Here is a 106,595-nt window from a genome sequence, read left to right on the forward strand (position 1 = left end):
TAAACTGCGGCTGCTAGACTATAGAGGAATATGAAAACATGACTGTGTGTTGTTCTATTCGTTTCCAAATAATGTCTCCAAGTGAATTTAAGGAGGTAGGTGAACATGTATGCCTAAAAGAATGGCAAAGAATTTATAAAGGTCTTAAAGGGAAATATGTATTCTCTAAGAATAGAGAGAACATTTGGAAGCTGCTAAATGCAAAATCTTGCCAATCAAGTCATCTTCTCAGTATAAAACCTCGCATTGTGGTGGCTTGACTCATCCTTCCAGGATCTGATTGGACAAACTATAGATGCAAAATATGGATGAAAAGATCTCCCAGGTGGCATGTTGCAAATACTGGGAGGAGTGCTTGGGGGGGGGGTCGGGGGGGGGGGTGGAGTTAAATCCTTCTTTTCAACTTGCACTTCCTGGGACTACCAATGAGGCTGGGGGCTTGACTAATGGTTAATCAAAGGTAGATCTACTGTGAAATTGTCAGTAATGAGTTATGGAGTGGCATTTTCTGGCAGGTTTGCCAGACATGCAGATTCCTGCTTTATGCATGATGGCATCTACTGCTTGCATGCGTGCACATGTAGCTGCATTCAGATGTGGCAGCACCATAGTAAATACACATTTAAGATGTGCATGTCTGAGTGTCTGAGCATGTAACAAGGCTGATCAGATGTACAACGCACATAAAGCTGTAGGCTTACAGGATCAAGTAGAAAATCTGATCCCATGTGTTTTGAGAGCCAATCCATTAAGATTTGCACTTGAGGAAAGATATTAGATGTTGTGTAGTACTTGATCATAACAACCTGGCCTGCCCTTGATTATTATTTTTTGTCTGGCAGATATGTTGGTGAAACAATTTGGTTTCTTCTTCAAGACCTTTTTATTTCAATAATTGGATGCATATATCTTCTGTCAGTCTCCAAATGCACTAAGGGAAAGTTCAAGAGCATAAGCACAGCCTTAATTTTCTTCCTACTTACACCAAATGATGGCACTACACTGAGACGGTTCCAGTAGTGAGGGTGCATCAGGAAATACTTTGGTCCTCTGATTGCGGCAGTGTCAGCCCTGCTTAAGCTAGCATGAGTAATAGGAGCCTTAATTCAAAGAGAGGTTGTTTCCTAAAATCATCTCCTAATGGTGCTGAGATACTGTAGTTATCCCAAATGCAGATGTCTGCTGTGCCTCAGACATCACAGCAAGGTACCTACTGTGTAAATGTGGACTTCTTAAAGAGATCTCTGTGAGTTGATCAAAGCAGCAGATAATGGGATATTATTTAAAGGATTTAAAAGTGAATAGGAAAGAATTGGCATTAGCTGGGGGAAAATGTATGCTGACTTTTGCTGATATCATTCAGACAATGCGATCTAAGATGTGAAGTCTCAACTGCTGAGATGTTTGCAAAGCGCTAGTACATCCCCGAGCCCCTCGGGTGGGAAATCAGCCGGGTGCTGCCCAGGGCCAAGGCAGTGGTGCTCCAGCCTCCCTGTGCTGCAGAGCCTGCGGCTTGAGTGCACCGAGCAGCGTTTGAGGAAGGACTTTGCTCCACAGGTGTGTAGCAGGGCTAGGGAAGATGTGAGGGCAACAGGAACAGCGGTCAGCCCCACGTACCTTGGGAAGAGCTGCTTGGGATGATCCCTGTAGGGTTAGGTCAGCCAGTTCCCTGCGGCAGGAATGACAGTGGGGACTTCAGCAGGGTGGGTGGCTGTGCCCCCTGCGTGGGACAGCTTGGGGACCGAGCCCTACAGCCCTTACATCAGCAAAGTGATAATGCTATTCCTTCACGTGTCATCACTACAGTCTTCTGAAAAAGGAAAACTAAAAACTATTCTGCATGTATCTAGTACGGTACGGCATCTATGTGCCTCTGCTGCATTTTAACCTATCGTGAATATAGGAATCTAGTTTCAGACTGCTGCAGTCCCGAACCATCAAGTGTATTTATGTAGCAGTTATGGAGTTGCAGTAGCTGATAATTCACCCTCACAAACAAAACTTAGCTGAATTTTCTTGGTCATCCCTAGTAGAGTCATTCTGTTGGTTGCAGCCAAAGCGATTGTAGAATACATATGCATGTAAGCACATCAATTTTGCACCTGCATTTGAGCTTACTGAAGTTTGTACTAACAATATTAACTGTATGATCAAGAAGAGGTCTGATGCAGAGCTTGCTGAAGTAAATTAGACCCTTGTCATTTCCTCTCCCTGGCTTTGGATAAGATCTTCATTTTATTTAGTAAATGCTAGGGCCTAAATCTTGTGTAACTATTTCTTCTACTCCAAAAATCTGACAGCAAAATGAAATGCAATAGTTTTGCAAAACTGACAATTTAATAATAATTTTGTAATAAAATAATACCTTATTCTTATATTTCATTTTCATCTGTAGATTTTAGAGTGCTTAAAAATATCATTTCAATTTTACAAATGGTAAGCTGAACTTTTGAGAATTGCGTTTTAAAATCAAGTATACTATATGTAGCGTATCAATCATTTGGAGAACACAGTACATGCTCTTAGTTTTTCACAAGCTATTTTAATAAAAGAAAGCATTCATGACTAACAAAGAGTGTCAGTTCATATGTATCTTCTTTACATTTCCTGAATGAGCACACTACATATCTTGAATATTTCCCTGAGTAGGTGGGAGGGTGAGCAGAGAGAATAGAGGAGCAATGTTTGCCCCGTGGTGCCTCGAACTTCCTTTCTTTGTTACCAGCTGCCAGCACACTGGTGCAGTACATGGCTGTTGTTGGACCCATTGTACAGGGGTGGAAACTCGGGGACAAGAAGGGAAGAGATCATAAAAAGACACCTTTATTGTCAGACCCTCGGAGTTAAGTAAATGTTGAACTTAAATTGAAGTTTAGGAACCCAAATGTCTGGAAGGATTTAAGTTTTGGTGGTTGCATTAGAAGATGGTAATAAATCAACGACTGTGATTTCTAACCCTGTGCTCCAGCAGCCTTGTATTATGTAACTATTCCAGTTCTGTTAGAAAGAGGACTTCTCCTAGAGTCAGTGTTGATGTTAACCTCTAATAGAGCTACCCAGATATAAAAATTTCCTTCAGATCAGCAGGGCTCTCCAGTCTGCTCATATTTCCTGAAGATTTATGAAGTGAGCTTTGAAAGGGAACTTCATCTTTGATGGCTGCGTTCTGGCACCACATCCCACAGTTTGACAGGATGCTTGAGTTTCTTTGCTGACTTTCAGATAATTACTCTGAATTTTGCATTTTGGATTAAGCCTTCTATTAGTAATTTCTAAAAAATGTTAACAAAACATTTCCAGGAAATTTGGCTTTTACTAAAAATGAACTGTTTAATTTCTACTCCACTGCATTTTATGTTTATACTATCTGACAGTTCTGTCTGTACCCAGTATCCCTTCTGATTCCTTGATGGGTATTAATGATGAACAGCTTCTCAGGTATCTAAAATATTTAAATGCCCTGTTGGTCATGTAAGTGTTTTTGGAGCACATCAAAGAATGAGGCATTCACGGAGTATTTTCCTACTTGGTTCTGAATACTTGAAAACACCTGGGCTGGAATGGTGCAAATAAATGACATCTGAACAGAACCTGAAAGCTGGAAACCATTAAGCTCACTTGAGAGGAACAAATTTCCTCCAGTGTTTGATGGAACTCCTCATGACATTCAATAGAAGTCCCCATAACTCCTGGAGTTGTTGGAGATACTCAAACTATTTACCTATAGTTTGGGGCTGAGACTGAGATTAGAGAAAGCTTTTTAAACTGAGAAATGATTTTGTCAGGGTAGGCAAGATGTTGCATTGCAAAACCCTGGGCTTATTAGCAAGAAAGAGTTTCTTTTAAGTTTAGGATGGTCTCCTATGACCTCTCAGAAATGTCTTACCTTTCTTGTGTGCAAAGAGCTGTTTGCAAAACAGCCGTGCACCAAACAGTTTTACTTTCTTGTGGCCTATATTGCAGTATACCTAATCAGCATTTATAAATCAGAACTTTAACTTAAAGTAAAAGTAGGATTTTGTAAACTAAACCAGTATTGTATAGCTTCAGAGTAATAAATCAGTCACTTGTATCCTAAGTGCAAAGTGAAGATTTATAAATCAAAGCATTTTATTTAGGAATTTCTCTGCATGATTTGTAAATCTGCTGTAGAATTTGTAAATCCAGATTGGGGTATGTAAATCCATTTCATGACTTATAAAGCAGTTGAATGTTTTAGCTAAATCTAATGTTAAAAATAATGATTTCTGAATCAAAACTTTCTGCTAAAGATTTACTGGCGAGTTTTATAAATCAGAGGCAAGATATATAACTCAAACTGTGAGAAGTGCAGATTTATAAATCCAACTTGTAAATCAACAGAAAAAACATCATGTTTTACACTAAATAATATTTTACAAATGGCACCTCATACATCACGCAATTGCCACAAATCATCTGCATAGGAGTCAGGGTACATAAAGTGTGACTGAATCAAAAAGAAAAACTGAGGAAGACCTCACAGTGGGTTAAATGCTCAGCAGGAGCCTTCCAAGATTTGGCTTGTGTTACCAGCGAGCCAAGTTCAGTGGTGTTGACCTAGTCAGTAGTGGACATTTGTCCAAATGAATACACGATGGCATGATTCGTAACCCTGGAAACTCCAACGGAGGGGAGGCCCCACACAGGAGTACCAGGGGTGTTGTATATCATGGTTGAAAAGCATTGGCAGAGCTATGTAGGGAACCTTATGCAGCACCTGCCTGCAATGCACCTGTTATAGCAGGCTGTCCCTTTTAAAGGAGCCAAAATCCACCAAAAATAAATTAAAAAATCAAACAGACCTTTCCACTAATGTAATATCTAGATGGAGGGGAAAAAAAAAAAAAAAGAAAAAAAAAAAGTGAGATTCCAATTGTATGCAGACATCATTAAAAGGATTTGAGAGAAATCTGCACTTTTTCACTTTTTGATTTCCAAAGAAATTCATATTCCCACAGCAGAATTTAGGTCCAAAAGCAAATATTAGGGAATAATACTGGCCTATAGATTCTGTAGGGGCTTCATGTCTTGGAGGATGGAAATTCTAATACAGACTTGGGAGGCTATGAGTTTGAATTTCCACAGCTGTGGAAAATTGTTTTTTTCCCTTGCCTTGTCATTTGTGTGGAAGCAGCAGTCTGCCTTTGATGGCCAGCTAGTATCACAGCTCAGTGCATTCCCTCTCCTCCTACCTTCCACCTTCAGTGCTGACATGAAGCAGTGAATCTTGGATGAGGGGTATGGTGATAACACTGCTGCTTCTGGTGCCATTTCAGAAGGAGAAGCAGAGCTGTGGTGGCCCCCAGGAGCTCAGGAACTCCCAGACAAGATGCAGGAGGGGGCTGCTTGGATGCTGGACTTTGCTTTTCTTCTGTAGCAAGCAAATGCACTTGAAAAGCTTGCCTAGTGAGCATAGCATCTGAGAGCTTCAGTCAGTATCTGAGCCAGAATACTTCTACTTGTTGAAGAGAAAAATGTTACAGGAAGGAGGTATAGATGTCATGGTTTCTGACAAAATTTTTCACCTGGGACTACCTTCCTGTGACCTACCTGTAAGTGAGAAAACTCTTGTGGCTCAAAATATAATTTTCGTATTCAACTGTTGGGAAGTTATCAAATGAGTCAGGAATGTCAAGCTGAGATTTGTAGATGAGTGCCACTAATTTTTAGAAAAGGATCCTTAACTGACTATTTTTCAGTTTCAAAGCAAAGAAATTTCAAATGAAATTTGTACTTAATGTGATTTAACAAAATTCAGTTCTGGAATAAAAGAATCTCTGTACATTTCCTAATGAAAACCTTGAGTTAAAACAGAAGAAGTTGAGAAGTTGAGAGTGCATTTCACTAACATGGGGCAAAGAAATAACCAGGGTGTTGTAGTTATCATTAAAACAACTTTTACAAGCCCACAAAATTCAATAGATAGGATTAAACTTAAAAGAAATGAAAGCATATTAAAGTAGGGAAATACCTAATTAAGGCAAGTAAACAACCTTCACTGTGCCCTATAGTGAATCCAAATCATTAGGATTGTTGCATGAAAATTAGGAGCTGAGTAGATTCTTCCCACAGCTTGCTACGTAATTCAGTATATCAACCTGTGCTAACTTCCTCGGTAAAAATACCTTGGTACAGTCTGCAAAAAACTGTAGCAACCAGGAAAATTTTGAGAATTTTTTATGGTAGTATTTAAACTTTTGAGCCAGTGCAAAGCTGATAGTGTACTAAAGAGGATACGGTGCAGTTTTCAAACATTACAAAAAGCTCATATCTCATTACTAAGTACTAAACCTTATCTATAAAGCCTCCATTGCATGGTTGAATTTCCTACCTCCTTTTGGGTTTCTAGTCCAATATAGGTACAACCTTAATTTTCCATCCTTTCAGTACTTGTATAAAATAAATAAATAAATCAGCATTCTCTTGCAATTTTTCTTTTGTAAACTCTAGACACTTGTTTTATTTATTTATTTTTATTGTCTTCTTGTACATTAATTCCAAATAGGTCTTGGGTGATTTGCAGTCAGCACCTGTCAGTACCTCAGAGAGAAATCTCTGCATTATTTCCCAAAGAAGAAATTCAAAACTGTGTGGGCCCACAACTGACCTGGCAGTTGTCTAAATACATTAAGATGCACTGGTTTAAAAGGCAAGGTTTTGTACGATTCCTCCGAAATACCTGCAGTTTCCTTAGCCAGCCTTCCCTATTCTCCAGCACAGCCTGGAATTCAGGGGCAATGCTCAGAGAAATCTGGGCTATATTCCAGGAGGAGCAACAAAGAAGCAGATATTTAAGAGGTTTTGAATGCAGAAAGCCCTATTCAAAGACATCTCAAATATTACTCTATTATTTGACATGACTTCTTGACTTATAAAATTTTGGTTCCTAATAAAAGACAAAGTTGAATGACAGTAAAGTCATATCACTTAAGCTGTATGGCAATACTTGAAAAGCCTGTGTTGAAAGTGGAGCTGTGTCTCATGTCATGATATGGAATTCCTGATAACTCTAACCTCATTAGCTCACACAGAAGGTCAAATCCTGAGCTAGATATGGCATAATGTACATTTTGTAAGCCTCTCTAAGCTCCAAGGTCGCTTAGTCCTAGTCAAATCTTGGAGCCAAACAGCTGCTTCCTACACCACAAATCCTATCCCTCCTTGGACGTGAAAGTTGGCTACTGCCTGTACCGAGGATATGATTATAAAAGGCTGTTGGCCTTGCGGTGCCTTGTCTGTGCATGTGGGCAGGAGGGTTACACTGGTGAAAGCAATCACTAGAGCATCAGAATGTTCCTGTCAAATGCAAACCGGAGAGGACAAAACACCTCAGCAAAACACCTCAGCAGTCTGTGTTTCAGTGGCTGTGATCACTAGAAGAAACTAAGATGATTTCCCTTGTACTTAACCTCACCTCTCAGAAAGCCTAACTGCAGTTGTATAGTCGCCTGATTTACAGTCGCATTACCAAAGCTAATTAAAGTTTTCATACCCTTGTGATTCACTCCCAAATCACAGAAATCAGTTTAAGGATTCCACCACACCTCCTTCTTCTAGAGGTATATTCTGAAAATGCAAAAGGAAAATACTGAAGTAAAAAAGAAATAGATGTGGATTAGATGACGAGGATGTGTAGGAGTTGCTAGTTGTATAGCATTATTATCTAAGGACTACAATCATATTCAAAGATACCTTGTGTACAATTAAGAATAGAATAGTATATTAATACCACAGTGAAGAGACTGGTATTCATCCAATGAGCTGAAAATACTTTATGAAAATGGGTAAATGCTATTCCAGACTTTTCCTAGAGAGAATGCTTTACACAATTTACCAGTAGCATATCCAGTTTTTGCAAACCCATGCTCTACAGAGATTGAGCAGGGAACTCAGCCCAAAGCAAGGGGATTCAGATCTCTTTCTCACCTTGCAGCTCAGAATTGTCATCGGTAACAATATGGTAAGAATAAAGTAAAGAACCACAGTGCTCTTTACCAGCAGCAGCAGGAAGACATGTCTCTTGGGTCCTCATCATAAATACATTCAGTATCACTGACTAGGACATTATTCACTGTAGTATACAACACAACCGTCACGTTATGGAAGTGACACAGAAAAGGAGACCACCCTGCATGGTATAAAGAAGTGATAATCTATAATAATTGGTGTCTGTCTTGCTCTAGAAGAAGTAATGTGAATGTATATATTAATGGAAAAGGAATATATTGTTACATAATCATGCAAGATTACTTTCTTTGTGTTTGTGCTTTTCCTTGCTATGAGAACATATTTATTTATTTATTTACTTTTCCCCAGCAGTGAGTAGATTTGCAAACTTTTCATTATCAAAGTTTTTATCAACAATTATTCATCTTCTTGAAGCTTTGCATGTGAAGGCTTCTCATCAAGTCTTTTCTTTATTTGGGACAAAAAACTCATAAACTTTGTCTGACAAGGAAATGTAGATTATCTTTTGTTAGTAAATCTCATATTCCAGTTTCAGAAAGAGTGAAAAAAAACAAACATCAAAAACACACACACACACACACACACAAAACCAACACAGAGAAAACAGAAAGTTCTAAATGCTGCCATTCATTTTACAGCCACTTCATTACCCAAATTTTAGGAAGGATTTCTCCATATTAGGTGTGGCTTGCAGACTTCCTAGTGACTCAAGTGAAAGGATCAGATCTTCAGAGAGAGCGATGACTGGCAACACTGCGAAGTGCTGTATGGGTTTCTAATGCCATTACCCTCAAAGGTAAAGGGAGAGTCTAGTTATTCTGGGCTGCAGTCTCCTAATGTGGGCCTTCTGTCTTCTCTTGACAACTTAAATGTCCCTAGCTCCCATCACAGGGTGATTTTTAACATAAGTACCTGCTTTGATCCATGTAGCAGTGTGTTTCTTTCTGTTTGAGAGCCAGGAGTCAGTCTGGATATACAGAGACATTCAAGCACAGAGGCTTGAATGACAATCTAGTCATAGATTACAACTGAGAAAAAAAAAAAGTGCAAGACAAGACCTAAGGACATGCTATTCTACCAGGAAGCAAAAACCAAACACTGTTTTGTGAGATTAGCATAAGAATGACCCCCAAAGTCATCTGCCTCAAAAAGAAAAGCTTTTATGCTGAAAGCTTTTGTGTATGGACTGAAGAATATATGATGCCATTTTGGCTCATAAGTCAGCAGATGAAGCTTTTTTAGCTTAAGTAGATATCTTGTATTTGTTAAGATTTTGTGATGATTGATCTAGGGGTTTCTTGATTATTGATGCAAGGTAAATTGCTAAAGTTAACAGAGGGAATCCTGCCTCTTGCATTCCCCTGGAGAAACACATGTGAAACGCCCTCTTTCTTTCCTGCCATTTGCCACAGACATGCTTTTGCATGCAAGAGCCACAGAAGGATTCTGAATTTCTCTCTCAGTAAAGCAGAGGTCTTTCAGTTGAACATAAACTCCGGAGGGATTTTACTTCTTAAAATACATGGGGCATGGACCCTCATCAATTAAGTTTCTCCATATTTCTGTTACTTTTGCAAGCATTTTCTCCTGCATATCGAAATTAAAACTGGCAGATATTTTGTCCAAGAAAAGAAATGCTCCAGGAGACGTTGCCTCTGTGGAGGCTGCCTGAATTCATCACATGCAGGACAGAAGATGCGCAGGTGCTCTCCTGCTTTGTTTTACGCATGCACTGGAAACAGGTGATTTAAGTTGGTGGGCCAAGGATGCCCAAACACTTGTTCCACACAGGCATATACTGAAAACTAGAAAAGGTCACTCTGGTTTGCCTTATCCAGACAAAAACTGAAAATGTTTGTGGATGGAGATTCTGCAGTCTCTCTGGGCAAACTGTCCAATTGTATAAATAGTCACAGTCATTGTTGTGATTTTTTTTTTAATTCCCATTTGGATTTCCCCTGCTGCAGCTTATGACTATTGCCTTTTGTTCTTTTGCTAAGCATCTCTGAGCATAGTCCCTGCTGTAACCCTGCCTTAGGTAGTATAAGACTACAATTAATCTCTGGGGCCCCATTCCCTGGAGCTTTAAGCAACTTGAGCTGCTGAAAGATGTCCCTGCCCATGGCAGGGGGGTGGATTAGATGATCCTTAAAGGTTCCTTCCAACCCAAACCATTCTGTGATTGTTTGATTCTTCAGGATAATCAAATTTAGTACCCTTAGCCTCTCCTCTTGTGACCACTTGACTCTCTCTAGTTTGTTGATACTGTTGCTGAACTATAACTACAGCTGTAGCTATAAAAACTAGTAAGGTTGTTACAAAGATGACTAGCTCTAATTAAATATACAACCATGTTTTTCTCTTTCATAAAACTACCCAAAAGGGTTTGTGTAATGGGGATGCTAAAATAATGCTGATTATACTTGTTTATATCAATTCTCATCAGAGGTGATAAACATTAATGCAAGAATAAGTGCAAGGTAGATCAAAATGATCACAAAACACCACTTTAAAATAGAGTTTGCATCCAGTGGATCACCCTGTCTAGAAAGGATGGCAATAAAAATGTATCAGTTGGCCTTTTAATTATTATGTTTCGCATGTCTGTATTCCTTTTGAAACTTGGAAACTGAATTTAAATGTGGAATCAAAGGTTTGATTTCTTATCTTAGGATTGATTAAACATGGTATAAAAAACACATGATTTTGGTAGTTAATAAATTTCTTTGTTAGCAGACTAACATGGGCTTTTCTGGATAGACTCACACAATGTGTATCGTTTGGTTTTAACAAGACAATCAGGGGAAATTGGGATGGGGGAAAGTGACAACTAAAAGCTATTTAATGCCAAACAAAACAACAACAAAAAACTACCCACAAAGTACCCCAAACGGAGGTGGTATGAAATTACAGCAGCAGGAGTTGACTAAGCAGTACCACCTGATCTGGCAAGGGCTGTCTAAGGGAAGGAGCTGGGGAATTTAAGAGAGGCTCTGAGTGAACACAGGTGGATTTGCCAGCTCCATGAGCTGCCTTTTAGTTGCACAGCTATTGAGACTAAAGTAAGGACTGCATATCTGCTTCTCCTCTGCAGTTAAATTTCTCTCTCCCTCTCTCTCTTTTTTTTTCTATTTTCCTTTTTTGTATGTGCATTGCATGCAGTGAAGTTAAATCCTGGATTTTGGCTCTGTGCTAGTTGAGATGGTTCAGTCAGTAACCTGAGTGTTAAGTCTAAAAGAGGCTATTGCAATGAGTCTGAGAGCTCCTTATCCTCTGGTTTGAAGAGTGGAATGGGTGGGCTGTAGCCCATTGCACGATGGTTTGGACAAGCTGTGTGTCAACTATGTTTTGAATCAGTGGTAGATGAGTTACTTAGAAGTGGTGTATATAGAGCCAGGAATAACAGCTCTTGCTGCCACCTAGGGTAGTATTAAAAAAAAAAATAAAAATGAAGTTGAAAATCTTTAATCCAGGTACATAATAAATTGCTTTTATTGTCCCAGCTGTGTAAAGTACACTTGTTATTCCATCTTCTAGCATCAGCATCTAGCCAATTCCCCTTTAAGTCGGTAGGCGAACTCCTGATTGATGATGAGATGTGCAGCTGGGACTGTGCACAGCCAGGTAAAGAAGTGCTGTTGAGATGTGGGCCTCTGGGGCACATGAAAAGCATGTAGAGCTTTCCTCACTGTTATCTATGTTGGTCTTCTGCCCTTCAGCCACATGAACAACACCAGGAGCCTGACTGCTGGTGGGTCATGTTGCAGGCTGGGAGCAGAACGCTTTTAAAATGAATAACTTTAATAATGTTGAATGTTATCTGTTGTGTTTTTCTGGGTGGTTCTCTACCCCAGCCACTGTCCCGAACTGGTGATGGTGTCTGTGTATAGCAATGTCTAGCATAAACTTATTGGAGAAGTCAATAGCTGCTTGAGTATGCTGGGAGGTGAGTATGCTGTGAAACCCATCTAATTTTGCAAACAAAAAGTGATTGTTGTGGTTGATGAAAAAATATAACAGTGCTTCTGTGAATGAAGGAAAAAGAGGGATCCAGATTTCCCCATGTCAGAAGTGTAATGAGTGTAATGTAGGTAGGCTTATTCCCAAGACAAAACTCTCCCCCTCCACACGCATGCGCTCTCTTGATCCCCCCAAAAAAAAAAAATATCCTCTCTGGAAATATTCAGGTTTGTCAGGCTTCATTCTATGTTGTTTTTTTTGTTTGTTTGTTTGTTTTTTCCATACCATGTTAATGTTTATAAAGTTAGTATCTTTATAAAGTGTTGCCAGAAGTTTTCTACATATATTTATGTACATATGATGGGGAATATCATATTAGGGGAATACTACTCCACCAGTAATTGGAGGACTCTGTTCTGATACTGTACTGACTTTGGTCAAAAACTTTGTGGAAAAAAAATGTTCAAATAAGAATTGAAAATTGTCTTGCTAAGTGATTTCAAGCACTTAGCTTGATGTCTTTTTCTACCTTAGACTGTGAAAACACGAGCAGTGATGCTGTTAGCTGGACTTTGATAGTGGAAATAATTATGCAATTAAGAATGTGCTTTAATTCTATTATACGATCCATAAAATTCAACAATCTTAAAAACAACCTGTTTTAACATATTTTACTAAATATAATTTATATAAGAGAATTTTATACCCTACCCAGTTATGCAATTAAATAGTACATGACTATTTCATACAATTAAAGATTGCAAGGATCTTCCTACATACAATATGATATATTTAACAACTTTTTATGCTAAATAGTTGACATAGTTAATGCTGTAGTCACTTAACTCAATTTTAATTAGCCAAACACCAGTTTGAAAATGTGAGCTTTTCATTAACTGACACTGTTCATATTTTTGCTGCTTGTTTTCCCCATAGTTCTTTCAAATTATGTATGTGTAATATGTTAATGTTCATGAAATTCATTTTTCATTGAAGGCACTGCCAAAATTATTGCAGAGAGTGAGGAGAAATATACGTGTGTTTTCTGACAAGTGCAGTTGGAGCCTGAGAAAACTTTTAAAAATAAAAACACCCCGTCCCCAGATACAAAGTGCTAACTGAGTACCAGTCCTGCTTAAAACTATTGACTTGGCTTTGCCTCGGACCAAGTAGCATTTCTCTTCCTGTTCTTGGTTTGTATGACAATAGAGCCTTAGCAACTACCTTTGAATAACATGTGGGCTGTTTTATCTCAAAATTGCTAAGAGGGAAGGCTGGGGAGATGTTGCAGAGTCAGTGACAGCAAGTGGAAAGCGATGCAGGATTGTCTGATGGTCACAGTCGTCTGGACTGAGATCTTGTCATTGAGGAGCCTTGAAGTGCACAAAAACCAGAGCTCAGTGGAAAGAGATTTACAGCTTGAGCATGGGTCCGGGGGAAGTATTTCATGAGAGATGGCTTCTAAAGGACTTCTATAATTTATTGTTTGATTCTGAATTATAAAACAGGGAAAAGGTGATATTAATTTGACTTTGTTATAATACTTGCTTTGCACTGTTAATCCTACTATCTATATAGCTGGGGAAAAGATACCAGCTGGTTATAGGCTAGAAATTACCATATTAATGTTTTATTTGTGTGGGAATATAGTTGCGTTAATTAATGTTTTGATGTGGTTACCAGCACTTAGTGGTCTCTGAACGTCCTCTGCTGACTTAGGGAAATTAGAAAGCTTCAGGCATAAATGTGGTGGGGCCATTTATACTATCTTTATCCATGTTCTTGGGGTGAATCTCGCTTTGTGAAGGGTGAAGGTGTGCACTCACACCAGCGGGAGAAGGAGCAAAGGGTGGCAGGGGAGAGGGAAATGCCCATGATCTCAAGCCAAAAGTGGGGGGTTTTCAAATGGGGCGTGCAGCTCAAGTCCAGACATCACAGAATCATCTAGGTTGGAAGAGACCTCCAAGATCATCTAGTCCAACCTCTGTCCTAACACTAACAAGTCCTTCACTAAACCATATCACTAAGCTCTACATCTAAATGTCTTTTAAAGACCTCCAGGGATGGCGACTCAACCACTTCCCTGAGCAGCCCATTCCAATGCCTAACAACCCTTTCGGTAAAGACGTTTTTCCTAACATCCAACCTAAACCTCCCATGGCACAACTTTAGCCCATTCCCCCTCATCCTGTCACCAGGCATGTGGGAGAATAGACCAAGCCCCACCTCACCAGAGCCTCCTTTAATGTACCTATAGAGAGCGATAAGGTCGCCCCTGAGCGTCCTCTTCTCCAGGCTGAACAATCCCAGCTCCCTCAGCCGCTCCTCGTAAGACTTGTTCTCCAGACCCCTCAACAGCTTTGTTGCCCTTCTCTGGACTCTCTCGAGCACCTCCATGTTCTTCTTGTAGCAAGGGGCCCAAAACTGAACACAGTACTCAAGGTGCGGCCTCACCAGAGCCGAAATGGCTGGCTGCTTCTCAGTATGGATAACCATTGCCTCTCTAAGTGAGGAGAACTCTAGGTGCCTCTCTTGCTACAGAAGTGGTTTTGCAATTCACTGGTATTTCACAGTCTAAAAGACTGTTACTTTTCTTTACTCACAATTAGTTCACTTTCTTATTTCTTAAACCTTCTTTTTGCTTTGTTTTTCCTGCCAAACAAACGGTAGGGAGGGAAGCCCCCAAAATGTACAGAAGGGATCTGAATAAACAAACAAAGAAGTTAATCTTGAAGCTGTCATTTATACCATTTGCTTTACTTTCTTCCACCTTTCTCAGTCTCCCTCTTTCTCTGTTGCACCCCACCCTCTGCCTCCTGCATTCACTTCTTTATCCTTTCAATTCTGTCATTACTAACAAAAAGTCTTCTAAGACATTTATTTTCTTGTTTCAGTCTAATGCACAGGAACTGTGTTTATGCCATTGATGGGTCTCCTGTGCTCATCTGCAGAATTGAAAGAGTTAAATGTACCAGCACTCTGTAACCTAGATAAAAAGTATGCATTTTAATTTCTAATAAAAAAAAATCAAACAGGTATGAATAGCAATAAAATTGCTCAAAATGTTTAAATTGAAGGAAAACAATTGAAAATGGATTTAGAAATATAATGTTTAGTTAAGCAAGCTATAATGTTCTGTTATTTTAATCAGTATTGTAAAGCAATTTAAACTATGCTGGAAGAGACTTCTTATGTTTTAACATATCATTCTCCCCCTCCCTCAAAGAGTCACTAAAAATTCTTTAATGTTTCAGTCATATTCTATAGTCCTTGGCAATAGCATGCTCTTTGTGCAAAGGTTTTAATTTTTTTGATCCATTTCCTGGCCCTAATACTGCCAGCCCTGGCTGGAGCAGCCAAACAGACCTCCCGGCTGTCCTGTGAAGACCTAGATGCTTTAGATAAGGCCTGGATGTGTTTGTTTGGTCCACTACAAGATTTAGCACCTTCAGAGAAATGCGAAGGATTGATTGTGCAGGAGGAGTCTTGATTCAACAGTGTCTCTGTTATAGGGTAAGCCTCATCCCTGCCTCTCCTGGCAGGGTATGCTGGGTGAATTGCTGTGCAGGTGACAAAGACCAAAATGCCAACTTGACTGGGCCGTGTGCTGCCTTGCAATCACCAGGAAAAAAATCATGCCTTGAGGCAGGAAAAAATAGGACTGGTAATTTCTAGGGCCTCATCCAGTTCTGGGGTCTCTGATGGCCACCAACCAGTTGGCAGTTCAGCACTGGCACTATCTTATGGGTAACTAAAACCTTAGGACATGAAGGTGTGTGTGAGTTGGTTCAGATACATGCTTCTACTTTAGATGTTTGCCTGGAAAATCTGTGCACCCTTCTTGCCATGGCATGAAAAGATGCTTGCTCCTGTGGCTTTAGAGGATTATCTTCTCTGTCCTTTTAGGAGAGCTCCAGCTCCTTGAGGAGGAGGAAGGGATGCCTGTGTTCCCTCAGCCTGGGGTGTTGCTCCCTGATGGGCACAGGGCCCTCCTGGCTCCATGTGGCAGCACTGCCACCTTTGGCAGGGTGTCATCAGCTGCTGCCCTGCATGGTGAGGGGTAAGGGTGCTGAGGCAGCAGAGGAGGGCCTGCTGCATGGCTGCGTGCTCTCCCTTGTGTTACCTCTTCCTTCTCCCTCCATATGGGCAAATAGCTCTCCCATGCTGACCCCTGCTTTACCCCACAATTGTTTGCCTGTTCATTTAAATTCCAAAAGAAACATGGAAAAAAGAGGATCCTGCCATGTGTCAGCAGAGCACCCAGCCTTGCAGCGCCCACATCTGCACATGGATCCGGTGGTCCCGCTCCAGAAGGATTCCTCAGGAGAGAAGTTGGATCAATGATAAATCACCATGGCTGAGGCTGCTGAAGGAGTAAAGAGAGGGGAGAAAGCAAGTGCCTTCCGTTCCTTTTGTTGTCAGGGCGGCTGCATTTAGGGGGAGAGGCTGAAAAGGGAGGCTTCTTCTCTTAATCATCCAGTTCTAACAGAGGACTTCCAACTGTGGGCATCGCATCAGGGTGAATGACACTCATGGGGACACCTTGATGCTCTATGTGCTGTCCCTGCCACTTTTAAACAAGCTTTTTAGTATTTAGGATGTGTTTATTAAAGAAGGTTTGGGTTTTCAGATAGGTACTAAATCTCTGCGATGTGTCGAATTCCCTTTCTGTGAGACTCCAGTGCCAGTGCTGAACTGAGGGGAGGCGGGTGAACTTAAATTAACCCAGGAGAGGAGGGTGAATGCTGCTTTCAAGCAGCAGATGCTGCAGCACCAAATAAGCATATTGCACAATAAATAGCAGTCATGGCTTTAATTAGGAATTCAATTGAAGTTGGAAACCACTTGCCTACAGTAAAATTGTCCTATTTAACATTTCTATCAACATATTTTTTATCATTGGCATTGTTGCTTTTAATTTAACTTTCAATTTTAACTTTCAATGTTATAGATAAAATCTTTTCTTGAGACCACATTAATAGTTCTTTCTTTTGAATCTGTCTTGTACTTGAATCATAGTCACTGAACAAATCTGGGAGGCTCAGGCCAAAAATAAGCAAGTCTTTAAATTAGCTGTCCAGAATCTGGGATACTTGTGATTTTGGATCACTAGATCTATTGGGAGCTTTTAGCATCCACACAAAATGCCTTCTTTAAAACCTCTGGTCTGGTGGATTGGAAAGCAGTTGAAAGGTGACAACTCTCAATATATAGCCCAGGATTAGAGGAATAATAGCTTCACTTGCAAATAGAAAACGTGGGCTATCTTGAGGGGTTGAGCTTAAAGAGTGTAAGTGTTCAGGAAAAGGGAGAAAAAAGTAAGTGCTTGCTACATCCACCAGTGCACCTGTAGCTTACCTATTGTAACTGTGATTTATATTTAACTTGAGGATCAGCTATTTATTGTGTTGGCAGCCTGGAGAAGGCTTTCTACTCCTCTAGTTGAGGATCAGTGCATAACTGCCCCTGCAGACACCAGGAATCACTTATATGATGGCCACAGTAACGAGCCGAGCAAGGAAATGTGTGAGAGGGCTCCCATGATCTGTTTCCAGGGATCCAGCAGTCTCAGTATTGGACATCATGGCAGCTCTGTGCCTAGCTAATTTCATGTAAGGTAGAGATAGGACAGATGATCTGCTTGTGGGAATGCTTGGGATCTACGTGTCCACGAGGCTGTTGAACTGGGAGGCAGAGACCAGACACAGACCACCACTGAAGACAGGGGGCATACTCAGCAACATCTCCTCCATGCAGCTCTTCACCCCCATAGACCACAAAATGCTTCCCAACAAATACATACTTGTCTATAATATGATCACAGCTCTAAAATAATTAGCCTCTAATACCAGAGTAGTGCACAACTCTGAAATGTAGGAAAGAACTTCATGAAGCGCTAGCGGGTAAAAAAATCAAACAATCCTTAGAAAAAAAGTCTTCTCTTGTTGTACAGAAAGGGGTAACTTCTGTTACCCCAAAGTTCCTCATCTCCCCTGGCAAAATCCTTTCCTGGTACAAGATCTAGGATTTGGAGTAATATTGGGAACATAAGCAGTAGATACCAATCAAACTTTCTTTAGAGCTTAATGCCATAGGTAACACCACTGTTTTCTACCCTGTATTTTTCCATCAAATATGGGCAGTTTCCAAAGTTAATAGGGAAATGGAGAACAAAACCAAGCCTGCTAAACTCTGCACTCTGCAAAGGCATTCCCCAAATTTCTCTGTGTTGAAGTAGAAACTATGTACAGGGTTGGGACTGTAGCAGACCCTTGTTATCTAGATTGAGATTGCAGGCTAATACAAGTTTACTAAATTGTAGACATCCATTTATTCCTACTCTGCTTAGGAAATAACTTTCCAAAGCCTAGATCGCACAAGCAATGTTTGTGCTGAGTGTTGTAAGCACTTACAAAGAGCTGAAATTCATCCAACATGAAGCTGGATGTAATCAGTTCAAAAGTACCATGGGAAAAAATGATGTATTAGTAAATATATCAAAGGGAAAGAAAAAAAAAAAAGACGACTAGGAGTGAAGAACCTGATAATGTGAGCTCAAACATATTGTTGAAAGAAAATATAGTAAGATAAAAAGAAGCAAACAAAAATTCTTTACACTTCTATTCTACTAAACTCTGAATTTTTCAAGTAACTTATGGGCAGTTAAGCTTCAGGAGACAGCCTCTGTGTCAAAAGTTTGACATACCATATTCCTTGAGCTCACTAAAACTCAAATATATCTTGAATTCACTTGTCACAAGTGGAGAAAATGGTGGATTTCCAAATTGTTTTGTAATTTCAAGCAATGAGTCATGATCAATAAACTATTCCCAGAACTATAGTTAGGAAGGGAATAAAAACAAAGAGAAAACACACAGGAAGTAAGGAAATAAGTTCCTAAAGAACTGTAGCTGATAAGATATTGGCTACTGATCCAGTACTGTATCCAGTTATTTAGATAGATAGTAGTATTTAGATAGATAGTTTTTTATTTGTCCGTTTGTTTGTTTTTGTAAATGTAAACAATTTTCCAACTGAACCACTTTTTTTCATTTAAGATTTATTTTTTTGGGGGTGATTTATTTTACTGCAACTCATTTTGAAAACATGGAATTCTGATTTCAAGTTTGGCCAAAAAAAAAAAAAAATGCTCTCCCAGGGAAACTGTCCTCCCTCTGTGTGGAAACTACATGGAAAGAATGTCTTCAAAGATATATGGAGAAAGTATTTCTTAGAGTGGTTTATAAGACTTATTTTGTGAATGTTTGCAAGGCGCTTCGAGATCTTAAAATTTCAAAAATGTTTTTTTTGTTTGTTTTGTTTTTACAGCCTGAAGTTTCTGTGTAACTGGAGTAGATTTCTGTGCAACCCATATGCACAGACTATGGCAAGAGAGTGAATGGGAGGAAACCTGACCAAACCATGGGATAAATCCTGCTGTGTTTGAGACATGTATATCTGCTAAAGTGTAAGTGACACATGTAGTCTTAAAAATAAACCTAAATCAAGTTCAATGCCTGAAGGACATCTGTCAGAGAAAAGCTGTAATTGGGGGTTTATTGTCCTTTCCCAGTTCCTTCTGTGAGTAATCTTGGATTTTCTTTGTCATTTTAAAACTCTCCAGGAGAATGCTTTGGAAGTGATTTCTTTATATTCGCTATCTTCCATTTTAAGTATGACCAGGATTAATATAACATATGCAAACTAAATCCAGGCTATTGCATTTACCAACACTGAATTTTTATGAAGATAGGGTAGCTTTTTAATAATCCTCTCTGGCTTTTATTTGCCCTCCTTTTTAATATTTCAATGGAAAAAATATTTGTTACCATTTGTTATTTTGCAATTTATTTTTGTAAAAGTCTATTTGTGTTGCTTTTGGCCAGAGAGGTACTGTGACTTGATCCAAATTGCCCTCCTCCTGGAGCAATCCATGGAAATGTGTTGCTATTGTGTTAGTACCAAACTGTTTCATATCTAGAAGACTGAAATCACAGGGACAAATGCAATATTTTTCTTTGCTCGACTTCTGTCTAATGAGCTCTGCTGTTGGGCAATTGGAGATCTTCATTCTAGCCCTCTTCTTGCTAGCTCCTGTGTGGCTGAGTGCGTGAATTCTTAATACTCCCATTTCCCCATCTGTAAAATGGGAATTTTTATACTTTCTAGTTCTATAAAATTTATAATGCAATTAATTGGATATTGACAGAGCAGTCTGAGACCTCAGGTGGTAGGTAGTATATGTAAACATTTTGACAGTTTTATTATTACTTCTAGGTTAAAAATAGAAATGTTTAGGAATCACATTTGGAAACAGGCAAAGAGAATTTGCATGGCTGTTGTCAGCAGAAGTATTTTGACCATCTCTTACTATTTTATATAAAAAAAAGTTCTTGATCTTGAAATGAATCTATTTAAAATATAGCCCCATTCACAGAAGCTTTTCAGCAAGCTTTTTATATTAATAGGAAGGCCATTGTTTCTTGTAGAAAAGAAAGCTTCCTGCAGAAATGAAATAAGATAAAGAGTGAAAATAAGTTTGTGGGGTTTAGACCTCATACTACTGTAATATCAACCTATTAAAATTCAGTACAATGCATTACATTATTTGGGAATAGCGCTGGCTAACCCATAGAATCAAAACTGAGAATAATGGTTCTCACTATTCTTTTCAGCTGACCTTTTGCTTAGCTGTGAGCTAAGGTCATTTTCACTCTTGGTTGGGCTTCCTTGACAGCTAAGATGGCTTCTTTATGAAGATACTGAGATAAACTAGGGTCGTGCATTCATTTATGTTGCTAAAACCACTTCATCAAATACTGCTTCTATATAAAATACTCCTGATCTAATCAAGAAAACATCAGAATCCTGCAAAGTGCCCTTGTTAATCCTGTCACTTACTACCTAGACCATTTTTCAAGATGATTTAATTAGCAAAGTAAAAGAACTTACTATTCTTTCAGCATTATTCACACAGGTTAAATGTATGCTTTGGCTTAAGATATAAATAACTTGCACACACTACTAGAAAATACATGCAAATGTAGCACTAACATTTAAAAGCAAAGCTATAATCTTCAGTCTTTTACACCATAAGCCAGACATAATCTGATTTTCTGCCAATTTCTCCAGAACCTCAGAGTCATAGTAAGAGGTCTACCTTTGCTAATTTTCAGAGACAGGGTGAAAAAGAAATCTTACTAGAAAGAGCTATACATGGCAAAAGTATAGTTACATCTTATTTTTTTTTCCAAAACCAGAGTGGCATTCCCATACCAAAAATTCTAAATGTTCCTGAGGAAAGGATAAAGGTAAAGGAGAGAAACTTTAGCCAAAAGGAGAGGGGGAAAAAAAAAAGTGGGTAATATATGCTCTCTACATGTATGCTAACCCATAAAGTAAGGAGTTAGTGAAAGAAAAGTAAAAATTGCAACAAGAAACTCTGATGCAACTCTAGTTTATCCCTAGAAACAATTCCCCTTATTAAATAAAGTGTAGGCTTACTATAGCTAATTGTCAGCGTATTCTTTATTACTACTTCATAGTTATAACATCTGAGTGTTCCTAAGGTATAATTAAAGATTTACCTAGATTTATGAGACTTTATCATCACCAACAGGGTTAAAGAATGCCAGGGAGACCCATTGCATGAGGGTTTTGCTCAGCAGTTTCCACAGCAGTAAGGGCATTACAGAATTACTTCAGTGCTTTAGAAAAGCTTGACTGTTCGGCAATAATGTAAGAGGTATTAATAGAAAGGGAACAGTATGCATGTGTTAGGCCAAATGTGGGGCTTACTTTTTTTTTTTTTAAAAAAAAAAAGAGAATTCAAAAGAACAGGATGGATGTACTTTGATGAAGAGTGAGATTACATAGAAACTTATGGATATCATTTATAACAACAATAATAATATACGGGAAGCAGGAGATACTGTGTTAATTCTCAAAGTCCATGCAGCCCTCTGAATTTCTTTAACACAGATATCCTTGGTAATAGATCAGTGCTCTTCACCTGAATTTTATGCAGCCCACACTTTTAAATGTTAACTAAACAGCGTTCTGTGCTGTAGCCTTCCGGATGTTACCATATTTATTATAAAACTGTTCATTTGTTGTATTTAGCAAACATTAAGATGAGCCTGCAAGTCCAGGATGGGATAGAAAAAATGTGTAGTGATATTTTAAGAAATTATGGTACCTTACATTCCAGTTTCCTATGCATATGATCAAGTTGCAAAAGCCAAACTGACTTTGATTGATACCTTATTTTTCAAAAGATTTCCCTGGCTTAAACAGGACAGACTGAGTGGTCAGAAACCACTGTTAAGCATTCACAATTTACCTTTCTTTTAGCTGCATTTAGGCATAGGGGGAAAAAAAGGCATTGGGATGGAAATGATTCCTATATTAGTGACAGATCCTTAGATAGTGAGTTGAATATGAATTTACCTATGCTTTCATACATAAATCTTGTCAGAAGTGACTCATTTCTCCTACATTCACAGGGTCTGTGTCACTGTAGTAGTTTATAGGGGGCAAAGGATGAAATTCTTGCCTGAGTTAAGTATAATAATCAATTCTACACATGGCCTGGAAACACTAATTGGTTATCTTGCCCTCTAATATTAGTCTTTTGCAGTGTGAATCTTTGATCCTTTGGGCAAACATTTCAGTTTCTGTTTGCTAAGGAAAGGTTTCATTCTGTGCATACAGCACATGGGTGCCTGCTTCTTATCACACTTGCTGCGACAGTGTAGAAAAGCTAATATTCGTTGCACATAAATTGCTTCTCATACAGGAACTTTCACATCCTCTTCTTTCCTTCTTTGCAAATTCAGAGTTGAAGCTATAATGGAAATTCGAGTCATGTGAAAGGAATCCAAGGTAGAGAAAGAATATCTGCTTCTGGGGGATGGATTGCCATTTTGAAAAAGGTGAGATAAGGGAAGTCAGAAGAATGTAGTAAACAATAAGATTATGTTATTTTGCACTGCTTTCCTGTAAACAACTGATCTATAAAGCTGCTTTAACTAAAGAACCCTTAGGACTTTGAGCACATATCAGGCTCTTGTAAGAATATTAAAGTTGCACATGCAGACACTCGACTTTTAGAAAATTCTGGAATTTTAAGCTACTCATTCAAGCTGAACTCTGTTGGTGTCAGCTGGTACATATGTGATTTCACATTTTCTTTAGCTACCTGATTATGTAATTCTTTTTTCTATGGGATTTCCCCCCACCTCCCATTCAGCCCTTCTAGAGCACAGGATGAGCTAGTTTCTGGACATAAACTAAAGCACTGTATAAGGCAATTAATTATCTGCAAATTCCTTGCCTTACTAGCTCTAGCAGTTGAAAGTTAACAGGAACATGTTACGGCAAGCAGAAAAACAACATGAGAGTAAATAATATGCAAGAGAATTCAGTGAAAAATCTGTCTGCTCGCATGGGACATGGGGTCAGAATAGCAGACCTCCTGAGCTCTTACAGTGGTGGATAAAGTCAAACGAGCAGTAATTACATATGCAGGTCTGGAAGCTGTAGCATGTGGCCAGGATATGAGAGGCCTTAACTTGTGACCCAGACTTACCTGGGGACACTGGTGTGTTTATCTGCTGCCTGTATAATGGGAAAATTAGTATTGTCCATCTCCCTTTGGAGTGATGTCTTTAGTATTTTTAAGGCAATGTACTCTGGTAATAGGTGTCAAAGCAATTCAGCATTCCTTGCAGCAAATACATCTGAGACCAACAACCCATGTGGGAAGAGCTGCTGCTTTTCCTGAGTCGCTATGTCCCACCTATATACTGCATGATGCAGGGCTTGTGTGGAGAAAAGTCATAATTGAAGTCTGCGTATGCTACACTTAAGTAGAAGGCAGATTTGAAGTCATATGGACTGCCTAATTTTAGCATTTCCTATCTTGTAAGTGCTCAACTTTTGTAACATAAATCATAACCTCTCAAAAGTCTTAATGTAATTTCCTGGGAATTAACATATATATGTATATTTACAGACAAAGGAAAGGAAACAAATTCTGTTTTGTTCAGTCTTAACAGCTCCCTTCAGGCATGTGATTTGACCCTGATTCCTCAGGACAGATTTAAACTATTTGAATGACATGACTTTTTAAGTTACTGGCAGCAGGAAAAGGTTCTTGTCTTGGAAAGGGTGGGCTGCTGCAGCTATGCACTGAGCCAGGGAACCTAGACCAGATTGTGTATGCAAGCTCATGCTCTCTTGGCTGTGTGTGCCTCCTAACACTGGAGGAAACTTTTCTGCTGTGTGGTGACACAGAGGTGGAGGATGTGTGAGAAAGTCCTATTAAATAAAGGCTTTGCTACGCTGCAGGATGTGTCTACTACTGCTGTGTTGGCTGCAGGGCAGCTTGGCCTTTTAAAACATTCATTTTCAATCAGTACATGGGAATTCTGTGAAAACCCTTTAGACAATCTGAGAGCAGAAAGGAAGTTGTTTGCAGGAGGGAAGGAGTTAATGCAAAACTGCATTAAAGAAATAATGGGAGAACTTCCTTAGTTGCAGTAATTTATTCTTGTCATACTTTGAAAGCTGGATAGAAACAACAGATTTATAAAAAATTCTCAAAGGTATGGGTTTTAAAATGAAGAGTGGGAACTGAAGGGGAGCTCCTAGCCACCACTGACAGAAAAATCCACACCTATGTCTTGGCATAAGTCTGCAAAATTATTCTCTTATTCGTATTAACATGGGTTTTTTTGTTTGGTTGTGTTTTTTTTTCAACCTTTTGAAAGTGTGGTAAGATGGTAACTTGATCCCTTAAATGTTCATTCTTGTACAATAACTATTTTGACCCTTCCTTCAGAAGGCAGAACGGATTAGACTTTTAAAGGTATCCCTGTCCATAGCTTGTGCTGGCCTAGGAGATGGTAAGATTTCAATAGGAATTATAAATATGCATATTTTTGGGGATCTGAACTAGTGTGATTCCTGCAGTGTAAAACCCTGCTTTCAATGTGCTGTGAAGTATGGACAGTAATGAGAGTAATCTAAGAGCAAAATCTGTGAGAACAAGGGCTGAGAAAGTTATTTAATCTTTCTTTTTTATTTTTTGTTTTTATATTTTTATATTGTATTGGGTTGGGCAACTTGATGCTTTTGAGCTTGCTGTAGTCTGTGATTTTGGTTCTTGTTGCCCCTATTGTCGTATTCCTCTTTTCGTGGTATTATGGATTAGCATTTGGATACATGTAAATATGTGGCTGGTCAAACGGTTTGGAAAGGTCTGTTTCCTCAGCGAGGAAAAGGTTCCTCGGTACTGATATATTTACTCAAAAGCCATGTGAGAAGTACCTTTTAACACTTACAGATATTCTGTCAGCAATAACATGACTTAAAGAAGAGGTATACATCCAAACTTAAGCCATGTCATTTCCTTGAGCAAACAGAACTCAGCAAGGACAGCTCTTCAGAAGGGTACAATTGGTCTCTTTTTTTTTTTTTTTCTTTTGGTCCTAGTTTCCTATGGAAACAAAGCATATGCAGTGTCAGAGGCTGTTTGGTTCATGCATAAATTGCTTTGTAATTGGGGTTCAAGAATTAAAAGATGGATACTTATTGCAGAATATTAATTTTACTATGATCTCCAGGCAATCAGGAAGGTAAAGGAAGAGTGTGGTAGTCCTCACCTGAGAGAAAAATTTCAGATGGTATTTGTAATTTATGAGATTGCAGAGAATATACACTGAAGGGAGGCCTTCTAGTTATGCCAGAAGAGAAAAAGCTGTGGATGGACGTTGCATCTTCATACATTTCGTAGTCAAGACTCCCAAGACACAAATGTACTAGAGACAATGTTCTGGAACAACTTGGTATCTTTGAAACTATGGCTTTCCATGAACTGCCCAGTGAATGATACTGGAATTGCAGTTAACATAAAATGTTTCTCCGTGTTTCATAATGATGTGATATTCTTCTCTCTTTGATGTCTAAATCAGCATTTTCCCAAGTGGGGGACCACAACCAACAGACTGGTTTTTTTTTTTGTTTTGTTTGCTTTGTTACTTTTTTTTTTTCCAGAAGTTACTTGTTACAACAGATGTTTCCAAGAAGACATCCTAAGACAGGAAAGGTATTTTTGAAGCAGAGGGCTGCACTGCTAGCAAAGTGTTGTTTCAGCTACCAGTTGACTACTGCAAAGCCTGGAAGCACTCCTACCCTTGTGTTGTGGCTCCCAAGCTGGTTGCTAGGGCTCTTGGATTAGGAGAGAAAATGTGTTTCCCCATGGTCCGTTTGCACCACCAAGGGGAATTCAGCCTTTGAAAAGAATTGTCATTTCTGGCAGCTCCTGAGTGGGACTGGCAGACAGGAAAGGACAGTCGGAGACAGTTAAGGTCCTTCTAAAATGGTCTTTGCCATGAGGAAGTGATGTAGGGGTAGGAAGTGGTCCCCAAAAGCTAAAACATGAGGATGAGGAGAGGTCAGCAAGGAGATTTAAAAAAGATATCATGACCTGGGAAAAGGGAAGGACAGACAATTTTGAGCAGATATATATGTAAATGGTTGTAATAATTAACACTAATATTCACAGTAGTAGCAGCAAAACATTAGGCCTTATGGAAGCAGGACTAACCTACTGCTAAAATATTCCCTCCATTCCTTAAATGCTGATAAGTGTTTTTAATTTTGTTCTAGCCAGGTTAGTTATAATCTCAGTGCTATCCAGTTGTAGAGGAACACGTGGCCAGTCCTGTCATCTCTCACCTTAATGAGCACTGAAAGCGAGTAACTGGAAATTCTACTCAGTGCTCAGCATAGCAGTTCATTATATAAGTTCTACATATAGTTAAATTAGTAGCTTAGTTGACAAGAAGGTGACATAGCTCAACTTATTTTTTAAATTGCTTAGCTTTATCACTCTATTGAACAGATTGTTCAAGTATTTATAGAATACTGTGCTATAGCCAATGTGATCTGCAATTAAGGCAAAAATGGTCAAGTAAAATGACATGATCAAGCAGTTTAAAATGAGCTGACCTCTGATTGCCATCAAACAACCAGAGGTTGAGGCTTGAACCACAAAATCCCCTTTTTAAAATTCTTTAAGGAAATTGGGTGCTGGGACTAAAATTTGTTTTGACTGAAACTTTAGAAGAAAAATATCCATATTATAAGGCCAAGTATGTTGTTGCTCTCCATTGTGGTTTATGAGCATGCTGTTGAGTTTCAATGAGCTGACCCTATAGCAGAAGCTGTAAACCTCAGAGAGACTGCAGTTGCTGAAGCCCTAAGACAAGTATCTTGCCATCCTGAAGGTATCATGTTCCTGAAATTATATATATTAATATAAAATAATATTTTATAATTATTTTTTAATTAATATTACATTTTGGCTTAACAGCAGAAAAGGGCTTAAATTCATGCAAACCAGTTCAATTGAAAGGTCCATGACTTTGATTCTAGGACTCTCGGTTTCCAAGACTTTTACTCTAACCCTGAAAGAATGGGGAAGTTGTGTCTTTATCCAGGGCTGACTCAGAGAATATTATTCCAGATATAAAACGTACAAAATCAGATTTTTCATTAACACAAAGTTATCTGAGTAACTTCATTTTATGGGGAGTTTAACAATCTCTTGTTTTTGGAATCTTCACTGAAAAGAGACATAGGAAATAAATGAATTGTACAGAAAGAAGGCTCAGCTTCAGCCATCCCATTCTAAGATACTTACTTTAGAATTATGACTGCGACTTCTGAAGTGACATTTTTCTTACCTTGAAAACAAACAAACAAAAAAACCTTGTTCTAAATCCAGTATGTGTGTGGGTTTTTTTGGTGGTAGTGGTGGTAGTTTTTTCCCCCTCAACTTTCCTTTCCTAAGGATGCATTATTTGGACAAGGAATTTTTCATTAACAGTCAATTAAATGACTGGTGGCCAACTGCATGGAGGATAGTCTTGACCATCAGCACCTTTGGTGAATTCCTGTTGGTACTGGGAAAGTGAATAGGGACAGAGAACAAAAATTTAGAGGTTAAAGAATGCGTGTTCAGAGGAACCTTTGAACAGCAAAAATAGAAATATCTTCTCTGAAGGGACCTCAGCCAAGCAAAGAGTTAGTTTCCACTGATATAAATTTTGGTTTAGAGAGGTCTTGGCTGGTGAGGTTTCCTATCACAGGAATCAGCTCATCTGTGTGGTCAGGATGCTCCCACCCTCTTCTAGCACAGCCTCCAACACTCAGTCTGTGTTCTGCTCTCTTACGCCAGTGGTGAAAATTCTGTTGATTTTGAAAACAGCATTGCGTGTTTTTGTTGCTACTCTGGTCAGGCATTCTCTCAGTTTAAGAAACACCTGGGCATTATTATGAAGGCTTGATTTAAAGAATTAGCAATACATACATCTTGCAGATTCAAAGCAACTATGGCTGTTTCAAAAAAGCTTGTCCTACAAGCTGCATTGCTTCAATTCACTTGGAGGCTCTTCAGGATTTTTGGAGCAGTTGTCAGTGTTGTTTAGGTTAAAGGTTCTTGAAAAAGAAGTCCAGTGCTGTTAGCACTTCCCTCTAACACAGTAGACTATGTCTTGTTTCTCAATAACTACAAACCTTTTTGCTGCCAGGAAATATTTCCAGCTGATTTTGTAATAGAAGGAGTCCACTGGAGATGGGAAACAGATATACAGGAATATCTGACATCAGTCTTGGCCACAGCATCCAATTCTGCTTTTAACTGTGCCAGACCACTGTTGGTTTGAGGAAAATTCATCAGCACAGAATAATATGCTACATAGCAGAATGCAAAACACTCATCGTAACAGTGCTGATGTGTGGTTCTTGCTACCATGATCCAGATGCATCCTTAGCTACCACCCCCACACTTCTTTCAATGTCTTGGTTTGCTCTTTCTAGTGGTATTTTAAGGACTAATGTTGGAAATAGATTTTTCCTTGCTTCTCCCTCAGGAGCCAAGGAAGACAAGGAAGAAGAGCATCATTCACACTCCCCATTACTTCTCACAGAAGAATAACTGATTTTATCATTGGGTGTCTTGGTTTACTGCTGAAACTAATAGCACAGCATGAATCCCCTGCAGCTCTTCTTAGTGATTACTCCTGCCTGGCATTCAAGGGTCTTTGAAAGGCTTTTTGGGCTGCTTTTCGACATGGGAAATTTGTGAGGAGGAGAACTTTCTGCTGCCAAGGGGAGGCACGGCAAATTTAGTTTAGCAGCTCACCTTAATTGACTCTGCTGGTGCTTGCCATGCACTAAAACTTCACATTTCATCTGGTCAGCGTGGCTATGCACTGCATAGGTGGTTTGAAGTTGGATTTATCCTGCCATGGGAACTGTCTCCATCAATGAAAGGATGAGCCTGTGAGCCTAGTGGTCTGTGACAGCCTAGAATTCCAAATTGAAATGGCTGCACTGGCAAGGGGTGAGCAGCTGAATCCTCACAGCAGCTAATTCTTCTCCTGCTGCCTCTTTTTTTTTTTTGTCCAGATAGACATTTTGTTGGTTGTGAACAAGTCTACACAGAGAGTGGAAAGAGATATAGGTGCTCTCCATACTCCCTCCATTTGTTTTCATATGATCAAGTAAGCCTCCTTCCCTTTGTGTGTTGTGTGTGTGTGTGTGGCAAGACAACTTTTGTAAAGACATCCATCTTGACTAGCTGTACAAACAAGATAAAAATTTTAGAAGTTGAAGTTCAATGCTATGATGTGATTTAACTGTACCTGTCTAAACCTCCCAAGCTTGACATGTCAGTATCAGAATGTGACATGTCCTCATCACAATGATGTGTGATGCCTGGGGCACTTCAGGAGTGCTGTTTAACCACACTACAATGTTTATGCTTAAAATGCCATTTACATTTTTTAGTTTTTAGTACCCCTGGTCTAGTTTGAGACCAGCGTGGAGCTCGTTACTAAACAGGTAATGGTGAAGAATCCAGACCAAGAAATGGTGGGATTAGTGTACAGATATTTTAAATCAGTCAGGAAGGAGCTGCAAGGAAGGTAGGTTTCATACATGGTCACCTCTTCTCTAGATGGTCAGGGCTGATGGGCAAAGTGTTAGCAAACTGCGTGCAAATGCATGCTTGTCAGTCCCCTCTGGGAAGGCTTGGCAGTCTGAACCTAACAGCCAGTGTTCTTTACTGGCTTTTTCCTCCTTTTTTTCAATCAGGAAAAAAAAAGTCCATTTTTAATTCATTTTCCTCTGTGTGACAGCAATCCTAAGCAAGCAACCTACTCCAATGGTATAGGGCATCATGTGCTAACATGCTAGGCTCTATAGCCCAGCAACAGTCCTCTCCTTGTATGTGTGGTCTTGCTGGGAACAGTGTCTCTTGGGAATTACAGAAGTGAGTCTGTCATCAGGAGATTTTTGCAGCCAAATTTTATTTCCTAAAGACAAGATATTTCATTTCTGAGCTGATTTGTCTTTCACTGAACCTCAAACATTAAGACTTCTCTGCAAGATTTGAAGACCATTCCCATGCCAAAGAGGGGGTATTTTCATTTGCTTGTGATCCCCCCTAAGGTTACCTCCATTACCTTCAGCTGTGTCAGCAGGAGTTGTGAGAATTGCTTTTGCGTTGGGGCTAGAAAATGATAATTTTTCAAGACTGTTTTAAAACATCAGATGGGAACAGAAGTTCACAAAAAGTATTTCTTCATTTTTTTTTAACAAACTGTTTCATAGCATATGCACAACTTAATATGGCATATGTTAACTTCAGTGTTTTAATTGATTAGCAAAGTAAATAGACATATATAATGGGAATGATCTGTCAGCAGATAAATCAGTAGCATCATGAGGCTTCAGCAAGGTGCATTCTTTCTTAAAAATGTACTTGTTTGGTGGTTATTTTGGTTGGTTTTGTCTGTGATTTAAAAGAAATTTGATACATTACCTACTGTGAGTTTTGCTTTCACCCCTGCAAGCTGTACTGTCTAGCAGCATGCAAATGAGAGATGGCTTCGCATACTGGGGGGAGGAGAAAGGAGAGGGATTAGGTGAACTACTAAATACACAATGTGGAATATTGTCATTGTTCCCTAGTGACCTTGGGAATTGACCTTAACCAAGAAGAAAGTAGACTGTAGGTAGTAGGTCAAAAAGTTTGATTCAATGGGGCTAGATTGCAAAAAGCATAGGATGGGGAGGAACAGGCCCCAAGTTTATTTGTCTGTGAAGCAGAATTTGGATTTATCCATATCTGCGTGTATATTATCCCCTGTTTTTCTAAATAAGTGAGGAAAACTCTTTACGTTCTGTTACAGAAGAATCTGAAGAAAACTATTTCAGGGGCATGTCGCAAAAGCTGGCTCTTCTCTCCAAAAGCATTTCTACAGGCTGTCAGCTGTCTTTGTCCTAGTAAAGGTTTTAGGCCAGAATAGGTCTGGGGGATTGAAGATACCAAAACACTAAGGTTAAAAAAAGGATTGAGAACTGTTACCTGTCCCCGTGCATAAATACAATTTCAGTCTATTACATGTCCATGTGAAATACAGGCCACAGTATGATAAAATGTCCCTCATAGAGCTTGAATTGCCCCTGTTAATATTCCTATTAACTCTAACTTCATACTGAATTTTGTAAGTTCGCTAGTTTTGAATGATTGCTTTATTGTTGGATTTGCTTTACTGTAGCTCTAATTTTCATCAGAAAAATTCTGCTCAGACAGCCATGTCAAACACTCCATTCCAGCTCTAAGCAATCCCGTTTCTGTTGGCAAGTTTGTGGACTTGAGATGCTTTACAATCAGGGCTCTCAAATGCGGGCATAACTCTTAAAACACAACTGTTATTCTTAGTTGCTGCTCTATGGACAGCTTTCCTGAGAGACACAGTCTAAACAGCTCTTCTAAAATCAATCATTCCATCTAAAGTATTGCAAAAACATGTAGGACAGCCTTAGATTATTTCAGATGCAGTAGATAAGCACCGTTATTTTTTAACTTGTACATGGGATGTAGTTTTGTCCACAGTTTTGATAACCTTTTGTGCACATAGCAGTTAACAGCTGAAAAGTATTTTTTCATTAAAGCGTATCAGCAAAATACAAAAGCATACATCCAGTAGAACAAAGGCTTTGGGGACCAGGACTTCTTGTTGCTACTCTCTGCATGAAGCTGACCTTGTCTGTATTCTATAATGGAAGTTACTTCATCATCCAGCCTTGAGCCTCTCCTGAGAAAATACTGCCAATCACGCTGAATTGTGCCAAAAGGCATACCACCTATGTCATGCAGATGACTGTCCACTGTGGACTCAAATGAGACCACCAACTCTTAACCCTAACAGAACTGAGAATTTGTTTTGTTTCAAAGTAGAGACAAGTACATGGGTCTACAGGGTGCTTTTGTTTTTACATTAGCTTTTGGAAGGTTTTGCAAGGTTTGCATACACAACTAAAAACAAAGGGGGAAAAAAAGGAGGCTTTATTGATTCTCTAGGTATTATGCAAAAGCCAGTCGCATTCAAAACTTGATATTTAGCTGACCTGTAATATAAGCTTTAAAGAAATTGACTGTTAATTTTGTTTGCTTATTTTGACTTCATATATGGCTCCATTTTGAGTGTTTCATTTAAAAATATGAGGGAGACATGATACCCCCAAAGACTTTGTTATGAGATATAAAGCTCTTCAAAGTCCAATATACCAGTTTCAGTATATCTAATGTCCCCAGTTTAATGTGGGAAGTTTGCAAAGATCTTATTGCATAAGATCTTAGTATTTTGTTAATTTTTGCAGCAATTGTTCAGACTCAAATTTCCCATTTGAACGTTCTCCCTTAACTACCTTCATCAGCCGCGGATCATAGGGCATTGAGGATCCTGGCTAACAAAGCTAGGAAAAAAGTATTTAGCAGACAATGACCGTAAGCAAATTTGAAAGACCCAGGCCAATTACAAATCATATCCTCCCTCATTCAAAATCAAGGCAGCATTCTACCTCTTCTAGGGCCTTTCTGAGCCACCATTAGCATTCCAAATTTGATGCAGCAAAAAGCTCATTTGTCCCCACAGGAAAAATACAGATTGATTTCTCAAAGTATGGTCCATTATCTTCCTCGTGCCCTCAAAGCCACATTTGGACTACAATCAGTGGTGTTAGCTGAGCATTAGTCCTGATAGTCATTTGACCATTAATTCTTTTGGTTGTTGTATGGTACAAACATTAAGTTAGCTCATCACTAGGAATCATCATTAGCCTGAGCATCACCTGACCTGGCCTGCTGAAGGATTTCATGTCCTTCACTGTTGTATCTTAGCACTGATGTCAGACAGAAGGTCACATTGGGACCTTCAAATTCAGAAACCTTTATAAAACTTTTAAAGGGAGAAGGACCAAGCACACACAGATGCATATAAGGCCAAACTGTACTCCTTAAGTTAAAGAAAAGCCTTAGTTCTTTATCCCAAGGTATATAATATTGTATGATGTTTTTCCTGGTCAAAATCAGGTTAAATTGACTGCAGCGAAATGCAAAATATAAATGACTTTGAATTTAAGAAAGTCATAATAGAAATGATGAAAAAACTTCCTATATTGTACTTGTTAGTATGAGTTAGATGTTTCTAATCTCAGGCCCCTTTCAAAAGCCACATTTCATAAAAATTTTTTTAGTGCACCTGTTCTGAGAATGGAAGGTCAGTGACATGACAGAAAAGGCCAACCACAACACAGAGTACTGATGCCTCCATAGAACTATCAGCATACGTTGGTGAAGATGTCAATTTATTGCAGCATTGTAACAGCTAATAAACCCTATGCATTTCAATAGTTTCTCAACTTGTGAATGTTTTTCCAGTTTTCATATGTCACACCTGAGTCCCTTTTCTAACAGACTTTGTCTGTGCAGAACTACTTGATTTCTCTATTGAAAGATTTTAATGTAATTAAACTGATTGCTGAAAAAGACATCATTCTTGTTTTAATAAGGCAATTTACATATTCAATAACTTTAGACTTGCTTGCTGAAAGACAGTTTGAAAGTTTATTTGTATGTTCTTTCACTCAAATGTTTTGAGATTCTCTCCTCTTGTTTCCATTAACACACTGATAAATGAAATCAAAATATGAGGTAGTTTCTATATTTTTCAGAATTAGAAGCTAAATTGTAACGGGGGCCTTGATTTGAACTTAAAAGTGTTTTGTCATTGATTTCTATGGGTTTTGGCCCTAAGAAAGCATCATGTGATTTTTTTTTTTCCCCCTCACAGCAATCTAAAGTAGAATGAACGTACAGCAAATCATCAAGACAGCATAATTTAGTACTCGGTAGGAGTAAACGATACTCAAAGCCACATTAAATTTTAACAATCACCAGAGATCCGTTCTGTACTTGTACATGAAGTTTGATTTTAAAACACAGACTTTAGCTTGATTTCTTGTAAATATTTTTATTAAATGCCAACAAGTACATTTCCTGTCACCAATAAAGCTTAACTTCTAGTTCTAGGCAAGGATGTGCAGTAGTACCATAATGGGATATCCTTTTATCTTTTTACTCCAGTTATGCAGATCTCCTGATCATTTTTGTGCTTATTATGCACAATGTAGTTCTTCCTGGGTTTGCAAATGAGCCACAAAAAGAGATTGATTTTTACAGATGTTTGCTATTCAATACTGGTTGATAAATGTTTTAGATGTGGTGTAGAGCTCATAATTAAGGGTTTACATTCCATAGGCTAAAACCTCTTAACATAAAACATTTATTAGCTAATACATACCACAGCTGCAGGTAGGTGTATTGCTATTGGGAGTGTGTTATAGATGTGTTGATCTCAGAGATCAGGTTACTGTTTCTGCTTCTTTAGTTCCTTGAGTAAAACGCTTACACGCAGTAGGAAGGTCTGTGTCTGGTATTTGCTTCTTACAGGAGTTTGAACTTTACTACAAATACATTTTCTCATGCATATGGATGGCTTACAGGAGAACTGACATGGCTTTTGATTTTCATTTTGAGCATACCTGCTAGTTTCATCCTTTTGTATAGGAGTAACAGAAAGCTCGTGCTTCAGCTCATGAAATTAAAAGATTTGAATGGAGTAAAGGCTTCATCATAGCCCTTGGCTAAGCGACCATCTAGAAATGCTTCTTGAATGCAAGATGAAATCATATGAAACCAGTCGTGAAATCTTCTTTCAGTGAACACACTTCAGGTTAAAAGTTAGATCCTAATACATTTTCCACAGAAAATGGATAAAAAAGTTTATATCAAGGGAATGGAATGAATGCTACTAAGAAGTCACTCACCATTTTTAAAGTTCTCGCAGTGAAATAAGAGGACAAAACTAAGAACTATAGAATTACATTTTCCTCCCTGTTTTCCTTGTCTGACCCCTAGTTAGCTATGTCTTCATTAAAAGAACAAAACTCAGAATTTCACACCCATTTAACACCAAGTTAAGTATCACTTAACCCCTTGGTACTGACCAAATGTATCCCCATTAAGCAGAGTTTTTGTTAGTACCATCCCAATTAAACAGCAGTCACAGCTATTCACTAACATTATACCAAATTAGTTTCCTGGGAGGTATCTTAATAAAGCAACCATCCCAATTAAACCTGTCCTCATTAGATGGAGGATACAGTATTACTATTTTATTGTAATTGAAAAAAGGCTCGTGGTCCCATTTCATATAGTTTAGCTACAGAATTATTAATAAACAACAGCCCCAACTAATGTATTAGTGCTGACTCAGAATATAATAACATTGACCTATTAAATATGGCATTTGCATGTAATCAGTGGGTTCTTGCTGTAGTTTTCTGAGCCACTGGAAAACAGAAGGATTTTGTCTTCTTGTGATGTCCTTGTTCTTCTTCGTTGACATCATCATATTTAGTCTGTACAAAAGAAGTGTTGAAAAACATAGAAATTGCTGACTTAGGCTCCTTGGAGCTTTTGGAGGTGATGAGTGTGATAAGCTGGAAATCTTTTGAGCTTATGGTGTTTGCAGTTTCCAATATGTAATTCAGATACTTTGCTAGCTCTAATTTTTAGCTTTAGCTCCAGTTGTTTTCTAATACAATCCTGAAAGGGTGAATTTGGACAACCTCATCTTGGCCATTTTGAGCACATATGCTAGAACTAAGTCTTTTTGGCTCAGCTGTAACTTGAATTTAATGAAAATGACAGATAATGCAGAGCGCTGTGTGCCTGCCAAAAAAGAGGATATTTCCCATGAGATAGCACCTGGTGATGCAGAAATAGACACTATAGATTTGTGATTGGCTGGTACTTACCAGTATTCATATCTAGTCAGTATTATCAACCACACAAGATCACATCTTGGATAATAACAGCAACAATGGCAAGCATAAAAAATTACTGCAGCAAAAAAGGGAAAAAAATAGATCAATTATGTCAATTATATGGTAGCACTTTTTCCCCCCTCACAGTTTCAACACTGAGAAAAGGTGGCATCTATCTCTGATCTAATTATTCACATGCTTATCCGTTTTGTTTTTCTTTTCACTTTTCTCCTTTTACACACATAAAGGATCTTCCTTTTTAAAAACAGGGTAGAATCAAACGTGCTTACATTCTGTATGTGCCTTACATTTTAGCAGCTGAATAGTTGGCTACTTGCAAATAAAAAAGCATAAAGAGATTCTTGTGTTGGTTTTCTCTAAAGGGATATATATTGAGATGACCTTACCTGGGAGCAAAAATGCCATCAGCCAGAAAACTGCCATAAATTAAACTGATATTTAAGCCCTGATTCTAGTAAAAGGGTCCGAATTTCCAAGGTGCCCCTAATGGGTCTCTGCTCGATGATAATGGAGCATTTCTCTGAAGGAGTACATTTACCAAAAAATAAAAAATAAAAAAAAATCATAAACACAATGTCAAAGAAAAAATCAGCCTCCTTTTATTAGGAAATGCTGTAGGAAACTCCAGCAGGTTTGGGGAAACCACTGCTTTGCTGAGTTTAGCTTACCTAAGGTGAGATAATGAACAAGGTGATTCTGAAAAAAAAAATACAAAAATCGTTAAGCAGATCTGTAAATTTTATAATGAATCATTTCAATTAGATTCAGGCAGTAGCAGATGTTAACTCATTTTGGCACGCCCAAGCTTTGAGGTTCTTAGGCTGAATTTCTTTTTTCTTTTTTTTTTGGTGGAAACTTGATGAATCTCACATTTAGACCTGTGCATGAAAAAATGTGTTATGTAAAAATGGAGCAAATGGGCCCTTCATTTGCTGATTAATGGGTCAAGCCTCTCTTCTTATACCACAAGGGGGTTTTAATGTGAGAAAGTGGTAACGGGTTCACAGAGATAAGCTGGGGCTTAGCGCTGCTGGTGAACCCAACAGTATTTCTGTGGCTTTTCTTGAGATGTCCTTACAGTTGTCCAGCTGTGCCATGCAGAAGCAGACATTCCCATGTGTGACACAGTCTGCGTGTGTTTGCAACCATGGTAAAACATTTGTTGTTTCCAATAGGTTTGCTGGACAGTTGCATTCACGTGGTAGACTGAGAATTTTATTTTTCTCTTAACAAAAGAGGGATCAGATGAACTAGCCACCTATATTCACACAGAATTCTTTTTAAAGAACATTTTTAAAGGCCTTGTGCTAACCCAAATGGAGGCCGTGCTGTTATATAGGGTCTAAGTATTCTCTCCTATCACTTTGCTCTCTGTCTAGACCACCTGGATGGCTAGTAAGCCTTCTGAATTCCGTCTTGCTCACTCTTAACCTCATCTGCTGTCACGAGAAGGATGTAGTTGGTTTACACTGAGCAGCTAAGTGGGTGTCTCCGTGATGGCCCTGTCTGCCTTTGTACTGGAAGGGAATTTCTGCTGGCTCATAGCGCTTCCTGAAAGAGCTGTCTCTTTAAGGAGTTATCTCACATTTTCAGAAATTGACTGTGAAAATTCTAAGTAATGGTGCGACATGATCACACTCACTTTCCGTAGTTAATCCTTCACTAGGGGTCAGGCGCTTTCCCTGCTCAATGAGTCATTTGATTGTCATCTACCTTGCACAAAAAAACTACGAAGCCCCAAGCACTGTCTGGTAAGGATGACAGGCAGTCACAGTGCTGAGCTCTGTGCAGGAATAACTGAGTTAGAAAAAAGCTGCTGGCACTGTAATAAAGCGTTTAATGGACAGACAGCCTCTTTTACCTTCCTTGGGGTAACACTAAATCCCTTTTTATTGTAGTTTGCACAGATGTTAGTGAGTTATCCATTTCTCTAATCATACTAGAAGTTGGCACATCCATCTTAAGTAAGAAGACCAGCCCACTCTGTTTTTGAGAGTCCTTTTTCTAATAAACTTGTGTCAGTTTCAGGTCAGTTTCACCAATACAAATAAAATTCAAACAAATAAAAAGTATATTGTCTCATGATGAGATGTATGTAATTATGTCCCTTAGGTCAGTTTAAATTTACAGAGGGAGTTACACTGTGTATAACCCTTACTGCAATCTAGATTTTCCTTCTGCTTTAAAAAATAAAACAAAGCCACTCCAATATTTAGACGATATATTGTAGTTATACGGTATTCTCAGTTTTGGAGCTGAATGCTCTATATGATTCATTTTACTTTGCAATTATTTGTATGTATATAAATGCATCATTGTGTTCTGTGAACAATATCTCCCCTCCTCCCTCCTATAAATCTTTGTGAATGGAATCCACTTGTTTTGTTTATTTCCTCTACAAAGTGATGCTAACTGGCTCAGTAAATGCAGAATATTTATATTTGTTTGTATTCTTCTGCATGGTGCTGAAGAGATTGCATCCTCCTGTTGAAGACTTTATTTCCCTTCAAGTGGTTATTCCTAAATGCAACACTTTTTTTTTTTTTTTTTTTTTTAACAAAAAGAAATGAGAGCTGGAGGGCTGAGCAGGGGGAGAGAAAAACCCTCAGCCTGGATCCTGCACAACAAGGTGCTACATGCTTCAACTTCTAGCATGCTTACAAAGGTCAGCTAAAGTTCAGGAAGGGATAAATGATTGCTACTTTGAGGGGGTCCGTGGTAAGCCTTGTTCTTTTTTGCACTGAGTTGATGGGTTCACAGCGGTAGCTGAATTTTGATAGATTGGCAGACACTGAAAGGAAATGCTAAATCTGCCACAGGGACTCTAACTAACTTCATTTTCTAGGGGAAAAGGGTAAGAGACAAGGGGTACTGTTCAAGGGCAGGACATCATATGACCTGGTCAACAAAGCTACCAGTGTCATTTGTTTGGATCCTTGCCTTGTTGTACCTGGCTTCTTAACAAAAGACCTTACCAGCAGGGTGGGCTATCAAAATAAACATTGAAGGTTCAGGGGTTGATGCTAGTCCTTTGTGTATGTAAATTTACTGCTCTCTGGGGTCTCACTGTAAATGAGAAGGCCCGTCTCTGTTGTGTTTCCTGGTAAAATACTTTTAATAAATAAATCAAAGACTATGGAACATTAACTATTTCTCACCAAAATGGAAAAAAGTATGTTTTTTTTTTTTGTTTGTTTTTAACAGTTCCCATACTTGGCTATAAAATAATAATAATTAAAAAAACCCACTCAGCTTCCAAATACCTTGGGCCAAGTTACACTGGCAATCTTGCAAAATTAAACCTAACCTCCCAGGTTGGCTGTTGAGTTTTACATCGAGCTGATGCACTGAATATGTCTGACATTTTATACATGTCTTGAAATAAATAAATTAGTGATTAAGCTGAAGGCCACGTTTCAGTAAGGTCAGTTTTATGATAGGGTAGGTACAATCTATGCACATCTGACATCCGGTTTGTAGAGGTAACTGTAAAGACTTTATTCACAAACTGGGCGATTGTGCACCCAAATGCTTAATTAAGTGCATTTGTCCGGGTCATTAAGCTGGTTGTATACTCAGTTGTGAAAACTGTGTTTCCACTTTGTTGTTCTTTTAAATCTTAACTTTTCTTTGTAATCTCCTAACACGTTCTAGTATGAATGAAAGAATTTATGCTTTAAGAGAAAGTGGAGTTTGAAATGTTTGCAAGGGAATCTGAAACCATGTAAAACCAGCTAACGTTTCAGATTTCATCAGAAACTCAAAACGCATCAGTGATTCTCCAGGTTTACAAACCATATGGTGAACCTGAGTCTAACTTTCAATGACCGCAGTCTGATTTATGGTTTTCCATGGCAATTGGTCAAAAACTGTGATTTTTTTCCCAGGCTACAAAGGAAACTAGACAACCTTAAGTGATTTGACTGAGAGTTGGGTTTAGTCTGAAGTAACAACTCAGAAGTTGACTGGAGGTTTTTATTGCCATAGCTTTTTATCCTGTCCAACCATGTTATCAGTACACTAAAACTAACATTGGCTGCTTTTCTGGCCAAATATTATTAAAGCCATTGGCTCCATCTCTTTGTTTATTTTCTAAGACCACATGGGGAAGAACAGAAAATCTCATTTTGATTTTCCTGGTGGTGATGGTTAACAAGGAGAAAGCTCACCAAACCTCCATGAATCACGCTCTGGACCAGTATGGGTTAATTTAGCTTTGTTTCCGTTTCTGGGAACAGGACAGCACACATTGTGGGAATATTTTTGCCTAACAAAGAGCAGGTCCCAAAGCACTTTACCTCACCCAAAACAGATCTGTGGGCTTTCTTCAAGTACCACCCATTTTGAGTTAAGCAACCCAAGTCAGGACACACAAGAGGCAATATCTGTTTATTGGAATAAAGGAGAACTGGAAAGGATTAGAAGGTGAGTCAGATAGTATCCTACAAAAAGGAAGTAAATGACGCATGAGGCTTGAGAGCAGGTTGCTTTTTTGTATTTCTTTCCAAAAGGAGAGCAAGCTTTTTTTTTTTTAAAAAAAAAAAAAAGAAAACTTTAGTGAGATGTTATATACAATATTGGAGCCAAACCCCACACCTAAATGAAACAGGAAAAATGACTTTACTCAGCTGTCTGTCCTTATATGCTGGAGGTTGAATTTCTGCTCAAGCTAGTGATTTTAATGAATTTTAGATGAAAATTTTAAATAAATTATAATGGGGGAATTTCAAAGGTTATTCTAATCTGACATATTTTGGTTTATTCTAATTTAAAATTCAGAAACTGGGATGGAGTTGAATTGAACAAGCTTTTTTTACAGCCAATTCAGCTGCTGTATTTACTAAGCTTGTTGCTGTGTTTGTCTGCCTCCTGTGCCATTGAAATTGGCCATGATCTCCTATTTTTAAGTTTTACATTTTTGGTCAAGAATCAAGATTGCCATATTTAATTGAAATGTTTTGTGGGTAGGATGTAAGTTCTATCATGTGCAATGTAATCAGATGTTGTAATCTTCCATCGTTACAAAATCAGTTGCCTTTATGAAAAGTACAGTAAAATGATAGGTAGCACTTGGGATTTGTCAAAGGCAAAGGGTAGTTTTGCCCAGCTGAATTCTTCACAGTGTTGTAGCTTAAGGTGTGGTCTTGAAAGACCGCTGGTTTGCAGTATCCTGGAATGTGTTTTCACATCTGTTTCTCCCCCAGATAAGAGCATCTTTCTTTTGATAAATACATCAGCAGTTAATCGCATGTCTTTGGGGAGGTGTGTGTAGGCTTTCTCCAGGCAGATGTGAAGAAGGTCTGTCTGAATTGTGAGCTGACTAAGAATGGAGTGAATGTTAGTAGTGTGGAGTTCAGACTAAGATATCTTGTTTGGGATCAGTGCTGTGCCTACCCCCGTCTTGCAGCCTGTAGGCAAAGAGGAGTGCATGGGACCTGCCCTGGGGCTTGCAAAATGCCATGTGGAGGTATCTCCAAGGAAGTGGTTGAGCCTCTAAATCACCAGCAGTAGAGTTACTGCTGTAAGGGCAAACATCACTATCAGAGCAAGACAGGGATGGCTATGACCTTCAAAGCCTGCTGGAGAAACCATGTTTGTAAGTGGTCAGCTCTTAGGACCTAAGAACAGACACTGCTGTATCTTAAGCTGAACCACTGAGTCATGCAAGCGGCATGCAGGGCACAGAGCCCACAGCCTGTACATAAAACCACTGATCTCCTGGCGCTGTCTTCCCAGGGGTTACTCAGTGGTACTGAATCTCTCTTTCCTGATGTTCTCTGTTCTGACTTTTCCTGATATTTTCCTTAAATTTTCTCTTTTCTGTGGGCCAGAGTGGATAGGAGTTGCTGCTTGATAACATGTCAGTGTTTCAGTTTATTTAGCTCATCTTTTGAACTATAATTCCAGGTTCAGAAGCTCCCAATAAGCATCACTTTCCAAACAGTGAATTTTATCTTATCCCCAGAATTTTAAAGACATTCACAAGGCACCGAGCTTGATATTGCTAAAATCAGCAGTGTTTGTAGTATAAAGAAACAGATGTTTGGCTCCAGAACATGGGCACCACCTTCTAACAAAGGTACTTCCCTAAACGCAGATCCAAAGGTCACTGTGTTTCTCCTTGCTTCCATTGCACAGATGGACAAGCCTATCCTGAGGCAGTCACATTTTCTGGCTCTATTATACCCAGAGTATTTGTTCATTCCAAGGAGATTCAATACCAAATTGTGTGACTCTGATAAGCTTGACAAAAATAAGGGCCTTGTGTTTGCTGGAAGAACAAATATACTGGCTTTCGGAGCGATATGAATCCAGCAGGAGAAAAAGGCATAATTAATTATGTTAGAGCCAGTTCAGGGACAGGAAAGTAATGTCTAGCATTTCCATCATTACTCTGCAAAACCACTCAAAACTTAAGGGGGCTTCCTAAGAGCACCCTCAGGGATGTGGGAATCCAAAACACAGGTGCCAATTGCACATACCCAACTCAAGTAAGTAGCATGGGCCTGCCCTCACTTTCAGCTGGCCCTGCTTAGAAACAAAATTCCTGCAAAACAGGAAAGTTCTTGCAGATGGGAATAGTTTTCATAATCTTAACCTTCCTGGTATACCTCAGTGTGCTGCCGATTTATGGGTATCGGAGTGTGCATCTGCCTTGACTTTTTATTCTTATTTTTTATTTGAAAGGAGGAGTATTTCTTTGAAAATAGAGACCCTGATAGCTCTTCATGCCTGGTGTATACAATTGAGGGACTGGTCCAGACCTTGTGCAGAACATTTAGGGGTATGAAATCTTTAATTGTTTGTGAATCTGTTGTTTAAAATGTGATCTTAACAGAGAAAAAGAACAGCCTGATTGGGCCAATGGATCAGGCTGCCATCATATTATCCCCACAGGTTTTCAGGCACAGCATTGGAGAAAACAGTAAATCAAATAGTCAGCTGAAAATAGATATGGCATACTATTACTGAGTTCTAATTCTCTGTGTGACAGACATTTTTGAGAGTTTTGAGTAATAAGCGAGGAACATCTCCACATTCCCAATCAGGAAATCTAGTCTAAAACTGCTGACTAGTTGTGTGCCAAGGCTTGTCTACTGCAATGAGAGGAAAATGTACAAAATACAGTGCTGAAGCAGAAGGATCTGTGCTTGGCTCGAGTTACTATATCTTTGTTGCTTACTTCATAGGTGGTTCCTTTTACAAAAATGATAAAATTTTTAAAATGATTATTTTATATTTAAATGGGCTGAAATTATAATTTCCTTCGGTACTCAAAATCTGTAAGTCAGACCGATATCCTTTTTGATTGTTTTATTAAAAACACTAGAAACAAATCTTTCTTACAGAAGGCTCTTGACTACATTTAATCTAGGTTTGTTTCAAGGTATCGATGGTCTCATGACATTCAAATGCATTCAGAAGTTGGTGTTCAAGTAGGTTTTCAGCATCATTTTCTGGCTCATCATAGGCTGTATTTTTATTTTCTCCCCAAGGTATTTCCTGTAATTCAACAGAGGCCTTTGTGAAAGTTTTGGAAATAGCTTAGGCAATCTTGAGGTCCATTGTTTGAGGACTCTGACCTCAGTTTTTAATTCAGTGGGCCCACAGCTATCTATTGCTAGTAAATTCTGTTTTCCTCCCAAACAGAAAAAAAAAAAAAAAAAAAGCCTGGAGAATTCCTCCTCTACATTACTGCCAGAGGAGAGTCTTCTGTAGCAAACTGACTTGTACCCACATAAACAGTGTGGCAGGATACTGTATGTGATAATTGTATGCACTGTTCAAAATATTTTAAATGAACTTGTTCTTACAAAGAAATAAGTTATGAAGTTAACTTTTACATGTGTGTGAATAATTAAACTATTGTCACTACTCAAAATTATCTATTGTTAACTTACATCATTAAATCTTGCTTCTTTGCTAAAGAATAATGAAAAATACACTTAATTAACAGTTATTGCAAGCTCGAGGCCATCGATAACACAGTTCTCAGATTGAATTTCACAAGTGTGTTTTGTACTTGACTTGAAATTGCTGCTTTATTCTAAAGCCCTGCACAGTGATGTGGGAATAACAAATTTTGTATCACAAGAACAAACCCCCTTAGTAAATTGTCACTGTTGGTTAAGATTAGGTTGCTACAAGCAAACAAGTCGAATGTTATTTTTTTTTTCCAGTGCGGAGGGCGGAGTTATGGTTTGAGCCTGCTGTTTTAGTTGCTTTTAGCAAATTTATGAAAGGCTTTTGCTGTGTGCCAAATATGACAAAATCCCACCCCTTTTGCCTCTTAGCTTCACTGTGCCAATCCATCAGAAGATTTTTGGGGATTTTGTAGCAGTTCCCTGAGGAAAGTGACTCTGGTTAATTTCCTTGTTGTTTCGATTAAAGAGGTGATAGGGTTTTTTTCCTTGGATATTGTTAAAGAGGCTTGCCAGCACTGTAAAGAATGTGCTGCATTCTTCAGATGAAATAAGGCCAATCAGTGGAATAATGAGGAAAGTAATATCTCCCTAGAGAGTCTGATTGGGTTTTCATCAAATCAGCCAACCTTTTCCAGTCATTTACACCAATGTTCACTCCATGCAGGGTGTTATGCTGTCTCAGATTCTTTCCTCCTTTTAAATCCCTTGTGATTATTACTGATAGCTAAATAATTAGGATGAGGCAAATTTATGTGTATTGTATATGTTCTCCTTTTTTAAAATTAATTATTTTGCTCTTATTTTTTCACATATATTTTAAATGTCTCTCCTACCCTGGAAGCTATTCAAAAGAAGAGAGGCATATGCAGGAGAGCTGGAAGATTTATTCCTTTGTGACACTGAATGTCCTTTTATTTTTAATATGTGGGGCAGTCTCCCCTGAATGGAAGGTTACCTACTGCTATGTCTAAAATCCCATGACAAGGTGCCCAATTCTTATTGTTAATTAGAGCCTGACACATTTATTTTTATTTATTCATTAATTTGCCTTTCCGAGATAAACCTCTAAAATGAGCCGTTTAATTTATTGGGGAGTGAGGAGAACAATAGTTACCACGATCTTCCCTTATTTCTTGTTCTTTTCTCTGTCAAAAGCACAGTGTTAAATGCACGGGGAACATCTCACTACTGAAACACAAATGCACTCTTTCACACTCACGCAGAATTCAACCCAAGAAAATAGTCCTTCCAGCTCAGTGTCTAGCTTGTGCGTGTGGCCTCCCACCGTACCTATGTGCATCAATAATCTGTCCTCACAAATATGAGGATTATGGTGTGGGGCCGGATCCTCCTCCAGTGTAAAGCAGCTCAGTTGTGCTGCCACCAGGAGCTGCGCTGACTTATGCACCCGCAGCGTGTGTCCCTTCAGGTGCACATAAACACACGGCAGGTCAGCGGCTCGTACATCACCGACCGGCTGATTCCTGCGGGTCCGGGACCTCTCGGTCACCGATGAGAAAGAAACAGGAGCGCAGGAGATAGGGGATACTGCAGGGCCGTGCTTTGCGTTCGCGGGCTGAACGTTGCCGGCAGCTCTGGCTGGCAGCTGCACACATGGCTGTGCAGCACCTAACGCAGGGCTGCGGGGCGGGGGGGCCTTTCTGCGCCGCCTGCTGCGGCACGGCCGGGGGAAGGCTGGTGTCCTGCCTGAGGCAGCTTCCTTCTATGGCCGGGAGGTTCACAGACAGCCTAGCATCGGTATACACAAACGCATTTATGGCTGCTCTGACAAGCTCCTGGACCGCATCAGGCATGATCTGATTACATCACTGAAATTAATGTGGTCTTTGGATGTTTTACACAGCGATCTGGTAGGCATTTATTTCCTGCAGTTGAGGGGGTGGGGGGACATGTTTAGCATGTGAAAGTTTTCAAAATTAACTGAGTTCCATTCACACCACTCCTCCCACACTGCTCAGCAAATGATTCAAAGCCTTCAGCGTGATTTCATCTGTGCAGACTCTAATCCACTTACTTAATGAAATACATAATTAACATATTATAATTGCAGTAAAGATGGTTTTGACAGAAATCATTTCCCGTATCTAATACCGTGGTAATTTAATCTGTTCCCCACTCCCTAACACGACCCTCCGTGATTAAGTTTCATAAGAATTTTTTTTGATTGATTGATTCATCTGACGTGCCTGGGCCCTGCTAAAGGAGTGTCTGTCAGTTTACAGAGCCACGTGATGCTGTGGCAGATGGTTGTGGAGAGGCTCTTTGCACTGTCTCCCTGTGTGGTCTTTTTTTTTTTTTCTTTCCTTTTTCCCCTAAATGCCCTGAGAATCCAAATACTGCAACCCTGATCCACTAAATCGCTACATGTTTTTATATGCTTCTTTTAGTTGTGTGTATAGTTATTAAACTAGGGAAGGCAGGATGTGTTAAACTAGGAGGTCTAAATCCTAATGCTGTCATTCACTTCCACAATAAAACAACCCATACAGATACTTTTTATTTGATTTTTCTTTCTCTTTGTTTTCAACACAATCTCTCTAGTCTGTCATTCACTCTCAGGCAGTTCCTTGAGTTAAAAGGGCCAGCAAGCCAAGTTATACAGACCTTCTCAGCTAAATATCACTTGTTACCTACAGGAATATATGGGGAACGTTATCAACCACTGGCTTTTCAAGTCAGACTCAAACGGCTGCTCTCTTGATATGGGTCATGACTCATGAGATAATATCCAGTAAAAGATCTGTGGCAAATGATTACTTCCTTCTCATAGACTGAAACCCTATAATTTTTTTAATGCTGTCAGTCTCCAGGAAGCTGTGTCCTAGTGGCACTAAACAAATAATACAGAATCCCAAAGTGGAGGGATGCTGAATGCCTTCCACTGAGACAAACCAAACCGTTTGGCAACACAAAATATCTTCCTCTCACTTTCACTGTCTCTTGCACCAACCTATGCCCCAATACACCTTTTCCATCTGTTTTGCTTCTGTTGTGGTAGGAGTTCAGTCAGGAGCTGCCCATCCCTCTCTGGCATTTTCCTCTCTGTCAGCAGCTTGCATGTAGCTAACCAGTTCTCCAGCAGCCCTGGTGAAAAGCAAGGACCGTCTGTGTTGGGGATAGATGATGGAAAGACAAAGACTGCTGCTGTGGAGGCAGCCAGTCACGGTCACAGATGAGATGAGAGCCCCTTGCTCTAATTAGATGCTCAACTTGCTAGAACAGCACATCCTGTTGCAGGTTTGGGCGTTGGTGTTGTGCAAATTCTGCTATCCACATCCAGGAGGTTCCCTGACACCCCAAGCAGGGTCAGCAGCAACATCTGCTCTTTGTGGCTTGATTTTGTTTACAAAATAGCCTGCATGATAAGGTAACAGGGCTACAGTACAGGTGCTTGGGCTTTCTCCTGAGGGCAGGCAGGAAGGGGTCAGACAGGCTGATTCATTTTCTGGTCTGTTTCTGTATTTTTACCTAATTTTGTGTGAGCTGGTTTGCCCCTGGGACAAGTTGAGAGAAAAAAAAAAACAAAAAGCATTGCTGATGGCAGTTGTTGTTAGGCAGTACAGCATTAGCAGCAGAATTGCAGGCCACTTCCCAGCATGTAGGGCACCGACAGAAGTGGTTTAGGGCTTGCAAGAGCTGAGGTGTGCTGCAGGCACAGAGGCCACTGTCAGCAGGTGTGCTGTCATGCCCCAGCTGCTGGAAATGCTTTGAGCAGCAGTCGAGCAGCAGTCCCTTGGCTCTGTTGGTCAAAAGGTGGATGAAGGTGATGAAATTGTGAACAGTGAGCAAATCTTACTTTGCTTCCTGTCAGCCTGAGTCTTAATTTTTTGCTTTCCCATAACTGTAAATAGTCTCCCAGGATCTGGTGGGCAATGTTACTTATGTGCGATAGGGTAGAGACCTTGGTCTTAGAAGAATTGCTGGACACAGTTGCAAATTGCAGCATTTGTTCTGTTTTACACCTGTAAAGTCCAAGTGGATGAATCCACTGGCAAGGAGGGTAGAGATGGTAGAAAATAACAGAAGATAATTTACCGCCTGTCTTTGTTTCCTTATTGCACTTGATAATAAGTCAAAGGTGACTCAAGCTCCAGCCTGTGTGATGGTCATAATGCACCACAGGGACCGGAGAGGAGAGCTGACCCACCTGTCCTGCTGCCCCACATCCTTCTGAACATTAGGTCTTGGACAAGTGCTTGTGACAGAAGCCCCTGATCATGAAAGGCTCAGCCTTCTTCCTGGTAGAAGGATGCATGAATCATTTTTGATGATCTGTAGCTGTATTTAATTGCTTCGTCTTTCATAAACTGAGTGAGAACCACTGCTTGATAACATACTGTGTATTTTTCGGTTAGATGATGCAAAGTGAAGCGTATTCATTCATTTTGTCAGTGTTTTGAACACGGATAGGGATTTAGGTGCTTAATTTCTGTTGATGAGCTGATGCATTAGTTATGTTTTATTTGCCTACCAGTTCTCACTGACCTCTATACTACCGGTGTGTTTGCATAAAAACTTATGCCAAGATTATCCTATAGTAAATGAAGGCTTTCCGTGTTGCATCTAAATCTGCCTCCCCTCACAGTGACAGATTGCAAGTGTACTGATCAACAAAAGCTTTGCTTTTGCCACTGAATTGAGAAACACCTGGGAACTGCCCGAGCACACAATGCAAGGCAAATTGAGATGAGGAATTTATGTAAAAGAAGAAGGACAAAGATTTTGGAAAAAAATGATGCAAATGGTCAGTTTGTTAATACACTTGCACAGAACCACGACTGCAGACAATATAACCACCTTCCCCAGCCCCACAGACAAACCTGTACTGAGTTCAAGGAGGCCACACAAAATGATGCATGGCAGCTCCTACATCTGAGTCAGTGAACTCATTGAACTGGTCTGAAATTCCTGTTGGAGCATTTTCTTTTCCCTGTGAGTGTGAGGGGAGGGGGAGGCTCCTTTGTGAGTGGCAAGTGTACATGAACACCACCACATCAACTGCCAATATGTTATGAGGCCTTGGTAACAATCTGGAGTCTCTGGGGAGCTCTGCTGCAGTTCAAGTGAGTATCAGACAGAGAGAAAACAATTTCTGGTGCCAATAATGCAGCACAGATGAAAAATGTTTTAATATTTGAAGCTGCTTTATGGCAGAAGCAATGACAGTGATGGAGTCAATGTCAGCTTTTTTCCTTTAAATGTCATCTTTCGTCTATGAGTTTTTTCTGCTCTGGAGGCATGCAAGCCTGATGCTGACTGTTTGCAACCATTGATCATTGATTTTATTCTAAATGGAAAGCTTGCCAGAAGACTAGAAATTCTGTAATTTATTAGGATTTCTTTAAGAGGCACTTTAGCTCAACAGTTCTCATTACTGTCTTTACAATGTTACTTATTTTTCTTTTTATGTCATATGATTTGTAAAGGGTTAGTACTCAGAGAACAATATACGATTAAACCATTGTGCATGCTGGAGTTACAATCTTAGATAGGAAAAAAAGAACTCAAAAGAGGGCTAAGCACAAATCTGTGTGTTAAACAACAAATAATGTCTCTTCAGAACCAAAAGCTCTATTTTGAAATCTGTGAACGTGATTTTTATTAAACAGCAGTTTTGATTAAATAAGGTCACTCTTAAATTAGTAACTCTTAAATACATAAATAAAAGGGCTAAACCATCTTTATATTCTGACATTTAGTGCATAAACAACGTACTGTGTGTACCAAATGTCAGAATATAATGAAAGTTTGTCCTGTTAAACTAATACTACTGATGGGCAAAAATGTCTTGGACCCTAATAGCTCTTCAATGTATTTATTTACAGTGACATTATTCTGAACATGCCAGCTAGGAGTGGTTTAAGGCTTTATTACATATTAACATTTAACATATTTGTGTGCTTATGTGTAAGTGATTATTCTTCATTTGGTTAAAAAGAATCCATTTACGATTATACAGTAGGCTAAATGTTTTCAGTTTGTGATATGTTTCCATTGGCACAGGACTAGTTCAAACAGGTATGTTAGCTCTTGGCTGACATGCCTCACATTCAAGCTTTATTGCAAAGCAGTGTACCCAGGGAATGTGAATTATAGTGAGTATCAGCCCTGGCCTACTAAAAGCATCATTCAGCCTACTTGATCATGGAATTTACTCTGGAGTTTGGACCTGAAGATCCTTCTACTGAAGTGATGCTGTTAATTTGTGTAGTCACAAATGTGTTGCAGGCCAGACAAAGGGAAAATCGTACTGGGAAACAGGCTGGTTGAAGAGCAAGGACCAGGGAAAATCGAAATCTTGCAGGGTAAAGAGCCAGTAGTAAAGTTTATTGCCACTGTTTAGATAAAACTAATTCTGGCAAACCATTTAATAAACCATCAAGTGCAGCACTTGAAATGTAAGAGAAAACTTTCCGGAAAATAAAATGACCATCTGCAACCCTTGATGCTGTAAATGGAGTTTCTGATGTAGTGGGATCTATTGTACCCCATTGATCAAGTTGCTTTTAATGCTCATAGTAATAAACTGTCACGGTCTGCACTGCCACGCATAACACAATAGTTGTGTTGTAACTGGGATAGAGGAATGGTAGAATATTCTCACCACAGACTATTCTGCACAGGCAATATCCCCACATACTCATTCTCATCCTTGTTAACAGGTGCGTTTCTGTGTCTGCAGCAGTGAAGCTCAGGTAATAAAAATGGCATATTTTCTTTTTATTGTTGGCTAACCTATGCTTACTTCTGCATTAATTGCCACCAACAGGGCTTGTTTAGAGTTGTTCTATACCCAATGATCTGTTATTTCTGGCAAGGTTTTAAGCATTCTCAGACGAGATCATACCCTTTGGCTAAGTGCAATAGTTGGGAAATAGTGAATGCTCTCCAGCAACCATGTTCTTGAGAGTACCATTTGAGAGTTTCTGGTACTAGGAATGTCTATATCCATAAAGTGCAACACCATTTACATGAACCATTTGTGCACTTTTGGAAGGTGAATCTTCAGAGATGTTCCATCAAGCGGCCTTGCAGCTTAAAATTCTAATGAACATTTGCAAAACAACCATGAATTTGCCCTAATAGGAACAGCTGGAAGCTTATCTGACAGTTTTGGAGTTTGTTTGTGAACTGGGAAATCCTAAACAAAAATATTTTTCAATATGAAGTGGTGACAATATCGCACGCTCCTGTGGCATAGAGGTCTTCATTATCAGTGTTAATTTGTGTTGTAGCAGGATCTAGGGGCTGCAGTGGATTTCAGGGTCCCACTGTGTTAGTGCTGCACATATACAGTTACAGATATTTCTTGCACATATGAACTTAGTTTTAGAAGAATGAGATGGAATAGGCAGAGATGGGAAATGAATATGGGATATGCTATTGATTCCTAAAGATGTGTGATTTGGGGGTGGAACTGAGATTTAGTGGATCTCAGTTTAGTGTCTTGCTTAGCAGATTGCTTGATGCCCTTCATTTACCCCACACTTTTCTGCATAGAATTTACCATTACAGGCTTCTGTCTGGACAAATCGATGGCTGACTACAGGTCACTCCTTCCATCAGGAAGTGACTGGCAAAGGAGAGTCCCACAAAAAGTGGCATTAAAAAAAAAAAAAAAGTAATCCACAAAGAAAAAAATAGATTTTGTTCCTTGGTTGGGAAAAGGATTTTAAGGAAAAGCAAACCAAACTTTTCCACTCCTAAGCGGATTGCTGCAGAGACAGTGGCAAGTGTGTTGAGAACAGTGATATTAAAAAAAGAAAAGAATTTTTGAGATGAACCCTGAAATTTTCTTCAGAAAATAATTTCAGCTGAAAATCACTGAGTAGCTCTAGTAAGGATGCTGCTCCTTTCTTTACACTGGTAATCAGTGACTTTAGCATTCCCCTGCTCAGCAGTACATGGCTTTGTGCATTTACCTTTCTTTCTTTACCAATAGCCAGCTGACATAAAGGAATCAGTTCCTTCACCACCAGGAGCTTGGTCTTGCTAGAAACTTCCTCCTGCTAATCCATATTCAGTGAAGCCCTGAGGGAGCTATCCAGACTATTCCAAGAGTAAATTACCCACCCAGGAAAGGATTACGGGATCCTGGCCCTGCTCAGGGTCCCCACTTAGACCACCCCATGCCAGTATTTGACAAAAGTTTATGCTGATGACATGTTCAATATGCTGATGCCCCCAGACCATCCCTTAGAGACCTCTGCATTGAGAGGCTGAAGAGCAGAAGCTTGTTTTTTGGAGCCAGGGTAAGCCCCAGTCACTGGTGACTTCCAGTAGTGTAGCATCAAACCACCAGTTACAATACTCTTTTGCCTGGCTCTGTTAGCAGAAATGGAGGGTAGCAGGTAAGGGTAACCTGCGGTGCTTTACACTGCTGTGACAACTGTAGTTTCTGCTCTGACAAGGGAGGGCTTAAAGCAGTAAGGCAGCCTCCTTGCTCCTTTAGCAAGGAAAGTGTAAGCTGCTGAAACTGACCTGAGCTCAGCTGGGCTGCCCCTGGGTATGGGAACATGGTTGCTCTGTGGGGTCAGTCAGGATGTGGGTACTGTGCCCAACATCGCCCTCCTCATCCTCCAGATGATGTATAGGTGGGAGTCACCCAGCCTTTCACTCCTGGTGACACCAGGCTGGGACACAGCTGTGATCACCCTGTCACAGTCTGCACCTGCGTGACTAAAGAGAAAAGTTCAGCTGCCAAGATATTCAATCTGGAGCTCCTCATTAAAAAAAAAAAAGAAAAAAAAAGAGAGCTATTCAATGTTTTATCTTTAATAAATGGCCTATATATTAAGACATAATTTAATTTAGTGTTCAGAATGTATTATGGCTGCCGTAACAATCTTACATTTATAGATTTCATAGTTTTGCTTCTATAAAACAATTACAATCTGTACCCCTTCCAGCTAATTACAATAAAATGCTTCCATTCACATTAACAATGTAAACTAAGGGTGGAGGCGAGTGAATTCTGACTCAGGTTTATAGCTTCCCAGGCCCTTGAGATTTCCCAGGTGTAGCATCCCCTGACCAAGGTGCCTTCAGGGGTCAGTTCCCAGGGAGAGCTGCCAGCTAGGGACTGTGCCAATTGCTGGGAGATCGTAGGGGTTATTGCTGAGGGATGGCTCAAGGCATACTGAGAAGAGGGAAGAGGTTGGGAGGAAATATGACTAGACATCCATTTAGGCTGGCCCGGGAAAAAAGAGAGTACCAGACTTAAGTATGATAGGGTCTCATCGGAAAGAGGAAAGGAAATCAGCTATATGAGATGCAGATTAAGTGAACAGGATGCAGGGGAATGAAGTTTTGAAACTTAAATGACAGGTTCAAAAAGCATCTGAGAAAAATGCAAAACAAGGTGAGAGACCAAGAGATGTTTTATAATGGGATTCATTTTCCTACTACAGTGTAATGTATTTACTCAAGAGCTGTTTGCATACAGAAGCCCTGCTTAAAGCAATGCTTATTTTTTTTTAATTAAAATATAAAATCAAATATCCCCAATGACTGAGGAAAAAGTTAACAAAATCCTTTCTTATTTCAAAATCCCCAAAGTTAAAATAACCTTGTGTCAAGAAAAGCAATGATTTCCCAGTTAACAAAAACAGAACACAATACTTAATGGACTTTCTCTGTTTATTAATTTACAAATAGATTTCCCATATCTGCACAAATCAGTTAAAAATGAGCTACCATCTACCTTGATATCCTATTTGTTTAAGCTTTCCCCAACCTGTGTACAAGCTTAGCATGTAAAATTCTCTGATAAGGAGTCATTGACAGGGAGGACTTGTGTTCTTATGGAAAGCCTTACTCCTGAACCCATGTTCTTAATGCCTACACTGGAGAAGAGTCATTCCTGATTTTAGGTCATGTCCATGTGCAACAAATAGAAGTTTTTTTTAGCTTTGTAGTCCTTCTTACGCAGTAATAAAGAATACCTTTTAAGCTCAAATTGTTTCAGGGGGGCAGGTTGATAATTTTTTTTTACGTTCCCTTCCTAAGATTGCTGATTTTGTGAGGGTCTCTTTTTTTTTTTTTTTTTTGAAAAAAGAAAATCCTACATTTACATGGATGAGAGATGACTGATGTTCGTGGCAACAAACACCACTGCCACTACGATTCTAGTGAGGCAAATGTACATGTGAGTTTCTGTTTGCACATAGAATAAAAATATGTCTGATTCCCCATCCACATGGCAACCCAAGTACATCTGACGACCCAGTTTTTGACACTTTGTGACATGGCCCCAGGTCTAATAACCTTTTTCTGCAGATGTAGGTTTTGTATGCTTTTAATCATGAATCATTCCTTATCTATGAACCAATCATATTTGCTAACTGGATTGCTTGTGAAGACCTCTTATTGTAATTAGCATGCCTCAGCTGAAGAGTAAACAAATATTCTAACAAACTACTACGACATAAGTTGATTTTCTGTTACTAAATCGCTACCATTGTGGATACAGTAAATTTTGAATTAAACATCTCTCCATGATTTAATGATCTCAGTCAAGAACATTTTAATTAAATTAAGGGATTAGAACTTTTATTTTTGACAGAGAATGAATAAATTAGCAAAAGGGGAATCTGGTTTAATGAAAAAAGTTGATCCAGAGAAATAGTCTGAGAAATAATTAAAATTAGGTTGACCAACTGTGATCAAAAGGAAGGGTAAACATTTTGTGCTAAAAAAAATATAATGTACTACATAGAATTCAAAGTATAGATATAGCAAGATATGTATGTGCCTACCTAGCAATAGCCCTCTGACAAGAAGGTCATGTCTTCCAGCAGCACCAGACCTGTTCTGTCATCCTTGTGTTTGAGTTGACAGATGTGAATGTTGGGCTATTTCATGAAATATATTAGCAACATTTTGGGAGGTCTAGATATACTGGGGAATGGAAAGATCTCCTATTTCAGAAGCTTGGCTTTAAATCTGCCTGATATGACTGTTGAACTGAGTTTGTAGTCTGCAGTTTGCTGCATCTCCTACTGGTTACTCATCCACTGTTACAGAAGCTGCAATATACAACATTTACTACCACCTTTTGTTTTACTGACAAAATAAATAGTACTGGACATCAATCCAGAGCAACAGATTTATGTATATAATAACTGTATGACTAATATACTCGGATCAACCAAATAGCATCTGTCTGGCTCCTTTGTTTTAAATTTATACCATGTTTTGAAACACATACACACACACACGTATCTCTGGATATTTAATCAGTCAAATTACCTGGGAACTAGGTCTTGTATAGTGAACATATTATGAGCTACCAAGAAATATAAGTTTACCAAATATATCTATCTGACATCTTTAGGAAGAATTCAAGGTTAAAATGACTCAAGGTTCCAATCTGTAGAAGCTCACTCATACACCAGACAATATCTCTTTTCATATTCTTTAAACCACTGCACGCAATGCTCCTAATCTTAATAGTGCTCTGGAGAGTGTGGAATGGCCAAAACATGAAACAGAATAAACCGAATATACAGAAAACTGTTGCATTTGCATTGCAAAATATTGGCTTGAGTTTGAAAATCATGGAATGACAGTTTGTCCTCTAAACAGTATCCAACCTCCTTAACCTTTAAGTGTCATCTGCCTAGGCAGCCCTCAGTGCTTGTTTTTACAGATGAAAATAGGGCCCATAGGACTTGGAACAGATCAGATAACTGGGCTCCATTAACAGTTTGGCTCATTCCTAAAATAGTAAGTCAAAATAAAATAAAATAAAATAGGACTGATTTAGAAGTGGATTTATTTGGCTACACTGGAAACTGCAGGAAGGGAGAGAAAAAAAGAGCATAACTTGGGGGAGGGAACAGAATGCTAAAGAAGATGGGCACATCCCTGAAGCACGCTTCAGAAATCTTTCCTCCGGTCTTCTTCCTGGTGGCAGTAAAGAAAATGCAATATGGAAGAATGTTCTTCCAAAGTCCATTCAGGTTCATCTCAACTTCTTGCACACCTGCTTCTCTTTTCCTGGCCTGTCTCCTCTTCCTCCAAGAAAGCAGCTGGTTATGTGGTAATTCCTTGTGGATATCCACCTTTCAGACTAAATGGAGCGTGAGCAGAATTGTTAGTTTTCCTCATTTTAGTAAGAAGAATCTTTGTCGTTGTTGTTTCTCCTCACTATAGCTCCACTTAAAAGCCACGTCGAATTTCTGATGCTTATTCTCTTATAACCTCTCTTACATCTATTTTCTTTCTAGTCCTCCAACTAAATCTCTTTGCCAGGCCATCACAGTTTCATGTCATGAGTACTGGCAAGCTCCTGTGTAGCCTATTTAACCCCTTTCACCCTCAAAGAAATCAAATGGCACCAAAAGGAAGCACTAAACAGAGGTCTTGAGATGTCGTGTCAGAAAAAGAGGCAATTTTAGTCTGTAAAATGACACTACAGAGAAAGGAAGGATTGTTCTTAGGGTATTTGTCCAGGTTTGTTGAAATGTTCAGCATTGCCCATGGAAGTATTTTTGCATTGTCGTGCATCTTCATGTAGGAAGGTGTCTTTGTTCTCTTGATAAGATTGTGAACACTCATGAAAAATTTGTCTCCCAGGACTGGTTTCACTGGTTTTGCTTTCCCTCTTCATGGGAAGAAGAGCAAAATATGTCAGGAAGCAGAGACAATAATATTAAGTGTGCAAAGGAAAAAAATGCTATAAATATTTTGGTTGAAACAGCAAAGACATTAAAGATAAAAGTTAAATGGAAATAAAGGCAGTCAGGTAGTTATTATATGTTGCTGTAAAATTCAAGAACTGTTAGAAAAGGTAGATCAGGATTTGCTTTTAAAAAAAATGACAGGCCTGTAAGAAAGCAATATTTTTGATTGATAGAGATTTTAATTGCTATGATATTTATTGGAATGACAGCTATTAGGAAGTGAAGCAGTGATAAGTGATTCTCTGAAGCTTGAGGGTATTTGGATAAACACCTCAAATTTGAAAGCCTATCAGAAACTTATTAAAATTATTAAAACCTTGAATTTTTCATTTGGGCTAAAAGTCTGAAAACAGGTTTGTTTGGAGAATTTCTTATGAAATGATATGGACTATTAGTGAAGAGTTTTTTCCTTCTCTCTTGCAAAGTATATGCAGGAACTGCTGGTGTGTATATCTGCAGAGGTTATAGTGGTAGGAACAAAATTCATGTGGCTAAAACATATTCCAGAAAAATGTGTAGCCTTAGAATTAACAAATGGTGTTACTTCCCCTAGGCATTCAGGTTTTATTTTTGAGAGATTTACTCTGTACGTATGCTGTTTGCCATCTATGGCAACTCTAGTTTTTAGAAAGTTAATTACTTGCTTTGGATATATAATCAGATAAGTAAGGCCTGAGTTTTTAACAGTTCTGTTCTGGATTCCTGAATTTTCTGTGGTCCAAAATGATTTTCAAAACTTTTGAGCATCTGCAAACTGAAGCAAAGAAAGGAGGTGGCTATCACTGTTTCAGAGACTGGGGGACGTGAAAGCTTCAAGTATGGTCGTCACATCACAGCTTTGCTGATCTGTGTGTCTTTTATTATCTTACAGAGATGAAACGAATGGCAAAGTTAATAAAATGGCCATTCATTAACTTTCATGCATATTTCCTCTTTTTTAATGTTTTATTTATTCATTTCCACATTAAAAAGCAAGTGGTTGTAATTGTAGTACTATTTAACCTCGTGACACTGGTTATATGAATGTAGGGTTTTTCTTCTTTTTTTTTTTTTCCCCTCTGCACAAATGCCATCCCAGTTACATGGTAGTCATGACCATTCATTATCATAAGCTAAACCAGTTCACTGTGAGATGTTCCCCTAAAATGTCCAAATTATACATTGATTAAGTGCATGTGTTATATACTGATGGTTGGATATAAAGTCTAAGTACAGGTATGTTTGGCAAGGAACATTTATATGGGTACTTTAAAATAGTGGGATGGGGTACAATTGTAACAACTTGAACTGCTGTTTCCAAGAGTATTGGAAAAGGATGATGTGAGGAAGCTGTAACTGTTTCTGGAATGATGCAGCCTGGGACAACCTGATCAAATCACAAATAAAATATAACCTATAACAGTAGAAAGTAGCGCCCTGCTGGCTTTATGGAACAGAGTTTACGTGACTAAGGATTTTAGAGTAGACATAGTAATAGACTGGGGACTGGATCTTTCCAATCTGTGCTGTGAATCATCAGTGCCATAAGCTGCTAGAGAAAAATATGTGTAAGAATCAAGGAAGCAGTACAGGCAGCTGTTGCATGAGTTTTGGGAGAAAATGGAAAGCAAGGGTAGACCTGGGGAGAAAGAAAACAATGCCCTATGTTGTAGTGGTCAGTGGAAATGCTGACCAACAGAATTAGCTCGGAGATACTGCGGAGGGCTAGGCTGAAAAAGTTATTGTTGGAAAGAGGAAGACTCAGTTCAGAAAGTTTCAGATATATATATTTACTTTGGAGAAGTTATTTACAACATGTTTCAGTTCTTTCACATGAGGTTTTCTCTTTGTCCATTTTTATCCAGTCAGCTCTCTTTTGTGCTATACCCCTTTATAATTTCTCTGTATTTTTCCTCCTTTCTAGTCTTTTCCTCTTCCTGTCCCCTTCCATTTAGTCCCTCTCTGTGGGGCTAAGTTGATTAATGCTTCTGAAATGCTGCAGCAGAGGAAGTATGTCTACTAAATGCATGTAACACCTTTCTACTGTTTGCAGTGCAGAGCATATTTCACGCAATGTATTGTGTATCTATTAGACTATTTCAGTCTTCTGGATATCTGGGAGATTTTGCTTTTTGAATTTCAATGCCCTATTCAGAACTATAGCTTAGACTTGTTTTTATTCTTCCATGCACCGCTAGGATGTATCAGCCAATAATTAAGAATGTGAAAAGCTGCAGTGGATAGTCAATCATACAAATACTTCCATGTATCATGCGTCCTTCAGATTGTTAGCAAATTTCTCTTTGATAACAACATATTTTCTTTCACACTGGCAAAGTGACATGACATAACCCTTGGCATTTGAGGAAAACATGTATTTTTTTTTTTCAGATGGATTAGTTCAGGTAAACAGATCTGATGCAAATATTTAACAGACTGTCCATAAATCCGACATTCATGGGAAGCTGTTAATTCTGAAGTGATCATAAACACTTAACAAATGCAAAGACTTCAGTCAGCGCATAACTCAAAGAAGACTAGAAACTGAGATGGTTGCTTCTGACAAATCTTTCACTGATGACTGTGTCTAACCATCAAAAGATGAACAAAGAGTCAGCATGTTTCATAAAATACAGTCCTTATTTATTTTAATTCTTCTGTAAAAGAATTTGACATCTTTTTAGATTATTTATTGGATTTACTTTTTATTGCAATCAATCTTGATTCAACAAACTGTTCTTACCAAAACATTTTTAATAATGAAACAATTACAGCAGTAAATTTACATAACCAATGAGTTCTTTCATTGTTTCTTTTTACTACAGTATTCTTCTTTTCTTTATTTCAGAGTAGTGTCTGCTAGTCAGTGTGAACCAAAGAAAATAGTTTAGTTGAAACTGACTGAATTTCTTCATTAAGCCTTAAAGTTAAAACAGTTTACTGGATAATTCTTCATCATTTCAGTGACTGTGTAGTTCTGGGTTAAAGCTAGAGGCAGCAGCACAGCAATAGTTAGACTGTTCTGGCAAAGATTCCCTGCCAGCTCTGGAGCGGTAAGAGCCAGTCTTTCTGCACAGTAATCATCATTCCTGCCACCCACAGATGTGGTGCGCTCCTTAATTTTTTCTCCCCACATTACCATCCTTGAAGGAACAGTGGACACTTAGTGCCACTGTCCCCATGAGGGATTCCAGGGTAATTCTTGCTCTGTCCACAGGATGCTTTGGCTTGCTTGTGGAGTAAATCACAGTACCATGGTGCAGGAAGCGTGCTCTCATGGATGCCCTCCCCCGGGGCTGGTGCAGGCTGCCCGCCCTGCTCCATGGGCACTTCGCACCCCAATCCACAGCAAGTAGCCACCAGGGCTTGGTGGGAGATGTACAAGAGCAAAGGGCTGGGCACAGGAACGTGACGCCCAAAGAAGGCCTAAACAAGGCTGCCACCATGCATGGGCTATCAGCTGTGAGCTCCTTCCAGATGGGTGAATTCAATCATTTTGGTATTGCCTTTCCATGCTATGGTGGGGTCCAGCCTCGTCTGAAATTGTTCTACCTCCTTCCAAAATGAGTGGGGCTTACTTATGATGCCAACTGCATTTTAGGATTAAAAAAGTCTTGTAGCAAAATATGTGCACAGAAGTGCTAGATTGGGTGGTGCACAGCAGCTTTCCCAAGTTCTATTTCAAGTGTGCTAAGTGGTCACAGTAAGTTTTCCCCCAATTTTCCCATCTTTATTCTAACCAAGGGACCTCAAAGAATGCTGGTCATGCACAGGGGGTGGCCACATGTATTTTGCAGCAGGCATGAGGATAAATTCCTGCTGCTGTTTTAAATAAGTTGAACTCAGATTCTTCTGCTGCAGTGTTGTCCAAAATAGTGGCATTTTGGAATAATCCAGATATGTGGGTGCTACTAATGAGGAGAGTAAAACAGAAGAAACAAACTTCAGAGCAAGATTAAAAATATACTATGGAAATAACCTGTCTAGGTTTTGACAGATTAAATTTGAAGACAAATGATTTGTCTTTCAGGCAAAGGCATTTTTTAAAGAAAATTTAAATGTAATGCATGAGGAAGAGTTGTGCTGATCTGAAAGGCGGATTAACTGACATGATCTTGATTGTAGGGTCATTATGCTGCTACCTTGGAAAAATAAAACAAACAAAATAACTTAACAGGAGGTCAGGCAGTGGCTTGTAGCAGCTTAGCCCATGGGGGAAAAATGTAACATACATAACTGCAGAATGTAGAAATCGCCTGATTGTGGGAGATTTATGGGCTTTGTGGGGAGCAGAGGGCCATGTTGCATTTCTACCACAGTCCTGCTGTCCACAGAACTGGGGGAGGGAGAGCAGCCAGAAACAGTTTTCCCCAGAAATGTTTCCTGAAACAAGGGCTGCAGTGAAAACTATCTGAGTCTCTGGTTTGACTTAGCAATCAGGTCATGCTGGAGATGTGACATTCCAGTCACTTCTGCAGCAAAAATCTTTGTGAGGAAAAAAAATAAAGTGCTGCGAGATTGATAAAATGTGCTCATCACATAATCTTGTAGCGCTGCTCCAACAGGAAAATGTATAACAATATGTGCAATTTATTGATAAATGTCAGCCTAAATAGTCTGCGAGAGAAGGGGGGGAGAAGAAAGCTATACATTTCCCACAAGCACCCCCTCAGGCAACAGCTTGAGCAAATACAATACATGCGATGCAATAAACTAAGATTACGAGACTTCACCACAGACAAGCGTGGCCTTCACCGTAGGCTAAGTAGGCAGTCACCTCCGCACTATATTTAAAGGGGCATTGGAATAACAGAGATAACACGGTCATTCACCAGTACTCCAGTTCAGACCAACTCCTCTACAACTGCTTCAATAACACTTGTCTTTCTCTCTAAAAGGATTTTTCTTTCAATTCTGTGTAGAAGCTCAGGGCTCACACAACTTCAGCACTGCTCACATGCGTGATTTTCGTCAATACATGGCCAAGCATTAGGGTGAGTTTGATTTGCAACATCGCTGCTTACTCCAGTTTCCAGCCGCTTCAGGTTGTGGTTGCTTGCTCTGGGCTCTCCATGTGTGCAGCCACAGAGCTGGCTGCAGACTCGTGTGCCTACAACTAAGACGTGTAGATGGGCTCACAGAGAGCCCCACCATGGTCAGGGTGGACCATTTTGGCATGAGGCTGCAGACCAAAGAGGTTCACTGCAGGGACTGGAGCATTAAGAAATGTTTCAGTGTTTCAGCAACCCATACCAGAAGAGGGGCTGAGGGAGATTTCAGACAAAGAGAATAGCTGCAGTCTGAGGGTACAAAGGCTGTTTTCATGGTGGGGATGATGGGGTTTCCACTATTGTCTAGGTCCAGTTCAATTCCTTCTTGTTGCAGTAAGTAGCACAAAGTGACTGCACTCAGACTCTACCTTCCCGCAGAAGTGGGAATTTTAAGGTGAAAAGGGTAAAGTCTGGCCTAAAAAGAGAGGCCAGATATTCTAAGCTTACGCTGTCAGATTCCTACTGTAAAACAGACTTTCTCAGCTGTGGCATGGGTAAGCAGCAAAATACTAACCATCTGCATTTTTCTGTGTACGTGAGAACTGTTGTCATGTAAATGAAAGACCCTTCTAAAAACTGTATGAAACCGAGGCACCCCAAAGAGTTAAAAACACATGCAGTTAGTGGTATTTATAAGGCAGCTCAAATCTGGAAAGGATTTTAACGAGGACATTTAGTCTTCATTACTCTAACATTTTGTTTTCAAATAAATATTCAAACCTGGGCGTGTGAGATTTGGGGTGCTTTATAATGATCCATACAATAAATCCCTGAAGTAGAAATAAAAAAATTAAATATAAATAGATTGTTCTCCTGTGCTACCAGAACCTAGGGAGCCTGTCCATGTAGGCCCGCTAAAATACATATGAGCTGAGGTACTTGTTTTTGTTACGAAGCTGAGTACACAGAGAGGCATAAATCACTTCTTTCCTCTTTGCTGCTGTTTTCCTCAGTCAGCTCTCCCACAATGCCTTTGCAGAAGCTGACAGTTGGATGCTGCACAAGACCCTGCTGGACAACTGTCAGGTTTGTTGAAGGATATTAAGGAGAACTTGATCATGTGTCAGCTCTCTTCAAAATACACTCACATTGGAAAAGTGATATATCTGTCAAAGCAAGGACTTCAGCATTTGGCAGAACAGGCCATTTTCACAAACAAAACTGTCCAATTACATTAGGGGGCATGAACTTCAGGTGTGTATGCCAGGGACAGAAAGATCTGCAGCCACACATCACAGAGACTGTCTCCTTAAGCCATATGGTTGGATGTGGGCTGCATCTCAAGCATAGTTTCTTTATGCTTCATAGATTAGGAATTAATTTAGAATTATCAGAAACATAAATTGCTGCTTTGAACTTCTACGTGAACTTTTTTTTTTTTATTATTATTCCACTGAAGGCTGCCAAGAATTCATTTTCGGAGAGAGAGAGTGGAAAATTTATCAAGTTTGATTAGATGATTAAGAACTAAACTATGGAACAGAAATGCTTCTTTCTTGTTTTGTTTTTTTAAATGCTTTTAGGAAGACTAGTGTGAGTTTTGATTAAATAGCATCATTGGTTAAGAAACAAATTGTGCCTGAGAGAATAACAGCAAAGACTTTTTCTCGGAAATATGTTATAGTTGAGTTTAGGTCTTTCTTGGCTCACACAAAAATGCAGACATTTGGTGGGAGTGAGCTTTCAAGTTAAAACTGCTTGTATCACACACAATATCCTGTGTGTGGGGAACTGTTATATCTAAGTTCAAGAAAACCATCAAGATTCAGTGATGAGGATGGAAACTGTCTTGATCACATTGTTCATGCCAAAATGCTCATTTTTGTGTACAAGAAATTTCAGACTTCATCTGTGCGTGGAGGTAAAATACTGCAGTGTAGTGTGGAGTTGTATACAGTCTGACAGGCACAATTTACAAAGGATGAGCTCAGGTTTGGGAGCAATGTTAGGAGATCCTAAGGTGAATTTAGCTTTCTTAGGTTGTTTACAATTCTATTAAAGAACTGTAAACATTTATACAATCTTTTTATATGAATTATGCTTCGATTTCAGAATGCAAATGTGAAAAACATGACATTAAGACAAAACTTCCTGTTCCAGCTGAACATCTGGGCTAAATTTTATGCTGACTTTTACCTTGTGTGATCCCACCAAAGGCTGTTCATTAAAATGACAGCTCTCAATATTCTCTTTTTTTCCTTTTCTTTCCCAATCCCCAGAAGCAAAATCCCACTTTGATTAGCAAGCTGATTTATTTTGAATAAAAACAGCGCTTCTTCTTTCTCCTTTGAGAGGGAGAATTCCACATGAGTGTTCTCAGTTCCAGGAGAACAAGATACCTCCTCTTTGCCTCCTGCTTAGCCTGTGCTTCCTTAGCCAAGTCCCTCCTCAGGAGCAGGAAAACTACCAGATAATCATAACTATTTATGTTGTCAAATATGGAAATATATGCATACATATAAGCACACACACAGAGGCATATATGTATATACATGTGAGCATATACATGTTCTCCTCTCTTGCTTCAATTTCTCCACAGGTTCAATTTCCTTATTTCTTCATAATTTCTCCATTACGAAAAATGTCCTCTTCCTTGTCTTTGCAAAAACTTGCAAAAAGTTTTTTTTTTTAAATTAGTTTTTATTTTATTTTATTTTATTTTATTTTATTTTATTTTATTTTATTTTATTTTATTTTATTTTATTTTATTTTATTTTTATTTTAACAGCAAGACAATACACAGCTATGAAGCTATCTGTCTATGAAATCTTTGTGGAGACAAATCTCAGGCAGGTTTTGCATGAAACATTCAGGCAAGATTACCAGTAGGCCTGAAACAACCAAGTGTTTGAGTTTACCAGCCACTTTGTGGTAACTCCTAGAGATGGTGGATTAGCCATGTATGCTTACAATGCATTAGCTATAGAAGTTTTCGGTATTTTGGTCCATGCATGCTGATGTAGCTGAGTGGGACTATACCTCTTTTTGAGGCTCCCTGCAAAACTCAGGAACACATTTCTGCAGTTGCAGTACTAATTTTACATTTTAAGAATTGTTTTTATTCACATCTAAATTTGTCTTTTTTTCTTGTGAGATCTCTGGAAAACAATAGAAGGAACCCTCCCTTGTCTCCACCTTGTCTTTTGTGTCATTTCCCTGATGGATGTAACCCACTTTTTGAGAAATAGGCACTATTCTGTGTTATTAAATTTGTTTCAAAATCCTCATCTAAAAGTAGCTTAATTTCTGTAGAGCTGACATTATGATTGATAGGAATTTCTACATCACAGTCAGTAATCCTTAAGAAACTAAATACCTAAATGGAAACAGTTGTAGTGAGGGCTTTTAACTCTATGTCCGTGATAGCTGTATGGTAACGTGGTGACATGTCACCATGACAATGATGTGACATGTCACCTCATACAATGACATGTGACAGCCACATAGTAACTCTGGTACTACGGGATAAATCACAATTTGTGCAGAACTGTGATAACTCTCTGGCTACCAATCCAATTCTTGTGCAGATTAACCGCAGTTCAGACTTATAATTAGCTCCAAAACTTACTGTCTCAAAACATCTGGCCAGCTCAGAGTTGTGTGGATAATGTTAAGAACAGATCTGAGGGAGGTGAAGTTATAGAAATCTTCAACATGGACTTGTAATGGACGTGTTACATGAGTCCATGGACTTGGACATGACATGAGTCCACGGACTCAACATGGACATGTAACGGGCTTCCCTTTGGTGCCTGTAGTCCTGGAAGATAATCTTTGTGTGAGACCTCTTTTAGTCTTATGAATGTGATGACTAATTTAAGATTTGTACTTATTTATAATCTCCCATCCAACAATTGGAATCACATGAGAAGAGCACCATTTACATGAAGAAAGCTCTATCAGGGTTGCTAAGAGCTAGATCTGAAAGAGATGCAGGGGCTGTAATGCCAACCAACGCAAAGCCCGGTGCACGAGGGTCTCTTGCTCTGGACTCGGAGCCTGGTGCATGCAACCTCCAGGTTCATTGCTGTGGGGAGCTAGGAATGATTTCCATGGACAGACGCAAACAGTCGTGTTCAGCAGTAAGCTAGAATTGCAGCAGGATTTATTACAGTGCATTCACTGTACAAGCGAACATACTGTGAGTCTCAGCTGCGAGCGCGGGCTTAGCAATGGGTGAATTTGGCTTTATAAATTTTAGAGAGGCACTGGCTTTTGCCTGCCTGGCTTGTAGGGTGTGCGCAGTTTGAATGTCAGCACTCATCTCTGCAGTAGCCAAAGGTTTTGGAAAACTGGGTTTAAGGTAGTCCCCTGTGGAACAGTGATTTCACTCAACAGTGGATGGAAACACGAATGTGGTACTGTAGCCCCTGTATTATGTATATGTATACACGCACACATATATAAACTTGTGTACTTTTCTCTATAGTTAGACCATCTTCAGTGTACACACACACAAACACACACATAGAGCTTTTAGGCATCCAAGGGACTTGATAGTCAAAAAGCGAAGCCTAGATGAACAGGTGAATTCAGCAGTGTACTTAAATCCTATTTGAATAATAATTTTGTGCAAGTCTTCCTCTGAATTTCCCACTATGCCATTTTAAAATCCTTTTTTTTTCTTCTTTTTTTTTTTGAGATTGTCAATATGAAATATAATGTATGCATGAATAGCCCCATAATGCTCTGGGATGTATGTTTTATCGATACTCATGATACGTATGTTATGCCATACCATTTGCTATTCACAATTAAACTTGTGCTGATCACACATTTAAACTTGTGCTGATCAGCTTCTATGCCTCTCTTTCTTTCCTCATCTTTCTATTTGAATAATGACAGTAGAGGACTCCACTGCCAGTACAATTTCAACTTCACAGTAACCTCATATGACATAATGATTTGAGATATTCATGGTTATGGCTATGTCAGGCTCTTCACAAGCTTCAGTTAGTGGAATAGCTCCTCCACTTGACAGATTACTTGCCTGAAAATGCAAGGGGACCTTAAATTTTACTTCTCCCTCTGCTTTGTTCCATAATTTAATCTCTTAATTGGCATGCAGAGTATGTCCCTTTATTTAATGAGTTGTGTGGTGACCTACAATGGCTTTTAGTGAAGATCTTGATGGGTGTGATGCTCAGCTTCAAGCTGGCACTAAAGGCTCACATGCGAGAGCTCAACAAGTGTTGAGAGAAGGTGGGAGAATGAAAAAGAAAAATAAGGTTAAAAGCAATAAGACTCTTTACCAGACTTGAGGCATCTTTTAACCATGATGAAAACTTCTAAAGACCTGGAGTTTTCTGTTTGTTTGTTTTACCTGGGTTTACCCTATCTGGTGTGATGTGAGGGGACAAGCTGATCCCTCCCCAGGGAAAGATGAAAGTTCAAATCTTTCAGTTCTGCTTCCACCTCATTCTGGGACTGCTTCCCAATATAGTTGGTACCTAATGAGTCTTTGCTTCAGACTGGTATCTCCACCACAGGTGGACTTGTATTTTAAAATAAATAGGTAGGAATGTCAGATCATAGGCGTAATTTTGGTCTTCTGGGTGCAAATTGGCCAGTGGGTTCAAATCTGGAAGGGGGGGAAGTTTGCAAACAGCCAGACTAGGGTGGCCCCATGCTGGGGATAAGGGGCTCCTGGGGCTTTCACACCTATGTCACACACAGGGCTGCTGGGAGAGCTGGAAAGCTTTGACAGGGAGCACCCAGCATGTCACTGAGCTGTTGCAGGGCACTGGAGTGCTGGGTACCACGTCCTGGCCCAAGGCAGTGCAGGCACCCTGGCAGCTGCAGGGGCTCTGGGTGGTTCTCTTTGTTGGGCCACAGATCCCAGCAGGGGAGCCTGGCAGGGATTTTAACAGCTTTTTGCATTGCCCTGCTTTCCGCTAATGCAGAGGGTCCCAAGCAGGGTGTGAAAACTGTTGAGCCCCGTGTTATACATGTAAACTCAGTGCTAGAAAACAAAGGGGTTGCCCAAACTTTGAAGTGTGAGCCTACAAGTCTGGGAAATAGTTACCTCCTAAAATGTAGGTAATGATCATCACTGTGAAAGCTGAGAAAAATCTGCTCGGTAAGCAAGCACTCTAAAAAAGTCAAAGCATTAAGATGGTTTAATTGGCTTAATTTACTTCCTGTTACTTTAAAATATGCCTGTTTGAGCCATGACATTACAGCACTTCAAGATGCTCCCTCTCTGATGCCACATAAAAGGAGTGTTGAAGCAAGAGGGGCTGTAGTCTAAAGTAGCAGCTCTAAAAATTACGGTTCTCCTCTTGCCCTCCTCAACTCCCAGCAGCAAAATCCCAGCCCGATTAGCAGGCTGATTTATTTTACATAAAAATAGTAATCTCCCTTTTTGCTCGTCTCCTCCCAGTTGGTGAATTCCATTCCTGACATCTGCAATTTCATCTGGATACTGTTCTATTTTTTCTCCACACCCCACCTTCAGTGCATATCGAATTGCCGGGTGCTGTTAAGTATCTGCTATATTTCACTGCAGAAGTGGGTGCATTTGGATGATGAATATTTACTATATATGAATAGTCTTCAATACCCTGCTTATATTCTTTGGGGTGAAATGCATTATGGGTCACATTTGAAAACTTTAGGCGCTTTGCTCAAATCAGGCATTTAAATAACTTTGAAAATCTTTCCTTCTGATACTGACTTTTATTTATTTTGAAATCTTTTGAAATATTTGAATATTTTGAAATCTTTTGAAATATTTGAAAGTAATGCTTTATCACAGTTTCTAATTAAATTAATTTTATGTGACAGTAAAGGAGAGAGATTAAGACACAGTATGAAGCGTCCTACCCCTCAGTATACTCACAATCTCAGGAATGCATTGTTGTGACCACAGGTGTGTGGAGCGAGGCTGGATGGCAGCAGTCAGGAGAAGAGCATGCTGTGGGCTATCAGTGACATGGCACCGAGCAAGATTTTCCTCTTCGCATTCCTGTGGTTTCAGGGAGTGAAGGAAATTGCTGTGCCACACTCACCATCTTCTAAAGCTCGCTCACCCTGATTTCAAAGCTTGTGAAAAATCTTAGAGATTTCAAAATGATTTTGAAAAACCTCAAATATTTGGCTTCTTAATGAAGTGAGGGGATTTGCTTGCTCTGGTCTTCATGAGCTCTGACCATCAGCACATCCCGGTATCTGTATCTAGGCCCTATGCATCTCCAGTCCCTGATGCCAGAGGGAACTTTCCAGGGACAGTGACTGTGCTGGTGACTGCTGGAGGTTGGGCCAGGAGCAAAGGGATGCCCTAGTTTGCCAGGGCAATGTCTTCTTGCTCTCCACCCATAAAGTCCAAGTAATTTCCCAACTTTGTTTATACTGAAGCTTAGCTGGCCCTTAGATCAAAGCAGAGGTGAAAACACTTTTCTTGTCCTGTTTGCTAATAAGCTCAGGAGCAAAGAGCTCCCTTGAAGGATGCTATTGACTGGAAGAGCATCACATTTTGTGTTTGCTGAAAAACTCTGTCATCCCCTGCTATCAAAGTGACATTGAAGATTCGAATGGGGTCATCTGACTTGCCAAACATTTTGGAAGGGAGAGTGAAAAAGCCTTTTCAGAGGATACTTAGAGGTGAAAAGGTAGAGAGCAGCAGCTCCTGGAATCACTTGAGCACAGAGGTGGTGTTTCAGGAACAATGGGTGAGGGATCTGGGCTGGTTGAAATGCTTTGTGCATCCCCAGAGAAAGGGGGGTGAGGGAGCAAGAGAAAGAGGGAAAGAGGCATTATATCAAAACCAGGTGATCTTTGTCTAGTATAGAGCTGAAAGTTTTGCTCAGCATCAGTCATACTAGAAACCAATTTTTGTCCTTCTGTATTAGTGATTTCAGGAGAAAGAGCATTTGGAAAGAAGAAAAATGCAAAGAAACTTGACTGAGGTATATAATGTTGTGAGTATGTAGTGAAAACCGACCAGTTCTTCCTTTTCATGTTAAGTCCTAATATAGCAACAACTTGTCGTTGACTAAAATTAATAGCAGGTACATTTAGAACAAATGAAAGGATATCTTTCTTCACCCAGCGCGTCCCCAGTCTCTGAAACTCACTACCGCAGCAGGTCATAAGGACTGTAGCTGGAACAGGTACAGATGTTTACTTGCAAATACCATCACTTATAGTTATACTTGCTAAAATAAGAGTGATCTAACCACAGCTTGTGTTCAGTCTGCAGTGATGTCTGAACTAACCAGGAAAAAATTTGGTCCTGAGGGTGCTCCAATGGCAGACAGTTTTACTGTTAAAATTGTTCCTACAGTTTTGTTATTTTTGTGGCTTGTTGAGTTTCTTTTTAAAATACATCTCTTTCTTTCATAACACATTATTAAAAAAAAAAAAGGATTCACAATACTTGCTGCTAAACTTTCATTTGCCAGAAAGTTGTTCTTTTTTTTCTTTTTCTTTTTTTTTTCTTTATGCTGTAAACTGCTACATGAAAATTGAATACAAGGTGCTAAAGATCGATGGGCACAGCTGATTGCTGTTCCAAATGAGACTACCAAGCACTAAGACACTGAGAAATCAAATTGATGACCTGTAAAAAATAAGTTCTGATTAAGAAATATCAAGTTGATAGAAATTCTTGAAGGCAAGGAGACAAGGGAAGATGAAATATTTTTGAGAGTGAATGATGAAGTTGTTGGTTATGGATAATTTTGAATTTCCTTTACAGTCTGTTACAGCACATCAGATCTGTGGTTGATCAGACAACACCCTGTTTGGTAGCCAGGGATATTTCAGTGCTCAGTTGGTTATTATAAATTTGTGTTTGTGCTGTGGCTGTGCTGCAGAGGCAGGTACTGGACACTTACACATTCTCCTTCCCCAGCTGCACCCCAACAAAGGACTGTCTTTGATTATGCACAAAAATCATCCTGTGTGGTCTCACAGAAAAGATTCCACTGTTAACTTCTTCAGTAATAGTTTCCTTTATCTAGTACATCTGAAAGGGATACCATACAATTAAGAGTATTGTTTTATACAGATTATCTGAAGGAGCTTATGGACCTGTTTTGGGGCCTAGTTTTGCCAGCCTGACCCTGCAAACACTTATTTGCAAGAGTCTTAAATATATGGTCAGTAGGACTTTTTGCACGTCTAAGACTCGTGGAAGGAATGATTTGCAGGGCTGAGCCCTTAGCATGTTAACTCTTTAGTAGACAAGACTCCTATTTACTCTTTCTCCTAGGCATGCTATGGGTCCTCTAAAAGCCACACCAAGGTCCACGTTTCCAAAAACAGGGGTCATGCCATTGCATGCTCAAGACTTGTCTCCTCATGTACTTATGATAATTGCAGGAAATAAACAAAACAAAAACAACAACAACAACAAAAAAACACAATGAAAGGCTGTAGAGCTAAGTGAGCAAACCTGACTTTCCCTTGGTGTCTCCTTGTAATTGTACTTGCCTTTGCTGCTGGTGCACTGCTCGTCCCTCCAGCTGTATCCCTACAGCAGAAAGACACTGGTAAAGCAGGCCTTGGTGGCTTCAGTAGATGTCTGCCTCTGAATTTTGTTCTTAGAAATGGCTTAGGAGGAATACAAATTGAAGATAAGTTCCTTTACTCTGATATGGATTTTCATCTGATTTTTACTGTATGTTTTCAAAACGAACTGTCAGCGTGTTTGTTCAACTGAGTATATATGATGTTATAATTGTTTTGTTTAGTACTGTAAATATTATCTGTGATTAATCTTGTTCATGCTAGAAAGGTATTTGAGTTTCTTACCAGACAGTATATATTTAAGGTTTGCTTTATTTATGTGAAGAAAATGACAAATACTGTAGCTGAGGGAACAGGAAAAAAAATGAGAATTGTGCCCTGAAAAAAATCTAGGTTGGGAACTGGGAAACAGTGCTGCTCTGCTGTGCTCTGAGTTGGGGTGATGCTGTGTAGTGGAGGGTCAGAGCTAAAGATTGCTGGCAACTGTCACACCCAACCTGAGATAACAGAAGCTAGAAGGAGCCAAATGAGCAGGATGTGACCCTAAAGGGTAAGGAGAATAAGCCAAAGAGCCTGGAGGAGGCATCTTCCCCAGAGTTTAAATCTTTTGTAAATAGCTTGTTCCATCAGAAGTACTGATATCATGACCCTGAGCTATTGAAGCTGCTGCTTTCAATAGATCTTAGAGGCTCCATTAATACTGTTAGATCACTCACACAGGATGACACGATAGTCCTTTCCTTTCCTTCCTTTTTTTTCCCACTTCCTGAGCAGTGGGCACTTAGGAAAAAAGGGGGGAAAAAAAACCCACCCTTCTTCAAGAGTGCATCTACTTAAAATGTAATAATAAATTGTGCCCCATTAGGGTTAAAATAAACACAGCTACAGCCCAGCCATACTTTTGGGAAACACCGCTGTTCTATTTTATTTTAATACTGCAGGACTGTTTTGCTCTCACTCCACACCAGCCTCACAAATCACTAGTGCAGTGCTCCCACTAACTTGTCTGTATTATGTTCATTTTCTGGGTGGCAATAAATATTAGAATAAAATAAACTAAAGACTGCTGGCTGGGGCTCTGTTAGCTATCTTTATGGTTTCCACGGCAGCTGAATGACAGCTCAGGCTGGAAGCAAGCGGCCCCTTTTCACCAAGTAAATTTAGCCTTGGGAAGGATGAACATCTTCTAACTCTTGAGCTGTGATGGTTGATGCCAGTCAGTAAATCAGTCAGATTTTAATTATCAGACACATGACAGGGAGCAGTGACAGGCGGCAGTCCACTGGAGAGCATTCCTTCAAAGCAGCTTTAAAAACAGAACAGCACTTGAAGAGGAAAACCAAGTGAACAGAACACAGTCACAGCTGAATTGCAGGACATTAATAGCATGATGGAATTCCCTTCCTAATAATTTTAACCGCTTCTCGGCCACAGCCTTCCCAATGAAGTAGATCTAATGCAGCTTTATTGGGAATTTATTTTAAGCCCCCTTCACACAGGCCTGTGTTTTTTAATAGAGTTTCACACAGTTCTCTGCATAAGCAGCTGTTTGGTGCAAAGAAAGCAGTGACAGATTTATAATGCAGCAAAACCTGCTAATTGGGTAGATGAAATTGCGTTTCTGAGAGTGGCCCCTCTATGAATATTGGTAACATACCTCACAGAGACTTGTGTATGTAAGAACTTGATTATTTATTGTATTTTGCCTTTTATGTTAATCCTATGATTAATTCTTGGGTAATTACCTACAAACACCTCCCTGGAAGCCTCTTTAGATAATAAGGGCTGGGTGGTTAGTGAAAGGTTACGGGAATTTTACAAAACCTATTTAGAGAATTCTCAGGATATTTAGAAACACTCTGTAGTTTCATATGCATATTTGGGAGAAACTGGGGAGCTGCTAAATATTAGTTAGATTTTTTTTTTTTAATAGCTATTAAAGGGATCAAAGTGATCTTTGGAAATGGTCACTGAGTTAACAAAAATCATAAGAGAAAATTTAATGATAATAATATCAATAGCAACAAGGCTCTTAGATATTCAAAATATATTAATGTGCCACCTTTCCAAATGGGCAGCTTGCCATTATTTGTTAATTGCGATATGTGAAAGGGAAACTGAAGTGCAGTCTTAAAACTGTTCCACTTTCTCTTGCACTGGTTCAGATTCATTGTTCAGGCTCCCATACTGAAATCAAGAGGAAGCTTTGATCAAGCTCGGTCGCATGGGAGACTGTAAAATCCTTCCCACTGCAGCCACGCTGCCGTGGTGCGGGGCACAGTGCACGGAGGACAAGGGGTCCCCACCCCAGCGAGCCCACCGCCAGGACACGGCACTGAACAATTCAGAACAGAGCCGAGATTGCTGAGAATACACGAAGTCGTGAAAACAAAAATAATGTTTGACTTAATCTCAGTGAAGATCAATACTTTTTTCAATGAGTAAGCCACAGCCAGGTACAAATAGGCCGTACTTTAGAATTGGACCTCTCTTCTTCTATGAAAATAAATGTCTTTCCTACTGTCACAAAAATCACCCAGCATCTATAAATGAATCCCTTTTCCCAAAGGGAATCATACCGTGCACTTGAACTCTGATGTGGTTTTGATGTTTTTAGGCTGGGCTTCAAAAATAATTTTAATTTAAAGGCTTCTGAGGTAAGAGCTTTATAATAGGAATGCAGGTTTCCAACAAATACATAACTGCTCAGCATTCTTGGAGTTTCTTGGTAATCATCTTCACAAAGCTAAAAAGCTTCATTTTTTATTATTTGTTTTATAAAAAGAAATCTGTAGATTGTCAAATGTTCAGGTTTCCTTGTTTTGTTTTGTTTCTAAAAGAAACAGAGGAAAGGAAATGTAACATATTTTTTTTTGGATGCCTTTATTTTCCAATCAGGTAATTCAAACATCCTCCCCAGCTGACAGGAACAGGGACTTAACCAGTGCCTACCCAAAACAGGCTTGTCGTGTACTTGTCAGCTTCCACTTGTCTGTGGTTCTTAAAGCATGGAACATGCAATTAGTCCTGTTTAAACCATGGGTCAAGAATAAAGACAAGGATCAGAGCCTGTTGTGCTGGACACTGTCCTGTGCCTTCTGTTTGTAAGAGAATAACTTGGCATTCATGCGAGTGCCATTTCCTACACTAAGTCAGTAGGAAAAGACATGAAGTGCAGTAACAGGATAAACCCTTTGCTCTGGCTCTGTACCCGACTTCCAGCTGCTAAACTGCACTGGAAGACAGTTAAAAATACATTAAATACTTCCCAAATGCTCTTTTTCCAGGAAAACAATTGCTGTGATTGCTGCAGTGATTTTTCTGGCTTTAGATGGGAGGGGATGATGGTGTGTTGTGCTTTGGAAAGGCAAGTCATCCCGCTGGCAGTGAACATGGGGAGACGGCCCCTGAGACAAAACCTGGGAAGTGTGGCTCATTGTGAGGGCATTTGTGAACAGCTAGGTTTAGTCAGTTTAGGAGAATGGTTTGTACCTCATTTTATGCTGTTTGTAAATAAGGGTGCATTATTCAAGACTGATGTTAGGGAAACTTGGAGCAGAATCTGGACCTTAAGTTCACTAGAGGATATTTATCTTGTCAGGATGAGTTATTTTATTATGTTGTTTAGATGCATAAAGCAGGTTATTCAGGTGACTTAAACAGTAGGCTGTAATTTCTACAGAAAACAGAGATTTGTAAGTAGATAGCAATATATGTCAGTGTTTTACTGTGATTATTAAATGTTACAGGAAATGCATCGCATAATCCATGCCCTTTGTGTTTTTTTCTTTCTTTCTTTCTTTCTTTCTTATTATTATTTCTTTGTGAACAAGAGGATGTTATGGCTGCAGACAAAGAAAGAAATCATCCAGCACTGAGTTTGATGTAAAACCACCACCCTCTTTATAAGGCAGCACCTTCTGGCTAGGGGACAAATAACCCAGACAAAGGGAATTACTTTCACAAAGATGGGAAGGTCATGAAACAAAACAGATGAACCAGATCTTTTGCTAGTGTAAGTCAACATAGATTCACTGGGATGTAATCAATTAGGTATATTTTTTCTGAGAATTTTTCAGATTTGGGAAAGGGAAACCAATGGAGCTCAGAGGACATTCTATATATTACTGGAAGCTTATGACATCCAGAAAAGATAGCCTTCTTCACCTGGGATTTAATATTAAGGGTAGTCTGTGTGGATTTCTAAGGGAAACACACTAATTTGAATGGCAAAGTGAAGTAATTCACTAACACCAAGCAAAAGTTGAATTATGTCTCACCAAATGTAACAACCAAGTCCTCTGATTACAGGCAGTATTTTCACCGTAATATTTATTTCATCTTGTGGTTTTGGTCGACAGTGAAATATATAATCATCTACTTAAGCATTCAAAGAACCTGTTTATGATTTGCTGTTCCTGATATGTGGAAAGAGAAAGGTTTCTGGCAGTTTTTCTTCTCTTCTTACAGTATTTTGCACTTGATAAGGAGAGAGAAACGTGGGAAATCTGAGATTAAGCCTCTAATTTAAACTAGGATGGGCCAAATTTGAAATAGAGTCTGAGATCTTCTAAGGCTGCAGGCAAGGTTTGGTTTAGAAATAGGGTCCAAAACAGCATCTGCATACAGATTTAGATTTGGCCCTCTTGCAGGTTTCAACATGCTTTAACTCTGAGTTTGTGGCTCCAGATTCTCTCTAGTTTAATAGGTAGGGCACCAAAACTCAGATGCCAAACAATGCTGAAGGGACTGACTCCAGCTGTTTGAATATGAGAGGAATATATTACTAAAAATCTGCAAAGAGAAGTAATAACCATTACTATTATCATTATTTCTATTCCTATGGACCCTTTTTCTGTGAAAAGCTGCAAGGGCTAATCCTTAGTATTTTGCTACTGAGTGGAGAGTGAAGGGGTGTCAGGCAATGAGCGGTGCTCACTTACATTTCCTACATGAGCGAGTAGAATAGGAGAGAGGGAGAAGAAGGGCCATCGTGCCTGGGTGAATTCTGGTGAGGGAGAAGATGGTTGCAGTCCTGCTGGACTGCCTGTTGGAAAGGGCAGTCTGACAGCCACTGCCTGTTACAGAGGGCTGATCCTAGCTAGCCTGACCTTAAGCCATCACGTTGGCCAGTGCAAACTAGGCATGAATGCTACCATTTCTATAACAATTTGTAGCCACTTTGTACGATGTACTCAAGGCACATGGTGAAGGAGAACAAAACCCATGTCTCGTTAACAAAAGGTTTCCAGTGGCTGTCACTCAGACTGTTCACTTCATCCTCTTCCCAGCACCTCTGTCTCTTAAGAGATGTTCTTCGGTTTAAAGTGTTTATAGATTTTAATTAACTAAGTCTAATAACAATCTTTGAGAGGTAGAAGCTCTCTTCACCACCACTAACATGCAGCTGCTCTTTCAGTAGTGAGCAAGAATGCTATTTACAGTTTGCGGCAGGAAATTAAGTTTATCCCAGGCAGTTGAAAGTGTAGGTAGGCAGAGAGGAGCTGGAAAGTGGCCAGAAGGCTGAGGCGCAGAGAAAACATCCACCAACTCTGGTTTACATCTTATCTGAAAGCTTTCTCCGTTAGCATTAAAGTTCTTCCCTTCATACCATGCTTGGTCATATTGGCCCATAAAAGAAACAGATGCCTCGAATCACTGCCCACTTCCTGCACCACCCAAGAGGTTTTGAAGATACTCTGTTCAGATACTGACTGGACATGACCCCACCTCAATATGCATTTTTAATATGTCTTAAAACTTTAAAAATCATCTTTACAGACAAAAACAAAACAAAACAAAACAACAAAAAAATTAGTGACAGAAACTGGAAATTTCATCTCTTATTGCCATCCTCCACTACACCAGTAAAAAAAGTATCTTCTAACACTAGACTCATCATCAAATCAAAGCCTTACTGTTACCAGGATAATCTACTTAACAGCATTGGGAAGGATGAAGTATTGTCAGTTGGTATTTAGCTGGGGGCCCTTCTTAACAAATTTGAATTTAACATGAGTCCTTTCGGAAAGAGGAGCTGAGCTTTTCTGGTTCTTAACAGGACAAATGTCACTCTTGTTAACCCAAACATTAGAAAACTTTTGGGAAGCTTAGATTTAAATTGAGGCTGTGTAATTGTGTAGTGGTAACTCCACTTTGGTTGGTCTCAGGACAACTCCAAATGGCAGAATGCCAGGCGAAATGGCTCTAAGTGCAGAAGTCTTCTGCCCTCTGCAACCTGCACAGAGTCACACTTCATTGGAGGTGGTGGAGGAGGCAGCATACCTACGGTAGAAAAATATCCACTCTATTCCATACAAAATAGAAGCATTTAAACATGTCCATTGCTATTACTAGAGCAAAAACTTTGCAGAAGCAGGAGCAGTTGTATGCTGCAGAGCTGTATGTATACCTGAGCATTTGGAGCACCTCCGAGACAGGAATAGGTGCCAGAAGCTGTCTGATATATTTTTGGGTGGCATTAAATTAGCTTCACTTGCAAAAAAGAAATGATTTGGTAGAGTATACTATATCCATCAATGGAAAAAGGTGGTCAGGTTGGAAAGTATAGTATGACTGGCTTAGGCAAAAGGCCTTTTTTTTTCCAATTACAATTAATTTCAGTGGACTTGGGCCTACAAGCCCCTGGCCTTGGGCACTTTTCACATCATAACAGTCGTGGGGAGGGAAAATGCAGAGATGAAATGCAGCCGTTCAAAACTAGCCCAAAGCTGTTCTAGCAAATAGACAGACTTTTCTCATTTTCATGAAACCATCGAATATATGAATTTCACTGGATTCACTTTCTTGTGCCGAAGAAGTCAACATAGTTCATCCTGGCATGTTCAAAATTGGAGGGATCTGATTGACAGAAGAGGGAGATGGCAGATTCAGAATATTCAAATCTTGCTGTTGCACACTTCACTGCAATACAAAAGATACACACACAAAGAAATACTGCTGACAGTCCATCCATTGCACTGTGCCATGTATACTTTACATCTCCTTTAAAATAATCTGTGTTTTTCTATTTTACCATATCATTATTATGTTTTACTCTTCATATTATATTTTCATATTTTAAGCTAGATTCCTCATGGGTCATCTTTTAAAATTGGAGTCCCACAGTGCTGTTCTTCCTTCCTCTATTTAGGGGGCATATCTAACTATATTTTCTCTTCCCAGAATGGTCTTCCTCACTAACTTTAATTTTTTTTTTTTGATTTAGTGTGTCTAGAAATAAAATTTACCTCAAATCAAAAGTATTTCTTGAGAAAATGTGGGATTTCAACTCAGAACCAATAGGGAGCAAATACATGAAGCCCCATAAAGAATCTGTGACCAAAAAGCAAGCTTACGTGGTGCACTGAAACATGGTATATGGACACCCAAGTTATCCTTAAGCAAACTAGGGTGATTAGTGGAAGTAGTCCCACGTGGTGGTGTGATGCTTCACACAGGTACATCGCTCTGTATCTCCACAGTATAAATGCCCCAAGACTTGCCACAACCTAGAGAATGGGCTGAGCCCTGAAAATCTGGAAGGGTTTCTTTTTGTGTCCCCAGAGAGCAGTGCCATTCAAAGTGAGAGAGATGTTTGATGTTCTGTGACAGCATCGGGCAGTAGTACCCCCCAGCACTTTGTGGAGCTCCAGTATCTGCAGAGACTCATCCTGTGCAGCTGAGCTCCCTTCAGCAGTTCATGAAGGAACAGGTCAAACATCTGGCTCCTGCTTGTTCTCTCGTCCTCTTCCCCAGTGCATCTGCTGAGGGATTGTTTTGCTTTGAAACCTTTCAATAATATATAGGTACATTGGTGTGCATTTATGTCAGAGAGGGCCAAGCCAAAGGCAATGCCTTGCAGTTACTAGAGAGAGAGTGGTGTTGATCCTCAGTTTCTGTGGGATTTCACTGTCAGGGAGCAGTTCCCATGGAAAGGTGATAGGCTGCTGCTTCTCTCCTTTGCGTGGGCTCAATGCAGACCTTCCCTGGGCACTCCTTGTGAAGGAAGCACCTGCAGAGGGAGGCCAGCACAAAAAGGAGGGCAGCTGGGAGATGAGCAAAGCTCCTCCACCCTCCCCTCTGTACCTGGGAAAATGGCTTTCAGGTAGGACTCTGGCAGAGAGATGTGGCCATGCTTCCAGGGAGCAAATGGGTGGGAAATTCCTAGGTTTCTGCACAGTGTTAAACTCAGTGATCGGTTTGGTGTGGGGAACAAACATCATTTTTTATTTATTTTTTTCTCAACAGGAATGAGAAATCAGTCACAAATTTCATCTCACTGGAGGCAGTCAAGGCAAACTAAGCATTTGGAGAGCATGTGCATTCTTTCAAGGTTTCCCTCAACTGACCATGCACATTTTCTTAAAAGGGGAAAACACGATCAGTACAGCTTGCAGGTATGTTCTGAAATTAGGGTCTCCATTTTTGCACTTCTTAGTTCTGAGGCACACCCCGAGTAACTTGAGTTATAGCAATGTAAGACCTCAAAACCCAGTCCAGCAGTCAAACATTGTCAGATGATGAATGAATCCCAGTTGAACACTGGCTTCGTAAGGAAAGCAGGTGAGTCCTGTCTGGTCTCAAGTTCAGTTACAAACACTTCAGACAGCTCTAGCTAATATGTCTTCTCATCTGCTGCTTTATTTGTCATTAAGTGATCCTTCCTTGGGCTTTCTTGTGTTCTGCATAGTCATTCATTTGAACTGCCATTCTCCCTGGCAAGTTGCAGGATTTTCAAATGCAGGTTAAGCCAGCTATTTCCCAAAGCAGCTAGTGCACATACTTCTGGGATCTCTTTGTAGCATGTACTCTACTAAGGTCTAGCAGCTCCTATTTGCCATTTGTCTCATTTCTATCTTGCAATTAAACGTTTTATCTTAACCCATCAAAAAGTGCTCCTTACAACACTAAGTAGAACGCTTCACATGAAAACTTTCCTATGAAAAGAAGGTTTCTGGATATGAGACATACAGCAATTAATGCTGCTTGATAGAATCTATAAATGTACACTGTAGCAATGCTATTTGCTTTAAGTACTACTTTAAGCAGGAAAAGGCAATGAATCCCCCTTCCAGTGTCTGATTTTATGTTTAAGAACTAATGAACTGAATTCTTCGTAAACATTGGCAAAAGATGCAAATGAACAGACAGATTCTCCAAATGCAAAGGGACATATGAGAAAGAGCTAATTTTACACAATTGACTCTCTAACCTTTTTGGATCAGTGGAATTAGAGGCTGATTAATCTGCCATGATTAGCATTTATTGAAGCTTTTGACACTGCTGCATTGTTTTTCTTTTCCTTTTCTTTTGTGTCTCAGAGAGTTAACAGTTTATAATACATTTAACTGCCAGTCCATCACCCTGACAGGGTCATAGCTTTCCTTTATGGACTTTTAAAATTAATAACAGACAGTTCTATTTTGACATGCCCTTGCTTCTGCTGCAGAGCTCGGCTGTTTAATTGTAGAGCTGGCCTCTTGTGGCCAAATGCTCCCAATGTTTAGCAAGGGTTGAAAATATGGATGTTAGGAGAAAAACTGGCAGATGGCTGACAAGGCATTTTTACTCATAACACACCAGTAAAACTTTAACTCAGAAGATTTAGTGCTAGAGCTTTGCAGTCAGCAAGCTGCAGCCATATGCAGATTTTTTTTTCAAACTTCTAAACTGATGGTTTTGCAAAGTGTGCATAAGCGGCCTTTATTGATTATGATGTTAAAAATTGAAAGCGTCAGTATCATTTAGCTTGAGATACTTTTAAAGAAAAAATGAACATTTGTTTTCATTATGAATTCCTGATAGGCCAGACACCAGTAGGGTCTATGGTCTTTATTTTTTAAACTAAAGCGAGGAACATTCTTACCGTGCTTTTTTCTAAAAGAAATGTTGTATATATGAATCAAACAGCACCTAACATATATACAGTAACTGTTGGTTCTTACACATTCATAGACTCCAGATGATGTCCCGACCCATGAAAGTGACTTGTTAGCTGGATATAAAATCACAGACACCATAAGCCTGGGTGATAGCTTCACAGCCTAACTTTCAGACACAAGTTAGTATTTATAACACTCTCAGTACCTATCTATCACCGCAAAAAGCGTGTTAAATAACTTTAAAGGCCTGACAAACCCACAAAACTAGGAAATGAAGATTTATGGGTGCACAGTCCATGAATTCATTCTATTGTGCCTAGGTGTTACAGCACACACAGCAGTGACATACGTTTGCTTTAGTTTAACTGTGAAGTGATGCAAGTACATTATCACAGGTATCCTGCAGTGGCTAGGTAGCGCTGCCCACCATTTTTGCTGTTGAACACAGCCAAACTTTGTGCTTGGTCACAAAATATGGTGTAAAATAGTCAGTTACTTAAATCCTTTCTCTTTGCTTCTACACCATAAGATATTCACTTGTGTATCAGCTAATCATAAACATAATTTATACCAAAAAAATGGAAAACACATTTAAGTCTACATTTATGAAAAGAAACATTTAATCTCAGCTTAGAAAGGACAGATAAATTTTCGGTTAGGCAAGTAAAAAGAAAGAACATAATTTTTTTTTCCATGCCCTGTGAGATAATTCTGTGTCATAAACACAACATTGGTTAAAAAAAAAAAAAGCAACACAAAAACTAGATACGTCAACTAGTGCTGCTGAACTTCAAGTCTGTCTACCTAGAACAACATTAGTAGATAAAAGTTTGGTAACTGGGCGCTTAAATAGCTTTGCTCACACATCAGAAGAGTCTGCAGGTAGATGACTCTGCACCTTAGGTTGGTGTTTCTCTTGCAGACACACCTCTTCCTCCCACCAGAGCAGTGCTGCCTCCCTGGCAAACTTTTACCTGATATCCTTTTTAGAAAGAAATGCTGGAGGTGGAATTCTCTTAAACCCTCAAACACAGTGGTGCAGTTATATCATAAATCAAATTAATTAAACAGTATTTAAATCTATCAGGGCTTCCAAGAGGCCTGACGAATTTCACCCTCCTAGCAAGTCAAAAGGGAAGCTGAATTGTAAGGAAGGAGGCCCCTCACAGCCATTGCTAGCCTCATTTTTGCAAAGGACAGAGCAGCCCTTCATCATGGGCACTGCAGGGGAGAGGAGCAGCAAGCAGAGTCTGTCTCCAATAACCAACCTGGGGCAAGTCATCCTGATTTTCTGGCCTTTCCCAGCTGGCTGTTGTCAGGCAGCTCCTCCTCTCTCCCCGTGACCAGTCCTGCTCTCCTCCTGGGTTCAGCTTCACACAGCTGCTCCCAGTAAGAGAGGCATGTGTCCTGCTGCCTGGCACCAAGCATCCAAACCCATCCCTCACTGTTTAATGCACGTATTTTCCTAATTTAAGTTCTAATGAGCCTGCCTGCTTTGGGCATCTGGTACAGCCACCCCAAATAGCCTCTACATGGGGCTGAACAAGAGTATGTTCTGCTGATGTCTATGCTGTGAAGGAGGCCAGGGTGAGGAGCCTGTTGCAGACCCAATTCAGCTTTGAGAGAGCAGGTGGGGAGCTGCCTTCCCCAAGTCCTGTGATCAGCCTTCCAAACCGGGGACAGGGTATTTCTGAGAAGGGTTTGTAGCTCTCATGCCAGGTTTCTGGGAGCCAGTAGGTCTCTGCTGAAGCCTTCGCCTTCTCCTCACACCTCCAGGCCCCAAGGAGAGGAAAAGACGCCCTGTGCGCTGCGGCCTCCTAGTCATGGGGAGAAGGGAGGGAGAAAGGGGGGTTGTAGGAGAGGAAGAAATTCTTTGTATATAGCAATCAGGAAAGCCAAAGAAAAACCTCCTTCATGAGACACCAGAATGAAACAGGGACAGGATTTTGAAAAGACTTTGGGTTACAGCAGCAGTGCTGACAGCATCAGCAGATTGCCCGACTCTTTAATTTCATGTTACCAATTACTACAATCAAATTGATTACATGAACTGAATTCATGTGTATTACCTGAGTGTGTGGCCCCTTGTGTTTTGAATACTTATGCATAAAAATTGCTATAATTCTTGTTAATAGTTATTATAGTTCATCTATTGCTCATCTATAATCTCTTGAAGATATAATAGAGAGAGAGACAATGGGGTAACGGAGTCTAACACCCCGACTGAGGCTGAATCGCACCAGAGCCAGTGTTAGTCAAGCTTCGACTGAGGAATGCCCAAAACATTTCAAGTGAGTCAAAACTGCTGAAAACCTGGCCGAGTTCCCTCCTTTATGAAAACTTTCCAAAGATTTACCCAGCTTTTTGCCATGGAGTTATTTCCTTTGAGAAAGATAGTGCAAGGGCAGGAGTTCATTTTGCCAAATAGATATTATTCAATGCTTGTGAAGTCCTGGCATTTCCAAACCTAAAGCAACAAAATCCATTTAGCACCAGGAGTCGGGATTTCTTGCTCCGTTGGTACCCTGCCAGCTCCAGGCTGTGCCAAAGCCACTATTGCCAAGGGGATAATGAGGTAATGTGCCTGGGTGATAAAATTCTGGCTTTCTGGCTTGTCGCCTGAGATATAAGATGGCACACACCTATGATCATATGAAAAGGCAGTGTGGGGTCTTTTAGGAGGCTTTCCTGCTTAAAATAATGTATCTGAGAAAAGAAAGAGCCAGGAATTAGACAGAGAAAAGCATCCCTTAACTGCTTATAAACTGAAAGGAAACTTCAGTGGCAGAATACTAGTCAATGCCTAAACCAAAGTCTGCTTTAACTAATGCTTGTTGGATGTTGAATTACAACAGAAAGCCTATGTTAATGCATGTGAGAGCCACATGAATATCAAACAAATTCATTATGATCAGTGCTATTACAGTGAATACCAAATGAGTTCATAATGATGGAACAATGAAACTGTTACTGATAGATTTTATTTCTGCAACAAATCCTCTGTATAAGGGTCCACTCCTGTAGTATTAATTCTAATATGACTGCATCTGAATATTAGTATCATCAGATAAGTTATACCTTTCAATAGTCTGAACTATACAGTTGAACCTTTTTTTCCCCACCAGTACATCATCTTTTTTATCTCAAATTGTCCTTAAAGTTTGATGACTATTGTAAAGGGGTAACACTTTATTTTAAGTATCCAATCATTAGAAATTCATTTAGTATTCATTGCAATAACACTAATACAATAGAATTGAATGAATAAAAAATTCATTTAGTATTCATATGGATGTGAGATGTACCTCTAAAAGAGTTTCACTCTAATTCAGCATTATTTTAGCATTGTTTAATGGACATTTACTGGTAAAGATGACTTAATTTCTATACTTAGATATTTAGATTATTATTATTATGAATTAATTTATTTTTTATTTTTTTTACAAAAAGTATTAGGATATATGGCAAATTCATCAGAATATGATGTGAGTGTTTCATACCTGAGCAAGAGCATCAGCTTTATGAAAATGGTTAAAAGGAATTCTGAACACTTTTTTTTTTTTTTTTTCCCCGTTTGGTATTTACATATTTACAGAACTTGCTAGTTACAGAGGTTGCATAAATTATTTGATAATGCAATGCATCCTTGCTGATTGGAGAACTATTATTTTGTATCAGACCTTAAAGCACAGAAATATCTTGTTTATTATCCTGAAGGACTTCTAATGTATAAATTGCAATTATAAGAACAAAGGCAAATCAAGCTTTCCTGCAGATTATGATCATTAGAGGCAGAAAAGAGCTACATCCGTGTTCGACTGTTGCATGCAGTTTAAGTAAATTGAAGAAATGCCCCTACCCAGCAAAGGCAAAGCCTTATAGATAACCTTTCCTTCCTCTTTAAGCTTACTCTCTACTATCCATTAGTGATGGTTACTAGCAAGCTGCAGCCACATCACTGAATTTGACAAAGTTATTCTGAACCCAGAGGGATTATGATGGTTTGCCTATAATTTCTGGACTTCAGCAAACACACAAATGCATTTATGAAGTACCAACCATCCTTTCAGCTAACTCTTCATTAAAATGTATTTAGATGTCCTTCAAAAAAAAAAAAAAATCGTCTTACAGTGAAACTCAAACTGGCTGATTCCCAGGCTTACAGTTACTTTCCTATCAAGAATTAATGCAATATCATGCACACACCATTACTGAAAAATTCTACGCTGTTTTTTGCCAAGTGTTCCTATATAACAGTTTTATCACAAGTCTGACAGCCGCCATAAAAATTCCAGGCATTCTATATCAACAGCCCTCTTTGTACTAAGTTATTAAACATTAAATTTTTATTCGTCATTTGTATTCTGTTATGCAAAATAAGCTCCTTGATAAGACGTGTCTTCTTAATTGGGCCCTTGATGCTTCTTGGATCGGAGTTGTCAGATTAGCTGGAAGAAGAGGCTCTGCATTGAGCCAGCTCGCTACCAGGAGACCAATAGCTTTGTAACAACGATATTAAGTTAGAGGGGCCAAATGGAGGGCAGCACTAGGCTCAGGTGAGACTCTACATCTGTGCATGTCTTATGCTCAGGCACTTTTCTCATAGCATCAGCAGGGCTGATGGAAATAGATTTGTTTGTTGTTTACAGCATGCAGCTGTGGATGCTGCTGCATGGGAGTTGTATAAGATTGAAGCAAATTTGTACTGAGACTAAAATATTGAGCTTTTCTCCAGTCAGCAGTCTCTGGAATCTTATTGTCGAAACTTTATCTAGTTGTAACCCTCCCCAGGGTGATTTTCATTTGCAGCTGCCCTGCTCTCTCTCACCGCCTGTCCCACACTGCCTCTGCATCAGCCAGTGCAGGGGTAGACTCCTGGTGTGCAAGTCAGTGGCTGGGCCGTGCATGGGCAGCAACAACTGGGTCAAGCAGCTTGTACCCTGGGTTTTCCAGAAAGCTGTTTGATTCCCACAGACCCCTCTGACAGCTGTCATTATGAGACATCATTATTTTCATCTCTTAGCTATAACCTGAAGAAAGGGCTCAGCATTTAATGTGGCGCTTGGTCACAAAGCATAATAAGAAATCTCTCGAGCACAAGGAGGAAAAAAAGTCATGAAAATGTAGGATTTATTATCTTCATAAGGTAGACCAATTTTAACAGAAGTATGGTACCATTCCAGACAGGTGCTAGAAATTTAACTGATTAATACTTTTGGTACTTGTTTTACTGAATTCTTCTGTAATTCTGAAAAAATGACTCTTTCATTTAATGCATTATTTTCTGCATTGCAGCCAGACATGGAGGCATACATGGAGACCTAACCAACTTAAGAGTCTTTGCTGTGTGTGGAAGGAATACAACTGCTGCCTCAGTAGACCAACCACACCAAGAATATGTGAAGGGAATCATGTTTCCATTTTGCAGATGGGAAATGGAGACTAAATGGTATGGCCAAAGTCACACTCAGAAGCTGTGCTGGAACAGCACATTAAACTGAAATTTCTCATATTTGACAAGGTGTCCTAACCACAAGACCTTCATCTTGTCATAATTAAACAAGGCTTATTTAGTATTTAGCAAAACACTATACTTCAGGCTGTTGTATGACCTTTCACAATGCATTGCTTTTACTGGTTTAACTTCAGAAACCCATCTGTAGTTTTCATTTAGGACACTGATTTTTCAGACTTTTCCATGAAACAAACAAACAAACAAACAAAAAACCCTGAGAAATATCAATATGCAATATTATATGGATTTAATAACCTATTGCTCTGAGATTGTTTTCAGTTGTTGTCTATGAAAAGTTTAGATTTTTTAATATGGATTTTTTTAAGAAGTCTTTTAAAGGAGTATAAAGCCTAATCCTATATTCTGGTGTATATTTTCATTTCAGTACACCTGCTGCAATTTAGATTATGGGTGACACCAAGGACTAGCGATCAATCTCACATCTTTACTATCTTCTCTTTAGCCACAGTGATATTTTTTAAGCACCTTGTCTCTACAGGACATTTGACTGAAGTTTTGATATCGAGCTGCAGAAATGATTTCTGCAGAAGGAAGGAGTAGTAATGAATTCCGTATGTACGACCCTATGCATTCTTTTTCTAGTTTAGTATGAAGGCCTTCTGCAAATCTTTCTGTGTTTGTTCATAGGTGTCCTCATGCGGGCTGTGTAACTACAAGGCTGTGGTGGATCAGTGGATATTTCAGCAGCAGAGCTGATAATATGAGTTTATGCCTAACATGCCTTGTGCTTTTAGCTGGGACGAGGGTCAAACAGCAGAAGCATGGTGGGGGGAAAAAGCAGCTGTAATGTCCAAAGCCATTACAAATGCTTTCAGAGACATTCTTTCTCTCTGTTACGCATGCTAAGGCCTGCTTTCTTTCTTTCATGCTAAGGACATCTGTTCCTCTTAAGGACATTCGGTGCTTGCTTCCTATTCTAAGACCACCCAAGCCAGATGTGTGTTCAAAGATGAGAAAAAGTAGTTGGTAAAGGCACGTGTCCCAACATCAGCATCTCACACAGCCCAAGGGGAAGTGGGGGAGATGGTGCTGGCAGTGCCCTCTCCACATCTACAGTCAGCTGTGAAAGGAGGGAAGAAGACATGCATTTCCAGCACTTCTCCATTGATTATTTGGTGTAAACCTCTTCAGTATTCAGAACATTTTCCCTGGAGCAGGGTAGAACAGCTTGCTCACTCAGTGTCCCTGTGCCTGGTGCCCAGCGGGTCTCCCCATCAGGCAGCACACTTCCCTTCCTTGGCTCAGAAAGTTCCTCACAGCACTTAAGACATTTTTTAAGCCTTGTTTGTAGAAAATTATGAAGATTTCAAAAGGAGAAAGGGAGGCGAGTCTTCAGATTCTGGGGGGAGCTTGCTCTTATCTGCAGAATTAAAACCCATGATCCTGAGTGGCTAAATAGATACATTACAACCATAATAATTCTTTTAAGAGATACCAGCTCACCCATGTGATTTCAGCAGCCATGGCTCCAGCATCTGGCTGTGTTTTGACGTTTCGAAGATGTAGAGGTATTGTGTGCAATTGCAATGTTTTTGCTCAAACGTCAGTGATAATATTCCTGGCATGCTCAAGCAGTGGATATTCCTGTGCCGAGATACCTCATTATCTGCAGATGCCATAATGAGAATATGAACGCTGTCAATCACTTTAAGACACTTGTAAAAGCAATAATATAGGAAAGCTTTCCTTGATTTTCTGTTACTGCAGCATGTTGGTTGGCTGGGAAAATTGTTCATGTGTGAGGAACTGGGACTTTGGCCTCTTCTTTACTTGAATCTGTCAAGTCTTGAGCTACTCTCGTTAAATACCTCCCATTCATCTTGTCTTCAGAGGGGGCTAATGACACACAGGAAATTCTCCCTTAATTTCTCAGATAACTGTTACCTGTAAGACTGATTGTAGGGGACCTGCAGTGGCTCATCCCCAGATATGACACCACTGCTGCCAGATCATTCTCAATTATACCATTAAGGTTTATGGACTCTCCCTCACTGTTTACTTCAAGTCCACACAGGCAGTCATACTTTCAACCCAAAAAGCTATTAGAACAAGCTATCCCTGGAAGTCACCTTTTCATCTAGAAGAGCTTTCCCAAGCAAGATGTCTGAAGCTTTTAATAAGTGTTATGAAACCCCTACAGATGTAGATACAAAGCATCTGCAATAGTTGACAGCTTCACAGATTTATTTAAGTTATTTCTGAAAGGCATATTCTGTAAGTAAACATCTTATGGTTCCTAATTATCAAAAGGTTAAATAGTTTGACTACTTTCTCCTTACTTTTTGCTCATTTCAGTTTGACATCCATGGAATACTGGATATATAATATAATCTTCCTTGACTTTGATATCTAAAAGTTAGACAATTAAGTCTGAGCTAGCTACCCTTTAAAGTCAGTGGAGTGAAACAGGGCAGTTTGTGCTAAGACGGAGTCTTAGCATTGGTCAAATGAAATGGATTTATAGTCTTCACTGATTATAAAATAAGATGTAGCTTAGTGAGTAGTGCAGGTTAGATACCTGACTTTACATATTTAATGCTGTGTGAGATTGATTCCACTCGTTACTAGCCGGCATATTGCATTATGTGTTTGTGCTCTCCACACATCTGAACAAAAAAAAAACAATACAGAGAAGCCAGGGGTGGCTCACCAGGAGTGCCAGTACCCGAGGCTATGCCACCAGCTGGGAAGCTTGCCTCACCCATATGTGCTGCAGGCCAGCCCAGCGAAATGGCTTTTTGCCTTAGCAATGCCTGGGTGCCCCTGTTGATGTTCTGTGTGTCGGTGTTATAATGAAAACTGTGTTAAGCTGAATAAAATCAAAAGCAGGGGCAGGAGAGCATCTCTGTTTCCCTGAGGAAGCACCTCTACATTTCCTGCTTCCTTGGCCAAAGTCACAGAGTCGGGCTCCTACCTCTGCACACCCCCTGGGTCTGTTCTGCTCCAGCAGGAGGAGGTGTAATGTTTTATGCAGAATATGCTCCTGCCTGACCATTTCTGGAGGCTGCTGATGTATTCCCCTCTCCTCTTAATTGATAAATTAATGAATTCAGCACTGATTTCACTTTGCCCTTTTGAGCGTTGGAAGGCATGATAAACAGTAATCATTATTGCACTGGTGGGAGGCTGAACATGGCTTTGGATAACAGCTCTTCACAAATGTTGAGAAAGTTGCCTTGGGTGGCCACAGACGAGCAGGCGACATGGCTGTGTAGCACTGCAGAGGTTTTGGGCTCCGTCACTGGATGCACCTGATGCTGGGCAGCTTTGATGTACTGGAGTTGCTGGCACACAGCCTTTGCACCACTCATAGACCAACGACACCTGAACAAATCTCTTGAGCTCCTTTCTGCAAATCGGTTGAACTTTCATTCTGGACTTGCACCTTTTGTATTTTACACCAGTCTTGCTACATATTTTTTGAACACAGCTCCTCCCATCTTACCATTGCATTTAACATAAACATAACGTAGCATAAATGTGAACTTGATTTTATCATTTCACCAGGACTCCACACAGAAATTCAAACACAGTGTGTGTTTTCATGGAATTCATTTTACCTGTATAATTTCACATTATAACGGTATTGCTTTCCAGAGGGTCATTGCAGACTTGCACTGAGATCATTTTGTCACTGCAAGCTTGTGTGATAATAGGATTATCATAGGCGTGTTTTCAAATTGTTGTAAGATTGCTGTGAGGACTTTAAGTCTCAAGTGTTTGCGTCACTAAGTGTAGTACAGACCAAGCTAGAAAACCTGAGAAATGCAAATGTATTACAAAAAGAAAGATACTTGATGTATCTTGCTCATGAAGTAAAACCATTTGTATTTGTAGAAGTTGTGCAACAAGCATGAAAGTAAACCAGGAGAGCTGGAGAGAAATAAAATATTTATTGCAGGTCAGATTTACATATATACATGAAAGTACACACGGAAAAATAAAAACGAAGTTACTATCGGTGCCTATAGAGGCAAATGTGCACGTCAATACCTAATTAAACAGCTGTATATGGCACTGTTTTATCAGAGCAGTAATGGTGTCTGTGTGCTAGGGCTGCCCAATTGTGTCAGCTCTTTTACTCTTAAATAAAAATGTCTGGTTATTAACACTACCACTGCAATAGTGAGTATCCTGGTACATACACAAACATATATGGTTTCTCATTTGAAATGCTGATAGCTATTATATGCCATAGTTCTGATCGAATAGGAAGTGAACGAGACCATAAAATTAACATCATTGAAATAAAGAATTATTATACTCTACTTAAATTTTACACAGGTAGTGGGAAGTATTTCATTTGTGCTTATCCTTTTTGATGCTCTTTGTGTTCTTAAGACTTATTTAATGAAAGAAGAGCTTGTGGATGCTTTGGGGAAAACAACTCCACACAGAAAGGTGTATCGTATTCTATTCTAATTCTGTCAGATTTATTTATTTAATATGGATATTAAGACTACCTACCATTCTGAAAACTAGGCAAACCTCAGATCACCCTGAATTCTTGCCCATCCAAATCTTAGTCAGTGACAGATTAGTTTAGCAAAGGGCCTTACTTGGCCGTCCCAGCTGGCTTCTATACTCACTTCAAAAATATGTTTTCATCAAATGCTCTTCAGCTGACAGCTGATTTGGGGGGCAAATAAGAACAGAAAAACTCTTGGCAATTTAATTTTTCAATGAAAGCTTTGACAAAAGAATATACTTTTTTCATTGTTAAATTCTAATAATTTTCAACATTATTTTCTGAATAACTCTTAAACAACCTGTAGGTTTTGTCATTGGTTCCAGCTCAGAAGCCACCAACCTTTAGGAGAGTTAAGAGAATTTTCAGCTGGTCCTGAGGAGACTCCCGTCCACACATGGCTTGTTTAAATGCGTCAGCATGGTATGAGACACATCTGGGGTCGCTAGGTACGGATGATATGTTAAGGGCTGGAGCTGTGGGAAAAGGGCTTGGAGTGGCAGCTGTTTTAAACCCAGTGCTGCCAGACGCTGAAATCATTGAGTCGTAGAATAATTTATGTTGAACAGGACCTCTGGAGGTCTTCTGCTCCGACCCCTTACTTAGAGGCGGGTTAAACTTCTGGAATATCTTCATAACCTTTTAATCTTATCTAATTTCAGAGTTATCTTACCTTTCATTCAAGGGTATGAATGCACCTTTGAAAATGGAGTTTTATATTCATTTTGAAGTTTGGCAAGCTTATTCCTCAAGTAACCTAAAGCTGCTGGCTGAATCAGAACCACAGGTTTCACATCCTGGCTCCCAGTTTTGTACTCTGCCTGGTAGACATGCTGCTTGTCTACAGTACAAGTGGTTATTATTTACATGGAGGCACGGGATCCTTGTGATGAAATGCCCATCAAAGAAACAAAGTGGTCATCACTGCAGGCAGGCTCTTTTTTTTTAAATCTTGATACCATTCAGAGTTGTATACATGTGTTTCCCACAGGCAGATTTTGACCCTTACTGCACAAATTAGAAAAATAACTTGGTTATTAAAGAAATGTGGTCTGAAACTGCTTGGCTAGTTGCTAAGCATGTCTGTGATTACCTCAATTCAGATTTACCTAAAAATATAAAGCTTCCAGTGAAATGTAAGGAAAGCAAGGAAAAATAATGCTTTCACATGTAAATGACATATGTTGGACAACCCAAATAAAAACCTGCATGTGATTATATTCAGGGCTCCCTTTTATTTTGCAGCTCTGTGTATACTGCATCAAGGTCTACAGTTGCTGACCACTGCTTTGATTATCTCACTGTAGCACATAATGTTTCATACCCAGAGACTGTGTTCCAGCAAGCCCCTAAATTGTATTTGGACAAAGAATAATTGAACACTGGACAGAATAACAAATGCTATGGTCAAGTTTGCTTCATGGGTTTATCGTGTTGTATTAACATGATAGAAATATGAATACTTAAATCTTATCTCAGGTATAGTTTATAACTGCATTAATCATTTATTGCATTATATATTTTTCATGTCACTAAGATTGTGAGGAAAAGATTCAATTTTCCCAGTGCAGTCAGTTGAATGTGGTTTAGATAAGTTAAAGGCGTTGCATTAAACAGTTTCAACATGGCTTTCTCTTATAGATCCTATAAAAGGATGGGAAACATACGTCAAACAGTAATAACTGGTATATTTTACTTTTTTAAAATAGTCGTATAGCAGTACATTTTCCATTTTCATTAAAATCAGATAAATGAAGTTACTAAGTTTGCCACTTACAGGTAAACATATTCAAATTTACATGGTCATTTTTACCTACTATATTTGCTTAAAATTGTTAGGGGGAAATGCTCTCCTATCAATTAAAGCAGCAGCTTGATAGACACTGAAATTATTCAGAGATATTGCAAAGAGTGACGACAAATACCCTCAATACTCCCAACAGTGTTTCACTTGCTTATATTTACTGGTGATGTGGAACATAAGCCTTCCAAAAAAAGAGAGTGACTCCCCAGCATGAATCTCTGAGGTTTCAGCACACCACAAAGCACTCCCATTTCACTCCACATAAAAAAAGGAATAGGTACCAGCATATGCATCATGCACTGCTAACTGCCTTTTTAGATCATTATATGAACATTGCACATTCATTGCCCATGAATTATATGTAGATTCTCATTTGCAAGAGAGAACTGATTCATTTCCTCGAAATCAAGAGGTGACTGAAGGAAAACAGCAGATGAAAAGATGAAGTCTGCTGGGAAGGCTGCCCTTTTCTGCAGGCTGAGCTGGGGATGAAAAACCATAACTGGATGAGGCAGCACTAATCTGTGAAGGTGTCTTGTCCAGCTGAAGTGGGTTGGGACGTACAGGTGAGTGTCTGGTGATTAGGTCCTTTTGGAGTGCCTTTTATTGATGGTTTCATATGTAGCCACGGGGGCTCATACCATAGGGTGCTGAGCAGCTCCTCCTGCTCCTTGGGGAGCAGTGTGGGGGATCAGGTCTGGCTGGGATCAAGTGTGGCCAGGATCTGGTCTGGTGATACCAACTGTGCCTAAACACTGTGGCTGGAGATGAATGCAAACTTTCACAATTGCTCCTAGCCACGTTTGGGAAAGTCCCGTTTAATACTAACAAAAACAAACCAAAGCAAAACAAAAATGGTAATTGCATTGCTATTGCTGTCATGCTTTGCCATCAGTCATTATTACAGCTTTTAAAAGTTTTGCTTCCAGGAAGCCAATTGAAATTCCAGAATCCTTACATTGTGACCATTCTTTTGATGCAGAATTCTCCTCAATTGTTTGTATCTACCTGTGGGACTTCAGAATCATGCTCTGCTTGATTGATTATTGTAGAAATAAGTAGGATGTTATAAATATACTGTACAATAGTAACTTATTTTTTTTGGTTAGATTTCTTCTAATAGAGATCAACTGAAAAAATCGTAATGAAGTTGTACAATATGGAAGATTCCCTGCCATGGAAGATTTATGTGCCTAGGCTGTAAGTGATGAGTGAAGTGTTTGCCACCACTCAATTAGTAGTTCGTATGTCATTACTGAATTTTTAGAGGGTTTTTCTTAAACTACTTTGAAGTGCAGTGTCAAAAAATGCTAAATCAATTACATACATGTCCTTGTATCTACCCCATAAGGATATCTGCCATGATTTTTTAATGGTCATTTTAGACTTCATGTTTACTTCCATGAAGTGAAGTAAAGGTCACAATGCAGTGCAAATTATTTCTTAAAGTTTAGAAAAAAAAAAAAAAAACACAAACAGCAGGCCATAGAATAGAAAGGTGAGATTCAAAGACACAAATCACTTTACAGTCACAAAAATTGCCAAAAAATAGCAGCTTGCAGCTGTGCACAGCAGGGACAGAAAACATTAAACACATGTTAAGTAACAAATAGGAGACTTAAATATAGCTAAAAGTGGACCTTATTCTGAATAAATCATGTAAACTGCATCATAATGGTTCTAAGGAATGTAATGGATCATGTGAAATATGCTAAATTTATGTTGTTAAAAAAATCAATAGTTAACCCCCTCCCTCTTAAAAAAAGGACTGTTGAGTCCATGAGTAAATATTTTGTCTCTCATTTTCATTCTATATGTACAGCTGGATTTGTGAAATTTCATTTCAGTTAAGGGCAAAGCAGGACTTGCATTCAAAGCAGTTCAGGTTTTGGGTATGAAACTATTTAACATTCTCTTTGCAGAGGCTGGACTTTTAATGAAATTGTCCTTTTTCCCTTTCTTCCATTACAAATGCAAAGGATGTGGATTATCCCATTTTTGATATACTCCTTGCAGAGTGTCTGAATTAGTCTCTCTAGCATCCTGCATTCATTTGTAGTGCCTGTGAAAGGGCAGCCATTGCTCAATGGGCAATTCTCATCCCATCCTTTCTACTGTCTGGGAAAGAGCGAGTGAGCGCGAGAGTGAGGGAGAGAGGAGGGGAAGAAAGAATCTCTCCTTTTTATGAGAAGCATGAAAAATAAATCACTGGTTTGAGTATTCAAATCAATCCTGCTGGCAACTATCTTTCCCTTGAAATGTTTGTTGCCTGTATATTTCTGTCTTCTGAATATTTTCAAGCCTTTTTGCTTGCCTTCCACAGTGAGGGGCATGTTTTACTTTTCCTGTATGTATCTTGTTTGAGATTAATGCACCTTAATGACATAATTGTGTACAGTGATGGGAAGGTCCCCAAGTTTGCTTTTCTTCTCATCTCAGTTGCACTTAAATCAGCTCTCAGGCTTTGATGTTTTTTCCTTTAGGGCTATCTTTCTTATAGGCAATATAGCTTACCTACACATTTAGCGAGTCTGCATTCTCTCATTAGATGCATTTTTGTCATCAACAATAAGTTCCCAAGGAGCCTAATGTGAGGGGTAGCGGATACAGTGTGGAATGGAGCCATTGTCTGATAATGCAATATCTCTCATAACAATGTAAATAAGAGGCTGAATACATTTCAGGGCTCCTTTGTGTTGCACGTTATTAGATGGTGCTCTATTTCCAATCTGAATATTCATAATATGCTCCTAGAGTGTAGCATCGAAGTAAGTGGCTTTGAGGAATTTTTTTTTTCTAAGTGGAAGAAAAAAAAAAAAAAGAAATGAGGAGTGTTCTAATGAGGAACAGTTGAGTACTGTGATTTAACATACTTCTGAGGTTTCTATCAGCCTGAAGCCGCTCTTTCTTGGCTTGTACACAGTGCGTTTACATGGAGCTCTGTTTGGATGAGTGCCTTCCAAAGTACTAAATGCTTTAATGTTCTGAAGAATGTTAAAAGTGGAAAATGCACACATGCATACACACACACACGTGCAGATATGTATGCAAACATGTCACACACATCTGCACGCGCAAACACCCTATCCCATACAGCTGTTTTCCATTTCTCAATGGGTGAAATTTCAAAGGCAAAAATAAAATTGTACCTAGTTTATTTATTTATTACATGACATTGCATAATACTGAAGTGCTGTTTAAAGGCACATGCTTCCACTCCTTCAGTATGGGACTGAAGAACAGGAACAGAGAGAGGGGAAGAAAAACATGAAACAAACAAACAAACAATAAAATGCATGTGAGTGTTAGCACTTCCTCCCTGACCTGCTGACCCTGCTAACCTGCAAATGAGGCAAAGAAGGGTTTGGTTTTAACCTGAACAAGAAGCTGTGCTGCTGGAAATAAGATACTGTAAGTGCAGGCACTGAGCTCTGGAAAGCATCTCTGTTTACCAACAGGCTCTTTGCAATGACCTTCTGAGCTAACAACAGTGATGGGAGTAGAAATGGTAATTGTGATTTTTATAGCACAGGCTTTGCTAATTTCTTTCAGTTCATTCCTAAAAAATCCTAGACCACAGAAGAGAGAAATAAAATCACGAAAACAAAGCTGAATAGGTTAATGAAATGACAATAGAAAAGTGTCCTTAATGGGGATACAATTGCTGCCTGAAATATTTATTACTTACATTTATTTAGATCCTTCACGAAAAAATGTGTCTGTTTTCCTATACTTTGATTTTTGCTCTGAATTTTCGAGGAGTTTTTGTGCTTTTTCGTCTAATATTCCTCCTCTAACTCTCCCAACATGATTCATTTCTTTAAGATCTTGTTTTATTTTTAAGTCATCAATTACTCAAACTTTGTTGGCCTATCTATTCTCTGCCATCTGGACCCCATACCTTATTTTAAAGCATGTTCAAATAATGACAACCTTCTTTTCTCAATTAATTTATGGGCTGTGGGGGCCATTTTTCATTTGTTATCATGCACTTCCATTTGATCTCTCATATCTTTCTTCTGCATCTGCAACCATAGTGTATAAATCTTCCTCTCAAGCATTGTCATGGTGCCCAAGATATATAGGTGTAACTCCCTATTAGTTCCACAAAACTGACCTTAATTTCTAAAAATGGTATCAGATGCGAATAAAGTTTGGTAAGATGATTTGTTTTGATTTACTTTGTACGACTTATCTTGGAGTTTTCTTCCTACTTTTCTTTTATCTAATTTAGACAGTATAGTCTTGCAAGCCCAGTTGCATGTTTATCCATTACCTTGCTGCCAATGCTGCTCCTTAGAGAGACGGTGCTGTAAGATTTTGGATGCTAAGAATAATAAAATGGCATTTTTCAGTAACCTGTAGTAAGTACGCAATTTCTTTTTGCATTTAAAAATGGTAATTTTGCTTCCAGTAAAATACAGGGATTTTGCAGGTCTGATTGAGGTGACATTAGTCTGGTAAAATGAACAGAAACAGACAAATCCAAATAGCTTTCATTTTATTCTGCTGTGTTGACAAATTATAAGACTTAAAAATTCAATTCTCCCATGGAGCACTTACAAGGAGCTGGTTTGGACTCCTGAAGGGCTGTGACTCACAAAACAAAACCCCCTCTTTTTTAGTATTGTTACGAAGAGGGAGAGTGTGCACGCGTGTGTGTGTGTGTGTTTTGTTTTACACAAACAGCCTTCAGTCCAAACTAAGGATTGCTAATTAAGCAAAAACCAGGACCAGATGTTTATTAACACCTCTCAGGTTCATGGGATTTGGATTGTGTGCAGTTTTCATGGACTAATTTGAGAAGGGAAAAACCTTTATTGGAATAGTGGCCAATTATAATTGCCTACTTTGCCTATTTTTCTTTTATCTGGTGTACAGGGGAAAAAATAGAAGCCCAACCGATCATCCTAGCACTGTTGATATTAATTCTGCACGTTATTAGGTACATATTATTAATAATAAATACGTAATAATGTACAGATGAAAAATTCCTAAGCCATTTACTTTACGACAAGTTTTTGTGTGTGGTGTTATTAGTTTATCACATGCCACCATTGTTAACCTATTTATATGTAGCCTGCCACGAGGTTTGCATCTGCCAAAGCAGCGATGTGTCACTAGGATGCCAAAAAGCACTGAAACAGGAAGAGTTGCTGTTGGGTCCCAGCATGGTGACTTTATCACAGGCCTCCGCTTCAAACTGTGGAGTAATAAAACTGAATAGCACAATATAAAACTCCATGTTTCATAAGACAAATATTGCTTTACGCATTCATGTCCCTTGTACTATGTTAACTGTAGGAAGAAATGGAATACAGTTTTAGTGACCCCCTGGGACCTATAAAGGCTATTTCTGAGTCTGAATCTTGCTGTTTAATTTAATCATTTATTATATTAATATTCAAATGGGCTGCATCTTATTAGCTACTGCAAAGATGTTAGTATGTCTGAAATAAATACCTAATTATGCTTTTGAAGAGAGAGGTTCTAAAGACTTTTGTACATTTGTGCTAATAGAACAGTTCATTTGCAGATTTTTTCTGCAGAAATCAGCAGTCTGAGCATTTTGTTTTTTTCGCCTCCTTACTTTGAATAAAATACGAACACAGATCAAATATACCATTGTGATGCCCAAATAGCACATACGAGTTCTCCCCTTTGTACTGTTAGACTTCATTCTCTGAGTGAGTGAGTTATACAGTAGCAAACTGACCAGTGCCCTCAGCTTCTAGCTCAATAACACATTAATAAAAATAACTGCTTTAACCAAATTACCATGAAATTAAGTATGTTCTTATTCAAATTAAACAAATGGATATGCTTTTGAAAAACATTTTTGAGCCTGACATGGTCATGTTTAAAACACATTGACATTTTATTGTTTTAAAAGCCCATAATTATTTTTTCCCTTGAGTGCAAACCAGAAAAGATGAGGACTTTGAAATTCACGTTTTCAAACAATGGACAGCAGTTTTTTGCAAAACACATATTGCGATAGTGCAGTAAATGGGCAGCAGGATACAGGGACATGGAAGACAAACTGTCGGTGGATGCCTTGTGCCAGCTCCTCTGCAGGATCTCTAGGAAAAAAATGTTTTACTAGGTCTGCAAGAGGATGAATTGAACTGCAAATACTATGTATGTAAATGGCACTAACAAATTTTAAAGTAGATGCACACAGTGTGTTTAGAGCAGTGCAGAAAATTAGCAATAAATGCAAAAGTTACAGTCTAAAAAACTAGGCATTACAAGTTACTATCTTTCAAAAGATCACCACAACCAAACTTGTAATACTCTTTTTTTTAAGTCTCTAAATCCGCAGTTCCTCCTAATACAAAATTACTTCTTTCATAACTGTTTGCTGAATAAATGATGGTGTTAATAAAAGGTTAAAAGACAGAGACTGCTGGAAGCTGAAGTCCTCATCTTATCCGCCAGCAGCCATGTCTGCGAGCTGCAGGATGAGGTCCTCTGGCCAACCTGCAAAGGGGCTTGCCCTCTCTCAGTGGCAGTGGTGTGGAAACCTCTCCAGAACCTCTTCTGCTGGAGAGGAAGACAGGGATCACAGCTATTACAGCTGTGCAGATTATCGTCCCTCATGCACCCAAAGAACAAGGTGGGTCCGTTCCTCCCACTGCTGCCAAAGGGAGCATCGCCTGTGGGTGCTGAGACAGGTGAACCCAACAGAACTGTCAGGTTGTACCTCGTCTCATCCAGCTCCACAGCTCTTCCCCTGTCTTAAAGGCACCCTTAGGATTGGAAGAACAACAGTCAGTCACACCCCACCATTTGCAGGAGACCCTAGTGACAATTATGTGGTTACCCAAAACAGCTGCAGGACTGTAAGGAGGATCGCCGTACGTTACGCTATGCAATGCATGATGTTTTAGAACCACTGCTATTCTTAATGAGCAACTGACATAATTAACAAAGGTCACCTGAACTATCCTGTATAGAAAACAATAGCCTGGACAGTTTTCTCATTAATGGAAGCAACATATAAGTAGGTGATGCATTTCCCTGTTGGAAGATACTTAAAAATATACATTGTCGCTCAGTTTTGCCATCATTATTCCTGCAGAGTAGGTAAAGATTAGATTTTCACCATTGGTTTAATGAGTGGAAGCAAAGCGAGGGCATCAATAGTTAACCTTATATTACCCTCTGCTGCACAGACACAGTATCAATGTAGGGGTTTAACTACCATACCACTAAAAACACATATTCCTGCAGTTTTAGACCAGCCGTAAGAATGCTGTGTATATGTTTTCCTCATTATTTGGATGTGCTGTTTGAATGTTGTGATCAGTGATTCAGAGCACATGATTCATCAGGAAGACATTTGCTAGGCAGACATGTGAGGAGCTGTCTGCCTCTTCAATCTCACTGACAGGGCAAAAATGCTGATTTATAGTAAATCATTAAAATCTGCTTATTATTGCACTGCTTGTTCCTCTTCTCCACTTCAAGCCAGCATCTTGATCTGCATCATGTCTCTTACAATTTTATACTACAGCAAGCAGTTATTTAAACAAGAGAGAAATGATCCTTAGTCTTTATTAGTGCATATGAAAGGATATTTTGTTTAAAGAAGACTAATTAAGAAAGCAGACTCTATTTTCTTGCTCAGTTTAGGGAAAAATAAAGATTTAAAACATCTAAGTGCAAAGAATTGTTGCAAAAAAAAATCAACAGTATTTTAAAATGATTATTGAATAGCTTGTTGTTGTTGTTGTTTTTAAAAATCATAAAGAATCAGCTCAAATACTACCAAATGTATTTGGAAGAGAAGAGAGGTTGGATGGTTATTCGGCTTGTAATAGACCTCAGGGAACACACCGCTAAATATTATGTGATTTTTGGTGAACCCCCCCCACCCCTGAAACCAGCACTTGGTGCCACCTGGGTACAGTAACCATGGGAAGGGTCTTTTAAAATCATTTCCAACAAGGAGGGGAAAAAGTTTTGTTTACTTTGAAAGAGATGGTTTTGCGAAATCATACAGTATGTAAATATGCTATCTGATAGAAAAATAAAGAAACAATACAAAGAGGTCCATATTGTGTATGTGTTACTTACAGTAAAAATTTTAATTTGACGCCTGGGGACAGAAATCCTTGCCACTGAATTACAAAGAAGTGAATAAACTGACTCAAAATTAATCCATACAGATCTGTCCCCTTAATAATACTAATTCCAGAGAACAAAGCAGTGCATAATGCATTTTAAATTAACTTGGAAAATGCATAATTTATATTTGTTTTATTTCTTAATATTTGAACACAGGTACATTTTAGAATGCTAAGGACAAGAAAGGAGAGGACAGATTTTGTTCATATATTGCTGAATTTAAAAAAAAAAAAACAGACAAAATTTTTCAAACGCTCTTAGAAAAGGACTTCAGCTGTGAAATATTACAGAGAAAGGATAAACACAGTTAGAGGAGAGAAAATGATTTTTAACATGCTGTGAAATGAATATGTTTGGTTAAAATATAAAAAGGGTCCTAATTCCTAATAAAACATTCTGAAATAGATAATTACATATTAGTTTGGATCAAAAATAATGTCCTTACTCATGAGAAGCAATTGAGGGATACCCCACAGGGCGCCCTGTCGGGCATGGCAGGCAGAGAATACCAGATGCGAAGGGCAGGGTAAGGCAGAGCCAGGCAGTGCTCTGCTCCACAAGGCACACACCATGCATACGGCAAACGTTGGGATTCCCTTCTGCTTCATTGTGAATGCTCTACACCTACACACGTAATGTTGTCACCTGCCTTTTATAGATCATATTGGCAAGGAGAAAACCAGACATCCTGTGAGTAATCCAGAAAAGCCATGCCTGTGACGCCAAGATGCATTTATCCACAGCCTGCAGGGTAGCTCAGCAAGTTAGTGTTCTCCTTCCCAGTCCAAAGAGCAAACCTTCAGTTACCCATGCCCCACATCACCACACAGAAGATGCAAAGAGTGTCATGTAGTGGTATGGCGGTCTCCTTCCAAGCTGTTGCCTGGGGGACAGACTTGTAGGTGCCACACTGCACTGTGTCCATGCTGCTGGGTTTGGAAGGTTATTGTTCAGCTGGAAGGAAAAAGAAAGAAATGAAGAAAAAAAAAAAAGAAAGGAAAAAAAAAGAAAGAAAAAAAAAGATTGCTGTTACAGTACAAGCATAGAGGCAGAAGGTAATGTAGTACAAGGAGAGAGCATCTGGAATTAAAGATTTGCAGTTTGGAAAATTTGTCCTCCCTGTTTTCCTCTCTTTTCTTCCAGAATGTCTTTGGATATAGTAAATTGGAAGGGTGTTTGGAGAAGGCCAGGTGAGTGTGTTTAGCATGGTCATATATGCAGGGATGGGGAGTGCCTATGTTGGATGGGGGCTGTCTGCATTCCCCCTCCAGGGCTCCGTTCTGGGGAGCTCCTAAGAAGAAAGCTAAGCTGTCTTAAAGTCAAGAAATCCTGCAAGCATTTCCTTTCTTGTGTCAAAGTTATGGTGCTGAGTGAGGATAGTAACCAGAGTGAAAATTGAATAATTGGTCTTGGTTGACTATTATTTACTTGGGGGAACGTCAGCTCACCCGGTGTTTAAATCAGTGACGGTACATGTGTAACTGCTAATCAGCAACAATTTAGAATAATTTGCTTGGTGTAGATTTCAGTTAATACAACCAATTGTTAACGCTCTTGGAGTGGCTGTCATAGGAGCACATGAAGGGTAAAGAGTATATTTCATGGTGATTTTGCTAAATAATCTTTATGATGTTCCAAAGAGGTTAAATTTGCCTGAGACCAGACTTGCTTACAACACAGAAATTTAGCCCCCAGTTGCTAAGTTATAAATCTTTCTGCCAGATTGGGTAGAACATCACATTACCTTGAACTAAATTTGTAAAGAATGACCACTGTCCTCACAGCTGTAAGAGAAAAATGTAGAGCTTGTCCCAGACCATGGGCTTTAATAGGCTGTTCACATGAAACTAAAAGGTGAGGAGATAAAATGCAGCCAGCTCAAATTTATCCAGACTGATTACTTCCACCATGACAATTTGTTAAATAATGACTTTACTAGAAAACTAAATTGATTACATTTTGCACACTTTTAGTATTTTAACTACCTGGAAAAAAATATCAGCTTATGTTTATAGGAAAACATTCCTAGTTAATTCCTTCCTTGGTGCTATGGTTGCAAGTTATTTTCAATAACTTAATTTACAGGCTAGCCTTATCATGGGCTAATGCAAATTAATGCTTTGAGTCATAAGTGTTTCCCTTGGAAACAGTAATTTCAAGTTAATGTCTCTTGATGTGAAATGGAGTGCAGTGTCACAAGCTCTCTCTCACCAACCTACAAATTAACTTCGATTCCCTCTGTACAAGAAATATGGATGGCATCCTGCTTCACTTCCCTTAAAAAGTTATATACATGGGAGTGTGTGTGTGTGTCTCTCTCAGTTCACTCGCTAATGACATGGTTATCTTGGATTTTCACTAGTGCAAAGAAAACTATGTGAAACAGCTGTATGCCGCCACTGGAAATAAAAGAGAAACCAAACGCTGAGATTTACTGAACATTTACACAATGATGATTCATGAAGGCTCACTGTTGATCCCCAAACGGGGCCTGCTTGGGCTGGTTGGTTTGGTTTGTACCTAGGACTGTAATACAGAATTTGCAGCTAGCAACTGTGAGAAGCAAGTAACAGAACTGAAGTAGGAAAGAAAACAAAGAAAGAAAATAGTGAGTCGAGGAAGAAAACGTGTTTGTTCATTGTATTAATGACTGTATTGTATTAAAATGTGTGACATATTTTAAATCGATCAACAGTTGATAGTCTCCAGTATACTGCATATAATCAATTTAGTATTTTCAGTCCAGTATTTTTAATGCAGCCTGCAGAACTCCAGCAATTGGGTATTACACAGACAGAAGCCAGAGCATTTATCTCCATCCTTGCAGCACTCTGTGCATGGATGCCTTTCTCGTAGTTGGGTGAGACTAAGACCAGAGTTGTCTGAACTGTGAATGGAAAATTCGGTTACTGTTGAGTCAAAGTAGACTCGTTCTCCTGGCTGCGCCCTTGACAGTGCTTTTCCTGAGAGCTGTTGTGTTCTGGAAGGCACCTGTAGTTTGGACTGTTGACTGTTTCTTCTTCTTGCCAAAAATCCTTTTCTCTTTTCCTTCTTATTAGTCCTGAAGTCAGACCTCTGGTTTTATTTGCAACTATCTTCCAGAAATTATTTAAAGCATAAAAAAATAATAAAAAACCCTTTTCCACTTGCCCTTGCATAAGATAGAGCTAAGCTACACCAAACAAACTTTGTAAACAGAGAAACAGCAGAATCCCATTGTACAATATAGAACATTTTCTACCTTTGCATATTCCTAAACGCCTTTTGGAGATGCTCAGCTCTCTGTCCCATCATGGACAGTATTTGTGGTCTGCTACTCTTTGACCTTCACAAAATCCCACAGCATTCAGCAGACTTGGAGGTGCCCTAGTAATACTACTTACTTTATTCTAGGAAAAGGAACTATTCTCCAGATGCCTAGGGAATAAAAACAAGTCATGTCAAGCCAAAAAGAAAAAAAAAAAAGGCAGTAAATAGCTGTTAATATAGGGTGTCCACTGAGCATCAGAAAGGACAGTCCCAACAGTCCTCTGAGAGAGCACACAGCTCAGCAAGCTTTAAGACAGCTACTGGAAATTATGTGGTACTGCCTGACAGCATCTTGCTCCTGAGAGAAGCATCTCTGCATCCTTGGGAAATACCTTCCCTCATCTTGAATACAGGTGAGAGGAATGGAAATAGCAGTGCCCGTCAGCAGCCAACAGCAGATGTGGCATTTCAGAAAATGGGGAATCCAGGGCAATAATAAGATCTGAGAGAGAGAACAAGGGAGATTCCTGGAAAATGAAATGGAAGAAAGAAGAAGCAAGACTGCAATAAAAGGAATGGAGAATGGAGGACAGTGCATTCGTAAACCAAGATGAACAAATAAGATGATAAAAACTAGGGAGAAAAAGGAGAAGCATGACTGCTCTTTAAAAACAAAGGTGCTGATGTCTGTAAGAGGAAGAAAAGAATAAAAAGACTGGTGGAAAAAGAGGAAATAAAGACAACTGAGTCTGGTGGAAATAGCAGAGACAAAGAAAATGAAGGAACAACAGTAGGAATGGAGAGCACAAATTCCTTTGGGAGGAGGCAAAAGAGAGAATGGCGATGTGGTCTGGACAGAAAGGGATTGCTTTGTATGGAGAAAACACTGGCAAAAGACAACAGTTGCTATCTGTTAACATGGATTGTTAAATGGTTCCTTTTATATAAGATTTGGAGCCACTTACGGGACTCAGGATGGTAAACAAGGATGGAGAAGAGAGAAAATAGTTTAGGTTCTTCAGGTGAGCACAATGTATAGTTTTCTGACTGTCTTGAAATAGCACATACTGAATGAAATTGCAGAAAGTATAATAGCCTGTTTACAAGATCAAGGCACAGAAGCAAATCGAATGAAAGGTTAATAAGATCAGAGTTCATAAATTAGGGTTTAAATTCTCTTTTTCTTAAAGAGAAAGATTTAGATGAAAGATCATGCAATCTATTTTAATTGTAAGAATAATTAGACGTATGGAAGAACAGAAGGGCTAATATGTAATCAGTGAAAGGACCTGGTCTTCTTGACCAAGGAAATGTCCTTCCAGGCAAAGTCAAAGACATCACATATTCAGAAATCAATACATCTTTCTCTAGTTGAAAAAGTCGCTTATTGTCCACCTTGATTCATGTCATCCAACTTTAAATGGCTTTACTTCATCAAAAGAAGTAAAATTCTATTATTATTATCATTATTGCTATTATTATTATTGCACAGATAATTCATTCTGACTGAGAAGCTAAGAGTCAGATCCATGCAACCAGACCAGACAGACTACTGGGGAAGACTCCATTTAGTGCTTTAAGAGATGTGAAAAAAGCTGAAAAAATATTTTTAAATATATTTCCAACACGAATAGCTTCATGTTTAGAATTTTATTTGCAATCAAATTCTTAAGTCCAGCGATATCACTTTAATGTAGAGGCATAACTTTTCTCTTTTGGAGATTTGTCTAGCGGTACATTACTTAAAAGAGTGCAGAAAAAAGTACTGCAGATTCAGCACTTAAGAGAAATGATAATCACATTTTAGTCATAATATTGCATTACATTGCAACACCTTGGTTTTCTTACAGCTCATGGTAATTCCCTGAGGACCATCACTCTCTAGAGAAAATAAGAGACTTCATCAGTAAAAATGCCAAGAGAATTCTTGCACTTTGGAAGATTTTTTTATAAGACATTTTACACACAAGAATATGGCTGCAGATGTGATAATTGGGGCTCACTTCACAAAAATGCTTTTTCTTTTCACAGCTGCTCCTTTTAGACCTCATTCTGTGGAAGGGTGAAACATAAGTCCTGGCAGGATGTTACAGCCAAATGGTAGAAGAAAGCAGGCTGCCGTATGGAGAGCTGTGCTGGGCAGAGGCAGCAGAGGGTCCTGCCTAAGGT

General features: G+C 39.3%; 1 long non-coding RNA gene across 1 annotated transcript; it reads left to right on the forward strand.

The window, feature by feature from the left end:
• Positions 1–11,615: 11,615 nt before the first annotated feature.
• Positions 11,616–87,236, forward strand: LOC310879959. Its single transcript, XR_014571281.1, has 5 exons — positions 11,616–11,740; positions 11,844–11,935; positions 19,279–19,417; positions 79,603–79,751; positions 86,532–87,236. It is a non-coding gene; the product is annotated as an uncharacterized lncRNA (long non-coding RNA).
• The last annotated feature ends 19,359 nt before the right edge of the window (positions 87,237–106,595 follow it).

Source organism: Anser anser (genome assembly GCF_964211835.1).
Source record: "Anser anser genome assembly, chromosome: 11".
In the NCBI taxonomy this organism is placed as follows: domain Eukaryota; kingdom Metazoa; phylum Chordata; class Aves; order Anseriformes; family Anatidae; genus Anser; species Anser anser.